This window comes from Spea bombifrons, chromosome 3, assembly GCF_027358695.1.
Source record: "Spea bombifrons isolate aSpeBom1 chromosome 3, aSpeBom1.2.pri, whole genome shotgun sequence".
NCBI classification, from domain to species: Eukaryota; Metazoa; Chordata; class Amphibia; order Anura; family Pelobatidae; genus Spea; species Spea bombifrons.
This window is the reverse complement of record NC_071089.1, coordinates 109,133,220-109,277,398: the sequence shown is the minus strand read 5'-3', so window position 1 is coordinate 109,277,398 and position 144,179 is coordinate 109,133,220. Positions and strand designations below refer to the sequence as shown.

Genomic DNA, 144,179 nt, shown 5'->3' with positions numbered 1-144,179 from the left:
TTATTTCTTGTAACAGAGTTTAACTGTGTTTTATTTCTTTAACCCTCCTCTTGTATATAAAATAATTACTTTACTGGGAGGGTGGTAGATCAGTGGCACAGCCTCCCATCAGACATGGTAGGGGCTCATACAGTGAGAGAATGTAAACATGCATGGGATGGGCATAAAGCAGTCCTGAATCCAAGACAAGACCATTAAGGTCTGAGACTCTACATCAGGAGTAATGGGCAGACTAGATGGCCGAAGGGTTATTTGCCGTCAGATTCTATGTTTCTATGTTTAAAGAGCGTATGTGGTGACATTGTTGAGTCCGTGTAGCGGAGCTGGTATCACGCGCACGTTTAAATAAGAATATTATCCAAAGGGTGTATTAATGGAGCTCATTGTCTATGTCTTTTGCGTATTTTCTTTGATCTATGCATTTGCTTGCAATAAACATATTAACGCAACACGCATCCCCGATATGACGTATTTTAAAGACAGCCGACGTATCTTGGCACCTGTAGAGACGGTGACACCTTGTATTGCTCAACCCTCACGTAACAAAGGTACTTTAATACTCATAGAGTACTACGAGTAATGATCAGGAAGTAGGAGGAGCGGCACATTGACAGCGTTACTTCCGGTGCCGTATTTACAGAGATCACCGTCTCACATGATCATTCCTCCCAACTTCCACAGAGGCGGAGTGTAGGAGATAGAGCGGCACTCGAACGGGCAGCGCTACCGCGCATGCGCACAATTCTGTATATACGCAGGATGCCTTCTCCGGTGTCCCACAAGAAAGTTAAATCAGGGCCGCAGGATTGTGAGCTGTCCTGCTAGGTAGAGCCCGGCAAAATCAGGACTGCCCTGACAGTTGGGAGGGATACATGATCTCCTATATTATTTAGCTATTATTTGAAACTTTATTAAAAAGCAGCGACGAACAATGAGCTCTATACCATCAATATGTAGGAAAACAGGGTAACCGGGGAACAAACAAAAACAGAACCCCCTTAAGTGACGATACAGATAAAGTGCGCTCAGCAGCTCTGTCCAGAGGTTAAAGGGGCATCAGAGTCTGCACATGTGCTTTCGCCTGCCCCTTCTATATTGTGGAACGCGTTGGCGCTTTATAAATAATAGTCATTCCGTCATTGTAATATGACGCACTACTTGTTACGTTCTAGCGCCAGGTAAATCAGTAAAGATTATTATTTATAACAATATCTGGGTGGAAGTATAGTTTGTGTACCCACCGAATTGCCATGTTGGCATGTTAGCGATGTGGGCAACTAGAACTAGAGGGTCAGCAGCTTAGAGAGGCTAAGAGGGTGGTAGAAAAGTGGAACAGCTACCCAGCAGAAGTGATAGCGGTTGATTTAAAAAAAAATGGGCAGACTAGATGGGCCCAATGGTTCTTATCTGACGTCAAATTCTGTGATCAGACATTTAGAATCTCTCTTCTGAAGCAGAATATAAAACAAATATCACTCAGTGACTCATTCACTAAACAATAGTGGACAATACACAGTAATAATTAATGTTATTTGCTCTGGCTCTCCAAACGAACAAGTAATCTATTGCTCTATAACCAAGGCAACCAGCTCCCATAACCAACATCCCTCATTATCCTCAGGTAATCTTAGCAATCCTGCAGCTGTGTGTCGCTCCAGAACAGCCCAGGCCCAGGCTACACACAGGAAGTAACACAACATTCCACAGGAAGCAACACAACATTCCACAGGAAGCTGTCAAACTAGTGATGCGGGGTCCAGTCTCAAGACGCATCGCATAGAAAGACGTGGGAGCTTCCCATTTTTTTTTCACAATTTTGAGCTTTTGTAATTAAAAAAAATGATGTTTTAACCATTTCCTTTTATTTTATTTATAAAGGAGGTCTCCCAGCCTCCCCATGCCCTGCTTAGTCTTCCTATAGGACGAGCTGGGGGAGACAAGTAGAGGTCCGTGAATTATTAGCCGCTGGCTTTGTAGTCCATTCCTGCTAGGCAAAATAATAATAATAATAATAATATAATAATAAGAAGAAGAATAGTAAAAAATAATAATAATTAATTATTTATTATTATTATTATATAGAGGGCCCGGCTCACATGCTTACACACTTACACTCTGCAGCGCCTTCTCATAAATGTTCATGCAAAACAAGGAAAATACATGACAGAGACCTGTGCTGGAGAAGCGGGGCATATGGGCTGGTTACACGGGAGACAACCGGCCCATTGAGCGGTGGCCCAATTGGAAGCCGAAATAAAGGCTCCAATACATATGTTTTTTTAAACATTTTTCCACTGAACTAATACAATTTCCCATTGTGTTTAACTGTTTCTGAGCAAAATGTCAACTACTTATACCATATATCCTGGAATTAAGCGGTAAGTCATGGGTCCTGGATTTATTTGGACAAGTGAAAGCGGCTGGCGGAACAGCGTTCATCGATGGGGGTCTAAATGCCATCACTCTCAGCTCTTCTATTAATACTCCTAGAGTTCATTGATATCATGTTATCAGAATCAAAATCAGGAACAAAAGATAAAAAGTCAATGTAAAGAGAAAATTAGACATTCTAATTTACACCCAAAATTCCCTGCAAATTTCTCTTTTATTTTGACCTTCATTTTTTCTCAGTACAAAAGTTTAAATATTTTAAAAAAACTGAACTATATAATCACCACAATTATATTATACTAGAAAAACTTATTTCCAGTAAAAAAAAAAACATAACATTAAAGGGACATCGTGCCGGCGTTAGTGGAAACGACAGAGGACTCATAGGAATAGAAATAAGGAATAAAATGTTACTCTGACATTTTTTTAAATATTTTTTTTTAAAAAAACAAAGAAAAATCATGTGTTTTCCCAGGAATAAAAATATTATTAATGTACTATTATTAATAGCCATGAATAAAAACACGCGGTGAATCACTGGATATCACATTTAGTTCAGAAAAGGGCAAATAGATCACTTTACATTCACTATTTTATGAGAAACCTTTTGTAAGCCCAGTAAGCTTAGAATAATTCCACTGGAAGGTACATTATAAACCACGCACCTCTCTGAATGCTTAGCTAGGGAGATGTGTAAGGGGTCCGTACCCATGTGATAGGAGACTAAAAAACATATTATATAAACTAAAAGCGTAAAAAATATTAAATATAATATAAAATATATATCTTATATAAAATACAATAGCAATGTTTCTATTCTAATGCCACCTTTGATGACCACGAAGGGCTAGAATGATGTTATATGATTTCACAGATTAATATAAAAAAAAGTTAAATCATAAGCTTATAATGAATATGCAAATAGTTTGGTGGTATGAGGTCTGGGCAGCCAGCAGTACCCAGTTACCTGTGCCCAGCGCTACAGAATCTGCAGGCGCTATATATATATATATATATATATATATATATATATATATATATATATATATATATATATATATAGGTATATATATATATATTGTCTTTCTTTTCACTAAATATTTGCCACATGCTTGAACCGGCCATAGGACACAAAAGGCTATCCAGCCATGGTTTCTAAACAGAATTTTGATATCTGCATCCTCCCTGTAACTTTAAAGTTACTTTCTTGATATGACACATGCCAACAGCCCCTGACTTCTCAGGACTGTCCAGGCAGTCCATCGCAGAAACAATTATGGGGATTATTAGCTTTAAGGTAATCCTGTGCAAACCCCCAAAGTCACTTTTGTTCCCAAATTGCACATTTGACTTATGAACAATGAACGGGTGATTTCACAATATTTCCGAGATTCTCGTGTAATTTATACAGTGAAAAAGTGATATAAAAAAAGGAAGATACGTAGGCTTAAGAAGACTAGAAACCTAGCGCCCAATGCTTAGAACATCTAGTCGTCATGTAGTGATGTGATCAGCAAATAGTCCTGGGAAATTCATTTTGGAATTTTGGAAATCAAAAAATGACATTTTCCAAACTTGTTTACTAATAACAATACACCGATTCCTCTAATGGGGACAAAAAATATACTGTTAGAACGTTTTCTGTTACAAAATATCAAATCTGTAACATTATTTGATAATTGTTAAATATTTTGCCAGTGCTCAGGACTGTCCATATTCAAAAGAGAAAAATTAGTTTAAAAAAAAAAAAAAAAAAAAGATTAACCCCTTGAAGCTTAAAAAGGGGTTTTCTTGCCTGTTTGAATAGAATGGCTTCTTCTAGCGTGTGGGAGAAAGGAGCAGCAATCAGACAGCCTTTGGGAAGCTGCTTTATGGAAGGTCATAACTCTGGGTTTAAATTCCCCTTATCTGGGTGACAATAGACAAAATACACCAGTATGTGAAAGTCTGAATAAATTACAGTTTCTAGGTTTTGGAATTTAACCCTTTGTGTGTTCGTGGCGCTCCATCTATCCTTTACAGAGCCTGAGAATTAATCTAAGCCTTGCACAGAAAAGAAAACATGTTCATTGAATTATTTTCCTGTTAATTGTTGCTATTTTTTTAAACTGAATTTTGATTTGTTTTTTTTTTGGGTCATCAAAAGTTCATTCATAAAACTGATTGAAGGGGGATGAGAGTAAGAAAATAATTGAAATACTCTAATTCTCTAATGTCAAATATGGACTGGGCAGAAGAGCTTGCAATCAACAGTACAACCCCCCCCCCCCCAAAAAAAAACTGCTGAAATCAGTGAAATGTATTAAAGTTTTTGTATAGAGAATATGAATAATGTAAGAATATGGAAATGATGAGAGTAACAGTAATTTGATAACCTGTAGGAAAGTTGTGTGTAGACACCATGTGCAGGATGTGCCTACATTGTGACACTTAACTAAACACAAGGGAAACACATGCTGCCTCCAGCACAGGGGCTGAGGCAGGCAGACCTTCACTGACCAAGTGCCTCACTGCAAATACTACTTCTCTTCTAAAGTTTATTTATCAATACTATCAATGAATGGTGGGGACACTTACCTCTGGGGGATCCTAGCTGGTCTGATCCCTTCTGGAGAACTTTAGATGTCTGGATCCCAAACTGGCATACAGATGTGATGAGAGCTGCTGCTAAACTGGATGCTGGCTGCTGCCTGCCTGCCTCCAGTGCTCCTGCTGCCTGCTTCCCCTCCCCCTGCCCCACTGCTCCTTCTCAGACACCCCTCCTGTTCAGGATCTACCCCCCTTCCCCAATTACCAGGCCTGTTTGCTTTTAGATTCAGTAGTTCTCAAGGGGAGAGGAGGGGAGGGTGGGGGCTGGTGGTGGAAAGGTGTAAAAAGGGATAAAGCAAGAGGCCAGGACAGGGCGGCCCCCAGGGGCAGGCTGGGACCTGGCAGGCAGGGGTCACAGAGGCTCTGACAGATCCCACTGTGTGACAATAGCACTCAGAGGATAATGCCAGACACCACAGCTATTCCCACCATTAGAAAGCTGGAGGGGGAAAAAGCCTCCAACAAGAGGGTGTCATTAAAAAAAGAGGATATGTATAAAGTGACCACCTGGCTTCACATGGAAAGGGGACGAGGTCAGCACTCTAGGGTCTGCGTCCTGAAGTGGCCTGAGAACAGACAGACAGCCCAATGCATGGATTCTAGACAGCTGACATCTCATTCTCAGTAAAAGAGCAGAAATCTGAATTCATTCACCGGTGATGGGTCCCATGCCCATTTCATTGGCCGCCATAGTGATAAGACCGTAATCTGGATCATGGTTGCTTTATGGACCCCCAACTGTGTGACCAGGTTCTAAAGGTGCATTAGAGATGCGGAGCGTTATCTGAGACATCTAGTCTATCGCTGGACGGGGTACACCGATGATGGTGGCCTGATGGTAAAGATAGTCCAAGTGGCCAATGTGTTCTTTCATCAGATTTCATCTGGATAACATTGCATGTGCATTACTAGTGTACCCCGGACTAGCCATCGGGTAAACCAGGCATATGCCCCGTGGGCCAGTGCCCAATGGCACCTCACACGTACCTTCATCGCCACTCATGCAGCAGATCCTATTAGTGTGCGGGTGATGGCTAATTAGTTTGTGGCAGCTTGTCTCCAATAATGACCACTGGCCTTAAAGTTACAGGGACATTTTTAATCCCTGAATAAATCCCTTCTATAAAGAAGTCTAAAAGACTTCTACAAATCTTGTTATATTTTACCCTTCTATACAATAAATAAACACATGTAATGGTGTTCACGGATTAAAAAATCAGAAACACACATTGTGTTTGTACCATGGAGGCAATCATTTTACACTGATGTCTACGTGACTTAGATGGTGATTTTATTCACTAAAGTCTGAATTTTCAGGAAAGTTGCAGCTTCAGGTTCCAAGGTTGTATTATTATGCATAGCAGCATCACTCTCATCACCCACAGACAAAACCCATATTAATTAACAAACGATAACAAAAAAATCCAGGAGTAGTGAATGCAAGAATATTATATGTCTCCTTACTGAGAGCAGCAAAATGTATTAAAGTTTTTTGTATAGAGAATATGAATAATGTAAGAATATGGAAATGATGAGAAAAACAGTAATTTGATGACCTGTAGGAAAGTTGTGTGTAGGCACCCTCGTTACCTTTTGTTTCTGTAAGCCCAAAGTATTATGTGTTATGTTGCTGTTTACCCATTGTACAGCGCTGCAGAGTATGATGGTGCTACATAAATCAATAATAATAAATTTAGCAAAAAATTTTGTATGTGAAAAATATATTATTTATATTTAAAATATTAAAGGAAAAGCATTTTCTTTCTTCTTATGGTTCTTGAAAATAAGGAACAGATAGAAGAAATAAAAACCCCACGTACTCAAAATCCTGAATGGATATGGAGAGTTGCAGCAGCGCCATCTGCTGGTAAACATGTGAAATGTCATATAACAGGTGAACACAATCCAAACCTTTCGCAGAATGTTGCATTGTTTTACCCAGGGGAGGGCTGGCACCTTTTGGCCCAGGGGCAGGTAAAGCTGAGTGCCTCCCCTGTAGAATACACTCACTCACGCTCTCATGCTACCACATTTAGGAATACATATTCACTCAGACACTCACGCTAACACACCCACAAACTTACACACTAGCACACATACACACTCACGATAACACAATCACAGACTTACACATACACACTCACACATCCTACACACCTCTCACCCCTCTCCCTCACACTTTCCACAAAACAGCCTTACCTTGCCCAGAGACCCCCTTTCTAACTTCTCGCAAACCATGTTTTGGACCAGAATTTTGGACCAGCCCGGGAGGGCAATTGCCCCCCTCCCCAGTTCTACTCATTGATATTTGCTATGCGACAGTTAGATATGTGAAAGACCCAAATCCCTCTGTGCCTCTTTCCTCCGTGATGTCCCTCTTCTCTAGGAGCTCAGAATGTTTGCTGGGTATGAGGTTATCACAGCGTTCTAAAACCTGAATATGTGTAGAAAGAGTGCTTAGAAATTAGCCTTTGAAATAAAATATGACTAAATGCATTACATCGATAAAGTCCTGTCCCCATCCGTGCCTCATTACATATAACTTTTACTTATATAGCGCCAGCAGATTCCATAGCGCTGTTACAATAGAGGACGGAGAAAATCAAGACAATTTACTGTAGACATCATTCACCAATGTTAAAACATACTGGAGACGAGGGCCCTGCTCCTATGAGCTTGCAATCTATTAGGTGGTTGAGGGGAAGTGAGATAGTAGGAGAGGACTGCTTGGATGAGTTGATTCTGCCCAAGAGAATGGGGCAGTGAAGTCATCTTCTCATCTGACCACAGTACATGCCAGAGCGGGGGGGCTTTTTTAGGATGCTGAGTATTAGGAGGGAAGGTTCTGAGCTTCTCGGAATAGGTGGGTTTTAATGAGTGTTTGAAATTAGAGTAAGTAGTGGAGGGTCTGACAGAAAGCGGTAGAAGGGGTACAGCAGGTGTAAGATCCTGAATATGCGAGTGGGAAGAGGTAATAACAGAAAAGAGAAGAATCTTGTCTGAATCTCCTTCTGGAGGGTTTAGGGAGACACTTTGCGTTCAGCAGTGCCCTTCCTACACCCCCCCCAATCTCTGCCTGGAGCCCCTTCACCATAAGCGATTATCACGGATAGGAGAGCGTCGCAGCATCCTGACCCCTGGGGTCTCTGACTATGATTGCTCCACTTGCCTCTTCGCCGTGTTATCCCTTCTCGGGATTTTGGGTAAGATCGGGTGTAATAATTATGAGAGAGGGAAACACATGATCTTCTGACCTCAAGGCTGAAAATGTAGGAAGCCCAACGTGATTCCGGGGTCCTGGGGAAGATTATATTCACATTGGTGTACCGGTGAGGCACACGGTATACACTTTTGTTTGACAACAATGGTAAGTGTCCTCAAAGCACTTGGAGCCCCCCATGCACTTTTTATTTTTCCTCCCCGGCTATATTTTTTATATTGCCAGCCTTTTTGCTGGGGCACTGGCATAACTACCCCTGGGAACCCTTGTTCCTGTCTCCTCGTACCGGTTCAAAATTGTGTAAAAAAGGGCCCTTCCGACCTGGCCCTCACTCGTGCCACCAGAGTATGTACTCATGTGAAAATGGAAGGAGAAAGATAAACAAAATCCTGCCTTGTCTGGAAGTTTTCTACACACTGTGTAAAATAATATTTAGAGCAGTGGTTCTTAACCTGGGTTCGATCGAACACCAGGGGTTCGGTGAGTCAGTCTTGTGGGTTCGGCGGAGGTCAAGACACACACCCGACTCATATGATTCGTGATGACACGCCCCACTTGTCCATCATTGGCTGCAGGTGATAACGCCACATCGCTTGGCGGCCTATCTGTGCTGCAGGGAATTTGGTGCACCCAGTAGTCGAATTGTAACTGTCGTGATGGTACGTCATGTGATTTCTTTCTTAATATTTTAATCCCTTCATACTAACTTTTCAAATTAAGAAGGGTTCAGTGAATGCGCATATGAAACTGGTGGGGGTCAGTACCTCCAACAAGGTTAAGAACCACTGATTTAGAGGAAACTGCCACATTCCATAAGGTCACATTTTAGATAGAGGGCGCTCCTGTACTGGGGAGGAATCAGGATGGAAAGTTCTCTGAAGTGGCGAGGAGAATGAATCGGAGCCGTCACACACTCTTATCACCTTTTTCACCTCTGTTGTCTCTTTCTTGCTTTGTCTACAGTATCTTTAACCCCTTACATGTACGGGCTCAAAATGCATTGTTTTCAATGGGTTTAGGGACCGCCCATTGTCCTTAAGGGGTTAAATGTAATTCATAGAGTATGGGGGCTAAGGAGAGGTACCTATAGAATCTGTGAAGTCTACGTCCTATACACTCTATGTAGAAGAATTCTAATTACTGTATGTAAGAAAGTAATCAGAACACGTTTTGTAATCATGTACATTGCTACTGGCTGAATTTGCTTAAAATACATTTTTATACTTTACAGCTGGCGTGTGCCATCATTGTCCCCAAACATCTTATCTGTGCCTTTGCCCATTCTTCCAACATACACTCTCATACACACGTATGTAAACACACAAAATTACACACTTACACAAATTAATTGCAACACACACTCCATCTCACCCACTTACACATCCATAATAACACATCCATGCTCACATACATACATACATACATACAAACACGTACACACATCCCACCTCCCGCCTGCCTCTGCGTGGCATTAGAAGTAATTTACTTATTACCTACATCTTACAGTAAAACCTGTTTAGTAAACTCTTGTGCAAAACGTACGGGTATTAAGCTGAGCAGATTTCCCAAACCGGGCACTATTTTAATGCTAAAAATCATGTAATTGGGTAAAAACCAATTGAAGCGAATCAGCGATAAAAATAATGCAATGTTAACCATTTAAGTGCCAAATGAGCAAGTACACAACCCACCTCTCAGCAATCTGATGGTTAAAATTATCGTAAATGGAAATGGACACTAAATGCCGAATACCACTTCCGCGGTTATCCAGCTATATGGTAAAGAAAAACCTGCATTCTAGAAGGAAGTGATATTTTCCCGAATAACCCCACCCCTGTCGTTTATCTTTATTATATATTTATATATGTGTATATACAGATGTGTTGTGTTAATTACATTTATTTTATATATTTTATATATATATCATATATAAGTATCCAGTGCCCTGATCTGAACTAATCGTAATGGATTCAGGAAGTAGCGAAAGCGTCCGCTGATTTCTGCAGCTCTTTGTATCACGTGACCGCGAGTCACATGACCCGCTGACGCCAGAGGCCCTGCAGCGGGACCGGAAGTGTCCGCGACCCTGTGTTTTTCCCGCTAGGCATCTTGGTGGGCCTCCAGGCCGTGCTGGAAACATGTCGTATCCGGAGTCGTATGCCCATGTTGTGTACACGCTGCGCGATGGCGATGATGGGGCGCGTTTGGTGAGCCTGGTAGGTGCGGGGCTGAAAGGAATCACGGGGCCTTGTTTGGATGCGCACGCTGGGGGAGGATCCATCGGGGCTCGGCTCTATAGGTTACGCATGGCTGCTGCGGACTAGGGCTGTATACAGCTTTCCGGGAGGGGGGCAGAATGTATTGGCTTCAGGGCAGGTTTGGCTGGCAGCGGGGGCATGTATAATGCATTATTATGTCACTCGCATTACGGAAGGCGGATTCTCCGTTATTAAGGATGTCTCGCGTTCTAACTTCAAATATTCAAATACGTAAAACCCAGATAACGGGAACGTGAATATACAAACGGAATGGGGCGGAAAGCTGGAAGCAGGCATGTTGTTAAAGGGACGCATAGCCCTGGGTGGTTGGCACGTTCCATCTGGGGAGCTTCATAGTAAATACGGGTGGCGGTAATCATCTGATTACTTGAGTGCGTGGAGCCTCTTCTATCTTATATTGGAATAACAGACCGGCAGTGTTTGCGTTTTTGGGTTACTTTCTTACTTTTAGGAATTGTGATGTAATGAAAGCCGTTTTTTTATTTCCCCCGTGATTGCGGTTGTATGAAGCGTGTGGACCGAGCAGTGACGTGTTAGTGATGATGTAGCGAGTGTGTATTCTGTTCCTAGCCCGACTATCATATAGTGAATTTCATCAAATACTTTCGGGGGTTTGCATGTTTTCTTTATTTATTACTCCTGCTCCAAAGCGTACTATGTTATCAGGGGGGTTAGCTCACGTTTCTATTTATTTAATCGCATCATGACGTTTTACGAGTCATTTTTTAACTTTATGCTGATGTCATATTCCGTTTTCAGCCAAAGAAGGCTATCCCTGATGAATTCCAGAAGACCATGAGAAGTAAGTCCTGTGTACGTGGCGGACGCGCTAGAGATGTAGATTTACTATACTGGCGTTAATTGGGGATGGGGGGGGGCTTGCAATGTCTGTATTCTATTTTGTTTAATTTTTGACATGTAGCACGTGTCCCCAGGCCAAGTTTTAATGACAGGGTACAATATGTTTCTGCACTCGGAGAGTTTAAGGGGGTTACTTGACCACCATCTCTGGCCAAGAAGGTCACAGCAGCATTTGTGTCGCGTTCCCCAATAAAGCGTAACTTGTTCGGTAAAATGTATTTGTCTCCTACAAGGGGGAAGATAAATGGACGGTAATATCTTCGCTTGTAGAAAGTGGTAACTGGGTGTATTTTATAATAACATGCCATCTGTTTGATTAAATGTATGCTATTCCACTTTGCAGAGTCGATGAGGTTACCAAAGCCTCGCTTCGACGTGTCTTTATTCTACCTGACCCGCAAGTTCATGGACGTCATCAAAGCCGCCCCAGATGGCATTGTGGATCTAAATGATGTGGCCAAACTTCTAGGGGTGAGGAAGAGACGGGTTTATGATATCACCAACGTCCTGGACGGCATCCAGCTCATCCAGAAGAGGTCCAAGAATTTAGTCCAGTGGGTGTAAGTATACTTTCCTGCATATAATGCACTCTTTCTGTGTAAAGTATTGTGCATTGCAAAACATATATATATATATATATATATATATATATATATATATATATAAAAATAAGTGTGTGCGTATATATTATAATCTATCGTGCCGCTTGTAAAGGATGTGATCGTGTTCCTGCTGTAGTGACAGTGAATAATACATCAATTGCAGTTTTTTACCTTTACAACTTTCTTACACCGAGTTTTCATTGTTTATGTTTTGAAATGTCTATTTATTCCCAGTCTGGTAGTTTGTATTGCTGCTGCTTTTAGCAGATAGATCTTTTTTGTGCCGCTGCATAGTGCAGAAGTGTAGATCGTTTCAGCAAATAAGCATATTTTGTCTCCCATGTTAAATTCACTCAAATAAGTAATACAAACCATGCACTGTGTCACACGTTCATAGTGAATGAATAGCTTTACTTTACTGCTGAAGCGATCGAGGCTAACACGGTCAGATACTTTTAACATGCACGGGATAGACGGTTATCCTGCATCGAAGACAAGACCAAAGAGGAGTAATTAAGGTCTGATTCATTACATCGGGGATAATGAGCAAACTAGATCTGGTTAATGGTTCTTGTCTAAATTCTGTGTTCCATTCAATGAAGTAATAGCAGGAATTATTAAACACTCCTCTGATCATTGTTAACCGCGTTTGCCTGTACCTACCCAGAATCCCTTGCATTGGTAGCACAGCAAGATCTCTGTGGCTTGTGTGGTGGCTGTTGACGAGTGTTTAATAATGCCCGCTATTGCCTAATTCTTAACGTTGGGGTTTTCCATCACACCCCCCACCATACCTAACTTGATTTCTGTGTTCCATTGAAGAACGCGTTCACTATGCAATTCCAAGCCGATCGCCCCATTGTTTCTGTTTGGGTTCAGCCTCATAAATAGTTCTACGACCTAGTATTTCTTCCCCGTATGTATGGAGACTGTAACATGCGCTCATTTGCAGAGGGACTGACCTGAATCACACGGGCACAGAGATCCCGCAGCAGCAGCGGCTTCGAAACGATATAAGTGATCTTACGGCTATGGAGGAAGCGCTGGACAACTTGATAAAGGACTGTGCGCACCAGCTATTTACCCTAACAGAAGACAAGTCAAACAAGAAATATCCTTTGGGATTAGGGTGTTGAGTATTGTTATCACGCCCTGTCGGGTATGTTACCAGCGCAGAGCTTACTTTATTGTTCGGACCTTTTTTAAAAACTTAGCGGATGAGTGTACATAATTTATACGTAGCTGTTACAGAATTATTGATCCAACTCAGGTTAATCACTAAATGATGAGCTTGCAGTCACGAGGAAGATAATTTTACATTATGCATTGTGAGGGGAGAAAAAAATCATCCAACCTAAACAAAACAATGCTGGCGGCACAAAAATAGTACCATACTTGTGAAGGTATTCGACACATACATTGTTTCTTTAGTGTAATTATGATATTTAACTATTTATGTGGGCGATGCTGCAATATGTTGTGTACGTTCATTTACATCTGCATGTATGCACCATATGGACAAAATATTGAATTTAGGGGTTTCAATCAGACCCATTGCCGTCTGCATGTCGTGCTGAAGAGCTCACTGTATTCACTCGAGGTACTGAGATAGGACGCCACCTTTGCAATAAGTCAGTTCGTGAAATTTCATCCTTGATAGATATTCCACGGCCGTCTGTAAAGGTTGTTATTAGAAAGTAGAGGCGTTTAGGAACAGCAGCAACTCGTTGGGCCCCTTCCAGTGAAAAGAAATCTTAAGACATTCTGGACGATGCTATGCTTCCAGCATCACTGTGTCCCAGCGCATAAAGCAAGGTCCATAAAGACATGGTTGGATGATTTTGGTATGAAAGAACTTGACCGGCCGCACAGAGCCCTGACCTCAACCCCATTGAAGAACTTTGGGATAAACTGGACCGGAGATGGACGAGACGCCCGGCTCCCAAATATCATTGCCTGACCTCCCAAATGCTTTTGTCCATATAGTGTATATTAAATAAGGGTGGGAATGCTTGTAGAAGTATTTTATTTTACTTTTTCATTTGAAGGTTTTTTAAATCATGCATTTAATCTACAATTTGCCCTTAAACTTGGATTTGTGTGTGTACATACTGTATATGCACACATGCATACATAGGTTTCATATGTATATATGAAAAAATCTGCTGGGCTCCCAATGGGATTGTGTCCGACTTCCTGGCACTCAGAGGGTTAAGGAATGCATGGGGGCTTAACTCTTCTGCAAACTCCAAGACTTTAGTAAATACCTCCAAGGGTCACCTTCTGGCCATCCGTTCACGGTTAGCAGATGGTTCAAACACACGAGAAGTTTCCAGTCCTATGTTCAGAAAGCATTCATCAGGCTTTACTAATACAGCGTTAGGGCTTATTTTTAACTCAAGGAAATACATTATTGCGCAGCTAAAGTATGTAACCAATTACATGTTCGCTAAAAGTGGGTTACTATATCATATACCTCTAAACAAACGTATACCACTGGCTTTCTTACGCTCCTTAATTAGCTAACGTTTGCTTATGTGACTTATAAAGATATTCACAGCATCGACGCATACCATGAACAGATTGTCATTGCTGTCAAAGCTCCAGAAGAAACCAAGTTGGAAGTCCCAGCTCCTAATGAAGTAGGTACTGTTCTGGGTCTGACCTCGCCGCGTAGTCACTTAGCGGGTGTGGGGCTCATTGTTTGTGGGCTAGAAGGCTACCGCTGTCGCTCCTTTTATAGCACAGCTTCCTAGCTTTTATTCAATTGCTCATCAGATTGATCCACCTCGCCTCATCCGAGAAGATCTTGCAAGCATGCTCTTGGATAACGAGACTGAAGCTAACTTCATAGCCTGACTCTGTCATTCAGTGATTGTTCCGAGGCTTCTGTCTTTTGTAATGTATTACAACCAGATAGCCAACTCCAAGTCTCGTAAAAAGTTGACCGCATAACCTACATGATGCTATTGTACCCGAGAACAGGTTCACTTTCAGACATTGCAAGGTTCGGGAGGGAAGGAGGTTGGCGGAGGTTGAAAGGTGTGCGCTGTACGAGCGCTCACTGGGGATAAATATCTGAATAAACTTTTGTTTTATAGAATTGCATACAAATTCACATAAAGAGCACAAAAGGACCCATTGACGTGTATTTGTGTGAGGTGGAACAGGAAAGCGCAGAGGAGCAATCTTTTGAACCCCTGAGCAATACTGTCACGGCATAGACAGATCAAATACCAATAAATAGTAAGTAACTTTTACTGTCTGATACCAACAATCCTTTTATTGTAAAATTCACTAAACTGCGTGCTGGCCAATGTAACCTGAATCTGGAATACGGTAGTATTTTTAAAACGTGTGAACACAAGCTGAGGGAGTATGGGGCACTTGAAGAGACCTCCTAAAAATGTCCTCTACATCTTTTCCTCTTGTTGGCCCGGTATTCAAACTGGTTCCCAAACTGTAAAACCGTTAATATATTTCAGTAACTAACACCGACTCCTTATTGTATGACCTGTGGTAAATGAAATAATAAATCAGTCTTAGTTACTCGGCCTAATAAAAGTCTATGGAGGAGCGGACTTCATTAGCATTGCCTTAAAGCATCAGCTCAGTGTGGGGTTGAGGAGGGAAAGGCACCCAAAATATCACATGACTGACAACAATGGCGGTCTGCAGATAAAATAAGTTTATTGAGACAAACTTAGATGAAACCAGGTTTTGGTCGGTGACTACCAACATTACTGTGTACTGAGTTTTATATTCAAGGAGTTTTTATTTTTGTATTTTTTTTTTAATTTTTTTATCCATGGGACTTGGCATTAAAAAAAAAAGCGAAGTCGTTAGACTATACCGAAAGGAAAATTTTCCTAAAAGAAGTCTCCATAAGCAGTTTGCATAGAATGTCTTTTCTATTACGGACTATTAATATCGTTACTGAGACGTGTGTCCTTTATTCTGCAGGGTGACGGGGGAGGAACAGAACTGCTTGTTACAGAAGACACCTTGATGGACTTTCCTGGACGCACGGTTTCATTCATTGCAGCCAAATACCTCTGAGCTTTGTGTTTGTTTTTTAAGAATGCAGAGCACCCCTTAGTGTATTGTGTCCCTAATCAAGCCAAGAAAAGAGAACTTTCCATCTATGTATAGACACAACGTTTGGCATATTGGCTACAAAGTCGGGCTGAGGCTGTGGACAACTGGGCAACGTGGCTTGGTGGCCACCGCAATTTTTTCCAATCTGTACCAAAAAAGTGGTGATTTGCTTTAGCGGCGTTACCTGTGGCACAACAATTTAAGGCCCAGTTCCGACATATTGTGTTCCCTAACAGGTTCCACGGGCTTATCACTCTCCTAACTTTGTTTCCAGTTGCAGAATACATTTTGGTTTTTATTGTTTTGTGGTTTTTTTTTTTTTGTTTTTTTTTTAACACCGGACAAATTTTTTTTTTTTAAGCTTAAAAGCACTTCAAAAATCCATTAAGTATGATCTACCTGTTTGAACTCAGTAATTCATTGGTTTTCATCTGTTGATCATGTTGAGTTTTTGGTTCTTCTATTTTTTTGATGATCAACCTATTTGCTCTCCAAGCCATTCTGTCCGGTGCCCGTTTACCCAGAAGAGACCGCACTACGGGCCCTAAATTACTGTTAATATAAGTCAGTTGCTCTGGATTTTAATATGGTATGCACATTTAGTTATGTATATATGGGCAGAAGTCTAATTTGCTGTCTGCTGGGAAGGTATGAATCCCAATTGTGAAGCTGATCATGAATAGCATTGTGTATATATGTAAAATAGTCTATAGATGTCTGCGTGCGCTGAATGACGTGCAGCTTTGAGGGAATCACGCGGCGGGCTTTCATTTGGAGTATTTTTGGACCTCATCAGCCTTCTGTGAATGCTTTCTTGGGTTCTGTTAGTTTCTCTTACTGGTTTGCTTGGCCTGTTGTGTATCATGAAAGGATAAATGACGATGGCGTGCTGAAAGGAGCCACCCGGGCAATAACCAGCCTTTTAAAGAACGTTTATAAGAACAAAGAGCGAAAAAAACAGGTTTTTGTAACTTGGGCTACTCTATACAGCACTGGATATTGATTTAATGACCAGAAGGTCACTAACACTTAGTAAATGACTTGAGCTCGATGTGTTGTAATTTGCGCATGGGTCTTATTGCTTTGGGATGTATTTACTAACCTACAACAAATTGACCCTTTGCATTATACAGGACATCGCGGCCCCTCTCGTAATATAGAGTGAGATAATGGAATTAACCCTCCCCTCTACCCCAAGTTTCTTTATCGGTGAATACATAGGCACTGGTTGGCAATCATATGGTTAATGTACATAGTGGATGTAAAACGCACCATTAACATACGTAGAGTTCTTGTTTTTGTTGTGATCGTTGGCTGAAGGAGACCACAGAGCGTGTGATTTGTTTTGTTTTACACAGCCTTTGTACAAATGTATGTTTTTGTAATCTCTATTAAAATTAATTTAAAAAAAGAACATCTGTTTCCTTTTTTTCTCACAACTGTTCCACTACGTTCTATGTAATTATTTCACACAAAGTCTCAATTACTGGTAATAAAACATTTTATCCAAATTCAGGTATAAATTGATGCCATTTTTGTTTCCTGTTTCTCGTGAAACTGAAAATCGGTTTCACCAATCAGGTCTAGAGACGTTCTGCTATATCTTTACTACGGAGTGGTTACATGCCTTAGATCTGCATAATGTGAAGCTGTACAGAAGAGTATATTGGTGCTTCGGTTGTGGACAACTCTTAGTGGATAGTTTCTCAAAATCGCCAAATTTTTAATATAAACCATCCCCTACAAATAGCTGGCTTGATGCACCGACGCACTCCCGTGAATTTGGTTTCTAAAGACCTTTCTTGTGATTTTGTGCATTATGTACTTGTATGCACACCTTTTAAATATTTATATATATTATATAATAAAATATAACACCTTCACAGGACAGCCAGATAAACGGCAGTTATGTGTTTTTTTTTCAGTGCCCTTTAGGAATCTTAGGTGAAGAGACACAAATAAAATCGCTGTTTGTAGGAGGACCTGTCTGGTCTATGCAATTCCAACCCTGACTGGTGCTCAGCGCTGTGTATAAAGGCATCTTACAGTAAAATTACAAAGAAAATAAAAAATCTCCGGGCTTCAAGATATGACCCCCCCCCAGTACTGAAAGGGTTAAAGCTTGAGGATTGGTCTGCGGAACCTTATGATCTCGAAGATGCTGTGTATATAAATGGGTCCTACTACAGGAATATATATAAAAAAAAAATGGAGCCCTCGGTTATTTTTGGATAGATGACATATTCACCCAGCACATGTGTTAACTAGTTGTCTCTGACACAGAGAAAGACCAACCGTTGCGCATGGTGAAAGTCATTCCTGGAACTGCTGACTTGTTTATTTATAACTAGTACGTTAAAAGTGCCAACAGCTGTGCAAATTTACTGGACGTCTTAAGCAAGGACCTCGAGTTTCAGCAACCTGAATAAATGACGCAGTGTCATTTACGTGTAAACTATAAGGTGCATATAAGTAAGCGTGCGAGCCGAGCCCGTAAGAAGCGGCGTGTAAATTATTGGTGCCATATAAATAAAACAAATAATAAGCACAGGAAAGCACAAGCTACCGTGTGAGTTCTGTCAGTTACCTGCGGAACTGCAAGCAAGACATACTGACCGAATTCGATGGTGGTCAAGACCCGTTTGGCCCCTCTAGTTTGTCCGCGATCACGTTCCCCGTCCCTCCTGTTAAATTTCTCCGCTGTAGCTCGGTCAGCGTCTGCCTCGCCGTTATCCAGTAATGAATATGAGATGTGTTAATAGCCCGTTCCACCTAGAAACCACACAAACACTATCACGGCTGCTAAGAACAGCACAAAGGTTCATTTATCATCTCTTCATTACGATTGACAATTTTACAGGGGAAAAAACACGTATATTTCTTTCTATGGAATTGCTGCCTGGTAGTTTGGCTGCGTGTACTCAGTGCTTGTTTGCTTGCATGCGGCGAGCGGGTTCAGGTGATCTTGGTGCTTTCCCCCTTGCAACATGGTTCAGCATTAAGGAATGTAATCATATTCTGCTGCGGCGTCGGCTGTATTTTCTCTTGTGTTCTTCCATGGACAAGTTTTTCTTATCGATAATTTTTGTAAATCTAGCAATCGGTGTGTAGATCCAGAGTTTATTTTCTTAGGTTCAGCATTAAGCCCGCCAGCACGCTGTTATACTATTGTTAGCAAGTAAGTAAAGGCCCTGGAGCAGAAAGTGCCGCTGCATGTAAGGGACTATTTTACATCATGGAAACCGCGATTGGTGGCAGACTGTGGCTAAGCCAGAAATACACCATCGCCTCCATACCCAGTTTCCAGGGTCTGCAGGCAAGTGGAGTAAGAACAGATCTAGAATATAACATCATTTTACCTAAGACTATTTTTTACAATGGTCCTCTTGGTCAGTGACTGATCAGCAGCTCCTCGTTCGACTGATTTAAGGAATACAAATCCAATTGGTGCATGGTGCGGGCAGCCTAATATGGCCACATGGTATCATGCCATCAAGAGAATAAAAAGAAAATCTGATTCCAGAATGTATTCCACTGATCTGTATACTTATTTTATGGGTGTTCTAATTAGACAACCGCTGAGGTCTGCTAGCCACATAATAGCCAACGGCATACGTATTACTGGTCTAAACCCGCTGCCACTAACCGGTAGGATCACATAATGGGTTGGCAGACATTGCTGCTGATCCTTCTTTGTATGCTACCATTAAACAAGTGCTCTATAAACACTGCAATAAAAAGATAATCGATAGGCCGAGGTCATCATTTCCGAACGTTATTGCTGCCAGCAGAAAAATCACCGAGCGTTCTGGCGCTTTCACATTATTGCATCATCATTATAAAAATATTATTGCTAAGTGGCACAACTGCTTTTGCAGAGAGCTGAATAATGCAGAATTCCTCTCTTGAAAGGGGAAAAGAATGCGGAGTGTTGGGAATCGGAGCTAAAAATAGAGCAGAACTGCATCCCTCGGCTGCGCTGGGACAGGAAAAGAGACGAGTTCAGAGAACAGAGTCACCAGAAAAAAAAAGCTGACGAGTGACGCACAGAGCGGGCCGATGACTGCGTACCGTCCGTTACTCCACCCGCATAGCAGCTCCCTTCCGTCACCTCTCTTCTCTGGTCATGGTTGCTCACGTATTGTGGATCATGACTTCCTTTACTATATGAGGGCAGGGACCGCGTGTTCACAAAACTTTGCAATGTCCACGAGAACCCAATTTGTAGAACGCCCAATTAAAAAGGCCGTCTAGTCCCCAAAATTGTATTTTTATTTTTAATGTGTGTCTGCGACTATATTTATTATGTTTATCATGTTTTTACTGCATTATTATTATTATCTTTTATTTATAAAGGACCAACAAATTACGCAGCGCTGCACAATTTAAAGGGGGCATCCTGCATGCGCATTGGTGTCTGAATTATTAGAGCTACCAAATTAGTTTTCTGTCTTAATTAACCATTCCCCTGCCTGCCGTCCGCCGGTACCAGGAAGCATTAGTTTGTTCACTTCCTGGCATTCCTATTGAGCTCCCGCAGAGATCAGTGAATAGCAGCAGCTAATCGCATGTGTGCTAACAAACCAGTGTCCAGATAGCAAACATCTAATTGGCTGCTGCTATTACCATTGATTTCTAAGAGAGTTCAGCTAGAATGAATTACAATGGGAGTTCTACTGAGCACATGTAACAATACTCACAAATACACACTTACACTAGAGGCAGATTGGGGAAGAAGTTAAAGGGTACACATAAATACATGCATGACAGAAGACTGCACCAAACTGCAAATGGACTCTAATGTGCATTTAACATAAAAACAAGGCTGGAGTGTCCCTTCAAACAGTAAATAAATAAAATAACCCTCCTACAGAGCTGACTGAGACCATATTGAGTTCATACAAAACTACACTATATCGATAAAAGTTTTGGGACATCTGAACATTACACCAACTACGGTATATACTTTATGATGTAATTCTTCAGCATACCACAATATTTTTGGACAATGCTCTGCTTCCAGCTTTGTGGGAACAGTTTGGGGAAGACATTTTTCTATTCCAGCATGACTGCGGCCCAGCGCACAAAGCAAGGCCCATAAAGACATGGTTGGATGAGTTGACCGGCCCGCACAGAGCCCTGACCTCAACCCCATCGAACACCTTTGGGATGAACTGGAACGGAGATTGCAATCCAGGCCTTCTCGTCCAACATCAGTGTCTGACCTCACAAATGCTCTACTGAATGAATGGGCAAAAATTCCCACAGAACCACTCCAAAATCTTGTGGAAAACTTTCCCAGAAGAGATGAAGCTGTTATAGCTACAAAGGGGGACCAATTACATATTAAAGTCTATGTAGAATGTGATGTAATCAAAGTCCCTGTTGATGTAATGGTCAGGTGCCCCAATACTTTTGTCCACAAAGTGTAGTTCTAAGTGCAAGTACAGCTTCTTCTGAGTTCCATTGCCTTCTGTATCGCTCGCTGGCCTTGAATCAGCTTTCACCCTAGTAGGATCTCAAGAGCTCAGAAATAACTCTTCTTTATTTTAAGAACTTAGAAGGAAATCTGGTGAAACCTGCACTCTCTTTTACCCCTGCATTTGTCTCAGTTACTAATTTAATTCCTTTCAGATTGTAAGCTCTGAAGGCCACTATTCTTGCCCTGAACTTTGTATGAATGTGCCATAAGGCTCGAAGGCAAGCTCACAACCAGTGTCCTCACCTGCTGATGTATCTGTGCGTAAGCATTTATGTTCTGCGTTGACCACCCCATATTTAAATTGTGCAATGCTGTGGAATGTTAACACTTAATAATGAATAATAACAAACGGAGTTTAGCTGTTACTAGGGTTGAACAAACGAATCATCAGAAAACCCTCCTAAAGCAATGCAAAATAACGATGCACTATTATAATAAAAGGATAAACGTGATGCCTCCAGGTACATTTTAATAAAATCTCCCCAAGGTGGTATATAAAACTCATAGGAAGGGGCTCTACCAGAGGCTGAATTTTGGGGCCAATTGTAGGTTTTCCTATAGGAGATCACTGGGATTGGCCCTTAATGCAAAGTAATTTCTCCTGCAAACTCCAGCTTTAGTAAATAAACCACTCATTCTCATCATCACAACATTAAGTCTACAGAACCTACATTCAAACAGCGCCATCTAATAATAGCAATACTGGAATGTTATGAAGATCAATGTTTTCCCAGAGAGCGGGCTTTTAATTTCATATTATTCCCAGCTGAACATTAGAAATGAATTGTGCTGTAAATGGAAGACCACAAAACCCCTAATTAGGTACGCACTCTCCTACGCATTATAAACCTAATCCCAGCACATGCATTAACTTAAAGAGTATTGATTCAGCACGGCCGGCCAATGCGGTTGCAAAAGATTGAAATAAGTCAAGTGATTGCTTTTCATCGTGTCTTCCGAACTACAGACTAAAATACATCTGTTCCCAAGCGAAATCATAAGTAGGCGTCAGAAATAAGAGCTGCTGGTTGGTGGTAGAAAAGTTTTTAGCCCACACAATAATAGTTTAGAGATTGACAACGTATTTCACGTTACAGCGGAATGACAACTTAAAAGCATTCAAAGTCATCATTTTACTAATAATTATAACGTGACAACATGCACTGCAACAATATACAACATAACAGGTTCACAAAAATGCTCGACATGCTATATGAAATAAAGGCAATAACCAATTACACCCTGACACTATCCTTTCTGTGCTCCTTTTATGGAGTACGTTTTGGCAAATTTCCATTGGATAGGATAGGTGCGTTTAATATTAAAGTCACAAAGGGTACAGAAAGGATAAAGTAAATATTCACTAAACAAGTGTTACTACTGTTTACTCAGAGTAATGTAAATTTGTCTAGCACACATCCCACACAAAGTGTATGACCTGACACTGCCCTGAGTAGGAATAAAATGAAAAATAATGTTTGACAAGGTGATGTGAAGCACGTGCTCTAAATAATACCACCTGTAATGGTGTTTATTAGACTCATGCAAACGGACCAAAAATGAACGATGATTTTTTTGTTTCCTGCCCTTTGGGTTCGGATGAACCTCGGAGGGTGTTTTACATTCAGAAATTCATGGTCACTCACTCTCATGCTTTCACGCTCACTCACGTTCTCTAGGCACTCACCCCCGTTCACTGGCAGCCCAGACAAATGAAGACAGATTCACGGAGAAAGAGAAGCATTTCCGCACCTCACTTTCTCCTTGAATCTAGCATTAATAATTAATTATGCATTATGAAGTCAGTGAATTGAAACTGAAACTCCCCCTTTAGTAAATAAACCCTATAGCTATTACGGGATCAGGATAGATCTAGTGCGAGAGATGCGCCTATTTAATGAGATTTGTAAACCAAAGGCCTGTCAATGAGCTTGAAGATGCATAAGAGTCCATCCAGGCAGCAGTGCGTTCCTAAATCCTTATCGGCTGCAAATCACACGTCCTTTCCCGGTATACAAGACATCACACAACGATCCATGATGCAGAGTATTATGATGCCTCTTTCGCAGCAGATTCAGTCACGGCGACATCACCGATAACTGGGATGTTTGCCCAGACGGTATTATTTTGTGCACGTTCTAGTTAAGAATTGAACGCATTGGTGGATAAGGGACAGGCTTACATCACAAATGGTAGGAATGAATACAGAAGTGCCATATTCCACAGCATCGAGGTAAAAATGAAATATAGTGAAATATAGCAAGTGGGTCGGCTGCGCAAAAGAGCAATCCAACACTGCAGGCGCTATTGTATACAATATTCTAAAAGTCTAAAGGAGTATGCATATACAGTATCCAGGCAGCCATATTGGAATTCCTCAGGTAAGCATGACTTTTTATTATTATCTTTTATTTATATAGCACCAACAATTTATGCAATGCTTAATATAATTCAAGGGGTATGAGAAGACGAGAATTGACAGACCAAGACAAGCCGATACATTAGGTGGAGCGAGCCCGGCTCGCAAGCTTACAATCTTGAGGGAATGGGGTGACAAACATAAGGGTGACAGGGAAGTTGTAGCAGCTAAGATGGCGCAGCTTCTCTGAAGAAGTGAGTTGAGATGTTTCCTCGATGTTGGGAGCGTGAAAGCTGAAGGTTAGTTGGGAGTAGATACCAAAGATATGGGACAGCCCGAGTGAGAGGAGGAGAGCCTTAGCCCATGAGAAGAACGTAAGGATCGGGTCGGAGAGTATTTGCTTATGAGGGCAAAAATGTATGGAGGGGCAGTGTTATGGGGGGGGGGGTGTGCAGTGTTATGGAGGGTCCTGTATGTTAGTACCAGGCTTTTAAATTTAATTCTAAAAGTAATAGGGAGCCAGCGGAGGGTTTCACAGAGTGGGGAAGCAGAAGAGGAGTGGCGCGCAAGGAACATAAGCCTAGCAGCAGCATTTAGGACAGACTGTAGAGGAGAGAGTCGAGACTGTGGAATGCAAACCAGAACCGTGTTTCTGTAGTCAAGACGGGAAATGATAAGTGAATGAACCAGAGTTTTTGTGGATTCTTGGGTTACATACACATTTCCTAGGAACTTCACCAGCATGCATGTGTACATGGATATATATATATATATATATATATATATATATCCGTTATACTTACTTAGCAGCAGTGGCCCTTATCATCCAGACTTATTTTGGGATGACTGGTCCACTTTAACGTTTATCCCCACCCCCTGACCCACATTATACAGAACCACCTTAGGTCTTCTTCAGGCCCTTCATAACACACAGTAAAGCAGATGTAGCTGCAAAACTCCCTCTTTAGTAACTACCCCCCCGCGAGGCAGGGTAAAGTAAAGAAGAGAATCTTCTTCACTCGCGCTTCCGTGGGACCCCCACTCGTGTACGCGCACGAAGGGCAGGGACCGGCCGTTTTGGCGCCAGAATCCGATTCATGTTGAACAGCCCCTCCCCGGCCTGTGGTTGGTGGGCCCCGCCTTCTGCCGGCGCGCGCTCGTTCGCGTCACGGGAACAGCCTCTTGGCGGCGCGTGCGCACTTAGCCTACAGGGGGCGCCTTCCCTCCTCGCGCATGCGCACCGGCTGCCGCCGCACGGCATCCCGAACAGGAAGGGAAGAGCCGGAGGCTTCGCTCACAGGAGCTGAGGGGTATGCAGTAAGCTCGCCGCACGAGGGGCGTTATCATGGTATACGCAACGCTGGACTAAGTTGGGAAGCGTGTGGTACTTCTGTGCATGCTCTGGCGGGGCCCTCATGGCACCTTTAGCGCATATTCCGTTCTCATACTGGGGGTAAAGTGGCTCCCGGCGACCCTGGTGGGACTTTCCAAATAAGGCTAGAGGAGTAAGGCCTTTTTAAGGACATTGACACCGAGGAGAGGACTTTTCTGACCTCCTCCCTTCTGCAAAGATGTCTGCCTCCCCTGGACTGTGCATGACCGCCCGGCAGCAGAAGCTGGAGGCTATCCTAAGGAATCCGCGCTCCCCCATCAATGTGGAGAGTCTGCTGGTGAGTGTGGGAGTTCGCTGACACCTATCATGTGTCAGGATGCATGCATCAGTGCTTGTGGCAGCGTACTGGCTTTTTAACTGCCCCAGGGGCAGGGCACAGGAGGCATCCCACAGGCTGCAGATACTCAGCAAAGTTTGCTTCACTTTAAGACAAGGGGCCCTTCTCTGAAAAGAACCAGAGCTGCAGCTTCTAAGATCATAAAGCTGGGACAGAAAGTTTAATGCGTGCGCCGCACTCTCTATATTTCTATGTGGAAGGTTAATGTATCAGTTGATTCACTGTATACCATGATAGGGGGCATTGTCCCTAAAATGCAAAATAACTGCCCCTCTCTTTGGGGGTAATTCTCAATCATAGGCTGATTTATTCATTTGGTAGAGAAATCCTGACCCGGTAACCCAACTACAGAGGGAATGTGATTTCCGACAATCCCTTTTTTTTTTGGGGGGGGGTGTTTATGACACCCGCTCAGACATCATCCTGGATTGAATTCTGGATAAGATCCCGTTTTAAAGCTGTTTACGCAGCTCTCCCGTTGTGTAATTATATTTTTTGATGACAAATGAGCCATATAAGGCCTCGTGCTGCATGGGTTGTTCCTCTTCTCTGTTCCTCCCTTATCATGCGCTTTAATACACCGATTATCTGTGTGCATCCGGATGCATTGTTCGGCGGCGCTGTCAGTCTGTGCAAATAGTTTACGTCCTTAAAAGTAGCTTACGGAGAAAGTGAGCCCATGTGCCAATCATAGTGAACGGTCTAACTGGTTTATTAAACCGGTGGCGTAACGCGCTATAATAGCCGTGACATGTCAAGGTGCTCGGGCTGCGAGATTGAGTCAATAATTCCGAAGAAAGTAATACATCTGTGGTTATTCTTTAGTTTGCGGAACTTGTTTATTATTTGATCCACCAAAGACTATTTGCCCTGATAATTAGGTGTCTGTCATAAGGTTTTTGGGGTCTCATGTTGGGTATGGCTTAGGCCGGAGGTCCCGGTTGAGAAGCTCGGTGCTGTAGGTTGTATCCTTCTAGGTGTTGGTTAGAAAGGCAGTAACTGGATTGACGTTTATGAGGATTATGTGTTTTTTTGTTTTTTTGTTTTTTTGACACCGCAGTCTGTATTTTTGCTACAAAGTTGTTTTTCTTTATTCCGAATGACCTCTGCTATCCATAAATTCTCGGATTGTTTTTAGACCACTTTCTGGATTTCTTACATGTAGGTATGAAGGGAAGTTTGGCACACAATGGAGTTTTAATGTTAAGCGTGATAATAAAATGCTAATAATCGTACGATCATCTGGCAATGGGTTTTCTGTGAACAGATTAGTTTTTTTCCCCTCGAAGTACCAACAAATTCCGCCGTGCAGCCATTTAACAAGGCAAACGTAAAAAGTTCTGATGGTGATAATTATATGATGTGTAAGAACACTAAGTGCTTGTGTCCTGTAGAACGTGTAAGGTTTCCCCAGAGCATTGGTGTAAACCGAGCGCAGCTCCTGCCGGTATAGGTGGCCGTCGTGGGGGGCCGCTTACCGCGTGCTGTTGCACTTTAGTGAGTTGGCCGGGTTCCGTGCCGCGGAGTACGTCGCCGGTCGGAGCACGTTTAGCGCTCTTTGTGAATGTCGTCGAGGTTCATGAGTAGTGACAAGTTTCTTTATACTAAGAATCTGTAAGATTTTATTTCGTGACTGTGTCCGAGGCAGGAACGTCACTTGTGTTTACAGCGTGGAACATTTGGATTGTCCCGTCGGTGACCAGCTCTGCGTATTTTCCAAAAGCCTTTTTATCGCTCGTCTGGTTGCTTCCTCAGAGCGATTCTCTCTCATGCTCCTCTCATGTGTTAGAGGAGGCGAGGAGCGGCTGCTGTGTCCCCTTTCAAAGTATTCATAGAAAGGGGCGTAAGGCTGAATCTAAATTTTACTTCTGCTGCCTTTATAATTGTTTCTCTGATATTTACATAAAGCATGTTTGTCTCTCTGTTAAAGTGTATCAGGGAAGAGGTTAAAGTGTATCACAAAAGAGGTTCTGTGTCAGTTATTTATTAAGATGTCCAATTACGTCCGTTAGATCCGATCTGAGGACACAGTCCATACGTCGGGGTATAAAACAGCGGCGAACGTGAGAGAAGTTTCCCTCCGTGACGTCGCTTCTTCCTTCCAAAGTAACGTGTTACGGCCGATCTGAAAGTCAACGAGTTAAACGTGTTTGCTGCTGCCAAGTCTCTGCGAGCCAACTTCCCTCGCCTCCAGACCGCACAGCAACGGCACAATTTCCCATGCTTGTTCTTCTACGCCGGCGATGACACTTTCCTTTAGTCGCATCGGCAGCCGTCTGCCCCGCTCTCTATGCTTCTCTCGCTGCGTTCTTATGAGTAGATCCTGGAGCCCGCTTCTCTTTGCTGCTTCCTAAATCCCGGGGAAAAGTACAGAGAGAACCTTCCAAAGCGCTCAAACCCTTCCTGGCCGGTCTGATTCATCCGTGATCCAGAACCGCAGTAAACGATCGCTTAGCCGTTTAGTGTCTTTTCTACGAGTCTCGATCGATTTCTACTTTTCTGCCTCCTGAAAAAATAAAAATCAGATTTGCTACCGAAATCTTGCGACCGTTTGTCATCTGCATATTTTACTAAAACCCCGAGTTGCAAATAATGAGAAGTTTAATCTCCTTACAGTCGTTGTCTAATTGAGTCCCTTCTTGAAGCTGCAGTTTTAGCCCTGGATAATGCATAATTAATAAGATGAGCTGATGTATTTCTCCGAGGCTCGATGTTGAGTGAATTAACCTCTTGTGTTTTCCTTAATTTTGGGGTTCGAGCGCTTTCACCTTTAACCAGCCCGGGGAAAGGGTGTTTAATAAAGTCCATTAACAGCTTGATTATTGCATGATTTCTGCCCCTGCCAAGAATGCTGCGTGGGTCGCCGGTAACTGGCAGCCTAATTGATTTTCTTTCTCCTTAAGATAGGATTTACTTTGCTTCAAGTGGATCAGCTACTAATGTTTATCTGTCTCAACGTTAATGGCTCTATAATTACTTTTGTAGACAAAAGGGGAAAGCGAAGCTAACACTTGCATCGCAGCCTCCCGTGGAAAGCCCTAAATTCTTGGCTGGTTCCTTGTGTCGTCTTTTATGCTGCTTTTAACAGCGCGATTCTGTTTTTGTTATCTAAATTGTGCTGGTTTTTGGGTCCGCGTTCACCGGCCACGAGCGTTCTTGCCGGTAGTTTTGAGCTGTTGGGGCTGTCCTGGTGACGGGGCTTTTGTCGCACTACCCGGCAGTCCTGGCCGGTATCCAAAGAGCCCGCTCTAGTGGCCACTAAACACGGGAAGAGCCGGAAGAAAGTCAGATTAAACACGACCGGAACTAGGAAAGGCTGTAATTAAGTCACAAAACAGATGTTATATAGTAAAAGGTGTTCCAATTGTTTCTGCCCCAAACGCTGTCTCTTATCTGTTATGATCGATAGAAGTCTGTATCCTGTGAGTTTTGAACCCTTTGCTTCCCGTCCGGCCGATGCTGTCGCCTTGGTCTTCAGCTGCAGGGGAGTCTTGAGAGATGTATACATTATACCGCCATGAATAGAACACAAGCGTTATGTATGTGCCACGTGAATGCCGCGGTATATCGGAAGGTCCTTTATAGAGAGTAGCTCTGTGTTCCTGACACCCCGGAGAAAAAACAGTCTATTATTTCATTAAGACGATGTGATCTCACGATAAAGGCATGTGTTAGCAGCGAGAATTGCACGGCCGGGGCGGTATATCATGCTGTATATCATGGGAAGACGGAGGTGAGGGGCTGCTGGGGCACGGGAGGGAAACCCAGACATGAATATTAGTGGGTTTGTGATTAATTTTGTCGGAATAATTACGGTGATAATACCGGCAGCTGCCTCATCATCCGGGGTCTGCGATTCGCGGAGAGAGATCCGATTGGGCCAAAGCTTGGCTCGTATTAATCGTGGCTGTCTGATGAAAATGATAAATGTTCTTTTTACGGAAGACGCTTTCTCTGTAATGCTGTTAAGTTGTAAACTCCCTTGTAACGTCCGATAAACTTAACATTTGCTTTTTATTATGTGACCCGGAGCAAGCCGGCATGCAGAACGGTGCGCAAAGTCTCCAGGAGGAAATACTTTAGCCGATGGTTTTGAATTATTGACCTGAGGCATTAATAGATCTACAGGAGGGAGAAAAAAGACTTTATATCTGTAGTGAGGAATGCTAGCATCCTCTGTGTTTTCTTCACCAGCGCTCTATTTTTTTTTTTTTTGCTTTTTTAGAGGTCCCGATTGCTAAGTGGTGCGCAAGCTACGGAATATGATGGCTCTGTGCAAATCCATAAATAATATTATGGCTCGCTCATGTTGTTCAGAATTGTTCATAATCCCCATGACCCGGCTCTTGTATTGTAGGTGACAAACGGGTGGTGATCGTCCTTTTTGGCAGCACTACTGCAAAGTGTTCTGTAACACAGATGTTTCACGTGAAGCCGCCGGCTTGGACTTCTGCGTCCTGTGCGATCTCATTTAGTGACTTTCTGAAGCTCCTGATTGAAGTGCAGGTGTTGTGTAGACGGCGCGTGTGAACAGAGGCTAATAATCCACATGCGTGTGTGGGAGAATGGGTTTAGCTGGGTGTATGTGTGTGTGGAAGAATGGGTTTAGCTGGGTGTATTTGTGTGTGTGTGTGTGTGTGTGTGTGTGTGGGAGAATGGGTTTAGCTGGGTGTATTTGTGTGTGTGTGTGTGTGTGTGTGTGTGTGTGTGGGAGAATGGGTTTAGCTAGGGTTGTGTGTGTGTGTGGGAGAATGGGTTTAGCTAGGGTTGTGTGTGTGTGGGAGAATGGGTTTAGCTAGGGTTGTGTGTGTGTGGGAGAATGGGTTTAGCTGGGTGTATTTGTGTGGGAGAATGGGTTTAGCTAGGTGTGTGTGTGTGTGTGTGTGTGTGAGAATGGGTTTAGCTGGGTGTATTTGTGTGTGTGGGAGAATGGGTTTAGCTGGGTGTATATGTGTGTGTGTGTGTGTGTGTGTGTGTGTGTGTGGGAGAATGGGTTTAGCTGGGTGTATTTGTGTGTGTGAGAGAATGGGTTTAGCTGGGTGTATATGTGTGTGTGTGTGTGTGGGAGAATGGGTTTAGCTGGGTGTATTTGTGTGTGTGAGAGAATGGGTTTAGCTGGGTGTATATGTGTGTGTGTGTGTGGGAGAATGGGTTTAGCTGGGTGTATTTGTGTGTGTGAGAGAATGGGTTTAGCTGGGTGTATATGTGTGTGTGTGTGTGGGAGAATGGGTTTAGCTAGGTGTATATATGTGTGTGTGTGTGGGGGAGAATGGGTTTAGCTGGGTGTATATGTGTGTGGGGGAGAATGGGTTTAGCTGGGTGTATTTGTGTGTGTGTGAGAGAATGGGTTTAGCTGGGTGTATTTGTGTGTGTGAGAGAATGGGTTTAGCTGGGTGTATATGTGTGTGTGTGGGGGGATGGGTTTAGCTGGGTGTATATGTGTGTGTGTGTGTGTGGGAGAATGGGTTTAGCTGGGTGAATGTGCTGCCGCCCGAATGGCAGAAAGTGGCAGCATTTGCAGAAAACGGAGAAAGTCCTTGGAGAACCGATGGCGTAATGGTGAATGGAAGACATGTCGATTGGTTCTCCCTGTTAATGGACTTTAATGACCCTAGGTAGTCTCGAAAGCTTGCGATCTATCATATGTCAGATAGCCAATAAAGGTGTCATCTTTAGCGCATTGACTTTCCTGAATGTAATTAAAGCAACTGGAAGCGGTCTAGAAGAAACGCCGATTGATTCTCCCTGTTAATGGACTTTCTATTAGCCGCTTGTGGTTTTGCTGCACGTTAAAGGGACTGTCTATCGCGGGGTGGGGACTATCGCGTGCGTCACAGAGAGATGCACATGAAGGCTGGGGGGTCCCTGTAAATGTAATTTTTCACTGAAGGATCGTCCTGCTGCGGCTCCGTGTCCAGAGAATCCGGCAGCTTCTTATGAACTTTAGGATGTTTTGTGTTACGTTTGGGTGACTTTAAAGCTCGTCGTTGGTTTCCCTTCAACTAAACCGTTTATGTTCTGTTCTCGCAAAACACATCAAGCGGTTTCTGGATAGTAAGCAAGATGTATAGATGAATCATTTATTCGTTTTTGGGGTAGAAAGCATCTATTTGTGGCGATATTTCCGTGGTTTTCCGCAGCGGCACCTGTTACAGCAGTTATATCTTACTGTTGGTTGTGTTACGTTTGGTTGTGCAGTTAAAGGTCTGAAGGTTCTGATATTTGATGTAACTAGTTCCTCACCACCGTTGCTGTCTTCTAAATGGTGCATGCGCAGTCCGGGTTGGTAAAATATTCCTTTGGCGCAAACCGCAAGTGATTTAGGCAGTGTGAATGTGTTTGAATGGCGGGAATGTGTATCGGTAATGCTGCTCGATAAGGCGTTCTCCCCGAGAGGGACGATTTCAGGGTGCGGCGCTTTGACTGAACCCATCCATTACTGTGACGAAACCAGATTATCTTTATATACCTACAGGGCATTTTATATCGCCGTTATCTGGCTTTATCTGTCTGTATTCACGTTTAAGGGCAGGTCTTCAGTCGACGTTCATACAAATGAGAAAACATGAACTTTTGAAACCTCACAGGTCTGTTGTTCAGATGAGTAAGGTATAGAGCGGTACCGTGTTAGCCATAGAAAGAGCCCACAACCCCAAAAGAGACTGGAAGAGAGAGTTTTTATTTATTTTTGTAATATTAGATCTTCGTTTAGTTACTTTGCACCTCATTATCTTACAGAATTATTATCCCGGGGAGACTTTAGTCACCAGAGACAAAGATCTCAATCTCAGCCTGGTTATGTTTTAACTGCTTTTCTTTCTTGAGTATATTTTATTTGATCAGTTAAAAGAGAGAACATCTTCATCTGTTGCAGAGCGCACACTCGCGTTCTGTATTTCTGTGACATCACAGTGAATTGCAGGAAGTCGGGGAAGGAGGAGGACGGATGAAATGCCTGGCGAGGAAAGATGTGTCTGTGTTACGGCACACAGCGCTGGCCACGCTCTCGCCGCTCTTTCTTTAGCAGTTGCTCTGATTCATGCTAAAGAAATGTCTGTGACCAAATTCTTTCTTCCCTCCCTTTACATTTTTCTCTTAAGTGATGTTTTTGGCCACCTACAGGCTCCGGGCCAACGGCTCGTTATATAAATACTGCCGTCGGTATTTTGTTACAGGGCATTTAAGGCGGTGTTTTTGATGCATTCTTTAAGAACAGGATAAACGGTGATTTTTTTCTTCCTTGCGGACGTACCTTGCTGTCACCTTGAGTCTGCTGTCCCCGTCACAAAAAAAGTCTGATGTTTTGCGCTAATAGGCAGCGCTTGTTTGAGCGCAGGGGTCTACTTGGCCCCCACCCTGGAACACCAGCGCTGGAGATGACATGGCATTAGATGCATGACGGCAAATATATTTACGGGGGGGGGGGGGTTCTTGCAGTACGTTTGCCGGGGGAGGCACATGGAAATGTAAGCTCCTGTTTGTGTTAAAGTGTGTATGGTGGCCGAGTGAAATTCGGACCGATCCGTCGCTGGTCACTTTGTGTTTCTCTTGCCTTCTGTGTGGTTGCTCGGCTCCTGACTTCCATCAGTGAGGGGAAGTTGTGTTCTGGACTCGCCGATCAGCAGCGTTTTTCCCAGAACCGCGTATAAACGTAACCGTAACTGCGAGTAACCATATAGGAGGCGATGGCAGCTGCTGTGAAAGCAAAGCCCCCACTAAAGAAGTCATGGCTCTTCTTGGCCTTTTCCGCCTCAGACTGTTTATGTCACGAGCCGTGTTTCTCCGGTAATGACGACAAGTCTTGGAACAGTCAGACTTTGCGCTGGGTGGGTCTGTCTGCCTCTGGGCTTCGCTCCCAGCCGTACACCATTTCACCGGCAGAACTTTGACCTGCGGCCAGAAAGGGAGATAAAAATAGCAGCAGACGCCCTGAAGGATCCGTAGAAGTCCCTAAAGTTTTCACAGTGTGACGCTTTGACAGCACGCTGGCGTTGGGGCGTCCCGCCGCGTGACCGCAGAGACCGCGTTGCCGGAATAGGCATTCTTTAACGCTGGCCCTCGTGGATCCTGAGCATTGTAGTCACAGAGCAGTTCCCCAACCTGTATATTACATGCAGAGGTGTTACAAAGTAACTGTGGTCTCTCAGATTCCGTTTCTTTGAAATTGAATAAAATATTGCTGAATATACACGACATTTTTAAAGGTTAAATATAAAAAGTGCTCCTAACGTCTCTTGTGTTGCGGAGAATAAAGCGGGATTGTCTTTAGCGTCGGGATCCGTGCTGCTAAACTGTTATTTTAGTTAAATATCTGAACGTGATGTGAAAGGAAAGCCCTGCTGTGTGTGCTCCTGTGGTGTAAACCAGCCCTGCTCCTTAAAGGGTTAACGTTATGCGCAGCATCGCCCCCCTATGTGATGTGATAGAACCCCCTTGTTTTTTTGGCTGGTGGCGGATCTGGGACTACTCCACCCTAGCCTATGACATCACTTCCTCTTGCCTGCTCGAGCATTTAACTCTTTCAGAGCAGGGATTTTTTTTTCCACAGGACCAAAACAATTGTTATGCATGTTGATTAACTGTTTTCCTTATTTTTTCTACTGTACTAATTCACATTATATACTTATGAATAAAAATCTGTTTTTTTATCTCTTTTTCTGCGTTTCTCCCAAATGCACTGTTGGGGCTCAGCTTTACCGCACGGGGTATGTGTGATTTTAAGAACAAACAGTACCGCGCATGTTTTTGGCAAGCCCTGGGGGCCACAAACTGGGAGTGATCATTCACTGTGTGTTTAAATAGTAAATAGCTGTCGGGGTCTATTCACTAAGGGGAGAGTTGATAGGAAAGCAGTGGTTTCGTCTCCTTGTCTTCTCGATACGCTATGAAGACCCAGGGAGCTTCTGCTCCAAGGAGAGCTCGGATGGCCCTGTATAATGTATGGTTAAATCAGTGAGGCTTCTTCAGTTTCTCCACCCTTAATTATACATTACGCGCGGCCAACTCAGCCCTACTTTGCGGGAGAATTTGGCCCTTCATAATGGATTGTGAGGTGTGTGAGTGGAAAGCACAACCTACCTGGCAGCTCTGCCCTTAGTGACCGGACTTTCCAGAACCAAGAGCGGTGGGCCGGCAGCGCCCCCGGTGTCGCCTGATGGCAGGATGAATACGTGAGATGCACTCGGGGCCTTCCGTCTGATAAAGCCCTGCCTGCTATCAGGATTATTTACATATATTATTTTTTCTACATGTTGAATTGATTTTATGGGATACCGACCATAAAAATATATATTTTATCACTATTTACAACGAAGCCTGATTTCTGAGCGCTGACAACCTCCCTCTTGTTTCCGCTGATGATGCAGAAATGATTATGAAGGCCCCCCAGCTGTAAATTGTCCTGCGCAGATAACCATCCCACCAAATAGGGAATTCTTACAATAATATCGTATTTGCTCGATTATAAGACGACCCCCCAAAATCTGAATATTAATTTAGGGAAAAAAAAGCCTGAATATAAGACGACCCTATAGGAAAAAAGTTTAACCAGTAAATGTTAATTCATGTAAACTTTTTTTTTTTTTTTAATAAAAGCTGTGATTGATTAAAATATTCTGTTTTTAATTCCTTTTATTTTCCAACCTGCCCCCCAGTTATGCACATCTGCCCCCAGGCTTGTCACTCTGCCCCATAAATGCCTTAAACCCCCTATATGCCACTGTGCCCCATGATATGCCACTGTGCCCCATGATATGCCACTGTGCCCCATGATATGCCTTTTGACCCCCTATGTGCCACTCTGCACTCTGATCTCTGACAGCCGGGCGGGGAAGGTCTGTGCGATGGACGCAGACAACCCCCGCTGCTAACCGCACCTCCTTCCGGCTGCAGCGGAAGTTGTGTACGCGAATCGCGTAGACATCTACACGCTGCCCCAGCTACACACTGGGGACTCAGAAGCACCGGTAAGTTTTGGGGGGGGGGCAGGAGGATCCAGGTCCCCTGCAGCGCTGAGGGGGATCTGGATCTTAGTGTCATAGTCAGACCTATTTGAGGTCTGATTATAAATTGACCCCGATTATAAGACGAGGGGTATTTTTCAGAGCATTTGCTCTGAAAAAAACCTAGTCTTATAATCGAGCAAATATGGTATATTTATGTGGCTTTAAAAAAAATGCAAACTATGCTTTTTATATGTGTTACGGGGTCGGTGGGCTTCACGACGCTCCTCGTCCGCGTTGTCCCCATTCCTGACAAGTTTGCGTGCGTCTGAAGATCAGACTCGCGTGGCGGAATACTTACTGATTCAACTATGCTTTGTACAGGGTCGTCCAAGCGCCTCCTGCAGCTTTTCACTGGATTGGCCCTTAATATTGTATTAAAGTTGCGTGGATTTATTCACTAAAGGGAGCGTTTGCAGGAGGGTGGTGGTTTCAACCCATCCGCTTTACTATACATCATAAAGGGCTGGCCCCAGCTTTGTAGCAGGAAGTGCTTGGCCGGCCCTGTGTCATGTATAGTTAAAGCAACAAGATTTTTTTCTCTTTGAGTCTCTTTAGCTGTTTAGTTATGCTTTATACAGGGCGTGCTCAACTCTGCATAATTTACGCCAGTTCCGTCTGTTAAAAACAACTGATCAGTCAGGAGTGTTCTTCTAGAACTCAGTGGGAGAAGCAAATGCGCACGAATGGAGAGCGGGGGTCTCGTAAGGGAAATCTGGGGGTACGGGGTTTCTGAAAAATGAATGCCAGAAAAGCAGCATTAAATATTAGGAACACCCGGCCCTCAAGTGCGATAAAGTGCAAATAGGGGCTGTAGAGAGGCATGCGTGAACAGCTCAACCCGCCCTGCTAAATATAACGAATGTGTCCGGACCCCCCGCCTGACTTATTCTGTCCCCCATTCACTAATAAGTGAGTTGCGGAGAGATTTTCCGGGGTTGGCTTCGCGGTGAAGGTTTGATGAGCTGCGTTTAATTCTGTATAATATGCGGATAACGAGTAATAAAGGTCTGTGTCGATCGCAGTGTTTTTAATCGTTGTGCTCGGTGGCCGCTTTATTCCCTGGTTAGGTGAATAAAACGTTTGCCGGGCGGCTCCTCCTTACCTGTAAATGTGTTTGGGGTTCCCTGCAGTGACAGCCGTGGTACACGTGGGGTTAATCCCGTCATAGCTGGAATTTAGAGCATTCTGCTAAATGTTGCTAATGATGTGTTTGTTTCTGTGGCTGGAGAATGAGAGCCGGGGCGGAATTACTTATTTAAATGTGCAGTTCCGCAGCAAGTTAAAGCTTTATGATTCTTTCCATTATTCATCCTGTGAATGTTTATTGCGTGCGTTGAATAAACGGACTGCGTGGCTAGTGGAGCTCCGGAAAGGCATCCCGGTTACAATTCCCTTTCTCTGTATTGTATGTTTCATGCTGATGGGTTCTTTGTATAATAATTGTCGGGTCGCTTCTTCTATGGTGTATACAGCCTATAGCGCTGCCAGGCGCCGCTAACCACAATCATCTTCAGCCAGACGTATGTTGGCCGTCCATAGCCCAGTGAGTATTATCATGGATGGCCGACACATGGGCTGTGATCCGTTGGGAAAGGATTATACTGAACCGAGTGGCACAATCTTTAACGAAGAGTAAAGCCATAAAGAAATATGGAGGATTAAAGACCTGTCGGTCGCCTGGCAACATTCCTTTTGGGTGGAAATAATTAGTCTGGGATGCCTTCGCCTTACTCTTTTCATAGTGTGAAGGTGATTTGCCCGCAGAGTCTGCCTATGGTTACGCTTGCAGTTGCTGGCTGTCACTAACCCGACCGCAAGGGAATGGCTGCTTTATTGGGGGTGTCTGATTTATCCAGACTGTGTGCTGTCCCGTGCAAGGCTTTTATCTTCTATTTTATTAATTTTGTGTGTTTCACGTGTAGTTTGTCGTCACAGCCCCTCTCGTGATGGTTACCCAGCCTTCTAGGAGTTGTAGTTCCAGAGGCGCTGTAGAGCTGCTCCAACCACAGGACCGTAATGCGTTAATGCAGTCTGTAAGCGTTCATTGATTGATTAATAGTCTACAAAGTGGCTATTAGAGACCACAAAGCCACAGTATCACCGGAAGTTGGCTTATTACCCTGCTGACCCCTGCCTACCTTTTCTATACTACACCCCTAGCACGTAAACGTTCCCGTCGGTATCGCCGTCATTTGCTGTCATTTCTGGTTTATGTTTAACAGAATGCACTTTAGAGGGAGCTCGATTTTTATTTTCAGCATCTACGTTCAGATGATTACTAGCTGTCGCCTAAATACACGGGGACTTTTATTCTAAGAATGTAGCTTGTAGAGACGCTGTAACACACGCTAACACACGCTAACACCTACATGCCACTCATAAGGTGTGAGTGCAGCTGGGTGTGTAGCTGCTAACCTGCCGCTTGTAGGTCAGTAGAAGGTCTTGGGAATGGTGGTTCGTCCGCTTCGTGGTCATACATGGCTGCTTCTCTCATGAACAATTTTATATTCCTTAAGTTTATCAATAAGACACCTAGGCTTGTGTAAATATTTGACATCTGTATGAATTACCAGTTAATGCCGCGGTTGCTGACTAAAACTCGTTTAGTGCTAAGATGTTGCCAAGTTTAGTTTTAGCTATCACTGTCCATGGCGACGCATGTCTTAAATACATGTGATAACATTAATCCCGTCTAGCTCCCTGGGGGGGGGGGATTAATCAGATAGATCACATCCTTAAGTCAGACCAGGGTTAAGGAATAGGTCCTTCTTTACGTCTCACATTCCTGACTTGGTTCCCATTGAGCAATAAATGAGGAAGGCTAGAATGTTTTAGCATTTGAGGAATTCCCTTCTATGTTGCGGATCCATCGTTCCAGCCTTCATGATTTTCCTATCGTGGCATGGGAAAGATTGCCGGCACTGCAGTCATCTCTTACAGAATGGTCATGTAAAAACTGACTCGGAAGGGTGCGTCAAGTTGACTCATGAAAGCTGTTCAGTGAACTTTTTAATCATAACCTCATTAATTAAGTCCTGGTCCTGATACTTTCTTGAATTTAGGAAGGTGGCCGAGGAGCATGATTGGTTTTTGTGGTCTTGACAATATTGGACCATAACCAAACACTTTGGGATGAAAAAAGTGTATGAAACGCCCCGCCACATATCTGTATATCGATTACCCCTTTATTATATGTCCTCCAGCAGCCCGCTTCTCATTCTCCACCAGCAGCCCGCTTCTCATTCTCCACCAGCAGCCCGCTTCTCATTCTCCACCAGCAGCCCGCTTCTCATTCTCCACCAGCAGCCCGCTTCTCATTCTCATCCAGCAGCTGACACGCGGCACTACGTGGCACCTACCCAATCTCTCCTTCCCCGACCATGATCTGTACTGGCCTGCACGACCAACATCTGTAATCGTGTTACACAAAGAAACATGCTGTACAACATTAGGGCTAACAGGACTTTTTCTCTAGGGTCCGAGAGGGCGATACATGGAACCAAGAGGTTGGGGGGGGGGGGTAAATGGAACAGCCTCCATCCGACATAGTATAGGTTAATAAACACGCATGGGATAGACGTAAAGCTATCCTGAATGTAAGACAAGACCAAGGAGTGATTAAGCTCCGAGTCTCCTCATCAGGAAAAATGGGCCGATTGGTTAGAGAGGAAAAAGTTGAGTTACTTGAAGCAGCTAAGTCTTGTGACAGTTTGTGTTCATCGTTGCAAAAGAGCCCCGAACGCTGTCTTCATCAACACCAGCGGGAACGTTTTCCAGACGCTCTCTTATTCAATGTTTTTGGTACGCTTGGCACGCTCGGTATTAAGGATAAACTGTAAGAAGTAGAAAAGGGGATTAGGAAGTCCATCTAGTAGCTAATTATCAGCTCCACAATCCCTCGTCGAAGACTTTCTAGGAACGAGCGCATGCCTCGGACTCCACGGACGATTTTTATAGTGCGGGATTACGATAAACTAAACATTATCTTTAAACGAATGGAAACGGACGCTCCAAATATACATTTTAGGCAGGTTGCTATACAGCGACATACCATTCCAGGTCAAACGGAGTAATAAGAAACTTATGTAACTTGTACACAAAGGCGACGTGTTTCCATCACAAATAATGTTATTGCTGCCCCAGGCGAGATCCTACGGCCAGATCCGCACGAAAACCCTGGGGGGCTTAGAAATGGGGGCTCAGAGCTCGTTAAAAGACCACCGGGCGGAATTTGGGTTTCTAAAATGTATCATTCCATAATTTTGATAGTAAAGAGGCTGTTGAGCGTCTGCGTGTTTCCCTGGGAAAAAGACATTTAATAAAATAATAATAATAAAAAAATGTCCTGTGATGTGCTCTGTGCTGCACTGTTTTCTAATAGTTGGAACGTTTTATCGGGCCGCCGTATAAGATCACATATGCTTTCTGCCGTTAACTTTCTTGTATAGCTGAAGGTGCCGCTCTATCGGAAGGAGAGACCCCCAAAAGCCTACATGACTTTAAATCTTTCCCCAGGGCAGCCGGTAAGACTTTTATCCCCTTGGGCGCACGATGCGGTATCCTTTTCCCTTGCTGGGTTGTGAATGTGGCGTGTGCATGCTGCTGCCGCCTCTGCCGGTCAGCCGGTTCATGGATCTGACAGCTGTGCGGCGTGTATCTCTGAAAGGGTTGGCTATTTCTGTCGAGCCGCTCAAGGGAATCCTTACGGTTCCTGGAATTACGTCGTCGTGATACCCGATTCTGACCCTTGCAGAGTTTAGGCCGTTGTCGCCCTTTACGCGTGAAATGGAGTAGGGCTGGAAACATTTCAGGGACGTCGCGGCCTTGGCTCTTTATTTTTGACGCTGCCGTATGATCTTTGAGATATTATATTCCTGGGTGAAAGATCCAAAAGGACACGACGCAAACACATGCTGGTTTAATTCTAATTCGTACTTTGGCTTTTCACCCATGTTGTAGATGCAAAAAAATAGATTTTCCTTTTTTTTACTATAATATAAATAAATATATATAAATATATATATATATATATATATATATATATATATATATATATATAATCTCTGATATTTTTTTTTCTGAACTGATGTATAGAGCCAAAGACACATTTAAACTGGTTCTATCACTTAGCGATACTCGTTTAATCCCTTTTCATTAAATGAGCAGTAATGATGTTATTTTCCCACCTGTTCATTTGAAGATGATTGGTATAATAGGGTTTTATTATTATCATAATCTAATATAATCTCACCTTGTTTAGCTGAATATTGAAAAATCTGATGATTATTTATAACGGATTGACTTTGAATAAAATAAACCTACAAGTGAGTATTTATCCAGCCCTGTTCTGATGAAATAGGACTAATACGTTCTAAATACATAAATCCAAATGTCTGCTCGGAACCCGAGGTTAGAGGAAATTCCAGTTAATGTGTTTCTTTGCTTGAGGATTCTGTGCCGTGTGTGTGTGTGTATAGGTGTATGTATATGTATATGTATATGTATATATATATATATAATATATATACGCATATACGCACGCTCCGGTTTTACCTTCTTCGTCAGTAATATTATACTCGTAGATCACTTTTAAATGCTCGATTTTTATTTTTTTTCCACAAAACTGAATTTAAAAAAATAAACAAACACATACCCCCCCCAAACAAACAAACCAGTCGCTTGTTGTAGAGAACAGAGGGGTTTATTAAGGGAGAGTTTGTAGATGAGTTGCGCTTTTTAACTCCCTCGTGTCGGCGAGCTGGCCGGTTTTGGGCCTTTTTGTAAAGCATTGTTTAGTCGTTGAGCTGAAATGTTTGAGTTTAGTAAAGAACCCTGCAGTGTTTTGTTGACTCATTTGTTATACCGGGCTCTGTTTCTTTGACTCACTGAATTCAGTCGTTCTTTAACACGTTTGAGAGCCCCCAGTAGGGTTTGAGAGATACCCCAGGAGTAGTGCGAGGGTCTCCTCCGCTGCCCGTGCCGGCCGGGTCATTCTGGGTCGGGCAGATCCTCGCTCCTCGCTGCCAAGGCAGTAACAGCAGCAGCTGCGAAAACACTCGATCACCGAGAGCGAGCAGAACGTTAAGGTCACATTTATAACGCGCCTGAGCTGCGTCGGGATAAAAAGAAGAGAGAGCTGTCAGAATTAGACAGGTGATGGATTTGGGAAAACTGAAATAACGTAACCCTGGAAGCACTTTCTGGCAGGTGCTACCATGTCACTCACACGCCTATAGATCATTTATATATATATAATGTCATAACTATTTCATGTTAAGTTATCTGTTATACTAGTCCTGCGGCAGGACCAGGATGCTCCATATGTTTGGTCTCTGCTTGGTTGTGTTGTCTGTATGATTCATTGTGTAGCAGCATGGAATCTGTTGCCGCTATATATACGGTGTGTGTGTGTATATGTATATGTATATATATATATATATATATATATATATATATAATATTATAAACATTTCTGTATGGGGAGGGGATTATATTATTATATTGTGGAATTACCATATAGAAGATTACTGATGCTTTGCGTGGCCGTAACACGGCCTGCGGGTTTCTGTTTGTCTCTCGGGCTTTGTGCTGGATGTTTTGTTTGTTTGTGGAAAGATGTCTGTGTCGCCCTTGTCTTGAGTATCTTTTCAGCATAAATCTGTCGGCGCTAAAGATGTTTTTGTTTCTCGTGATGAGCAGATGGGTTTGTTTGGGTCATAAAAATAGAAACCGCGGTGTAAATGTGTGTTACGTTTCTCAAGAATCAGTCTTGCACAACCAAGTTGGAAGCTATAAAAGCATTTTTGTTTTTGGGGCATCTTTGCACAGACGCTGACCTCCTACGACCTCAAACTTCTAATTAGAATATGGTAATATTTACGAAACCTCAGAAACCTGTAGATATTGGTGCCGTGTGGAGGAAGTCCATGTAACAGAACCCACAGGGACGTTTTATGGGTAACTTACTATTCCTTATATCATTATTATATTATCATATGAAAGCGTTGAGGTTCGGATTGACTTGCTTTAGGAGGAGCGCCTCTGGTTGGGAAAGGACTCCCAGAACTCAGATTTGGTTTCATTTACTGCCAGTTTAAGGTTTACTTTGCAAGGAATGGCCGCGTTCCTTTAAGGCCGGTTTAGTGGAAATCGAATTACTGCCTTTCTGTTCACGTTGGGGTCTTACGCGGCGATTCTGTATGAAAAGGTACCTAAGGTGTTGTATTGCTCACCTGGTTTAACAAGTTCATGGTGTTGGCGAGGGTTTCAGTGCAGGTGCTGAATTCACTTGGTAACATCTTTCACTTTTATGAGTAGCTTTTTCACGTTTGATGAAGGTTATCGGTTCTTGAGGGAGCCAGGAAAACCTCAATGTCCCGTTACATCTCTGCGAAGATATAATGTCCATTTACTGTACTAAGCACTGATACGAATGCATTTACTGTGTGCTGTCCCGATGGGCTATGCAGGATACATTACTTATCCTTTCAAGTTTCCCCAACAATTAGAATCTTCTGGATAGGAAGTGGATCTCCATTAGAAGCCGTTGAGGCGTGATGGGGCAGCACTGGAAGCAACCATGGTCCTCATGGAGAAGAGATATCGTCATAGCAACATTTTAGTGATGGCTCTTCTACGGAATCCGTTGGCATTTTTGCATGGGACGGGGAAACTAATCGTTACTTTACCTTTAGCGAAGGGAATGCAGTCAAATCTATCTGAAAACCACAAGCGGAGTGCGAGAAGAGCTGTTTGTGCGGTAGCCTCGCCAAGCGGAGAATGAATCGTACGTCTGACAAAAACTCTCCGCTCTGTGTGATGGATTCCTTTTATATAAGCGAAGTCTAGAATAGATGTTCTCCTTAACTCTTTGATTACGTGGGATGTGGCGAAACATGAGGCCGTACAATGTACCCCCTGCGGGCACTAGGGTCTTGCTGTATTGTGTATATCTTGTGTATCGCTAGTGTATAAGCTGTGAAATGAGATATTGACAAACACGTCCAAGAAACATGACTTTTTACAAAAAATGAGGTGAGGATCCCAGTGGGATTTTTGACGCGGTTTATTTTAAGGGCTACGTGCCTTGAAAGTATTCTTTTGCCTGGGCTCTTTGCCCTGACTAATTTTATCATAGGTGTGAAAGTAATTCATTGCCATCTCCCTCGTCGCATGGGGACGCCATCCAGAGGCTCTTGCTTGGTTGAGTGCAAGTTCTATGTTGGCGCAGTTTAAGATACCGGTTTGGGTAGCCCATAATCTGCCTCATGCGCCGTATGGCTAGTACATAACAGCTTCATCAAGAGTATGCCGTGTTCCGGCAGAGCACCAGGCCGCGGAGGGGGATCACCTGCCTGTATTAACAAAAAACTGCATGCAAAAGGGAGACACAAATGACCTTGGGCTCTGGGACCCTTAGGGTCGGCCAAAAGTACCTACTAAGAGAGAGATGCAATGTTAATGTAGACTACAGTTCAAAAGTTTGGGTTAACTTAGCGGGTTCCATGGAAAACAATGAATTTTCTAGCCCTGACATAATTGCAAAAGGGTTTTCTAATGATCGATTAGCCTTTTAAACTTGAATCAGCGAATAAACCGTGCCATTGGGACACAGGCGTGATGGGAGTGATAATGGGCCATTGGAACACAGGAGTGATGGGAGTGATAAAGGGCCATTGGTACACAGGAGTGATGGGAGTGATAAAGGGCCATTGGGACACAGGAGTGATGGGAGTGATAAAGGGCCATTGGGACACAGGAGTGATGGGAGCGATAAAGGGCCATTGGGACACGGGAGTGATAAAGGGCCATTGGGACACAGGAGTGATGGGAGTGATAAAGGGCCATTGGGACACAGGAGTGATGGGAGTCATAAAGGGCCATTGGGACACAGGAGTGATGGGAGTGATAAAGGGCCATTGGGACACAGGAGTGATGGGAGCGATAAAGGGCCATTGGGACACGGGAGTGATAAAGGGCCATTGGGACACAGGAGTGATGGGAGTGATAAAGGGCCATTGGGACACAGGAGTGATGGGAGTCATAAAGGGCTATTGGGACACAGGAGTGATGGGAGTGATAAAGGGCCATTGGGACACAGGAGTGATGGGAGTGATAAAGGGCTATTGGGACACAGGAGTGATGGGAGTGATAAAGGGCTATTGGGACACAGGAGTGATGGGAGTGATAAAGGGCTATTGGGACACAGGAGTGATGGGAGTGATAAAGGGCTATTGGGACACAGGAGTGATGGGAGTGATAAAGGGCCATTGGGACACAGGAGTGATGGGGGTGATAAGGGGCTTCTGTACACCTATGAAGAGATTCCATTAAAAAAAAGACAGCTGTTTCCAGCTGCAATAGTAGTTTATAACATTAACACCGTCTGTGCTGGACAATTTTTTTCTCTCTCTCCAAAACAAGGAAATGGCTAAGTGACCCCAAACTTCTGAACGATGGTGGCATCTCTTTAGACCCATGCTAGCACTGCGTACATCTTATAAAAAGAATTGTCACAACACACTCATTGCATTCATAGCCAAACAAAATTATCCGCAGTCACTCGATTTTTCCTGCCAGACAAGAAAGTGAAAAGTGAAAGAAGTCCGAAGTGCAGCTTGATGAGGAATGAGGCTGAAACATTTCTCCGCACGCTGTATTATACCCCCGAGAGTCGCTCGCATTTTTCCCATGGTTCTAAGTCGACGGGGCTTCTTACTTTCTTGCAGAGGACATGACTGGGAAATGTGGGACTTCTCTTTATGGGGTGTTAGAATCTTAAGAGAAAGTCCAGCCGCTTCTGATATACATGGAATCGCACGGCTTTAGGATTTTACTCAGAGATGTAAAGTTCGAGGTTTTATCAAGGACTAGACGGGTATTATTATTCTTTGTTTCTTCACCAACTCCCAGGAGCGAAGAAAGAAAAAGGGGTAACCGTATTACATGGATGCAGCCCCCCCCATCCTGAATTAAAATGTACCAAACTATACATAATTGCACACATTTATAAACATTTACTCCTGATAACCCATTAATGAATTGTCTGTTACTCAGCGGGGTATCAAATAATTCTCTTAGGCATTGTGTGTCCGGCACGTGGAGCGTCTTTATTCGTAACCCTCATGGTATCTTTACGTATTATCCGTATTTACGTATTATCCATCAGCGTAGGTCAGCGTAGGTCTCCTGCCGAGCTCCTCCGCTCTGGGTAATTGGCCGTGGCTTTTAGCTACATTTTAACTTTTTGAAGGTAATTGTATATTTGGGTGCCATCGCACAAGGAAACCCGTCTTCCAGTTGAGTTGAAGGTTTGACGATGGCGAAGGCTTCATGGCTCGAATGAACTGAGCTGTGGTCCTTTCGGACAGCGGTTGGGGATATTGGTGTTGATGCCACCGCTGTGGTCAGCAAGGCCAATGCGGTTTAGTCCCGTGCGTGGCTTGTGTTTTGTGTAATGCTTTTACCATAAACTTTTATCTGCGGATTAGATCTTTCCATTATGACGTAATACTTGGAGGCTCCCCCTGTTTCCAAACAATATTCACGTGCTATTCTTTGATTTTTTTATTTTTTTATTATTATTTTACCAAAGTATCCTTTAATCGAACATGATGCTGTAATGTAAAAGGCAACTTTGTTGACCATATTTTTATTCTGTAGACCCAGGAGGACAACTCTGTAAGTTAAAGGTGCGTTTGTATTATTCTAATAATAATTCTACATGGTATAAGGGGGTTAAAGAAAACTTTATTATAATTATAGGTTAATGATGGAAGGAGATATCTTACTTTATTTATTAAGCACCAACATATTACCCAGCGCTGTACAACCTAAATGGGGCAGTTAACCCATACATAACAAATACACCAGGTCGCCATGACGACTAGAATCCACTTCCCGGCGCCCAGGGTCTGCGGTGCTGCCGTCATGAGTCCGGTGTAGCGGTTAAGAGCTCTTCGTAAATATGGCTGTCGGTGCTGGGGGGTCCGGGAGGTTTGGCGTGGCGGGCTTCAGGTCAGCGGAAGACTTTGGGCGAAGTGGCTTAGTTATAAAGCACCCGAGAGCCTCGTCCCAGCTGCTCACATACAAGATATGTAAACATGAGTTGGGCTCTGAACTTTATGACGGGGTTTATAGGCTCGGTTAATGGTTTGTTTGCAGAGGCTAATACAAAGGTACACAAGAGAGAGATGGCAGCTCATTTGTTGCCAAAACATGACATTTTTACATATTTTCTGTATTCAATGGGATTTGGGTTTGTCGCCAGTGACTATTTTCTATTTGAGTAATTATTTGAATGGCATTAATGGCCCTTGTGGATTCATGGACTTTTGGGGAAAACGTGGAATCTGATGACGATGGTCAGTTGTGAAATTAAAACATTTAGATGTTTTGCGGCCTGTGGGGGTCGTTTCTCCAGTCCCTCGTGATAAAGGGACGGTATTACAGGGTTCAGTAATGCAATCAGTTTGCTTGATCCCTTTTTTTCGCTTGCCATCGTGTTAGTCCAGCGTTGGCTGCTGGCGGTCGGCAGCTTTGCTCTGGTGCTTGCGTTCCGGTGCGTTCTCCCAAGCGGCATCCCGTCCAGTATGGCGCCCCAGCATGCTCAACAGACTATCACCCTGGGGCTTATGTTGTGTCCATGGGGGGGGAGCCAGGTGCGGACAGATCCCAAGAGCGGGGGAGCCGCGCTGCCTGTACGGACGCAATAATATACTGCGTATCTACTTTCTGTACATCTGCCCTCCTCTTCTTTTTAAATGCTTAATGAAAGAAAAACCCGTAGACAATAAACAGTTTATGTATAGGATAAATACACCTTTTTATTAATGCTCTGGGCTCTATGACTCTGTCCCTGTAGCAGGGGGCTAGCTACATCACCTCGTATAATAATAATAATAATGTATTATATATAATGTTGTTATCCAGTTTAACTTCAAATCTGATCTTCAAAGTTTGTAGGCGCGCTGTGTGTCCGGACATTTCTTGCCGCTGATTGGTCGCTAGAAACTGTCCATCATTGACATTAAAGTTAACCGCGTAAACAGACCGCGAGCGGCAGGAAAGAGACTGAAATCAATGAGAAGACACGGAGGCGAGCACGTCACACGCGGGGAGATGCGTTCAGACAAATGTGTTTTCTGCAGGGGGTTCAGCTGGGGGATGGGTAAAGGGGCAATATCTGCAGAATCCCCCCATCCATTGGTGAAATGGACCACACAAAAATGTAAAGGGGCCACACACACCTATCATGTGCATTAAAGTACATGTGATGGCTGCAGGGTCCGTTTTATGGTTTAATTTGCATTTTTTGCCCATTTGTGATGAAAAAGCCACCTAAAGTATCTTTATCAAAATGATGTTGGTGCAAAGTGGTCTTATCACCTTAGCAACAAGTGGATCAGGCCTGATGAGCAGAGCCCTCTGTTGGTTGCTATAGTGATAACGCCATGTTTCAAACTTTGCACCAGGAACCTTTTACACGTGATGCCCGTGGTTTATGGCCGGCAGAGGAGATATATCGGGTTCATATATCGGGTTCATTGGGCTCTTAGTCCTTTGCATTCATTCTTACAGCTTTAGCTTTATGTATCATCTACAGAGTCCCCAGGGGAGCACCGCTCCGCGCCTGCTTTATGTTACACTCATTATTCTGCTGCCAGACAGGCGTTAGTTGTTGTCTCGGCTGTTGAGACGCAGTTTTTGTTTTTTTTCTTCTTCCGTACTTGCGGTGACCGCTCAAATAAACCGGCCTCTTATAAAAAGGTGGAACGCACCGCAAAGCCCGGCTCATCGGGTTAAACGGGCCGATAATCCGGCCACATGTTTATAATAACGCGTTCACGTATCTAGATAAACAGGACTCCGTGTCCTCTGTACACACGGCTGTGCATTCCACAAACAACGCGGCGTTTAGCAACCCCGTCCCCAGAGAGATCCGCCGTCACGATGTAACATAGAAACAGAGAATCTGCCGGCAGATGAGAACCATGCGGCCCGTCCTGTCTGCCTGTTATCCCTGATAGCTTTATACCTATCCCATGCATGTTTAAAGAATCTCACTGTATCAGCCTCTACCACCTCTGATGGTAGACAGCTCCATTTATTTACCACCTCTCAGTAAACATTACATCTAAGCCTCTGTCCCTCTATTTGTGTTGGGAATTAGTTGTGTGATATTTTCATCAGCGCTCAAAATATCAATGTTACTGTTAACGAAAATGTAACATAAGGAACCGGTTTTATATTTTTGTACCCTGGTGAAGCTCGTTACTTTCTGTGTTTTGACCAAAAGCTCCCATTCTTCACCAAACCACCTCGTTCATACGTCTTATCCCGTTAACCCTTTCTGGCCGGGCACCAGAAAGAATGCGACCAAACGGGAATAAACCGCCGTCTCCGTGCCCCGGGCGCCCACGATGCACATGAATGCTAGTTTCTCGCCGCCGGCCCTTAAAGTGCACCGAGGGTCCGCTGCAGGCAGGTATGACGCTTTCTGTACGCTGCGGTTACAAACTTGCCAGCAAACTCATACATAAAATGTTAGGGGGTTCCCGCTTCAGCTCACACGCGCACGCTAACCCCCGCTGCCTCCTGTTTCTTCCCAGAATGCCATAGGCATGACAGTACGCAATGCTTTTGGTGGCACGGTGGGGAGGAATAAGGGACACAGCCACATTCATGTCTATATGTCAGGAATTATATGGATTGAAGTAGAGCTGAAACAACGAATCGATAAAATCGATAATAATCGATAACGGAAATCATCGATAACGATTTCCGTTATCGATTAATCGAGTGATCAATTCGTTGTTGGAGCACTCGGCTCCTTTTACTTACCTCCGCGAGCGTTCCCCGCTTCTGCTACACGCTCTGCAGTCTCCGCCTTCTAGCTACGTGACGGATGTGACGCGTTCCGGAGGTAAGTATTCTTAATGTCTATGTGCACGGATCGCACAGAGCCACTCGCACAGAGCGAATCGCTCTGTGCGAATGGAGCCACTCGCACAGAGCGGTTCGCTCTGTGCGAGTGGCTCCACTCGCACAGAGCGGTTCGCTCTGTGCGAGTGGCTCCACTCGCACAGAGCGGTTCGCTCTGTGCGAGTGGCTCCACTCGCACAGAGCGGTTCGCTCTGTGCGAGTGGCTCCACTCGCACAGAGCGGTTCGCTCTGTGCGAGTGGCTCCACTCGCACAGAGCGGTTCGCTCTGTGCGAGTGGCTCCACTCGCACAGAGCGGTTCGCTCTGTGCGAGTGGCTCCACTCGCACAGAGCGGTTCGCTCTGTGCGAGTGGCTCCACTCGCACAGAGCGGTTCGCTCTGTGCGAGTGGCTCCATTCGCACAGAGCGGTTCGCTCTGTGCGAGTGGCTCCATTCGCACAGAGCGGTTCGCTCTGTGCGAGTGGCTCCATTCGCACAGAGCGGTTCGCTCTGTGCGAGTGGCTCCATTCGCACAGAGCGGTTCGCTCTGTGCGAGTGGCTCCATTCGCACAGAGCGGTTCGCTCTGTGCGAGTGGCTCCATTCGCACAGAGCGGTTCGCTCTGTGCGAGTGGCTCCATTCGCACAGAGCGGTTCGCTCTGTGCGAGTGGCTCCATTCGCACAGAGCGGTTCGCTCTGTGCGAGTGGCTCCATTCGCACAGAGCGGTTCGTGAGTGTGGGTGCAGGGCAGAGTGGGGGTGGGGGTGCAGGGCAGAGTGGGGGTGGGGGTGCAGGGCAGAGTGGGGGTGGGGGGTGCAGGGCAGGAGACTGGGTGCAGGGCAGAGTGGGGGTGGGGATGCAGGGTGTGAGTGTGGGTGCAGAGCAGAGTGGGAGACTGGGTGCAGGGCAGAGTGGGGGTGGGGATGCAGGGCAGGGTGTGAGTGTGGGTGCAGGGCAGAGTGGGTGCAGGGCAGAGTGTGAGTGTGGGGGCAGGGCAGAATGTGGGGGCAGGGCTGGGTGCAGGGCAGAGTTAGAGACTGGGTGCAGGGGCACAGTGCAAAGTGCTGGGTGCAAAGTGCCAGTGCTGGGTGCAAAGTGCCAGGGCTGGGTGCAAAGTGCTGGGTGCAAAGTGCCAGGGCTGGGTGCAAAGTGCAAAGTGCTGAATGCTGGGTGCAAAGTGCTGGATGCAAAGTGCCAGGGCTGGGGCAAAGTGCTGGGTGCAAAGTGCTGGGTGCAAAGTGCCAGGGCTGGGTGCAAAGTGCTGGGTGCAAAGTGCTGGGTGCAAAGTGCTGGGTGCAAAGTGCAAAGTGCTGGGGCAAAGTTTCTTGAACAGTAATAGTCCACCTCTTTTCAGAATGTTTGGGGTTATTTTGTTTCATAAATATTGTGTTTGGGTTCTTGTACTTTGAAAATATTGTTTTTTATTACATCATAACAAAATAAGAATGTTAATGTAAATTTTAAGTTGTTTTTTAACATCCAGTTCATTAAATTCTTTTAAATAAACGAAAAATTTGCATATTGTTTTTTTTTATCCGATTAATCGATTAATCGAAAAAATAATCGGCCGATTAATCGATTATTAAAATAATCGTTAGTTGCAGCCCTAGATTGAAGCCTTATAATGGCGTTCTACCTTTTTCTATCCCTTTGGCTGTCGCGGTGTATAGGTGACTATGTGACGCCAGTGGTCTGTCTTAATTAGCCGACGCGTGGCTGTGTCGACCTGTTCTGGCCTTAGGGGATGGTGAGCAGTCTGCGTGGTTGCTTTGGTACGCGTGGCGCGTTCTCCTATTGACTTGGTGTCCTGGATCTCCACCGCTGTGTTTTGCGATTCTGTGATTGGGGTTCACCAGGACCCGCGGTGGGGCTGCGCCTGGATCGGGAGCGCTGTTTTAATCCACTCTTTGGTTGGGTTTTTATTCTTCTCCACGTGTCTCGGCCATGGCTGTCCCTTTACTCTCCCCCCAAACTCTACATGATCCTGGTTTGGTTTCTGGTTGGTTTGTCGTAAAAGGTTCCCCTAAAGTGGCTTTGCGAGCGATTATATGTGTAATAAAATACTCTTTATCATCTGTGTCCCATTAATGCCTCCGTCAGACGGTACAGCCTGTACAGCCTTTGGGCATGTATGCGCTGTTGATGTTTTTTATTATTACTCTTGTTGAGTAATAACATTCCCGGTACCCTCCGGTTACCCCGCAGAACGGAGCCGTGCGCCCAAAGAGCAGCTTTCTGCCGAATATTTATTGAATCACGTATTTTTCATACATGTGGCTTTAGCTATTTTGTTTAGAGGAGTGAATGAAGAAGTGCCTGCGCGTTATAAGCCGAGGGATTCGGGGCGGAATTACCGGCAGTGTGAACGTGTTCTGGACAGTTTGACTCCTTTAACAACAAAGCATATGACAAGGAAATGTGGGACATGCCGGCTTCATCGGTTCTGGGAAGCTTGGAAATGGCTGTTCCCCGAGAAAATAATTGCATTGCGGCCCCGATTTACTGTAAACTTTGAGTTGGGCACAAACCGGCACGTGCCTCCCACTTCCGTGTCCAGCATGGCTATTAATAAGTCATATAATACTCATATCACCTGCAAAAGCTTCTACGATGTATACATTAGGCTTAGGTGTGGAGCCGACTCGCTTAGTAAGTCGTAAAGAATGAACGGCTCCATGTTTCCCGGGGAAACATCACATGGAGACGCAGACGTGTAACTCTATGGATGGGATTATTCCAAGTATAAATCGTAAGGGAGTTTAAATAACAATGGCTGCCGGAAGAAGCCACGGCAGTCTCGTGATCAGAACGCCGTTATAAATACGGAACGTAAGGAATGTGCTTTTAAGGACATTTGAAGCTTTAGAGATACTGGGTGTGTTGTCCAAGCTTTATAAATCCAAAATAAAGTTATGCATGCTCGCTGTAATGGAAATAAGTGTGAAGCTCGCCGTTCCTGGAAGGGTTAAGTTTTACGTATAAATACATTTTATAGCAGAGGGGCGATTGGTACGGAGCCTCCAACAGCAGGGAGAACCGATCCGTTTGGCTTCATGATCAGTTGTATCAATTCCAGACTTTTTAGTGTTTATTTTCTGGGTTATTTGGGTCATTTGCCTCGCAGTGTGATCGATAATTACACTCTGGTGAACCTCGACTGATCCGCCTCACAGGTCCTTTCATGCAAGTTCAGCGCAGAAAAAGTGGAACGATTGTCCACATACAGAACTTCTGCTAAAGAGAGAGAGATTTCCAGACGTTGTTGTGCTTATAGATTTTGTTGGGTTTTAATAAAAATGTTTGGCCGTTGGAATAATCTGTGTCGGTATTGGGTATAGGAGGTACAAGAAACGAGTAAACTGTGCTATTGGTTATTGAAGGTTACTTTAAAAATGAGTTACCCTCACCAAACTGATGGCGTGGTTGGCATCGCGGGGGCTGATGGTTCTGGTTGGCATCGTGGGGGCTGATGGTTCTGGTTGGCATCGCGGGGGCTGATGGCCTGGTTGGCATCGCGGGGGCTGGTGTGCCGGTCGCTTTAGGAATATCCCCCCGTTGGTTTCAATGTATGAAAGCTGAATAAAAAAACTGGGTCAGTAGAGGTTTTAAAAACTTTAATTTGAGGTTTGCCCCCGGGATCCTCTTTTCTATTGCGCTTGTTGTGCATCATATTATGTAAATCATAATATGAATTGCTGGTGCTATAGAAATATATGCTGATAATGAAAGCGTGTCATTTCCCCGGGGAATCCCTGACAGGGCACAAAAATAAGGAAAGTAATACATATAAAAATATAAAACCGGTTCCTATGTTACATTTTGGTAAACAGTAACATTGATTATCTTAACACACGTGAGACCTGTCGCTGGAGGAGGACTCTGGTCTCGTGGGCTTATCGTCTGTTCCTTTGACCGGAATCTTCCGTTGAGAAGATGCATGGAACGAGTTTCAATGGAGTTATGAGACTTGTTTTTTTTTTTTTGAGGGGTACAAATGCCGAGACCCTGCCTGCCTCTTACAGACGGGGAAACTCGTTTTCCTTAACTGTTTACTTTGAAGAAACTGCCCAAGTAACTCGATGGTCCAGGAGGACTTGGCCGGTAGCTTGTGTTTGGGGCGCGAGGGGCTCCCGGACCCCCTGTCCGTACCGCAAGTGTTAGCAGATGAGTATCGGAGGCTACAAAAGCAGCTCTCTGACCTGGCGCTGGAAGTCGTGGTGGTTTTGGGATGATGAAGGAAATAGTTAGCATTTCTTGGACCAAGATCAAAAAGGAACGCGCGTCTGGAAGGGAGTTTGTTGAAAGGTAATGTGTGTAGGAAGCAGCGGAGGAAAACATGGCTTCTGCTCGCAGGATTATTTGTTTTTAGGTTTTCTCAGCTCTGTCATTTAGCTCTTTTCTGTGTTAATATAAAATCTGCTGGTTTCGGTGGTCACAGCGCGGTCAGACAGATAGGAAGCCCGAGCTGATGCAGGATCACAGCTTCTCAGACCTTCCTTTCCAGCTGAGAACTGACCTCTGAGGTCTTTATCTAATGTGACGTTTTGCTCTGAGCGTTACAATAATGTAACACGCACACCTATGTACTTAGTCTTATATGGGATCGATGCGGCAAAATCCTGTTTGCCTGAGACCCATTGCTCCTGACGTTGCTTCCCTTTCCTGATCGGAGTAACGGAGTATTCCCCTGCTTGGCTTCTGGATCGCAGCTTCCTGATAGACTCGCTCCTTGTTTCTGTGATTGATCGTTGATGTGTCTGCTCCATGAACTCTGTCTGAATCAGATTACACCTGGAAAGCCCGGGATCTGATCCGCCGGATGGGATGCTGATATTTTTGTAGGTGCGCTGCCGTGAGGAACGAAGCTTTTCTGGCTTTTCTGAGGCTTAAGGGGAATTCGCTGCCAATTTTTCTTATTTTAAAGGGAACAGGTTGCTTTGCCTCTTATCATTTTTACATGAATGCTCATCCACTGCGTTAAAGAACATGCTGAAAAATCTGCAAAGCCGCAGCGGCTCTCTTCTAGTTCTGAAGACCCCAGCTCTGTGCAGTTTGCTCCTGCTAGATTTATGGAGGGCCGTGTCTGCAGCCTGAACAACAGACTAAACACTTCCATATAAATGCCATTTCTCGCTGCTTACTAAATATGGACCTAAGTGCGGCCAAGATCAGACCGGGCAAATCCCTCCGTTTCACATGGAGAACGCGTAGAGATCAGCAAATCACCTTCTGCTCGTGGTTTGAGATCCACGCAGTTCCCACCTCTCTGGTGTGGAGGATCTGGGCTTCAAAGCCAGTAACCTGGCTGATGTCGCCTTTCCCTGCCAACGTGCAGCTTTTCTGGGCAGCGTGGCTTTTAGTCGGTGTCAGCGCGGGAATCTAGGGCCCACATAGTGATTTTGGGACATCTATTACTGACGCCGCTGCAGTTCTGTCTCTATTACATTGAAATGACTTCATAAAAGCTTCTTTTAATGTTAAAACTTCTAGTTTTAGAAATGATTGCTACAATAACCCATAACACCATATGGAGTATGTGGGAAGAGAACATTTTCACAGCTAAATTCATGCGTGCGTGTTTAGTTTTAGAAACGTAACCCTCTGATGGCTTCGCAGGTAGTTAATCTGTGTACCTTGTTTTGTTAACTTTTGAGGCGATGTGACTTTGGGACTTAATGGTAGGCGTGGGTGTAACAGAATAAGAATAATGTATTTTATTCCCGTCGTTTTTAATCTGTAAACCAATTTTGTGCTGTTTATACACATTATGGTGGCTTTCAGGGTTGTAGAACCCTGTGATGCCCTCATACCCAGCAAACATTCCGAGCGCCTAGAACAGCGATGGCGAACCTAAGCCTTCAGTTCCGGCACGCGGCCAGCTTGACGACTGACACGGCTGGCCTTTGGGGTGTGTGGGAGGAGCGAGAGGGACGCCGAAGGGACGCTCATGAAAAAGTTTTCAGCAACCGCATAGCGCCCTTCTGTTTCCTCCGCTCCCTGCCGCCACCCACCTCGATGCTGCCCTGACCGGTGGGAGCACAATGCCTCTGTCTTGGTTGCGGTGCCTGCTTTTCATGCTGAGCGCCGGAATATGACAGCAGTGAAGACACGAGCGCCGAATTGTGTGTGAATGAGATAATGATTTTTGAAAATGCATTCATGAATGTGTAAATTGTGTGAATGAGTGAGATAATAATTCAGTGGAAATGCTAATATTTAAAAAAATCGACCCTCTTTTCATGTGATTTTCTGCTTGGGCAGATAGGCCAAATAGTTATCTGATGACACATTCTATTTTTCTATGCGTAAAAAACAAACATAATTTATATGGGCAAATTGATGCAACTTGGTTTCATGCAGAAAATTGGGCACTCACCCCAAAAAACGTTCGCCATCACTGACCTAGAAGAAAGGGACATCGGAGGAAAGGGGGATGCTTGGGAAGTATGGGTTTAGGTTTTCAGAAGCCTGGAGTTGTGTGATATATGGGGATTTTTCTAATCTCGCTGTCTCGTCACAGGCTAGAGGTTTGTAAAATGAGCCATTGTACGATGTAGATTGGTAAATCCTGTAATGTATTATTTTTAGGTTATGTACAGGTCAAGAGATTGAGCAGCTTGAATATCGGAAATACCGTATTTGCTCGATTATAAGACAACACCCCAACATTTGAATATTAATTTAGGAAAAAAAGAAAAAGCCTGAATATAAGATGAACCTATAAGAAACTTTTTTACTAGTAAATATTAATTCACATGTAAACTATTTTTTCATATTTAATAAAAACTATGATTGAGAAAAATGCATTTCTTGTTTTTATTTCCTTTTATTTGCCAACCTGCCCCCCCCCCCCCCCGATATGCCACCCTGCCACCTCAGCTTTATCAATGCATCTCCGCCGGAACTTCTATGACTGAGCCCCAGGAGAAGTGCTGGGCAGCATTTGCTCTGAAAAAAACCTTGTGTTATATTAAAGCGAATACAGTATTATTGATAGTAATAGCGGGAAGACTTGTTTAGTACAGAATTAACAGTAATCACTTTCAGGACCGGTTTCCGAGATGCCTCCGGGCAGCACCTTTGCAATGGCTGTTAATACAACTTCTGTATGTTTTTAAAACATTCATTGGTTTAATTTTCACAGTGAGAAAGATAAGTTGTTTGTCCTGGAAACATTTGCTAACGAAACCTTTGCACAAATAACCAAATGAAAGGTAGTGACTCCAAACATGTGAATGGCAGAGTCTTCTCCAGCTGGCGTATGCGTGATTCTGACTATATGTACATTGGCTGGCATTAGGAATATTTTCTTCGTTCTACCAGCCAAAAGTTTAGGGCAGATGAAGGCTCCAAAGTCCATTCTGTGCTCCTTCCAGCAACTTCCTAATGACGTGGTTGCTATACCTCGCCACCATAGCAGACAATGGAAGGTGGACATCCCTCGAAGCTTAAAATCATTTCATCCTTCAAGATACCTTGAGGCCAGCAGATAAAACTTTCCCCCTCTCCCAGGAACCAGCATGATCTTAGCCAAAGACAACCACAGGCATATGATTGGGTTAAGAAAGATGTTGGCAACTAAGAACCGTTTGGGCCATCTAGCCCGTCCATTGATTGGCATCTTCAGCAGGACTTAGTATGCTTCATGGTAAGACTGCTACAAAGCTAAAAAAAATAAATACCTTAGTTATGGAGAAAGCCTGGAGAGGCTGAATTTGTTTCCAAAAGGCATTTTAGAGGGGAATTATAATATTATACCTTCTGAGGGCGCAGTTTTTTTCCTTCCTTTTTTAAATCACTTTAAAGTGGGTAGTTTTGCCTTTTTCCGAATCAACACGCTTGGTTAAACTTGACGTCTTTTCTTTCCAGACTAAAATACTGTGGGGTGATGGGGTTCTATAAAAATCCGTTATGCTAGAAAGTTTTGAAAGTGGTCCCGTTGTCATGGCAACCAGTGGAACAGTCCTATCAGCAGGAACCTTGCGTTAGTTATAGCTATGGATATAAGGCCACCTTATAAGCTAAGGCCACCTGTAATCTTTGCACCAAAATGTCTCTTTATAAATAAAACAATCTTTTCTCTTGGTTCTTCTCGCAGTGTCTGTGTCTTTTAGAGCTTGCTTTGCCGGGTTACTTGGTTAGTTGGCTGGTGATAAAGTAGATGAACGGTCACGCCATAGAAAGCTCCTCCTGACATTTTGTTAGAACAGGTGCATGTCATGCTTCATGAAAAAACAAAGGTTTAGCCTGCGACCGACACGTACTTTAAGTATCTTATCTGCCTCTTTAAAGGTACAGACACCCCCTGCACGATTCTTGAGGGTAAAGCGCGTCCACATTAAGCGAGATGCGCCCTTCAATAGCCAGCCGTGCCGTTTTGGGAGATTCCCGAAGGCGCTGGCGGCGTAGCCTTCTGTAATGTTTATACGGGGGATCGTGCTGGCGTCATGCCAGTAACGGGACACATACAATGGCGTGTTGAGCGGCAGCCTTGCGTGTGAAGGGCGTTCCACCTTCGCTGGGCTGTTTCATTCGGTTTTGCCGAATGAAACAGCAAAACCGAATGAAACAAATTCACTCTTATTTATATTTAGCACGTTTGCCTTTGTAGGCAGTGAGATTGTGCCCTTTCACGCCAATATGTAATGCTTGATTTAAAGCAGGGGTCTATGAACATTTCACCATGAGGGCCAGATTGTATAGTTTACACATTTTTGTGGGGCCAAAGAAAAAAAAATATTTATATTTTTATTATATAAATTACTGAATGTGTTGTATTTGGATCTTTTTGGGCTAATCGGCATGACATGATTCAGAATGAAAGAGAAATGTAACAGTTACAGTGAAAAGATCAACTGTGTAACACATGCAAACCCTGCCCTGGGTTCTCCTATGACAGGGGTGTCCAAGTTTTTTCTGCAGTGGGCCACTTCATCAGAATTGTATACGTGCGCGGGCCGCACTCATTTTTCACTGTGAGAAAATATGGCCTTTAATAAAATACGCAGATTAAAATAAAGTAAATGACACAAAACCTTTACTTTTGATCTCACTGATTTCTGGGCCTAGAAAGTTTTGTGACTACAAATTCAGGATAATTAAAAATGAAATAGTTCTATTTATTCTAGGGATGCACCAAAATTTAACTTCTGGACCAAAACATTCACTTAGCCAAAACCGAAAATGACCCCCCCACCTTTAACCCCTTAAGGACAATGGGCGGTCCCTAAACCCATTGAAAACAATGCATTTTGAGCCCGTACATGTACGGGCTTTGTCATTAAGGGGTTAAAAATAATAATAAAAACTCACATTTTTAATAAAAGTAGGTAACACACCACAATTGGACAAAAAAAAATAGCAAATGACTTGGCATGATAGGAGTGTGATTAACAGCAATCACACTCCTATCATACCCAGGCAACGAGTAAATGCTGGTACCTAGGCATGATGGGACTGTGCTTGCTGTTAGCAATCACACTCCTATCATGCCAAGTCAGCCAGTACATGCTGGTACAGGGTGGCTGTAAGTGATGAGCAGACCCCATATTGCTGGCAGCATCAATACACAAGGGAGGCAGCTAGCTTGGTTTCAGCATGTACTGGCTGACTTGGCATGATAGGAGTGTGATTGCTAACAGCAATCAGTCCCATCATGCCTAGGTTCCAGCACTTACACATCCATGCTATCACACACACACTCATTCATTCATTCATATACTCATTCATTCACAGATTAATTCCCTCAATCACGCATACTCATTCAAACACCCTCCCCACCGCCTTACCTGCACTGCAGCTCCTCCATGCCGTTCACAGACTTCAGCAGGGGGCGCGGCCTCCCTCTGCGTTCTCTGGTAATGAACAGAGGAAGCAGGACTGGAGCAGAGTCATGTGTTGTCACGTGAATTCTGCTGGGTTCCGCTTCCTCTTTGCAGTACAAAAGACCCTCCCACTGGTAAGTAGCAGGGCTCGAGGTGCGACCCGCGTACGATCGGTTGCCCTGGCTGCCGATCTTACGCGGGCCGCACCTCGAGGTCTCGCGGGCCGCATTTGGTCCGTGGGCCGCATGTTGGACGCACCTGTCCTATAACCAAAAAAAATAAAAAATAGGTATACTAACAGAACTGTATGCATGTGTGTGTGTGTGTGGTAGGCCTGATGCGGCCCATGGGCCGTAGTTCAGAGACCCCTAATTTAAAGGAACACTCCATCCATTAATGCATGTGATAGCCAAGAGGTCCTTTTATATTTATATTGTGTTCCCCTTGCAATTGAATGTTGGGGTTCTGCCGTATCCCCCGTATGCATTCTGCCCCTTTGCTATTTTGTAATGTATGCGATATACATAGTGCCTGGTTTGGCGAATGCTGCGGGCGGGGGTCTGTTGAGACCCCCCCCCGTGTGCATACATAGAAAGCATTTCGATGGCAGGTCTGCCACTAGTTTGCGGCAAACTAATCAGAGGTGAGAACCCTCGGACCATTGATGGGGTGTGAAACTGCAGCCCTGCAGCTTCTCCGTAAGCGCTGCGGAATTTGATGGCGCTATACAAAACAATAATAATAATAGCTTCCGGGGATGCCTGGGGTGTCCCTTTAAGGCAGGTTTTTTTTTCCTTGCACTTTCAGAATTTGGAGGAATTGGTAAATATTTTACAAAATGTTTGTTTCTATGGAAGGAAAGCGTCCGGTTGCTCACGTATTTGTAGGCCTGTCACACCGCAAAGGAAGCAGGGAGTGGAATCATTTGTGGAGCAGATTTCCTGGCGGGGGCAATTTATCTGTGCGGCGGGGGCAGCTTATCTGTGCGGCGGGGGCAGGAGCTGCCGGGTGGCTGCATCTCGCTTTTATTCCACCACATCCAGCCGCTCAGAAGGCACCCTGGGATAAATGCTCGGTTGGGTGTATATGAAAAAGTATTTTTAATCCGTACTAGTAATAAAAAATAGTATGAATTCCTCTATTTGTATATTGTATATATATTTTTGTATAGCTCCGTCATGTTCCATAGCATTGTACAATGGGTAGACGGGACAAATATTATACATTAAATTCTTAATATATATTGAGGAGCGGCCTGCTGAAACGAGCTCACGATACTGTTTCAGAGAATTATATTGGAGCCCGACCTGAAGGCCGATCCCGCTAAGAAACGGGTCTTCAGTATGAAGAACAGAATGCAGACTCTTGACCCTAAACGTATGTTATGATTACTGGAGCATATGATGACAGTATTCCTTCGTTGACCTAAGGAGGACTTTTCACATTAGACCTTATACTCCGTCCTTCTCTAATGAAGCTTAAACAAAAGAGTAACACCAGTGATGTGGCTCCTGGGGCTGCTCGTAGTTCTGGTGTCATCTGAATATTTTTTGTGGCTTGTGAGGAACGTTGATTATTAATCCTGGTTTTTATCCGCACCTATTGGGTCTCTCTGTGGTGTCCGCAGGCCGCGACATTTACTTGGAGACCGGCCAGACCAAGTGCACGTTGTTGTTGCTGTTGTTGCTGCTGCTGCTGCGATCGGCCATAGCTATGTGGTGACTTCACTCAGGCCATCGCCAGCACTGTGCATTTTGGCCCTCAGTTATATCTCTTCTTTAAGTCTTGACAGAAAACGTGTCAACAACATTTTAAAATAACTTTTCTTGCATGGTGAACAGGCTGGGTAATTTAACAAACTCAGTATGGATGCTCTGCACCTTCCAGTAGATGGAGCGTTAGAACGGATGAGGTTCTGTAGGGCTCGGTTCCGGAGAGTGTGCTGATCCCGCTGTGTGTACTCTCTATGCACTCTCACGTTATCATCATCTCAGTCTTTAATTACGTGAAATGTATATTTGTGGAAGCCGACACGCAGACCCTTGTTTTTATTCAGTTCCGTTTGTGTTCCATTCCTCGGAATTCCTAAACGTGTGTTTCTTCTTTTGTAGGATGGCCTCAATTCTCTGGTCCTTGACCTGGATTTCCCTGCACTTAGAAAAAACAAGAACATAGATAATTTTCTAAATAGATGTAAGTATTCTACAGACGCTTCCCTTTTCTCGCTGTCCAGGTGCCGTGTTAATGGGTGCCATTCGTTTAAATGAACCATTCCTGTCAACACAGCTGGAATTCAGGGGGAAATACCTTGTATCTTTCGGGACGAACCTCCTAGCTGATCAGCAGCATGCGCATCCATCAAAAACTGATCAGTTTGGGGCAGAAGTACTCTGAGTGACCGTCTCTTTCCTTCTCAAACCTCTCTGGGAAATGCTTCTCAGAATTCCTCGGCTTTCATGAAAATACCTTCTTTAACGGCACTTTGCTGTAGTTGTAACAGTTTTATATGCAAATAATCGGCTTTTGAGTCTTAAGTTTAGCACATTTACAAAAATGCTTGGGGTACGTGGCTATTCCTTAGGAGGCATGTACAAGATGTGGTTCAGGGTCAAAGTGGTCTTGTCACCATGGCAACCAATAGGATGGTCCACCAATACTTTGCCCCGGAATGACATTTTATGTTCTGCTTGCTACGTGGAAGAACCGGGGTGGGCGCTTGGTGACTGCATCCCCCAATCCGTCATCAAACGCCAGCACTTTGGGCAACAATTAGGAGTAAATTGAGGCTGGAAGGGGCCAGAGCTAAACTCCCAGCCATTAGTTGTCTTATTTGGATTCCGAGGGACAAATTCAGCAAATGCCCACCAGATACCTGACGTGTATATATTAAATTACCCAGATTGGCTCTGCTTCGGCACAGCCGTAACCACTAACTGCTGCCGAGAGACTCGCTGACTGCTCCGCTGTGTCCTTAACACCGTGTGCGCTTTTATTGTGTTTATTAAATCCCAATAAACATATGCCGAGGTATAATTACCCTCTTAACAAAAGCGCTGTCATTGTACGTGTATCTGAATTCTGTTTTTAATAGTAAAATAAGACTTTATCCTTTAATCGCTGAATGGTATATTTGTTTGGCTTTATAATCATTCTGCGTGCACTCGTTTGGAGGCAAAGGTGGTATTTTCTTCCCTTTAAATAGAACGTTGGAGAAGTACGGTATATAAGCGTATAGAGGGAAGCGTGACTGAAGAAAGTTTAGTAAAACGAATAAATGCTTTGCTTTTAGATGAAAAGATTGTGAGCGAGGTCCGCAAGCTGCAAATGAAAGCGGAAGACTACGATGTTGTGAAAGTCATCGGGAGAGGAGCCTTCGGTGAAGTCCAGTTGGTAAGCACAGAGTATAGGTTTTACAGCATCCTCATTTAACTCACAAATCTAACGTGAGAAGCTTCAGATAAAAGCCTCTCCAGTCTCTCGGGCATGAAGGGAGGTGAAACGCGGTTCCATGGGGTGAACATGTGAAAATATACCAAGAGTCATTCAAACCGTATATCTACCCTACACTATACTTACCAAAAAGAGAAGTCAAAAGAGAAAAACGTATTCTTTATGCGGATAAACCCCAGCGCTGTATACAGTAATGTAGGCCAACATTGACTAATAACAGATTTTTTTCCTTTGTCTTCCAATAAAACTCCCTTTATCTGCAGACCTGGAGGCCGACATTGTTGTCAGTTGTGATATTTTGGATGGCTTTTCCATTCAAACACCACACTGAGCAGTTTCTTTATGGCAACACTATGTTCTTCCATAGACTTAGACTAATTAGAGTGTCCGGCTTGGACATTACGGCCGAGACACTGTCCTTTTTCTTATACTTCATAACCTCATTTGCTTCTTCCTCCCCAGCATATCCCCCTTTTCCTCTGCCTTAATCTCTCCCCTCCGTCCCCATGCTTTCCTATGTCTCTCTCCCACTGTATCGGTAACATGACTGTTCCTCAGAAATGTTTCCTTTATTATTTGCAGAACGGTTTTGCTATGGATGATTATCTTACATCAGGCCTCCTTGACCTTTAAGCAGTGGAAAGATTAAAAATTAGCTGCGCATGAGCTCTGCCTAGATCTTTTTCTTTTTGTTTGTGAAGATCAAAATATATATATATTTTTTTTACTTGTTATTCCTTCCTCATTTTACTATTAACCATGTGTTTCCCTGACCTTAGTCCTTTATCTGCTAGATAAAACTGTTAAGGTCTCATCAGACAGCGAGAAACATAGAATTTGTTCGGATTATAGAGCTGTTCAACCTATTCTGTTGTAACAAAATGTTGTGTTAGAAGCCCCCATTAAAGCCCCCTTCACTAGGCTGTGATCAGCAGCATGCTCTGGGCAAGGCCTAACGTGGCAGCTCCCGGGGATCAGCAGCCCATCTGCCACAAAACAAGGAGCCAGTCAGCTTTTCAGGCAGCCAGGATCTCTGTAGCGCCGCCGCTCTATTGGCCAGTTAAACGGTCGCTGATCTCCCACTGGCCTATCGACACCGGCATCATAGCTTGGTGCTCAGGAGTAACGGTGATGGGATGGAGGGGCACTTGGCGACTCTACCTTGGGTTAGGTAGCATTGAAGATAATATATAACCATAGAATCAAAACTGTAATTAAGAGGGAAGAATAAGATGAAATATCTGCTTAGCTATATTTGCTCAGCATGTTGGTGCAATTGATGCTTTATATAAGTGGAACAGCACCTTTAAATGGTTAGGATTAGTCTTTTTATATCGCAATGTAATTAATCCTCAAAGGAAAAAAACATTTCCTATTGGACTTCATTGTTGAACGCTTGCAGTTGAATGGTAGTGGTCTTTCTCTGATAATAATAAATAAAAGCTCTTTTACTAAAATACAGATTATATAAAAGTATGAAAGATACCCCAGCCTGCGCAGGCCAAACTTCTCTTCATATGAATCTAGTTTTCCCAGTTGTTTTTCTGTGTATTATATCACAGCGGTACCTTGTCTGACCCGTCGTACCGGGATAATTGCCGTCGTTTGCCGCAGGCTGCTAGGTTGGGCCCGTGTGTCATCTCGTCTAGACTCCATCCCAGTCTTTTCCATAAAACTGTTTATTCACCATAAAATCATTTTATTAAAAGAAGTATTTTCTGAGCAACCTGGTGACATCATTATTTTTTAATATTGCATATTACATTAATATAAACCTCTCTGCCACCACAGCGGCAGCAGAAGCTTGATAGTTTTCGAGGTTATACCCGCTGCTGGGAAAATGCCTCAGCTAAAATCTATTTCTTTCTCCTCTCGCCCTTTTTCCTTTCTCCTCCAGCCCTTTCTCTGCCGCTCCCTGTACAATGCTTCAACTATCATGTGGACCCTCTGCACAATAGCTTTACAGAGCATACTGCACGTTAATCTTGGGGTATTTTTTTTTTTTTATTCTCCCTAACAGGTCCGTCACAAAACCACACAAAAGGTGTATGCCATGAAATTACTTAGTAAATTTGAAATGATTAAAAGATCCGACTCTGCCTTCTTTTGGGAAGAAAGGGACATCATGGCTTTTGCGAACAGTCCATGGGTAGTTCAGGTAATGTATGCGTTTTCATTCAATTGCTTTGGCATAAATCACGTTTAGACCCACCGGCTTCCTGCTGCCCCAATCTTAGCGCACAATTTTACCGTGCGGTGTTGATTTAGTAGAGTCACCTCCGCAATCTCTGTCGCTGAGTGATATTTGCCCAACCGGGGCTGGACAAATCCCACAAGTCGGGTAGCCATGACCCCAAACATATTTATTACTAGTGCCTTATTTTTTTTCATCGATTGATCTGTATCGTTCCACGTGACTTGTCTCCTAAACCGGCCCTAGATTTGTTCAGCCTCGGGACTAGCGCTTTAGTACATTGGTTGCAAACCGACCCGTGTTACAGAACATTTACATGATGTCTTTTTCATTCTTTTACTACTTTAAGCAGAACTTTGCAAAGGATCTCATATGATTTTACATCACCCTTTACAGCTGCATTGTGCCTTTCAAGATGATAAATACCTCTACATGGTTATGGAGTACATGCCCGGGGGCGACCTCGTAAACCTTATGAGCAACTACGACATGCCCGAGAAGTGGGCAAAGTTTTATACTGCCGAAGTGGTCTTGGCCCTGGACGCGATCCATTCCATGGGGTTGATCCACAGGGACGTGAAACCCGACAATATGCTTCTGGACAAGTATGGGCATCTCAAGCTGGCAGACTTTGGCACATGTATGAAGATGGATGAAGTAAGTTTATATAAATAATGTGGGAATCGGGTTCTGTAACTGAATATTTGTCACACATTGTGCTTTTTGGTTCACATGACATGCGTTAAACCTGACGCGGCAGCAGCCTGGAACATCCCGACAACTCCTTTAGCATTAAAAGTACGCTCTGGTTCGCTATGCAGCCCCACCGATGGAGAATTTATAAGCAAAATGCCCGTAATGGGGAATCTGTGCCGTGCCTTTTCTGCTACAAGGGAGATGAGGCTGCCTGGACCCCCCCCGGCCCGAAGCAAGCCAGCATCGCTTCTTTACATGTTGGCGTCATAATAATTGTGCCACGTGTTTGTTTTTAAAAGAAAGTCTACTTGCCCTGATCCGGTTTAGTATATGCATTCGTTAAAAAAACAAAATGGGTTTTTTTGGTGTTTTTTTATTTGTTATTTTTTTAGACTTTGTCACGAAACATTATAGCTGGCGTATGCAGGTTCTGTTAAGTTGTGCAGAGCTCGTCCTGTAAGGCACGACATGTCAGGTATCCGGTAGAACTGGTTTGGTCACCGGCTGGAAAGCACATAAGACACGGCGTTACACGGATATCTTCGCAGATGAACACTGAAGAGCTGATGTTTTTAAATGTCTGACCGCGTGGTTTCTCGGACTGTCCTTGTGACATTAAAATGTAGGCTAGAAATGAACCATATTAATGGTTTTCTAACGCGGATCTAAATGCAGAGCGGATATGCAGCTTGCTGAATAAGTGTAACTCCGTAGACTTGTCTGCCTCTACTTTTTGGGATAGGCTACAGGAACTAAATGAATACTGTGAATACGGGGCGATGGTGATTGTGTGAAGTCGGGGCACCGCACTCATCATGTTACATAACGTAAGAAGCTGATCTTGTAGAACTAAAGTACGTTTGTTGATCGGTGCGTTAAGCAAATGCTTTGTACATACTGGTGTTCAGTACACAGTGAAGTATGAAATAAGGATGGGTGAAATGTTCCCCTACTCACATGATGTACCTCAAATAACCTTTTCACACGCACACGGAGCAGATATGCACACAATGTACCGGCGTGTTTACCTCCAGCGTGTTTCCACGTCTGGAAGGAGGAGGACTGATGACTTATTGTGGGATGAGAAGCTCTTCTCGTGGGTTTGTTTTGCTTGACGTGGCGCCACCTAGTGGTGCATTCACGGTCTCTACAAGCAGATTATTAATTGTGGTTCTGGAAATCCTAACTGACCTCACAGCATAACGTCTGCGCTGATTAGTTTTAGTAAATATTTCATAATGTCAATGTGGTGAATCTCTGCAGAACCCCTTTACAGCCCTTGTCGTGTACCTTGTGGGATTGTGGAACCATGTTTCTTTGTGTTAGCGGTGCTTGTGACTCCTAAAAAGTTTTGTAAGCGCTGAGGCTTTTTTAGTGGGGGGCAGACAGCATAAAACATGTTTGCAGTGCTGATTTCTGTACAAGTGTTAAAGCTGTAAGGCTGATATTTCTGTTCAGTGTTGTTGTTCCAGAAGTGAACACTTGTCATTATGCATCTCATTCCAAAATCCTGAGCGTTGGTATGGATGTGGTCTCTGCTTTCGGTGCTGGGAAGGGTTCCCGCCACATGTTGGAACATGGCTCGGAGCATTTGCTTCCATTCAGTCTCTAGAGCATGAGTGGGGTTGGAGTCGGCTCAACAAACCAGTTCTGCCCGACCGCTTCTGGTGCACGGGATGTCCCTTCAATGGACCCAAAGAGCCTAAACCCTGACCAATATTTCTCCTCCATCAAACTACAGTGCAGGCAAGCAGGTGGTATTCTCTCGCCGTACGCAGAGCCGTTTGTAAATCTGCCAGGCGGCGACGTGTGATCCATCACTTTAGGAAACTCCTTTCCACTACTCCAGAGCCTGGACCACGGGTGGCATAATCTCCTCGGTTGTAAATGGAACCAGTCACTCCATGCTTACCGGTACAAAAATAAAAAAATAAATCAAGTAAAAGGTGGCTATTTAACCAACAAATTACATTTTGTTACATATAGCGCCAGCAGATACAGTAGAGCGGTTTAGAATCAGTGGGATGATTTCAAGTCGCACAATAACAAACTTGAACAAAAGGAGAAGAGCCCTGCTCTTGCGATCTTACTATCCAGTCCTTTTTAAATGTTATTAGATTGAGCTTAGTTTTCATTGTGTAATAACTACATCATAGTTTGTGTGTTAAAGGGACAATATTCACTTCGCTTATCATACTTATTTAGTTTAATCAAATAAACTTTAAATAGAATTTACTTTAACAAATAAGTAACAAATACACAAATATTTAAAATGAAGTCTGTAACATTGAGCAGCAGTACTCCATGACATCCTTAAAAGTCAAGAATATAATGACTTTGCGGGTGTTAGGACTCTGGAGTCTGGCAGCATTATCTTATAAATCGACAAAAACCAGACAATGTGTGAACGACAAGCATTTTTCATTATTTTCTGAATGTATGTGCCGTCAGAGTACACCAGGATCCCCTCCTCTCTACTTTCTTCTGCCCGAGGGGACGTCTACGCCAGCGGTACTTTATTACAGTCTGAGCTTTAGATGGGAATCTGCGACCGTTCGTCTGTTCCTGCGTTCTCTTACTAAACGCTTCCCGTGTTTATTTCCGGTTTACTTGATGAGCTCTGGAAATGTAATCTTTTCTTCGATGTGATCCCCGCACACCCTGACGTGCCTCTGCGGTTTCACAATTCATTGGCGAGTGTCCTCGGAGCAGAAAATATTTAAAGGGATACTCCTGTGTAACAGAACCCCGCCAATGATAAATGTATATTACCCCTTCGCAAACAAAGTTGCCCAACGCAGATCAAGGGGCACTTCCATGGTTGTGATTGTGACAGACAGTGCTTGTAAGCATTGTCATTATCTCCTGTTCTCTGTCTCTCTTCTCGGTGTGATCATAATCTAGAGCAGGGGTGTCCAACCTGCGGCCCTCCAGCTGCTGCAGGACTACATCTCCCATAATGCTCTTTCAGCTAAGGGGCTGGCTGAGGAGTATGGGACTTGTAGCCCTGCAGTAGCTGGAGGGCCGCAGGTTGGGCACCCCTGATCTAGAGAGAGGCAGTAATCAGTAAGCTATTCCCAAGACCTAGCTTTTAACCCCCCCCCCCATTAGATAAGGGTTAGGGTAATTACAGTATCTCACAAAAGTGAGTACACCCCTCACATTTTTGTAAATTCCCCTCCCCGGTGTCGTGTGACTTGGTGTTACAAGGTCTCAAGTGTGAATGGGGAGCAGGTGTGTTAGATTTGGTGTTATCGCTCTCACACTCTCTCATACTGGTCACTGGAAGTTCAGCGTGGCACCTCATGGCAAAGAACTCTCTGAAGATCTGAAAAAAGAATTGTTGCTCTACATAAAGATGGCCGAAGCTATAAGAAGACTACCAAGACCCTGAGCTGCAGCACGGTGGGCAGGACCATACAGGACAGGTTCCACTCAGAACAGGCATCGCCATGGTCGACCAAAGAAGTTGAGTGCATGCGCTCACAGTCATATGCAGAGGTTGTCTTTGGGAAGTAGACGTGTGAGTGCTGCCAGCATTGCTGCAGAGGTTGAGGGGGGGGGGGTCAATTTTTTTTTTTTTTAAAAGCTCTACTTGTCATGAATAAAAAAAAAAAATAGTAATAAAACCGTGTGCTGGTATGAGAAAGGGAAATAAGAGTTAACGAGACGTAACCAAAACGTAAGGAAATTGCTCTGGTAGTTTAGCGTATAAAAGGGTTAAGGCGCTTTTTGCCCGCAATTGAAAAAAATCTTCATGCGACAACAGCAGGGTTTGCAGCCCGCGCTCTTCCCTTCGTGTTATTTTCTGTGACGTTCCATTATCCTCTCATTCCACTCAAACATACAGACTGATAAGACGGGGGTTCAGCGACGGGAAAATGGCAGAAATTAGCAGCAGAATGACAGAAACAGCCAAAAATGGAGCTGCGACACACAGGATAAAGTATGGAAATCTCTGATAAGATGAACATGAAGCAGATGAATGCAAGATCGGCTGTCACAATAATGAAATGCTGCCAATCAAGCGGCAGCGAGGGTTGGTAGATAAGGAAAGGGATTTGGCTTTTAGTGAGATTCCTTTGATAAGCAACAGCAGCTTGAGAGTTAGTGAAGTAAACGCAGAGCATAAATAACAGCCAAATGGATACGCCGCCGTGTCATTGTCATTCTATTATCGGCCTTCGTTCTGATATCCAGAAAAAATATGTAGGCATATTAAGGGGGCACTCTAGCGTCATATACACTTTATTGCATGTGATAGCTGAGTAGTCCCTTCGAAATCATTTGCCCCCTTTCCCCACCCTCAGCTAAGTGCCCTGCAGGGGATGCATTCAGCCGAATGCATATTGCATGCGATGTGCGCTGCTCTGAGAACACTGGGGGGTAGATGTTTTTGGGGCAGTTCTCACCACTGTTCGCATGTGAAAAGACTTCCTGTTGATTTCAGTGAGAGCCGCTTTCATAGCCACCCTTTGGCTGCTTAAGTTGTCAATCAGTGACTAGGTATACTCCCATTAATTTCATTTTTGCCAGGAAAGTGTTTCCCATATTAAAGTACTCAGAGGGTTAGGGTTACTCACCTGAGTACTTTAATATACATTCTTCTATATGCATAGGGTAGATCACATATCCTGGGCTATGTAACATAGATATAGATCTACTTACTGTACAAGTGCAGTCAGTCAGGAAAATAAACGCCATATGCAAGTTTTAGGCCTTAGAATTTGTATCTGAATTAATGTTCTGCTTTAGTATTATTATGAGACAGTGAAATAAATGTAGGTGCCATTGGATACATTGTTAATGTTGGCATCAGTGCAATTCCACTTAAGTTTTGTTGAAAGTGTTGATGCCAATTTGTGATGTAATTGTTAAGTGCTCATTGTGTGTATTGTAAGAGGGCATCTTCTGCATAACATACTCTGTGCCCGGCAGTGTGTTCACTCCAAACGACCGGGAATATTCTGATGCACTAATAAAGCAACAACCATTGGAAGGAGCGTCTGGCTTAATACAAGTGTATGTGTATGTATATATATATATATAATATATATATATATAATGCTATTTATTTGTCGCTTGTCTCATCACAAGCAAGTGAAAGATTCCACCTGCGTTTTTCAATTGTGTGCCATAGACAGGTTATTTGAACAATGTATGTGGGTTTCCTGAACATTAGACATGTACGTGCGCTTACACAGGAGCAAAAAAGGATATTTGTATAAAAGTCTATCAAGGACCCCCTCCCCCCCAACAAAAATTAATCCATGTGAATCTACTGTTTTAACCAATTTTTAGCCTCTCAAGTGGTTATCGTAAATACATGTCCCTTGTTAAATAATAGAACACTTTTTTCTGTAGCCGTCAATGCTTAGGTAATGAACGAGTTTCTGGAAAGTTCCTCATGTGTTCTTTCTCCTAGACAGGTATGGTGCGCTGTGACACGGCCGTTGGGACCCCCGACTACATATCCCCCGAAGTCCTGAAATCTCAAGGAGGGGACGGTTACTATGGGCGAGAGTGTGACTGGTGGTCAGTGGGGGTCTTCCTGTTCGAGATGCTGGTTGGTGAGTATTTTCTGCCCCGCGCATAGTTTAGTGATGTGGGGGGAAGCGGGTATAATTTGCTCACGCATACAGAGTGCTTCGTATATTTGAACCCTTTTTTTCTGTGGAATTCCCATTTGCTGCTTCCAACCAAAGAGTTCCAGGAAATAAAAACTTAATGACATCTGTGGCCTGACTTCCATATCAAACCGAATTCAATTAAATGAGCGGTAACATAAATTCAAATTGTGCAAAGGAATATTTCTATCCATCTGTCCTATAAAACCAGGCAACACAGATTGATTTTTAAAAAATTTTTTAACCCGTTATAAATTTTTAGTACTATATTTTGGTTTTACATTTTTTTTCTTTTCTATTTGCTGCAAGAAATTGGGGATAACATGATGTTATTGGCATATTTTGGCGCATATTGTTTTTCAGTTTGGGGGTCACTGTGTACCCATCTTGTAAAGTGACAGGGGGCACTGTTATTGGGGTTAGGCTTACTATGCGCAGCAAATCCTTTGTAGTGATCTCGGGTACTGACGAGTAATTGTCATACCGCGCCACGATGAGTTCACATAAAGCTGTAGTAACATTGGTCCTCACTTGTTAATGAAGGGCTTCCGCCATAGCTCTTGATAATTGAATTTGCTCCATTCGATCTCCTGTAATACCTGTGATAGGATCTGTTAGATCGGCAGCTGCCGTTTATTTATTAAATGCTCAGTGACCACTTCTGGTTGGGTGCAAATCTCTAAAAGCCCGTCAGAATTCAGTCTTCAGTATCAATCGTGTGATAATAAAAAGTCTAACGGTCTCAAAGCTTCTCTTATCGTGATATTTAATGTAAGGTTCAGGATCGCCCCGCTGTCTCTGCCCGCCCTGGCCAGCCATGTAATGATATTTCCCTTTTCTCAGAGACATGTTTGCTTAACGTTCTTTAGTCCCATACCTTTTTCCTTTCTTATCCTTATAATCCTTATTTGTTTGTTAAACTCTATATACCGTATTTGCTTGATTATAAGAAGACGCTGATTATAAGACAACTCCCCAAAATTTGAATATTAATTTAGGAAAAAAATTAGAAAGCCTGATTATAAGACGACCCTATAGGGGAAAAAAAAAGTTTTACCAGTAAATATGAATTCACATGTAGACTATTTTTTCATATTTAATAAAAACTGAGAAAAAAAATATTTTTTTGTTTTTATTTCCTTTTATTTGCCAACCTGCCTCCCAGTTATGCACATCTGCCCCCAGGCCTGGCACTCTACCCCCCTGAATGTAATTCTGCCCCCAGATATGCCTTATACCCCCCTATTTGCCAGTCATCCTCCCTGACATGCCTTTTTACCCCCTATTTGCCAATCTACCCCAGATATTCCTTATACACCCCTATATGCCACTCTGCCCCCCAGATATGCCTTATACACCCCCTATATGCCACTCTGATCTCTGATATGCCTTTTAACCACCCACATGCTACTCTGCCTCCAGAAAACCATTATACCCTCCCTTGCCACTCTTCCTTACCCTAACATGCCCCAACTTACCAGTGCATCCCTAGACCCCGTGCTTCAGACTCCCTGTTGTCTAGTGGGGGCAGCCGGTGGAGGTCTGTGCGATGCGCGCAGACAACCTCCGCTGCTGCCGGTAGTTCCGCCGGGGCTTCTATGAATGAGCACACCAGTGATCTTTCATAGAAGCCCCAGAGGAAGTGCCAGCTGCCGGAGAAGGGGGATCTGGATCTCAGTCTTGTAGTCAGACCTCTATTTGAGAAGACGACCCCGTATATAAGATGGAACCATTCTCTGTACTGTCTGATGGCTCCTCAGCCCGTAGAGCAGTCACAGATGTCATACGTCGCACGAAGAATAATCTCTTGATTAAAGATTTGTCCTCGTATCTAAAAACAGTCACCTTAAATGCAATATATATTGTTCATTTTAAGTATTTTCTTCTATTTTTAGGGGACACCCCGTTTTATGCCGACTCGCTTGTGGGGACATACAGTAAGATCATGGATCACAAGAACTCATTAAACTTCCCCGAAGATGTAGAAATATCAAGAGAGGCCAAGAACCTCATCTGCGCCTTCTTAACCGAAAGGTAACGTTTGGAATAAAACTCTACTGTTTGGGGGAAATCATGCAGCCCAGTGGGGGGGGGGGGGAGTTCAGAGGTGGTAGTTTAAAAACCGATGCCCTGTAAGAGTGTTGTTGGTGTATATTCTTGTAAGAGAGCCCTGAAATGTGGCTTTTATACTACGGCACTGGCCTTGACCTAACGAAGCCAAGGAGTGGAGCGGCGGATCTGTGATCCCCAATACCTGGCTCCTGGGATCATGGAGAATGTTGTTGGTTCAGTGATTCTCTGCTAGAAAGTGGCCTTTTTTCAAGGCGTCCTTTTTCTTCTGTGATAGTTTGTATGATTTTTGTACTTGTTGGTTCTTTTAGACTCTTTGGGGGTTTTCAAGCTGTACTGAGATTGCTCTGAAAAAGTCATTGTATGAATTATAAAGACGTGGAACGCTTTGACGTACTTTATGGCCAATGAAACTATACCGTGCGGTCCTCTCATAAAGGTCCTTGATTGTCCACAAATAACTAGAATATCTCAAATGTTTTAGAGAGGCATCGTTTTCCCCCAGACACGTTCCAGATGTTTCGGCATCCGCCTGTGAATACCGAGCTCTGTGTGTGTCTGGCGTAAAGCACGCCGCTGGGTGTGGGTCCTGTCTTAAGAAAGACAGGTTTGTGTCGTGTGTTGGGGTCAGCCTGCCGCGAATGAATCGCTCGCATTGACGGGAGGAACGGAGACTTCTGTATAATCACTTTCATTCAGGATCGCGGCTTTACGGGAGGATAAGGGGCTCTGTGTGTTGATGACCCGCGGCCCTCTAGGCTTCCTGTTTTTTTTTTTTGTTTTTTTTTTCTCTTTTAACTCAAAAAATTATTTTTATTTAGTATGTTTTTACGTGAGCCCTTCCCCTCTTACAGCACATACAGCCAAAAAACCCAACAAATATATGTTTAGATTAACGTGTCTGTGCTGCTCCTTGGCAAAGTGCTCATGACCTTGGAGTCGCAGCTAAAGTCACCGTTACCCACCGAATGCCCACATGTTTCATTTATAGAATAAAAGTAACTCTGTTTCCTTTAAAAGAAAGATCCCCTTTATGGCCACAGAAGGGTATCTGTCATGTAAAGAATTCAGATCTTATCTGCCTCTCTGGAGGTCAGTTGGAGCATGTATATAAAGTATTATTATTTATTATTATTATTTATTATTCTATTGCCCCATTGTGATTGTGGGGCAGCAGGAACAGCCCAGCTGTTTCTCCACATTTAACACTTTGTTTATTTGGGATGCTGTCATTATCACAACAAAAAACTCATTGAATTCCATGAAAATCTTCTTATGTTTGCGTACAGTATTGGTGATTTATTGAAGATTTACGGACGCCCAAACTTGCTTTAACTACTTAAATCCAGGAATGTCTAAGTTGTTTCAATGTACTAAAAGCACTTGAGAACAAGGAGATATTTCATGTGAGAAAGGAGATATTCAGTGTGAGTCGGAGGCTCCCCACCTCCGTGCCGCGCAGATAATCCCCCGGCCTGTTCCTCGGATCGTTCTGGGAACCCGACACGGCCAACGTAAACATTCGCGCCCCACGACACCTCCGTGCGGCAGCCGGCAGTCAGTCTATACCTGGAAATGTACAGTCCAACGTTTATTTACCTTGCGTTATTATTTAACCGCTTCCACACCGGCGTGGGGGGCTTGATTGAAGGGGTTAATTAGCAGTGCCGTTCCTGCGTGGAGCCTCCATGCGCATGCTGTGCTATACGGTTTGGCAGTCATATTCGAAAGGATCCTTTTTTTTTTTTGTTTGAAAATCTGGCCAGTGTTTGCTGAACTTCCCCCTGCGTACGGAATCGAGCTGGAAACCGGCTTCATTCCACACGTGGCATTTTAAGAGCCTCGTTTTTTTTTCCCCCTCTTTTACTCTGTGGCATGAAAGTCGTTGCAGGTAGACGTGGATTGAAGCCTGTCCATTGAGGACTGGTGTAGGGGCTTTTGCAGCGTTAGCAGGTACTTCAAGACCTGGCTTTGTTGAGAAGTTCTCTGGTCCATCTGCTGGGCTGCGCGCTGGGTCGGGGAGAGAGGGGGCTGCGCGCTGGGTCGGGGAGAGAGGGGGCTGCGCGCTGGGTCGGGGAGAGAGAGGGGGCTGCGCGCTGGGTCGGGGAGAGAGTTGGCTGCGCGCTGGGTCGGGGAGAGGGGGGGCTGCGTGTCTTCTCGGTGTAACATCTCATTGCTTTTTGCTATGTACAGGGAGGTGCGGCTGGGGAGAAATGGAATAGGAGAAATTAAGCAGCACCCATTTTTCAAGAATGATCAGTGGACGTGGGATAGCATTCGAGAAAGTAAGTGTTATACGTGTGTGTGTTATGTGCTTGTGTATATGTGTGTGTATTATAGTGTGTATATGTGTGTGTATTATAGTGTGTGTATGCATGTGTATTATAGTGTGTGTATGCGTGTGTGTATTATAGTGTCTATATGCGTGTGTGTATAATAGTGTCTATATGCGTGTGTGTATTATAGTGTCTATATGCGTGTGTGTATTATAGTGTGTGTATATGCGTGTGTGTATTATAGTGTGTATACGTGTGTGTATTATAGTGTGTGTATATTATAGTATGTGTATATGTGTGTGTATTATAGTGTGTGTATATTATAGTATGTGTATATGTGTGTGTATTATAGTGTGTGTATATTATAGTATGTGTATATGTGTGTGTATTATTGATTTGCGCAGGGATTGTTACAGCACATACATTCAAAGGGTCTGAATAAACTAGGATTGACAGACAGACCGATACTTTAGGTAAAGAGCGCCCGGGCTCACAAGCATACAATCTAGATTAAAATATCTAGTCACATATAGAAAATGTTTTCTGACACCTGTTTTTTCCCCTTGCTTATTATCTTTTTAAAATCTAATTTGTTTTAGTTCTATTATTGTGTTTATGGAAATACGTAAACGTGTTCAAAAGTTTGGGGTCACTTAGGAATGTCCTTGTTTTAGAAAGAAAGGTAAATTTTGTCCGTTAAAGTAACGTGAAATGGATCAGAGATACAGCACAGAGATACCGAGGCCCCCTTAATCACTCCCATCACTCCCGTGTTCCAATGGCCCTTTATCACTCCCATCACTCCTGTGTTCCAATGGCCCTTTATCACTCCCATCACTCCTGTGTTCCAATGGCCCTTAATCACTCCCATCACTCCCGTGTTCCAATGGCCCTTTATCACTCCAATCACTCCTGTGTCCCAGTGGCCCTTTATCACTCCCATCACTCCTGTGTTCCAATGGCACATCTAAGTTTAAGCTTAAAAGGCTAATTGATTGTTAGAAAACCCTTCTGTTACAGCTAGAGATGTCCTTGTTTTCTATTAAAACATCTAAGTGACCTCAAAATATATAAATGTGTGTATGTATAATATATATATATATATATATATATATATATATAATTTATTTCATGGTATTATGGCTTGTACTGAAAACTGGCGAAAAATGATACACAAAATCTTTAACCTTTTTGTATGTTGCAGTAATTCTGTTTTGGGCATTTGTTTGATGTCCTTGCATTTACCAACCGCAAGAAATACGTATTAATGAAGTTAAACACATGAGTTCTAGAATCATAACATTTGACAGCGGATGAGAATTATTCGGCCCGTCTAGTCTGCCCATTTTGAAACATCACGGTCTGTCTGTTACGTATAAATTATTCGTGCTGCTCGTGTCGGTGCCTCTAGAAGAAGCCGCCGGCTAGTAGCATACATTGACATATACATTTAGCCGCGACATATGTCTAACCCAGGCGCGTTTTGTGATCCAGGAACACGTTTGAATATTCATGAGAGTTTGCCTTTGAAATGCTCGCGATAAAAAGATTTTAACCCCCGCGGCACTTTGTCCGTTTAGCGGCTGCCCCCGTCGTGCCGGAGCTGAGCAGTGACATCGACAGCAGTAATTTTGATGACATCGAAGACGACAAGAGAGATGTGGAGACGTTTCCGATCCCTAAAGCGTTTTCGGGGAACCAGCTGCCTTTCATAGGTTTCACCTACTACCGCGAAAATCTGTACGTATTCCAGTAATGACCAGAGCAGATTCCGTGGCAGGGGGCTGGCGTGTAATCCTTTCACTTCCAACACGTTCATGCAACTTTTCAGTTTAGGGAAAAAGTAAGGATTTGCCAAACAATTCCGAATGGAACATTTTATTTTGCATTATTCTCCCCCATTACTCTCTGCTAACAAATGCATAATAGTGTGTATGAGGGGACGGTTTTAAAGATCGGAGGGTATAACTCCTTAATCTTATGTCTGCTTACATCGGGTTCCCCGTTTTAAGTGGTCCTGTGATGGTTTTGTGCCTCGTCTTTATCCCAAATAATGTCCAACCTTATTACATTTTATTACATTACAATTTCCAGCCCAAGCATTCAATTCCTAACACCAATAATGCGTTAAAATAAATCCTCCCGGAATGAATGGAACGAAAGCGTTGATAAATGCAGCGAGAACTGAAACCTTGTATTCAGTTTTTTTGCCGCACGCGACGATAGCACGCCGCACGCGACGATAGCACTCCGCACGCGACGATAGCACTCCGCACGTGACGATAGCACTCCGCACGTGACGATAGCACGCCGCACATACAGCATTTCTAATTGTTCTTGGGAAACTCGTTTGATGTTTTTGTGTAAAGTGGTGGCGTTAGGTGATTTCAGTGGAACATGATATACGGTTTTATGAACGCACCTTATGCTGTTAGGGCACCCCCGGCATGTTAACATGGAACGGCGGGCAGGAGAGGGCCCCAGAGATCCTACGACTGCCCCTTTAAGGGGATTTAAGACCCCATACTTTACTACGTGACTGTCACTCATGGTGTAAAATCCCACTCGCTGCCCACACCCTGGCAAATAGCACATCGCACCTCCTTAAAGCTTCCGGGACCGTATTTCTCTGAATTAAACATCACAAAGCCTGAGCTGAATTAACAGGCCCTGTTTATATACACCCTGTATTATCGCATGAGTTCATTGTTTAGAAGCTAAAACATAGTATAAATACTCCGAGTTCTGCAGAGTGTCCCGGAATCTTTTCTTTGGCCGAGTATTTTTATGAGGCTGGAGCTGTTTAATGTCTTTTTTTTTTTTTCTTACCCCCTTTCTTCTGACATTTTATCCAGATTGTTTAACGACCCTTACAAGAACGGGAATGAAAACAGCCCCGCCGTACAGCCAACGAAAGAGGTGAGCGCAGGCGTCATACAGGTGCCTCCGTGGCCTGTGATTTTTCATCGGGTCCTTTTATACCAAGTAAAATGTAGTCGTTGGCTTTGGGAGGTATGGACGTGCGGACTGCCTTTCCCCAACGTCATTCTTATCGTGCGGTCAGTATTAATACCCTCACTGCCTCTCACTACTGCCCCCCTGCAGGCTAACTGCTTTGAGGTCGCTGAGTGGGTCCGGTGACAGCTAGCCCGATCTTCTGTCACGAGGCTCAACGACGGCTGAAAAGAAAAGTGGCTAGCGTGCAAGAATAGCAATTAGATATGTTACCTACTGATACATAGTAGACCAGGTGCTGTCTATTAGTAGTGTGATGAGGACCACTAGGACGTATTTGGTCCAAGGGTTTACTCATGACACGTAGCTTCTCTTTCCTGTCACTTGCTCGTAATACTCGTGTCTCGCTGATCATTTCTCAGCATCTACAAACACTTTAATTTTTCCCTTTGCAGCAGTCGGCGGAGTTCCAGAAAGCTCTGCACCGCTTGGAGGAGCAGCTTCAAAATGAGATGCAGGCCAAGGACGAGCTGGAGCACAAATACCGGTAACGCCATCGTATTTACTCGTATAACAAATAATATACAGCAATAGGTTCTATTTAGTTGTGTAAAGTAGGAGAAACACCAATGCCCCTTTAAAAGATGACCCGTATTATAGCAGCTCATGCTCTATTTCCAGGTCCATAAACGCTCGCTTGGAGAAGACCCTGAAGGAGCTGGATGAAGAGGTGTGTGTGATTCTGGAAGGGAATTATTTACTTTCAGATTTCTTGGTTTTATACCAATGTAAAATTGGCTCAATTTCCTTTTTACTCTTTACCTTTTCTAGGCAAATTCTCGGAAGAATCTCGAATCCACATCCAGACAGATGGAGCGTGACAAGGCCTTGCTGCAGCACAAGAACGCGGAGTACCAAAGAAAAGCCGAGAATGAGGCGGAAAAGAAACGGATCCTCGAAAACGAAGGTTTGTCCGCCGCCCGTCTGCATAATGCAACGGGAGCACGCTAGTAATGGCGATGCCGGGTGTTATGCTTTGCAACAACGGTTTTGGATTGCATATATATATATATATATAATGGTAAAGTGCTTAAATCATACTGACCCATTAAACGTATGGTGTGATCCGGAAGCAAATAGCATCTGAAAAAGGCCTCCCAGTTCAGACAAATATTCCCTCGTCATCTGTAACAGCACATCCTCTTTCATACAGTAAATCTCTTTCCCTGAGCCATTGACAGGTTTATACATCAAAGAAACATGCATAACATAGCTTAAAAAGTAATCAATCTGTAGGTACGAGACATCTGTGGATTTATGTGCAAATTCTCCACACTTTTGTCGAGTTTTACCTACCCCGTTATTGGCAGAATTTCTGGCAGGGGGGAGTCAGTGGCGGGGAGAGGAGTTCTGATCGGGATAATGAATTATCATCCATTCATCATGAATTATCATGGAGAAAAGGTCATGGCAGAGGCTTCAGAATTCCTTAAAACATGTTGCAGTATTATCCATTCATTTATGCCCCCTCACAATGGGTAAACTGGACATAACAAGTAGAATTTCAGTTACATAAGCAAAAGGTAAAGAGGATTTTCTGTCCTTTTTTATCATTTTATGCTCATCATTACTTTAAAAAATAAACACTATGTCGATTTCATGTTACAAGTGCGGCATGGCTGTTTATAGAATATGCTAAGGAATATATATATATATATATATATATATATATATATATATATATATATATATATATATATATATATATATATATATATATATATATCCAGCAACGGTAGTGATCTGCAGGCAGGTATAGTGTGTTGGTAGTCATCCTGGTAAACGTAATCCGTATCGGGTTGCCGTTGGTTCTTTGTAGCAGGTGGTTTGAAAGCTTGTTGTGTTTTTTCTTGGCAGTGAACAGTTTGAAAGACCAGCTTGAGGATCTAAAGAAGAGAAATCAAAACTCGCAGATATCCAATGAGAAAATTAATCAGCTCCAAAGACAGGTAATCTAGCAAAGTTATCGGACACTTACCGAGGATATCCCCCCCCCGCAGCACCGTGGCTCATCTTCCCCTCTCTTACTTCTCTCCCGTTGTGTATAGCTTGAAGAAGCGAACGCTTTACTGCGCACAGAGTCCGACACGGCAGCCCGACTGAGGAAAACCCAGACGGAGATGTCTAAACAGATCCAGCAGTTGGAGGCAAACAACCGTGAATTACAGGACAAAACCTGCGTGCTGGAGAATGCCAAGCTGAAGCTCGAAAAGGACTTCATCAACCTGCAGTCAGCCCTGGAGTCTGAGAGAAGGGACCGCTCGCATGGCTCAGAAATCATTAGCGACCTTCAGGGTAGGGCGCCTGCCTGGTCTTGGTTTAACGTTGGGTTACCGTTAATCAGGTGAAAACAAAAATCAAACTCGCTATTTGCAGACCAGCTTTACTCTTCCACTGAGTATACACTGGCATTGGAGCGGACTGTCCTCAAAAGCTTGACTTGGAGAAATATGGATGCTTTGGGGGGGGATCCTTAGTAGGAATCAGTTTAGCCTTTGAGTTGAGGAAACTTTTGCAGATGCCCATAGCGGGAAACATTGGATGTGAAACTTACATCAGTTCACTTCTATGCCCAGGTTGGGTCTTGTTGGTCCAGCTCGTTGTGTCGTTAAGGCTGCACAGAACTCAAGCGGTCGCCTCGGTGTGAGCGATGCATTGATGAACTCTTTTTATGGAGGAGTTTTGTTTCTCCAACGCAACTTTAAAGGAGTTCACTACAAAGCGGCCAAAGCTCACTGTGCAAGCAGCGAGCCCTGATTAGATTTGAAAGCATGGAGGGTTTTTATATGTATAGAATGAGACCGCTCCGCTCAATGTGGGTGGCTTTAATGTATTATCAGATCCAAACACATTCTGGGTGAGAAAAGGATAGTGGGTATGAACTCTGGCAGGTCCGTAACGTATACTGTACGGTTCCGTAACATCCGCTGCGTAACTATGAAGAATTCTTTTTGTGGAAGATGCCGCACATGCATTGTTGTATTTATTTATTTACAGGCCGCATAACTGCCTTAGAAGACGACGTAAAGAAAGGGAAAGAATTGTTGGCGAAAGCAGAAGCCGAGAAGAGGCAGATTCAAGAGAGGCAGGCCCATTTAGAGAAGGTACCCTAGATTGCTTGCACACACACACTGTTTTTGCTTGTAAGTCCTGGAGTCTATTATAAATAACCACTGTTATGGTAGACGGAGGTGATTGTGCTATATGTCTACTGAGAAGTCATTTTTAATTCAGCTGCAAAGCATTTGTACATCAACACAAATGAATGATCTTAGAATAATTCTTCATACAGTTTGTGTATGATGTGTCACGATACACTAATACACAGCTGCAAACATACGCATTAAGTAAATGAGTCTTTAGTGCCGCAGTTGGGCCAGAATACATAAGCTCACCTGTCTCATTTTAATATATTTATCACAATAAATATGTTCTGACGTCTTTCACATTACCAACCAAAATCCCAGCTCCCTGTGTCAGAGTGCAGGCTTGTTCTTATAGAATGAGACCCTACATACCTTTTGTAAACAAAATTCAACATGTGCTCGATAAGCCTGGTAAGGGGTTAGTCGGAGACCACCTGATTTCTGCAGATGAGAGGAATATATAAAAACAAAGAGGTTTAACGAATAGTAACAAGTTTTCAGTGCTTCTTCTAAAACAAGTTCTAGACAGAACGGTGTTTAGTAAATATTACCCTGTTAACAAAGCACGGTAGTTCACACGCTCCTGTTTTTTGTAGGTTTCTGCATTCCTTAGATCCTCTTATTTCTGTTTTTTTGTAGGAAAAAAGTAACATGGAAATAGATTTCACGTACAGGCTGAAAGCCCTTCAACAAAGTGTGGAGAAAGAAGAAGCTGAGCACAAAGCTACGAAGGCCCGGCTGGCCGACAAGAATAAAATCTATCAGTCCATTGAGGAGACCAAGTCGGAAGCCATGAAAGGTAGATCTATATATATATATATATATATATATATATATATATATATATATATATATATATATATATATATATATATATATATATATATATATATATATATATATATATATATATATATATATATATATATATATATATATATATATATATAACGTGAGGGCCATGCTCCAGGCACTAAGGATTATTTGTAAATCCCGGTGTGTCTCCAGCAGTCTCCGGGAGTTTATTTTGTTCTAGATACTCAAGGAACAGGTTTGTAGGAATATCACGCAAGCCTGTCCGCAAGTGACAGAGTTAAAAATTTGTCCATTCCTTTGGAAAAGCTGCCGGTGGTTGTCGTGCCGAACCCGTGACGCACTGCATGCCATCACTAGAATCATTGAGATACTCCGCCACAGGAATCCAATTCCGCACGGGGCAGGAGGTCGCACGACATCAGGGCTTGGCTCATCCTACAAGGCAAACTTAGGATTTTATCTGGGGCTCTGGCGCAAAAAGACCCCACGTAAGACGAGTTAGAGATTTTTTAACTGTTTGTAAGCCAAGGTAAACTCACCGCGTCGTCACCGCCAGGGAGGTAACACCGGTGGAACGGAGCCGATTCCACAGGACCGATGACCCCATTCAGATCGTATTCTTCTTCTAGGCACTTTTTTGTTTTATTGCTCTTTAATAGCAGTTTGCCCATTTTAATACTTAAGTCTAAACGGCACAACTTCCCAGGTGAATGAAAGACACACATCGTGGACTTTGATAGTTTTAAAGTATGCGTTTTGCATGGTCTGTGTTTCAATCTTGCATACATGCAACCCTTCCCCTAGATTTTTATTTAACGTAACATTTGAAACCTTGAAGCCCAGAGCGGCTCTAAGACATGGGGGGAAAATAACAACGTTATGTTGGATACTGTTGCGCAATACATTGGGCAGTCAGCCAATCACATGTGTCGGCTCGTCTGCATTCTCGGTCCATACGTTATTTTGTTTCAAGATTGGCCTCCTACATTGGCCTTAAACAGAAAAACATGTCTGTGGCATGTAGGTGTAGAAATCGTACGCAGATTTCTACAACTGCTTAAACCCGAGGAATTGTGTGTTTCTGCCAGACATGGAAAGAAAGCTTCAGGAGGAACGAGTGGCCAAGCAAAGCCTGGAGAACAGTTTGCTGGAGGCCGAGAAGCAATGCTCCATGTTGGACTGTGACCTTAAACAGGCCAAACAGAAGATCAACGAGCTGGAATCGCTGAAGGACAAACTGACGGAGGATGTAAGTACTGACCTCGGCAATGAAACGTATCTCCGGAGCGTTTACCCCTCCGTGGCCCGATCTTCACAGCATATCCAACATCTGTATTTTCATTCCGTTTCCCGGCTTTCTGGCCCACATCTACTCTTTAGTCCTAAATGCATTTGGGAATATATAAAATATAATTAATAACCGAGTGGGTTCTGTGATGTCTATCTAGAGCACTGGAATTGTGCGTGGTATCAGAGCGGTTCTGTGTCTTTAGGTAAAAAACCTGACGTTGAAAACCGAACAAGAAACACAGAAGCGGAACCTAACGCAGAACGACCTGAAGATGCAGCTGCAGCAGGTGAACAGCCTGAAGATGTCCGAGAAACAGCTGAAGCAGGAGATCAACCACCTGACGGAGATCAGACTGAGTCTGGAGAAGCAGAACAACGAGCTTCGCAAGTAAGAGACAAACATCCCGAGTTAGAGCGTCTTGTTCCGATGTTTACAGATTGGGGTTTATTCCGGTGAAATGTTATGGTTTTGGGCTGTTTTAAAATCCACTACAAGTAAACGGTCGTCATACTAGATTTGTCAGAGCTTTGTACCATTAGCGTTGTGCATGTCCCCTTCTAAGTTATCAAGTGACTGAAAAAAAGAGGGGTCAAAATTCTCACCATTTCAACATTACTTTCCAGAGAACGTCAAGATGCAGATGGCCAAATGAAGGAACTCCAAGACCAGCTGGAGGCAGAGCAGTATTTCTCTGTAGGCATTTTTCAAAAATTTTAAACTAAAAATTCTTGTATTTATCCGAAAACTTTTTTTTTTTTTTTGGTAAACTACACATTTTTTTACTCCTGTCATCTTAAATGCCACAAGCTAATGCCTGGATTTCAGAATACATCTGTCCTCGCTCCCTTTAAAACTTTGAATTAAGCAATGCTTTGGCTCAGAGAGGGTTCCGCACAGAATGATAACCTTTTTGTCCAGAAATGCTTTGTCCCAGGCAAAAAATAAGGCTTCGGTGCCCCCATTCACGCTACTTGATTTTAATTTCTTTTTATTTGTGTTTAAATTATGGCTTGGAGTCAGGACTGCCTTTGCTCTGATCCTATTCTAGTTTATTTAGTCCTGTGGGGGGAGAGAGAGCAGAATTATTCTTCATTATCTGTAGGCTTTAAGTCATCTTAGATACGGTTTCAAGATGCCTCGCATGATCCATTTGCCAGACATATCCGGCTTGTTTACTAATGGCTAATGAGAATTTCTATAAAAATAAATAGAAAATGATAATTAGTGATTCTGGGCAATTCTTAGGGCAGCTGGGATCACCGAAGCAAAATAAAGAACAAAACTAGTTGCCTGTGCAAATTGATTTGTTGTATAAACCCCATTTAACCCCATTCAGACTTTGTTCTAGTGTTGAGCGTCTCTGTATGAAAAGATCCCATTAATATATTTCGCTTATGTCTCATAAATCTTAGGAAGCTCACATCCAATACCCGTTGTTTATATTGACGTTGTGTATATTGTAACACATTGCCATTTACCGTCCCCTAAACAGACATTGTACAAGACGCAGGTGCGGGAGCTAAAAGAGGAGTGTGAGGACAAGGCCAAGCTGTGCAAGGAGATGCAGCAGAAGGTGCAAGAGCTGCAAGATGAGCGGTGAGCATTCATATCATTGTTTGCGTTATATTGTTAGCCTTTGGGGTTAGTCGTGTAATAAAAGCGCTGCATACCATCCAGGACTGGTTTATCCACACTTTGTCATGCTTACAAACTGTGTGATGGAGTGAGGTACTGATACTGTAGGTAGATCGGTTGTTGGGTCACTGTGCGAGAGATGGTCAGCCCAGGGGGTGATTGAAAACATGAGCGATGGGTCCTTAGTAATAGGACGTGTGCGGCTCTGAGAGGATGAGAGCGCAAACTTAATATTATCTGACTTTACAGAGACTCTTTGGCCGCCCAGCTGGAGATCACCCTGACAAAGGCAGACTCTGAGCAGCTGGCCCGCTCCATTGCCGAGGAGCAGTACTCGGACCTGGAGAAAGAGAAGATCATGAAAGAACTGGAGATCAAGGAGATGATGGCTCGTCACAAGCAGGAGCTTGCAGAGAAATACGCCACCATATCATCTGTGAGTAGCCCCCGCCTGGTTATCTTTACACCGAGTCTCTTTCGTGATTTTACATCTGCATCTTCTACAGAACAGACACATTTGAGGGCGTTTTAATCCGTGTTTCTTGATGCATGGATTAATACTCCATTCACATCCAAGAGCACATGCTAACAATTCACATATATGGTTAATAACCCTGGATTATTTAGTCATACATAATATATAACATTCATTTCAATGCCGAAAGAATAGTAATTGACTTTGACTTTATTAAACACAGAAGATTTCCCCAACCCCTGGGTGTTCTCTAAAACAACTTGTGATCTATATTCTTGTATAATTCCTAACACATTTTTAAACCATTCCTCACAGCTTGAAGAAGCCAACAGGACCCTGACTATTGATGTGGGCAATCTGGCTAACGAGAAGGAAGAATTAAACAACAAACTGAAGGAAGCTCAGGAACGTAAGTCATTAAGTGAAAGAGAGGAAAGAAGCAAGTGTGTTTACAGCATCTGGCCCCCTATTACTAAATAGAGCAGCAGGACTGGGCCCCTATTACTACATAGAGCAGCAGGACTGGCCCCCTATTACTACATAGAGCGACAGGACTGGCCCCCTATTACTACATAGAGCAGCAGGACTGGGCCCCTATTACTACATAGAGCAGCAGGACTGGCCCCCTATTACTACATAGGGCAGCAGGACTGGCCCTCTATTACTACATAGGGCAGCAGGACTGGCCCTCTATTACTACATAGGGCAGCAGGACTGGCCCTCTATTACTTTATAGAGCAGCGGGACTGGCCCTCTATTACTACATAGGGCAGCGGGACTGGCCCTCTATTACTACATAGGGCAGCGGGACTGGCCCTCTATTACTACATAGGGCAGCAGGACTGGCCCTCTATTACTACATAGAGCAGCGGGACTGGCCCCTATTACTACATAGAGCTGCAGGACTGGCCCTCTATTACTACATAGGTCAGCAGGACTGGCCCCTATTACTACATAGAGCTGCAGGACTGGCCCCTATTACTACATAGAGCAGCAGGACTGGCCCCTATTACTACATAGAGCAGCGGGGCTGGCCCCTATTACTACATAGAGCAGCAGGACTGGCCCGCTATTGCTACATAGAGCAGCAGGACTGGGCCCCTATTACTACATAGAGCAGCAGGACTGGCCCCCTATTACTACATAGAGCAGCAGGACTGGCCCCCTATTACTACATAGAGCAGCAGGACAGGCCCCCTATTACTACATAGAGCAGCAGGACTGGCCCCTATTACTACATAGAGCAGCAGGACTGGCCCTCTATTACTACATAGGGCTGCAGGACTGGCCCCCTATTACTACATAGAGCAGCAGGACTGGCCCCTATTACTACATAGAGCAGCAGGACTGGCCCCTGTTACTACATAGAGCAGCAGGACTGGCCCCCTATTACTACATAGAGCAGTGGCATTATAAAAATGAAATTTACTTCACATAGGAATGCTGATTTTTTGCGTATGAATGCACCGATTTACCGCATGTAATTGAGGAGCATAATATTTAAATGTGTTTTTACAGAAATTCACCATCTGAAAGAGGAGGAATCTAGCGTCGGTATCCTCAAAACACAGTTCGAGAAGCAGCTGCTTAATGAGAGGACTCTGAAAACTCAGGTATCTGCAGAGGTTTCATCACATAGCAACGAATGAAACATAGAATTTGCCAAGAGATAAGACCTGTCCAGTCGGCCCGTTTTTCCTGATGTAGAGACTGTGACCTTAATCAGTACTTGGTCTCATCTTGTTAAAGATACAGGCATGTTAAATGCCCAATAAGTAGTAGTAATTAGTTTTTTTGCATTTGTGAAAAAGATACCCCATGAGCTGTTACTATCCCCATATGTTACATGGCTTTGCAGTCTCAGGATCTTTGGTGCTTATTTCTCTTTAATGTTGTGTTTTTCATTTTTTGTGTATTTAGACCTCTTTTTATGAGTAAACTGGGTGGAAACGTAATGGGATACGTTATGCGTTTTTCAGACCCACACTAACCGTCATTGTTCGCCATTCCCAGGCTGTTAACAAGCTGGCGGAGATAATGAATCGGAAGATTCCCACCAAGAGCGGTCCGGACAATGATGTGCGAAGGAAGGAGAAGGAGAACCGGAAGCTCCAACTGGAACTGAAATCCGAGCGGGAGAAGCTGACGCAGCTCGTCATCAAATACCAGAGAGAGATGAATGAAATGCAGGCGGTAAGCAAGGAATGGTTTCTACATTCATTAACGTTCGGGCAGCACCGATTACCGTGTCTGAGCGCTGCGTTATTAAAGGTCCCCGGTGTAACCTGCGTCACTTTCCCCAACAGCAAATAGCAGATGAAAGCCAGGTCCGTATCGAGCTGCAGATGGTGCTGGACAGCAAGGACAGCGACATCGAGCAACTCCGCTCCCAACTGCAGAATATCCACATAGGCCTTGACAGCACGAGCATTGGGAGCGGACATGGCGACACCGACGCAGACGATGGATTTCCAGGTAACCGGCCAAGTGTAAACATCTTCTGCCTAAAAGCCTTACAAGAACAGCACATCTTTTTTTTATTTTCTCTATAGAGTAGCAACTTCTTGCCATTTTCATGTCTTTCTATAAAGCGTAAAAAGAATCTAACACTTGTATAGAATTGGGAGCTCCATTGGAACGCCTCAGAATCTGCCACCCTGGATATACCAGAACTGTAATGTGTATGTACACAAACACATGCGCAATAGGCTTCCGATCGGAGGGGCAAATTTCATTTAGTTCCAATACAACAAATGGTGGGGATATAGAAAGCCGCGGGGTTTACTATTCTCATCCTTTCCCTGTTCTCCGCAGTCCTTTCTTTACTGAAGCCGACCTCTTCAGATGTAAATTGGCTCGCGGTGACTCTGTGCCGCGGAGGCTGCGATCACGTCTATTTGTTTCTTTTTAATCAAACTTCTGTTTTGTTCCCCGTCTCTACTTACAAAGTTTAACTTCTCTTCCGCACTTTCCCTCCTGTTCTACTGTGGGTTTTCAGTTCACATCACTCAGTCCCGTACGACGGAGTCCATGTCCTTCACCTACCAGCGTTCCTCCACTTCTGTCAGCATTGCCACTAAGCCCTCGCGTTCTCGCTTGCTTCTCGACTCTGATTCTGACTCAGAGGAGGATCCATCCCCCTGCGCACAAGCCCCTACCGAGCCCGATAGCGATGGCGGTGAAGGTGACATCGCTGTGCAACCGTGTGCCGCACCGTGTGATGTTCTCCCCTTGCCCCCTACTTGCCCCCTACTTAACACCCGTGTTTTCACTTGTTACACCTTTGGACAAGGCATCGCATGCTTACTGACTGCATGCTCTCTGTACACAATCTGGATTTTATGGCTGAAAATTTACATCTGAGCTTTCCGCTCACAATTTTATCGGTAATATCGTGTGCGGCAAAGGGGCTTCATGAGCCAGTCATTTATGTCATGGAGGTGTGCGTTTGATATGTAGATGCTCCCCCGGGTCCTTCCGTGCCGGTTGCTTGTATTAGATGTATTTGTGAATGTTAGGGTGGCCTACAAGTAGAAGAAATGTCCGTAGCAGGTGTAGAAGATCCAAACATAGAGGTTGGGTGCCGGCTGGTGAGCGTTGTGCGATGGGAAGAGTCATAAACACTTAATAATTGGTAAGGAAAATGTAGTTGAGTGCAGTTATCCCCTTTATTCAGTTTAACCCCGTATGTAAATCCTTCTGAGCGAGCTTCCATGAAGACGCACTGGACCGCGCGAACGTCTTTCCTTACAGAATAGCGGATGTGGGCTTGTCACGGACTGGAGAAAGGACACTCACAGGAGTCCACGTTCTCACTTCAATGAACTTTGTTGCTATCTCTCTTGGTATAGGTTGTATCCGGATGGGTTGGAATGACGAGCTTAAATCCGTAGCAGCTGACCATTCACACTAATACGCACAACGCCGTGTTTTCGCTGTTAGAACAAGAAGCCTCACGATATGGGATTACAGGATCTGGGGGATTTTTCTTATAAACGGTTATTTCCAATTACTAGAAAACAAGAACGCCGCCTTCAGGGTTTTTTTTGATGTATCACAGCAGTGCTTAGTTGATAAGTCCTTGTTTGCTAGTAATTGAAATTGGGCCACCAGCTCGCTTTGGGTTCGCCTGCCTGGTACGCTTATGCCTTGGAGTTTGCGTGCTGCTAGTGTGTTGATTGGTTGATATGTCCTAAGAACAGGACCATGAGCTGCAGGTTAAATGCCCCGGTAATCGCTTGGAGGGTAACTTGTTATCTGTCACTCCTGCAGAGTCCAGGCTGGAGGGGTGGCTGTCGCTCCCCGTGCGCAACACAAAGAAGTTTGGGTGGATTAAAAAGGTAAGTTCTATCTATATCATAGAGTCTTTATTTTATTTATTTTAGTGTAATTTGGTTTAGAAGTTGGCAAACAATTTTGTCCGGGAAGTCCTCCTACATCCCTTCATCCTACTAAGGTCCCTCTCCAAAAAGGAAGGGGTACTTTACAGAGTCTAGTATCTCCCTGCAAGCTCTTCCCCTTGTAAGTTAGAGAAAAATGGATCTTGATGTGTTGGCATAAAAGAAAATAAAATCGTTTGTAAAAAAAATGTAAACTGACATAAGCTTCCAGGACCTCAGATGTCTCCTGTTTGCATCTGAAGAAGAGACCTCTGGGTTCCAGAAAGTTTGTGTAACTTTACCTCTTTTTCTATACTGGCCCAATAAATGGTCTCAACTCAAACTGTTCAATAACATGCGTGTTGAAATCATTATTGTACTTTGCTTTAGGTGGGATACTTAAGGAAAGTCTGCAAGACTTTTAAAACCAAGATCTTTTTCTTTACCTCTGGGTTTACGTGGTAGAATCGGATCAGAACATTTTGTGATGGGCTTCATGCGACGGCGCCTTTTATAATCTTATTTGCCTACAGTAACTGTTTCATAGCGTGCACGGTGTTAATGGTATACGTTGTTTAGAGTCAGTTCTTCACCGTTCCTGCTTTGCTTTGTGATAGTACGTGGTGGTGAGCAGCAAGAAGATCCTATTTTACGACAGCGAGCAGGATAAAGAACAGTCCAACCCGTACATGGTGTTAGATATCGAGTAAGTACTTTCTACTCTCATGCTGGCGTAGGTAAGAGACACGCGTGATAATGCACTCGATTCTATAGACGTCTGACAACAGGTGCGTGCTCAAACCCATTCTCTTTGGAGGTTTTAATGGCGAAGAGAGGCCGAGACATGTAATTCATGTGACACGTCTAGAAGATGTCCTTTTCTATTATTGTATGCCTTCCTTGGAAGATGTCACGTTTGAAAATCATTGAGCCAAGACACGTATTTCCCCCTCTTTATATGTAAGTCTGTGTATGGACTGGATCTGAACCGGTCATGCTAGGACAGGGACGGGGTATCTGTGCAGTACTTCAATAATTAACACTGTGGATGATATAGGCTTGTATATTCGTTTAATTTAATTTTATTCGATCGGTAGGTGTTAATTATTATTGTTAAACGATAGTTTCATTATTGTTACCTAAAGTTTGAATCCTTCGTATTCACAGTAAATTATTCCACGTGCGGGCAGTTACCCAGACAGACGTGTATCGAGCTGATGTCAAAGAAATTCCTCGGATATTCCAGGTAATTAGCATTTGTTGTCCAGACCTTCCCTGTGACACGTTATGGACGTGGGACAGAACATAAAGGGAGAAGTAGTACCGTATTGGCCCAAATATAGTCGCCCCCCCCCTTTAAGTCTTTAAAGTGGGGGTTCGGCCTATAATCGCGGTTTAGCACAATTAGTATCTCCCGACGCACGAGATATGCAGTTCCGGGCGGGTGTTAAGATCCAGATCTCCCGCTGCGCTGCAGGGGACCTGGATCCTCCTCTCCGGCAGCCGGTGGAACCTCCGCTGCGGGCACTTCCGTCGGGGCTTCTATGACGGTGCGCCGGTGTGACATAACCATCCGTTGCTCCACCATAGAAGCCCCGGTGGAAGAGAGAGGTTGTCTGTGTCATCAGTGAACGTCCTTGCGTTCCACGCAGACAACCCCGGGGGTTCTATGATGGAGAAGCCCTGGCGGAGGTTGTCTGCGCGCATCATGGAGACGTCCACCGGCTGGCCCTGCTAAACACCAGGGAGTCTGGGGATGCATTGGTAAGAGTGGCATTTCTAGGGGGCAGAGTGGCATATCTAAAGGTAAGGTGCATTATGAATTAAGGGGGACCTTAAAATGGCTTTCCAAATTTCTGTATATAACCTATGCTGACTAACTGCGTAATAGATACCAAAAATGTTACATTACGTCAATACGTGTATTCCTGTTCATTGGGTAAAATACTGGTTTACCATTCCACTAAGGTGTATATTTTTCTTTAACATTTTTTTCTCCCTTTAAAATAGCACCAAACTTTTAGGGTGCGGCATATAATTGAGCCGGTATTTAGTTATCGAGGGTGAAGAAAAGTTTGATAGTTTTGTTTTCCTTTTTGAATGTTAATTTATTATTAATATATCTGGACCCTTTTACCATTAACTGTATTACAGAATAGTGTTCTCCCTTAGAAACAAAATGCTTTGCTACCGTGCAGGTTCGTTGGGAATTTGCCTGTTTGGAGGCACAAGTTAATATTTTTCCGTTCTTCTAGATTTTATACGCCAATGAAGGAGAAAGCAAAAAAGAGCAAGAATTCCCACTTGATCCGTTGGAGAAGTCGAATTACATTTGTCACAAAGGGCACGAGTTTATTCCCACTCTCTACCATTTCCCTACCAGCTGCGAGGCATGTATGAAGCCCCTGTGGCACATGTTCAAACCCCCTCCTGCGCTCGAGTGCCGGCGCTGCCATATCAAATGCCACAAAGACCACATGGATAAGAAAGAAGAGATAATAGCACCTTGCAAAGGTATGTCATTTACTCGTGTTTTATAGCCCAAGATGAACAGGCAAATGTAAGTGTAAGTGATTGCAGGTCCGATGGAAACCCGGTTATATGAACTGTTTCCGCGTGGGCTGACTGATGTATAAAACCAGTATAGACTATATATGGACTGTTACACGTTAATAATTGATGCACTTCATATATGTGCAGATTCATTCATTTTTAAATATTTTTTTCCCCCAGTAAACTATGATATTTCTACGGCAAAGAACCTTCTCTTACTAGCAAACTCAACAGAGGAGCAGCAGAAGTGGGTGAGTCGGCTGGTGAAAAAAATTCCCAAGAAGCCTCCGACCCCTGATCCTTTTGCTAAATCCTCTCCGAGAACTTCCATGAAGGTACAGCAGAACCAGTCCATGAGACGACCCAGCCGACAGCTTCCTCCAAACAAACCCAGGTATGGCTTCATCCACCGAGACGTCCCCCCCGTGTGTTATAACACGATGCTGCCCTGTCTTACTACATCACGCCGCCTGTGCTGGAATTTATTACAGATGGGCAGTGGGCGATCTCCATTAAGATATTGTTACAAGCTCTCCGAAAGTCCAGATTACATATTCTGCGTCAGGAAAACAGATTTTCTGAGATAAAAACAAAAGCATCTTAAGTAACTCCATTCCAACCAAGAGATTCTACGTTTACAATCTATGTGTTTAGTTGTTTCTATTAGTGTTTGTGTGCAAGTAGAGATAGACACGTGTACCCACTCTCGTATACACTGCTGATGATGCCCTGCAATTTTGTTCTTTTTTTTCTATTCTTATTTTAAAATCCCGATACTCACAATTAATTATTGGAAAGTGAATGATTTACTCAGATGAAATAAGTTGTCCTAGCAGAGTCAATTACCTTACCATTGGTGTCCCCAAGTGTAAATCATATTAAAATAAAGACCCTTAATAACTATACAAGTGCATATATTAGGAAATTTGTATGAAATAATATTTGAGTGTAAGTAGCTCAAGCACTGGCAAGAAAAGATAGGGAAATTTAAGAGCCGCTACGTAGAGGGCAGCAATCGCCTGGAAGGAGCTACATAGTTGGGAATCGAGCTATTGGGCATCAGCAAAGTATATAAAGAGAAAGAAGGCAGTATTTAAAACGGTATCATTTGGCAGCACCCAGGAGAATACAGAGAATCTGTGAAAGTGCCCCAGCCGAGGTGTGGAGAAAGAGCTGCGTGTGGTGCCGCTGCCCATGCCTCCAAGCACACCGTCCCGACGGTGGCAGCGTCACGCTGGGGGTACTTCTCATCAGCAAGGGCGGGCCAACTTGGTAAAACTCTAGCGAAGAATAGATGTAGCAGACTTGGAGGAAATTCACCTTTCAGCAGGACTGTGAAAATGTTAATGTCCCAAAACGACCCAGTCGAAGATTTAATGTCAATCCTGCCGGTTCATTAGTGACCCACGAAAAAGCTGATACTGCACCAAAAAGAGTTTTAATGCCTAGGGGTTCAATCAACAGTTTATTTTCCTATTTTATATAGATTATATTCCTATTAGAGATATAGATATATAACCAACGTTACACTAAATAGTTCCAATATTTTTAAATATAATACGACGCAGAACAAAATTTCAGTGTGCGTTTTGTACTTCAGTGATAGAATCACTATGATGGAAATACATTTCCAAGACACTGAAAACACATGTATGTGCGTTGGAGTGCTGGCTGGGAGCATGGTTAACCCTTAGTGTTCTCATAATGCCTAATGAAGCTCCCCGTCTGCAAAGAGAGTGCTTGCACCGTCCTCCGACGTCTCCCTGATCTTGTTCATAACACTTGGTTCTTATCGTAGATCATAAGAGGTCGAGGTAATCCGCTCCGCTCGCTGCACGGAATACATGCTTGTGCGTAATGTACAGGAATCCGTTAGTATCCCCGTACCTGTGCTGCTTTGCAACAGGTTAATAGCTTCCATTACCCCGCTGTTAGGTGAGAGGGTAATCCAACGGCTCCGTACTCATTGTGTCCTCTCTTCATACTAATTTTTGTCCTTAGCGCCAGTCCTGCTCTTCGGATCATACTCCATTGATAGTTTTCCCTAACAATTTCCGTTTGCAACAGTAAGTAAGAGTTGCTTTTTCTAGTGCCCTGTAGTCTGTTGCTTATGAGATAACCCGGCACGCTTCGCTCCGTGGATACTTACACCTCTGTAACTGGGCCGCCTGTTCTCTGTCCCAGTTCGTTCTCTTGGACCCGTAATCCATTAATGTGGATTTACCGTAAAGGTCCCCGCGGGAAATATCATTGGTGAACGCTCATCCCACCCTTCGGCCATATTTGTAGTTTTTATCCCCGTGTCCTCAGGAGGCAATATGTTGTCTCATTCATACTTTGTGCCAGGAACACTTAATTGACGAGACAAGAAAGCCACTAAAAAGTTATTGCTGTATAAACTGAAAGAACACAAAGTCAGATCTGCTGAGGATCAGTACCTTTTAGAGACCCGTCTTTGGCACGGCTATACAACATGCTAACCAAACCGCTTTTACATACACGGATGAAACACGGACTTCCTGAAACGGTACGGTATACATTGAATACTTGGCCAGGTGGTCTTAATTACCTCCGCAGCCGCCGGAATCCGCCGGGGCATTTCAGTCGTTATGGTGATTGGACGACTTGGCACACTGTGTCTCGTTAGCATTCCGTCTTCTTGTAAAACGAGTTCCTTGAGAAAATATGCTGTAATTCCTCCTCGCTCAGTCAAATTGATGCCGTGTCAATCCATCATCTGTCCAATGGTTTGTGGTTTATAGATGGCGGGGAAGTTGGTGGCCCGTTATTTTTGCTACCCGCGGCTCGTGGGCCAGACACTGGAAGTGCTACAAGAAAGAAGCGCAGCCGTCAACCTTATCTCCAGCTCCTCGTGTTTTATCGGCAAAGCTTACAGTCTCACTCCTGTTTGGCCCCGTCACCATGGTAACGAGCAGGCGGTGACATCGGCCATTGTTGGTGAAAGAGTCTTCTGTAAAATCTTACCCTATAAAAGCACCGTAGATAAGAACTGCGTGGCTGAGTGGCTGATGATCCCTCAGAGCTGGGAACATTACGTTAGGATCGCTGTGTCGGTTGTGTCGAGTAACGTCCCCCCTTTCCTCCGTGTCGCCTGTATCGATGCCCTGAGACACCGGGGCGCCTAACCCTGTCCTCTAATTCCTGAACCGCAAACTCCTTTACAGATTACTTGATCTGGCATTTAACGATTGGGATTGGTCTCTGGATGATGTAGAGGATGACGACGAGGATGTGTTTGATTTCTGAAGACGTAAGCTGGGTAACACACGCTCGGAGTGCACTCTCATTGAGTGTGGCCTGCCTGCGTTTTGTATGGTGTGTTACTAAAGTGAAGACTCTTTAGTCGGCCGTGATCCTGCGCATGACTTTGCCTGATTTCTACAATGAATACTGTAAACTCCAAACCAGCAGCTACCCGCAGCCAGCTAATAGCTTATGCAGTGATTGATGCAGTTTAGTGTCCCATATAGACGCCCCCCCGCAGCATATTAATGTAAAGATGTAGCCCCTGCCATGCTCTCGGATCTTGCACCTCCTGTGGCTGGCAGGAAAGCATTCTCATTGAAATCACCCCGAGCGCATTCTGCGTGTGCGCAGGGGTCTCATCAGGGACTCGTGCTAGCCAGTGCTGTAGCTGGCTGGTGGTGAGTATGCTGCGCATGCCCTTCGGCTATAGCAGGGAGTCAAAGGCATATTTCAATATTTTGTCACTCCAACTCAGCTTTACCTTATGAAAAGCCAGCAGGGCTCTCCTGTGAGAGAGGCCGTGGCAGCCCTGCATAATGCATAGTTCAATTGAGAGGATTTCTTAAAAGTTCCCTTTTCTCCTGCAACACGGGTCTGTAAAGATCATCATTAGCATGAGTTGTGACTTGGTGTGTGTTGTGTGTGTTGCTTTGGGTTTGTAGTGTTGTGCATTACAATGTGGGCCGCATCCAGTCCGCTCCTTGATACGTCGGCCATTATTGTTATCTGGAATGCCAGAGGGAACCTATAAACTATTGGGGGGAAAACGCTTAGAAAAATTCACGTTAAATGCTAGTTTTGTTACCCATTTTCCGAGACGGAGCATTCTGGGTATTCCTCTAAATCATTCTCCTGTGTTCTGCACGTGGTAGAAAATGTTACCAAGCGTTACCCCGCTGTTACATGCGCAGCCAACCGGGATACATCTTTCAGAGCTACAATACTATATTATTACAGAACAGGTTAAAGATTTTGACACGTTTATTTTTAAATGATTGTTTTCCGACCTAGAAGCTTTGCCAAAGCATAAAGCACATTAAATATCAATGAATAAGAAGTAAGTGTGTGCGTATCGCGCTGCGTCCCTCGTGTCCGCTTTCCTCTGGCCTGTAGACTTCTTTATTCCAGGTGTTTTCATTCTTCACAGGTAAGTTTTGTCGTTTGCCGCATGCTTGTGGTTTTTCCGTTGTGTCTAATGCAGCCGCTGAATGATAATGTGACAAAAGCACCCCAGTGTGTGTGTGAAATAGCACAATAATACACAACACCGGCAGTTTGTGTAGTATTTGTGCCATCTATTGGGTACTGGTGTAAGAAATTCTGACCCCCTCACAGGGTTATTCTTTAAAGGAACGTGATGAATAAAGCACAGATACAAGCGTACAGATTGAAATTGAATCGGGTCACTGCTACAGGTTATGAAACATAAAATATACACAAAACATGATAAAAAATACAAAACCAAAGGGATATTTAACCCCTTAAGGATAATGGGAACCCATTGAAAACAATGCAATTTGAGCCCGTCATTAAGGGATTAAGCATTATGGCCTTGCGTTGTAAAACCAGATATCTCACCTTACAGACCCCCACATTTTGTGCATTTAATGTAATATCACATTTTAAAGGCAGCATTGTTGCCTGGGGGGTAACGCTAGATATTGCTGCTGTAGGCGATTACCGAAAGCTTTGACGATGTGAAAACGGTGGATGCCCCTTTATTCTGTCTCTGACTTTTTGTCTTTGTTTTTATTTCTTTTTCAGCTAACTGCCTTCCGTGAATGCAGGCTCACTTCAAGACGGTTTTCTTCCAGTTTAAGTAAATAAGACTGAGCATCCCGAAATCAGACAAAAAAAAACAAAACTATATATATATATTTTTTCCTAAGAGACTGTGCTATATATATCAGAGGTTTACACAATTGTTGCTGCAATATATAAATATATAGAAATAATGTTATCTGACCAGTGGCTTTGGATCCTGCGGATGGTCAGCATTCACACTGGGATACTTAGAATCATAACAAGGATTTTCCCTTTTTCGGCTTCCGAGCTCTTCATTCTCCTTCCAGCACGCCGCGGAGCGTAAGCAACGTATGTACGGAAGGTGCTTCCAGCGCCGAAGGAGACCCAGCGGTTTTAGTTGGAGACGCCATCTTTTTCTTGGGTAGCGATGAGGCGTAACTCCAGCCCTACAAACGCCTCTCCTCTGGTCGAAAATTCTACACTACGTTGGAACGGATGGATTACTCGGTGCAAAGATCACAACCGACGGATCCGTAGCGTGTCGGTGCTCTGTACAGATCCGTCGCCCACCGATATTTCAACAGCGGCCAAGCAAAGAGCACCCGACGGAGCGGCCATTCTACCGTGTATATAGTTCTGTTGTACTACACCGCGAGGGGCTTGGTGAGAACGGCATACTTTATTTTTGTACTCGTTGACTGAGATACCGTTACCCGCCGCGGTTGTAACTATGCACATGTACGAAGCCATAGAGTCCGATCATTATTGGTCCTTTTGTACGGGGACACAAAAAAAATAAATTGCATGCAAGTGCTGAGCATCTTGTCTAAGATTTAATAGACCCTGAGAAACCTTTTCTTCTTATTATTGAAAACCGTTATCTTCCATGAACTCTCCGGCTGCCTTAAAGACGTCAAACTTTTAATTTTTTTGACCATTCCAACGCTTGTTTCCAGCCGGGAGGAGGCAGCGCGTTATTTGCAGACGTACCAGATCACTGTCTTCTTCTGAATGTAGTCAAGTCATCTTAGAGACGCTGAAAGTGTTTGAAAACATGTAAACAGAATGGATCGGAGCCAACGTCTCTTTCGGTTCTTACACCTTAATCCCAAAAAGACCTCCTTGCGATTCACTTTGTTCTTTAATTCTCTTCATTAAGTGCTACGACCCGTTTTGGCCTTCTTTAGCATTCTAGGTATGTTTTTATTTCTTACAACAAAGGCGCATCTGTGATTTATATATATTTTTTTAAGTGTTCCTTGCACACGCACATACAAGGGCTTTCACAAGCTTCATTCATACTGTATATCAGGAAGGAGTTAACCGAATGCGGCCCTCCGGCCACTTATGGACTACAACTCCCATGATCCCCCTCAAGGCCCCGCCGAGACGAGAGCTTGGCTAGCGGAGGACCACGGGAGTTGCAGCTCGTTTTTGTCGGCGGAGCCGCAAATTGCCAACCCCTGCTGTAGATGTATTTTAATATTTGGGAACGTTTTCTCTGGGTATTCAGAGACATTTCAAACACGGCATTTTGGAAAATGTGTAGTTGGGATGAAATGGAAAAAAAAAAGTAAGGCCCCCTGAGAGGCACTTGCTTTGAACTATTTTTACATGGTCTTATAAAAAAATATAAATATATATAATTTATGTGGGCTCCTTCATTCTGTACTCATAAATATCCCTGAAACTGCATGTTTTATACAGAAAACAGTATGATAAGATGTTAACCATATTGACAATAAACTATAACATGTAGCCTTCAGTTCCTGTGTCTTGATTTAATGAAGTCATCCGGTTATTCTCTGGTTACTTGATCTGTCGATATGTAATATTTCCAACTATCCCCGTGAGTTATTGCATGGCTAATTGACCACATTTGTCTTTTTTGTCCTGATTTCAACTTTTACTTAGCACTGGTAGAATTCCCCTCTGTCTGGGAGCTTGGATTCAGTCTCCAGACAATGCATGGAATTATTTTCACTTCACTGAAAGGGTGGTAGATAAGTGGAATGGTCAACCAGCAGGTGTTGTAGAGGTTAATAGAGTGAGGGAATTTTAGAACGCATGGGTTAGGTGTAACGGCTCCCACCTTGCTTTGGATTCCAAAACACAAGCCCCTCTTTGACTTTAGGCTGTAGTCACCGTTCCTCCCACCGGTCATTAGCGGATATAAAACCAGGATATGCCTCCATGCCAACCATAAATGAAACGCAGGGCGACCAGAGGCGTATGCAAAAAAAAGTTATTTTTCGCCACTTACAGGCCTTGTCCTGGTGGAAAGAAACGATGTCTTATATGTTTCAAGCCCTTAACTGCTTAATCTTATGCTGACGTGTAAGGCTGTGCTGAATGTATGACAAGAGCAAGGACTGAATTAGGATTAGGAGTTTTTATAGCAGGAGTAATTAGCTGAATGTTTATCTGCCATAAAATTCCATGTTTTGACATTCTGTATTAACGAGAAGTAACGTGTTGCCCTGCAGCATGTGGATGGACGTGTAAGTATTGGGACGGTGACTCCATAAATCAGGGGCGCCCAACCTGCGGCCCTCCAGCTGCTGCAGGACTACATCTCCCATCCTCCTCTGCTAGCCCTTAGCATTATGGGAGATGTAGTCCTGCAGCAGCTGGAAGGCTGCAGGTTGGACGCCCCTGGCATATATCATTCTGGACAACTGATAGTATTGACTGTAAACCCAAAGTGTATATACTGATAGATTAAACCTAGATATTCCAGTACTTGAACATAAATGAATGCATAATAGACAACAGCGGTGGTAGGAGGAATGGTAAAAGCTAGAAAATCACCAACATATTTATAAATCCTAAATAAGGGGTCGCAGTTTTTTTACTTTAAAGGAGGAATTGATGACAGTTAAAAATCTTGTGAATTCTCCATCATGTCAGAATAATGCATTCGGGTTCCGAAGAGCAGAAGGCGAGGGCTGAATCACCCGGCGCTCCCCCGGGGACCATGAAGCCCCATCCCGTAAGTAAAGCTCGTGGTGAAGTCCCAGAACGACCAGAGATGTATTCTACAGATTGAATAAACTTTATTGTTCCTAGTGACCTTCCTTCATCTAACGATGACACTCGCGCTGGGTATAAGATATCGTTCATCAGGAACACGTGGCTTTCCTTACACCTGCCAGCGACTATATGCAGTTATTTAACCCAGAGTAATATTTTACATAATAAATATAACAAGGCAATTTTCCTTCTCGATGTATAAGCTATTTACTACACGTAAAGCTAAATGCATGCAAGTAAAAGGCGTTGTAAATGGTTTATAGTATTTAGGTTGATTGGGAAGCTGCTCCTGTAATCGCTATGATCTGGATAGAGGGGGAGAAGTAACTATCCTTGGTAATTGTTACAATCTATTAACCCCTCGATGAGAATCAATATGCCAGGCACGTCGCATGAAAATCGACATGCCTGGAACATCATGACTTAAGATCGATTTCTTCTCCCAAGCGGTGCTGTTGAAATATGGGGACTTAAGTGCCATAGTGAGAGGCCTTGCCTCTAGCAAGATGGCGGCACATTAAAATTTTAAGAAGTTTCCAATGCAGGTACCACATGTACTGTCTTGAAAAGAAAAATAATATATAACTTGTGTGGGTTCAGTAAATGAGAGAAGAAAACTACAGCTAAACACAAGCAGCACAGAAATGTTAACAGCCATTGTCACGAAGAGTACAAAAAATAAAAAGAGCTCTGTCCTTAAATGGTTAAAAATGTATGGTTTATTTATGGTGTATGTTCATTAAATGCAAAACAGCCCATTACCATTCTCCACATTTCATTTTATTGGTATTAATTTTTTTACATACAATACATTCCACAGAATAAAAAAAATCTTGTTTTCTGCTGTTTTTGTGTAATAAATGGTGCGACGTGTATGGTTAAGCCTACCCATAAACCTTAATAAAAATCATTACAAAAATAAGATCCTCTCTTTAGCCTTTAGTTTAACAGGACACGCGCAAGGTAGCAAAATCCACCGCAGTCTGGGACAGGGATCGGGCTAATAAGCGTTATATAAAATATAGTAATTATATAAAAATAAAATACACCCGTAACCTCGCTCTAACCCAAACCAGAAGAGCTCCGCAAGCCGCAGTGTGCATGTAACGCTACGTACAGACAAGAAATGCAAGCGTTGCTCCATCACGCGCTGCTACACCGAAAGATGACGGGAGCGGAATGCTTCCGAGGTGCCGTACCCGCGGCGTAATAATGGGATTATTCGACTTTGGTGCTCTTCTTCTTCTTGTATTTCATTATTACCAGGGTGACCCACGCGTTCAGAAATAACACCACGACAAACCGGAGCAGAACTGCAGAGGAAAATGCATTTAATACGGAATCTCCTTCATTCCCAATACATCGGAATAAAGCAGGACAGTAATGGTCGGTTGGGACCTTAAAGATAATTGAAAAGGTTTATCGCCGCGCGTTAAGCAGGGGCAGAGCGGAATGTGTGAATATGAATCAGTTTAATGTATCACGTACCAGCCTTGTCTCCTGTGGTCATCAAAGTGGTAAATATTCTAGCTGCGAAGACAAACAGTTACGGCATTAGGGATGTACCCACTGACAGCCAAAACGATTAATAATAAATACTGTGAGAACGTAAGGTATTTAAGAAGCGGAAATAATGCGGAATGGCTACACATTGAGAAAAAGCTTTGTTAAAATGTAGCTTTAGACCACGTTTCTTACTTGCGCTGGTGTATGTGGCAAAAGCCCACGTCAGGGCACTGGCCTGGCCCGAATCCTTAGTCTTCCACAGGTACTGGAGCTGAAGGACTTTGCTTGAAGCGCTGATCACCGTACATAGATTCTGGGAAGGAACATGAATAATATATAATCCCCTAAAGAACAAGTTAAGCAGGTAGCATTCAAATAAATAGAATTTTATTAAATACACATTATTAATGCGACGGGCACCAATCCCCTAGTCTAGGGCGATGCCAGCCCCCCAGGGCGGTGGATTGCTCCAACCTTTAATAAATAGGGGTGCGCTCATTGGACCTCCCATGGAACTCTGTTTAAAGTTCATACTTGCTTTCACCTTAATGATACTGTTTGAACAAGTTTGTTACTAACGACCTCTTAAGTGCTGGAGAGGTGCGAGACAAATGTATGTATAAATGAATGAATGAATAAATGTATGTATGTATGTATGTATGAGGCCGCATTGTGCTCTATTTTATATTTAAATTATGTCATTCCATTTTTTGCTGAGATTGTAGCACCTGACACTTGCTGGATTCATAACCTTCACTAATGTGTAACAGTTGCGATGTCCACACAATTCACAATAACGCACGGCTTCCATGCACACAATCAGATGTGTTCACCGAACACCTGGTTTCGATGACTTGTGGTAAGATGAGCAGTCACCGCAACTGTTTAGTGAATTAACCCCATCATCTATAAACAATGCAGCTTTTCTTCTCCCCCGAGCTTTGTAGAGCGGTGACTTTGAAGAGGCCTGGCCGTTGCACATTCCGGCATATCTGAAGCCAGATAGTGGTTTGTGGGAATAGGGAGTTCGGGCGACGGAAAGCCTTCTTATTCTCTCCCACACCGTATTAGAACCGGTTTAGCCAGCGAAGCAGACGTGGGAACTTTGAAAGTAGATTTTGGAAACCTCTTACCCTAGAAATTCCACTTGAGGGCGGATTATTTGAGTGACGGCCGAGGCCAGAGGCAGAAATTTAAACCAAGCAGGCGCCAGTAAATGACTGCAGAGATAGCCAAGTTACAGAGATTTTTAGTGACCAAAAAAAGGGTAAAAATCCCAAATTTAAAGACATAAACCGCTTGGGTGTCGTATGAAAGCCAGAATGAGCAATGCACACCAAGTAGGGATGGGCAAAATGTTGACAAGTATCCTTCTCTTGGTGGGACAGTCCCTCCTTTGCGGGAGTTCAGGGCGGCTGCTGGGTGTTTATGTATGAACGTTTCACCATATTCTTACATTTCACAACAATGTGTATAAAAACAGCAGAAAGCACAACGTTTAACTAAAATACACTATTCTTCTGTCAACAGGTCACATAAAAAGCTTTGGAAAAAGCTTCTAGCCTTACCCCCCCAAACATAAACGTTTAAATGGTGGGGATGACGAGGTCAGAGCAATTCTTCTATCTCAAAAGACATACTCTCTCTCGATACAAACCCTGAAGCACCATCAATGGAGGTCTACGCAACAGGGTCTGCTACATAAGCAACACCATTCCTACTCCCAGACTCATCGAAGCGCTTTGTCTCATTCAAATTTTTTTGCTGGAAGAAAAGGTGTGTTTTTTTGTTTTTTTTTAAACGTAGATCTTCCAAGGATTATTGCCTTAACTGTGCGCAGTTAACGCTTGATGTCCTCGAGATGATTCCATAAAGACCACAACCTCGCTAGCCCAGAGCCGTGCAGAACCAACACGCAAGGAAAGCTCTCTGAGTTACGCCCGTGCAATAAATGCCTCCAACGGCCTGCTACAAATTTACAGCCCAAGTTGGCCAAAGGAGATTAGGAAGCAAAAATGAGATCCAGGATCAATCTCTAACCTGCCCTTCAGTTTATAAATCCCAATAATACTATTAGACTCCTAAAACCGCATGCGGGGCGCAGCGTAGATACTCAGTACAACTATATAACGGCTAAAGTCCTCATTCACACGGAGCTCACCAGCGCCACGTCAATCATCCATTTCCGCAGGACCAGCAGGTTCCATAACGCCACAAACCTTATCTGAGGTTAAGGTGATAACATCAACGGCACGCCCCTGAAAAGCATATTTAATAACGTGCGGAATTGTTAGTATGGAGCTGGTATCCTTACCGTCACACTGTATTAAATGCGGAAGGATACAAAGATAACGTCTGCGAGTTACTCTGGGTTTAATACACGGCAGTACTCTACGGAACCCCGTAACTAATCTACCGCTCAGCACCGGCAGCTTTTAGGATGTACGTTTCATGGTTACTCAGGTTGAAAAAAAAGACAAAGGGGTTTATTCACTTAAGGGAGAGTTTGCAGGAGTTGTGGGTTGGGCTCACTTCTTGACTTCAAAAGCAATAAGGTTTTTCCTGGATCAAACGTACGATACTAATTATTACTAAATAATAAGAGAGATCAGACCCGGCCAGCAATAAAACCCAACCGTAAGAGCGAACTTTCTGCCAGCACTTAGCGAGCCCTTCTTCGGTTCTCTGGCTGGGATTCAGTAACGTGGGAATACGAAGCGGCCGTTTGGCTAAAGCTGCCGTCTGCATTGCACCGGCTGAATATACTCCACCGAAGGGGCTCTTTCTCTATTATCGCTCTCACATTCAACGCAACTTCTGAAGAGGGGTCTATGGAGACCAGAAAGCGAAGTGAATCGATTCCTTGTTCCCTTGAAAGGTTTTACAAACTTCTCTAACTTCCCAGCAGTATCCATTTCCAGGAACTGAATCTCCCCCCGGCGGGAAGAGCAGCAATCTACAAAACTTACAGAGAGCAACGGCTGACGACACAGGAACCACCGATCATCGTAGGGCCAGGAGTAAAAGGAACGTAGCCAATATATACAGCATACTGTATATGGTTTGTATGTATACTATAGAAATACAATAGAAGTAGAATCCTCAGCCATCGCCAGTTCCCTAATATTTATTTTTATAACAGGTTTTTTCTAAGTTGAGCAAATAAAAAGTATCAACTTCTACTACAGTCTCTCTCTTGCCATAACAGAAAGGATACATGCCCACGTAGGTCACCGCGCTCTTCAGGCTTCCACTGAAGTGAAAAATAAACAGTAAAAGAACAGCATCTGAAACACAAAATAACGATAAAAACCCAAGAAAACCCCAAAAGAAACCGTATTCATCAGAAACCCGCCAGCAGTCCTTACACACCTTGCGCGATGAGCATAGGATACTCCAGGTAGGTTTCCATGGGGTAGTCGTAGTAAATCTGATATCGCAGAAACACGAGGAATCTAGCGGAATAAAAACGTCAGATTAAAGCCAGCGAGCCCCCTCCTTCATCTTCTAAGCAAACGTTTTAACGCGGGGACTATCTAATAATCTGTGGTGCGGACCCCATATAATGACGGGACACAATAAGCCCCGGGAAGGCACACGCCTGCGGAACAATACCGGCTTGTAGGGAGCCGTGAGTCTAACAGCCGACCCTCAACCCATTCTTATTGCCAACCACGTATTCTCCCTCCCAGAGCCCAACGCAATCTGATGCTGCTCTATAAATAGAAAGAAATTACTATTAATATGAATATAATAATAATAATAATCTATTCATAGGAATAGAATAATATAAATAACAATACTAATAATAATAATAACTAATATACTCATATGAATAAAATAATATAAATAACAATACTAATAATAATAACTAATATATTCATATGAATAAAATAATATAAATAACAATACTACTAATAATCTATTCATATCAATAAAAGATTATTTATAACAACTAAATATATTCATATGGAAAATATAAATAATACCACTACTACTAATAATAATTGATTCATATGAATAAAATATAAATAATAATAGATAATATATTTATATGAATAAGATAAACAATACTAATAATAACAATGTAAATAATATTTGCATCAATAATACAATCGGACCAAGTCTAAAAGTGGATGATCAGCTCTATATAAAATAAAATAATGCGGAAGAGCGCGCAGGTAGAAGAGAAGAGTTTGTGGCCCCAGTGATTCCGTGCTGGCTTTAATGATGATAATAATACTAATAATAATAATAATAATTAACGGTTATTTGCCCTGATATTAGGGCTCTGTTAAGTAAGTTGCAACATTTGGGCTGCAAGTTTTTGTGATGAAACACTGGATTATTCACAAAGCACAAAATGTGAACTGCAACTCCCATGACATCCAGCCACCGTAATGCCTGCCGCAGGTGCAGGGGTTCTGTAACAATACGGACGGCTTGGTAAATAGGACGCAGGCTGTTGATGAAATCAACCCCCCCCACCCCCCGGGTACAGATCATTGGGGGGGTACAGATCATGGGGGGGTACAGATCATGGGGGGGTACAGATCATGGGGGGGGTACAGATCATGGGGGGGGTACAGATCATGGGGGGGGTGCAGATCATGGGGGGGGTGCAGATCATGGGGGGGGTGCAGATCATGGGGGGGGTGCAGATCATGGGGGGGGTGCAGATCATGGGGGGGGTACAGATTCAGTGCCCTCTTTAACCCTTTCACATGCCCACTCTCACCCGCTGAGCTCCAGCAGCACACTGTTCAGGCTGAGCCCCTCCGCGGACTTGGCCGCCATGACAGACAGGATCTGCGGGAATTTCAGCACCATGCTCACCAGCAGGGTGCTCCAGTTGGCAAAGACCAGCAGCTGCATCTGGGTGTCCATCCCTGCAGCAACTACTCTGCTCCTACAGCCCTTTGCGAAGTCAGTGCACGGAGAGCGCACTCCCCCATTTCCTCTTCCTGCTGCCGGCGGGCTCCTCCCCCTTGCCGGGGGGGGGGGGCAGCAAGCACGGCTACTGCTGACTGCAACCACCATCATGCTCAGCCAGGTGACATGTCTGTGGAGCGCAGAAAAGCGCTGTTTACACCGCCGCCTGTGATTGGTTGGAGTTGCAGCTCACGGAACAAAACTTTATTTGCTCGGTACATTGTCGTGAATGTCGAGTTATTGGGTTATTATTTACATACCTTGACTGGGCATGGTGGGAGTTGTAGTCCATAGAACATTTTGTTATGTCCTGTCTACCCGTTGTACAGCGCCACGGAATATGATGGCGCTATATAAATCAATAAATAATAATATATAAATAACATACACTGAGCATGATGGGAGTTGTATTCCCTAGAGTACATGGCTATATTTCTCATATATAAGTATGTACATACACTCAGCATGCTGGGAGGTTGTTTCTATAAGTCATGTTAATTGTTAATATATTCTGTATTGGCCACAAGCGGATGTGTTTACCGACAATGTCCCTCACCCAGGTCACCACCACCCGACTCTCTGGGTTTTATCTAGAAAGTCCTGCTTTTTTACACCAGTGTCTACAGACCGGGACCAAGCAGTTAAACCGTCAATCATTGTCACCAGGGCCAGAGAGTGACATCATACCCCAGTGTAGAGCCAGAAAATGACATCATACCAGGCAGGTTTGGTACCAGGCAGGAGGGCACAAGAGATCTGTCTGCAGCGACGTCATGGAGGGTATTGGTTTAGGGCAACAAAGAGGCTTCTTGAGTGGGGGGCTCTTTGGTCTGGGACCAGCCCTGTTTAGCAGCTATGTTTGCACCCAATCCGGGGTGGGCTCACCTCACCCCCTGCCCTGTATGGTGATCTAGTCATGAGCACGGCTACCCGGAGCCTACCCTTGCGGGACGCCACCAGGACTGCCTGCTGGCGTCGGGGCGTTCCCGCTGACTCTGGGGTAAATGGGCAGGGAGTGGGGCGTGTCAGGACCCCGCGACCCGGAGGATCCGGGCCAAACCAGGAGAATTCCCAGCACTGGCCAATAGGTGGAGGGGGATTCTACATCCCACGGCAGCCACGCTAACAAGGTATCCAAAGGCTCTGGGGTACCAGCCTTTCCCAATAAGTAATAATGGTTGTAGTAGTATTATTTATTGTTTTATATAGCGCCATCAGATTCCATAGCGCGGCACAAAGGGTAGACAGGACATAACAATTAGTATATAACATAACAAGATGGCATACGGAAACAACAGGTGAGGAGGGCTCCGCTCAACCCAGCGTACAATCTACAGGTTTATTATTATAAATAACTACTTTGTGGAAAGTGCTACAACTCCCAGAATGCTCAGCCCTCAGACATGTCTGCTGCTGATGTAAGTATCCCGGAGCTTGTATTCCCAGAAACTTTACTGCTGCCATTTACAAAAAGGGCCCCCTCGTGGTTGAGTTTGCTAACTGCAATCTAACAAGTTCATCTGTGTGAGTGCTGTTTTCTCGTCTATTTAAATTTAAACAGCAAGATAGTTGTTGGGGAGACACACAGACTAGAGTATATATATATATATATACCACTCCTTGGTGCTCTTTTACTTAAAAAATAATTAGCTTTGTATTCTCAGTGTGTGGTTGTGATATTGTAGTTGCTGATATAAAGTGGGGTTTACCAGTTACTGCACCATCAGTCAGACTCTACAATTTTCAACCAAATATCTAATTATATAAAAAAATACAGCATGATCAGGGGGGTTGCTTATAAAAAAGTTTTATTTAAATGAGTGTATCTAAAAATGTAACGATGTACTGGTTGCCAAGAATGTAAATGTTTTAACATCACTCATATAATGAAACAGACCAGCAAAGGATTATTAGAATTAGATGCTCATCAACCATGAGGTTTAATGAGCTTTCAGATAATGTGGGATTGCAGTGGCTTCTAAAGGCTGACCTATGGCTTTCCAGCCAACCGATGGGTTTATGGTCCTTGTGCATGCGCAGATCAGCGTAATTAGCAATCAATTTATTTAGTGTCCCAGAGAAGCTCTAGGCAGCTGGAGTTGGGACCCAAATTGGGATAGTCCCAGGACAGTTGGCATGCATGGAATTAAGATCGTCACTTTCCTTTTCACTCCCATCTTCTATAATCTGCCCCATGTTCTGCCCCTATTCAGTTATTAATGAAAAGCCAGATATGAAATGTTTCATTCTGGCAAACGGACCACTATCTGCCACTAATCATTACATCTGTTCTGAGAATAAGCCTTGTAAGCCTCACAACTCATCTTAATCAGTTACAGGGTCCTTCTGCCTCGGACCAGCTCCATGTTTGTGTAACATTTTTTTTATTATAGTACAAAGATGACGTATTAACACGGCAGAAGTTCCTTTCCAAGTTTCCTCTTTTGATTTCCGCCCATGAGCAAATACTCCATGCAGACCAGTCTCTTCCCCAGCTCAGTGTTGATCCTGCTGCCGATATTCTGATTTGTAGTATTGGGTATTTTTTCTGAAAAAACGGGGACCTCTTCTGGGAGAATTTCCTGCTGTTTTTTATTGCCCTGCGATTTAAGAACAGACAGTCGTCAATATCATTTGCATTCTAAAGTCTAAATATGCCCCATGACCCTCGTGTGATACGCTGTCTCAGGGTGGGACAAAATAAAAAGACGGACCAATAGATGGATCATAAAAACATAATGGAGCCGATTCTTTATGGCAGTGCTGATTAGATGGGCCAATGGGTTCTCTACTGTCATCACCATGTTTATGTAGCGCCATCATATTCCGCAGCGCTGTACAATGGGTAAACAGGACATAACAAATAAGACTTACAGGGACAAAAGGTGAGAATCGCTTAAAATCTAGAAGAAGCTCACTAGCGATTATCTCTGGGAACTTTGAAAGTAGAGTCTGCTTTCTCGGAGTTCCAGGAACCCCAAAATGTCTTCTTCTGGATGAGCCGGAGTTACTTTAAATGTATCATTTCACAGGCATTTTACAGACACCTGCTCCTCATAATTTGCCCCCCACTTCTTGGATTATGTTTATAAACGTGTGTCCAAGCTCGGATGAATCGTGATATTCACGTATAATAACTTATGGTATTAAATTGTGGATTTTCTTACCAGTGGGTCATATTCTTTGAGGAAACTCCAGTTCTCCTCCCTATAAAACAATCAAACGGTTACTCACGTCTAAGCAAAAAGAGATCCATCATCTGGTTACTATAACTCACATAATGCTCATCCAGGTATTGAATAAAGAACATGTGATCAGGGGTTGTATAAACAGAAGCACCAGGGGGTTTTATTACTCAGTTTCACATCCACTTTTCGTGACGTTCTGAAGGACTCACCAGCGCTTTCCTGCTCTTTTCTCCGCTTCCACAAACTCTCTCCAGGTGTCGTCCTTCCTCACCACATCTCCCCAGGCTTGTTTCTCCTTGTTCCTGGCACCGGGTGGTGGGTTTTGTCGCACCCCCGACTTATTTAAAGACGAGGCAGAGTCCAGCTGTGCTGTACCTCTGTCTGGCAATCTGTACCCAGCGGAAGTGGTCCTCCTGATGGAGACGTGTCCGCTTTCCATGTCCAAGCTCCAACGGGGCTGTCCTCTTGTCTCCTGGTTCTGTTTAATAAATGAAGACAATTTAGGGATTTAATGAGTTACCCGGATGACATCATCTTCTCGTTCATCTCCGGTAACACACTTTCTAAAGCGATCTTGGCTTCAGAACAAAGTCCTTGCACAGGTAGCGACGTTTAGTGTTTGTTTTCACTCGTTGTTGAGGCTGAAGTAATGTGTACGATGGCCAGGAGACGCATGCATTTCTTCCGTCTGTTTACTGTCTCCATTGGAAACCAGACGATCGTCCCCTGATCTCATGAATATTCACTGAACAGAGACTGAACAAAGCGTGTCATTCCGCCAGGGGGACTGTCTCCACGGGACACAAAGAAGCAGATAATAATTCAGTGTCCAAAGCAGAAGAGTTCGTATTCATCAAATCCCAGGAAGGCTATATCTAGATATCTGATTGGTCACTTAGTTGTATTTGCTTGAATTCGAAAGGGTTTCACTAACAGGACAATAACAAAGGGAGGGTGGAAGATACGTTGAACAGCCTCCCATCAGAAGTGGTTGAGGCTAATACATTAAGGGAATTTAAACACGCATGGGATCGGCATAAAGCTGTCCTGAATCTAAGACAAGACCAAGGACTGATTAAGGTCTGAGTCTTTACATCAGGAACAAATGTGCAGACTGGACGGGCTGAATGGTTCTCATCGGCCATGAAATTCTATATGTCTATGTTTCTAGAACCACATAATTATTTGGCAGCAGAAACTAGCCGTTTGGCCCATCTAACCTGTCAGTTTCAGACCCGAAACTTTTTTTAGTCCCTAGTCTTAAATCCAGCATGGCCCTGTATCAACCACTACCACTTCTGCTGGAGGGCTATTCTGCTTATCCACCCCCCTCTCCAGGAAAAAACACTTTTAGGTTTTGTCACTAAAGTGGAAGTTGGCAGGAGAGAGTTGCAGTTCCAACTCGCTGAATTGTTATGCATAATGAGGGGCACATGCAGGGGCGGGCTGGGCCGGGGGGCAGGGGGGCAATTGCCCCCCAGGCCGCCCTAAATCCGGGCCGGTGGGCCGGACGGACGACGGCAGACGAGCATTCAATGCGGCTGCGGCCGCAAAGTTAAAAACTAAGCGGCCGCGAGCAGGATTGAATGCAGCCGTCATGCGTACCTGGCGCGGGGGAGGGGCGGTCCGCCCCGGCTGCCGCTCATCTGAGGGGTGCCACCATGCCGGCACGCCTTCAGAAACGATGCGCGCAGCAACTGTGGCTGTGCGCCGGGACTTGATGTCAAATCCCGGTGCACAACACTGAAGCCACGCCCATCGTCTTTCGCGCTCAGTGCACAGGACAGGAAGAAGAAGAAGAAGAAGAGGAGGAAAAGTGAGAGTGAAAGAAGAAAAGGTAGGAGAGAGTGGATTAGTAAGTGTGTGAGAGTGATGGGTGTTATGCTGAATATATATAATTGCAAACAGCAATCACACTCCTATCATGCTAAGTCAGCCAGCACATGCTAGAACCTGGGCATGATAGGATTGTGATTGTTGTTATATATATGTGTATATATATATATATATATATATATATATGTTAATATTGTTGTTGATTTTTTTGTCTAATTTTGGTGTTACTTTTAATAAAGTATTTTAAAGTTTTTTTTTGTTTTTTTTTTTCAGTTTTGGCCAAGTGAATGCTGAATTTTTAGTTTCAGTCCAGAATTTTCATTTCGGTGCATCCCAACTATAAACTATGCCAGTCACTAAAGTGGTAAGCCTACACCACATCAATGTTTGGCTTAGTATATAGTGATAGGGGTTGTCAGTGTCTGGCTCAATGTATAGGCACACATTGACGGTGGTACCGCGTAATCCCTAAGCATATAATGTAACAATTTTGCTGTACCCCTGTCAATGTTTGCCTAACCATAGAAACTATGCAGTTTTAAAGTGTGTGTGTGTGTGTGTGGGGGGGGTGCCACATACAGGATCTGCCACAGGTGCCAAATACTCTAGGTACGCCCCTGCATCATGCGGCTGTCAGACCCAACGGTCATGCCTCAGCTCCTCTTCCCACGTCTTAAAAGTGGTGTGATGAAGAGCTGAGGCATGCGGTGCGTGCACACCGGCCACTTTAATTTCATTAGGCGCTGGTGGAGTGACTGCCGCACGACGGCCACTTTCAATGTCGCTCGCAGCCGTTTTGATGGTGCAATGGGCCAGTTGACTAGACTCGCCCCCCAGGCCTTAGGCTGCCAGCCCTCCCCTGGGCACATGTAATGTATAGATCAATCAGTAAATCCCACAGATTTATCTATACATTATACAGGGCCATCCAAGCTCTCTTCGCAGCAGAAGCTCCCTGGGGCTGAGTTCTTCCTAATCTATAGTAAAAGCCACAAACTTTGCTGCAAACTCCCAGTTTAGTAAATAAACCCCCTCACATTGCATTTAACCTCCAGCCTGATATTGTCGGACTCGCTAATACATTCGATATTATAAGGGGGACAATTCCCAATTTTCAGAGTTTTTTGTGGATCCGTCAAAGCCCGGAACGTTTTGCACCCTTGCGGGACCCGTAATCCCAGTGGCCAAGCAAAGCCCAGCTCTCCTCCTGTTCTAAGTAGCTGAGGAATTCCACGATGTCCATCTGAACAGCTGCCGGGCCTTCATGGGAGTGTAATGTCCTGGCTGGATGAGCATCTTGGGAGTTGTAGTCAGCTGCACTGCCCTACCCCATCTTTCAGACTCAAAGCTCTGTTCATTTTCCATATGTCTTTATTTTTAAAGAACATTATTGTTTTTTTCTGACTCATTACATATGAATAGATCACGAAGAAAACAAAAACCTTCTTTGGCCGTTTGAAATATTACGAGGTATAACTTTTCTGGTATGCGAGAAGCAAGAGTTGTATGTTGACAGGCACCTACCCCCCACAGGGCAATTACTAGGGCTTTTGTTGACCTTTCATACGCAGACAAGATGTACAAACAAAGCTTCACAGGCCCCTGTTTGATTAAGTTCCACTCAACGTGTTTGTGACTTCCCTCAGTCACAACTCTGAACGGACCAGCCAAAGAGTTCTGTGCTTGGGAGACGGCAAAGGGGGAAGCTTCATCTGATGGCGTGATATAAAATAATAAATAATAATTATAATACATTATAAGTCTTTATCACCCCCAGACCAGCACACAAGGGCATCTCTTTGTATTGATTGTTGGTGAAAAAAACACCCCTACCAGGGTTAATTGGTTTGGCATACTTAAGATAAACATGTTCAGGGCCAGCTTTATCCTGGTCTCCTTAACAGCCACCACAGCCTGGAGATCTGTATAGCCGCCGGCCCAGCACTCCCTGCATCACCTGGTTTATGGGGCACCAGGGTATGACATCATATACCTGTGATATCAGCACACAACATTCAGACTGAGAAAGAATGTGTGCTGGGGCACAGACCTTCACCTTGCACTCGGGCGGTCGGGGGATGTTGCCCCTGCCTCCATTAACTATACAGTGTTGAGCATGCCCCTACTCGGCCATCAGGGCACTGGAGGGGTATTCTCTGCCCCCTCGCTGGCTTTTCCTTGTGCCTTTAGTGTAGAAGCCTATGAGGAGTCATGCTGGGGCATTAAAGGGATGGCAGACACGAAGTTCCCCAACACGTATCAGATGCAGGCGACTTACAGATACATCTTCCTCCTTTGGTCCAGCTTCCATTTTAAATGCAAGTCATCAGCACCTCTGGGGTTAATAAACATACCAGTTGCCCTTTTTTTCAACTCAACAGAACTCAACTGCCAAGTAGCCGAGCGGAGTCGAGCTGGCGGCTCAGAGGTGCAGTCAGTGAATATGCGTGGTTGACATTTTGGTCCAAGACGTACAAGTTTGACTTGAAGAATTTATAGGAACTGAAGCGTTACTATGGGGTCCAGATGCCTAGCTAGAAAAATAACGTATAAAATAATTAGCGTTTGGCTTTCTTGACACCAGGTGGCACCGTTTAGCTAAATAACATTTTCAGTAAACCCCATTTACTAAAGTGACTGATAGAGCGCACATTTATAACGAGCTTTAGAGGTTTATCATTAGTAGTATCCACTGAACAAAATAAGGAGGACAGGAGGAATCTAGGTCACTACACAATATGCTTATTTTTATTGATATTTCTGCCCGGAAAGTGTAGAATTTGGATCAAGCACACACATCTTATTCCACAAGGTACAAGGTCTTTGAACCCACTTTTTTTATGGTAAAAGAGGGTAAAAAAACCCATCTAAAAAAACCCTTATTTTGCGCTAAATCACATGGGATCTAAATTTGTATCACTTGCCAAGCAACATGGAGAAGGGTGAGCTGCCAGCGTCGGGACTGAAGACCTAATTAAAATTGAGATAATGTAATTGCTCAAGGACTTGAGGGCCCAAGTTACAGCAGACATGCAAGAAATATCCACAGGCCTTAGATGGTCCTACCAGTAATATGGAAAGTATTAGGTTCTTATAATAAGCAAGCGCATCGTTATGCTCAGCTCTCTGAGAAACGATATCAGTGAATTCAGCCTTCTCAGCTCACGAGTCACAGGCAAAATCTTCTGGCATGTTTTTAATTATTGGTGAGCTGGTGCCCCTAAACAGCTTGTCTGTGCCACCTTTGCACCCAAACAGCTTGCCTGCGCCATCTGTTTCCCCAAACATCTGTGCAATTTGTTCTCCCAAAAATGTCAGTGCCATCTTTGCCCCAATGCAGCTTGTCAGTGTCCCCTGTACTACTTCTGCCCCTAAAAAGCCTACTTGTGCCACCTCTGTCCCCTTAACAGCCTGCCTGTGCCACCTCTGCTCCTTAAACAGCTTGCCTGTGCCACCTCTCCTGGTTTAAATCTCCTGGTTTCCTAGTAGGTCAGTCCGGCCTTGGTATGCATTAGTGAATTAATTATTGTACTGAGTTAAATTCGTACCAGTTAATGTACAGTCATTATACATATCCATTTTGTATGATAAAGTAATAGCGATCAATAAATGGTGATTGGACCTAGATGGCACGTTGGAAGGATTAGGCATCTTTTAGGGCAATTACATATTGTCTTGAAATATTTTCATTTGCATTTTAGTGCTGTGGTCATCTTGGTCCCTATCAATAGTCGGAGACAATATATGAGCTGTTATTCACATTTAATGTACTGCAAAATATGTGTACATTTTCATCTGTTATACTAATATTTACCTAATTGTACTTTCTCTTGATTCAAAAGGAGAATCCGTCCTCAGCCTAATTAGTAAAACACATGTTACACAAGCTGTGCAGTCACAGAACGATTCCTTGGAACATTAAGTAGGTTTAACATGCAACTAAACTTTCATCCCTGGGAATAGAATGGTAATGGTACGTTACTTAACCGGTTCCCTGGTGGAAAGGAATAAAAAATGCATGCTCCTCGCCGGCACAACACCACTAATAGGTTTGCATGAGAAACGGACATATAATTTGACACGTATTAAATCTTACAGTTTAAAATACAATTCTGGGAGAATTCATTTGAATCTCTTAAACACTAGAAATGTGCTATGATGTGTCTCTGTACTAAGGCTAAAGCACAAAATTGCGACCATCAGTGAGGACATTACCCTGAGGAATTCATCAGATGAATATTATTATCACACATTTAATTAAAGCTGTATCTTTTCAGTTCATTTCGTACCAACCTGGGGATTTGAAAGTACTTTTCCAGATCTCTAAACGATTGGAAGGAATTATAAGGTTGGAATGGTTGTGAAGGGAACTAAGAGGAGTTGTTATGGGCTAACTGTGCTCCAAGACCTAGAGGATCGCAAAATTAGTTTAAAAGTGAAAGCATGGGTTGGGTAATAGATGGCAGCCTGACTGGAATCTCCTGGGGTGCAGCTGAAAGAATAGAAATCCATCATAAATGGGAAGGATCCTTGCAAGTTGACAGGGATGCTCTCATCCCCTCTTCACACGGCAGTCAGAGGAATGAACTAAGGTGGATTTGATGGGTGGAAGGGGAGGCTAGCGGGAATCTTCCCCGGGATCCCAATAATAAACCTCTAGTACTCCAGCTGCTATCGCACATCTCCCAACCACATATCGTACGTAAAAGTTTCAGTAGACTAGCCACTCATCATTTTATAAAAGAAATATGATCTCTGCCTCCAATCGGTCCATGGAGCAGGCAGCCTGATACGGTTGCTTGACAGCCTTGCATTCTTTTTATAAAGTGATAGCACGCTACCAGCTCATCTATTGTGATATATGCTGGATGGCATGTGGGGAAAAACTCCCGGCTAACATGCAGCCGCCAGATGCAGCCCCCACCTACTGCATGGCTTTATATTAATTGTAATTAAAAGGACAGTCTATTGTCTTATGCAACAAAAATGCTTATAAAGTACTTTGTAAGTATGTAAATATGCATTCATTAAACTAGTTAAAAAAGAGATCATTTACCTATAGGAGGAGTACAACCCCTCAATCCATGGTCCTGCTTTTCCACGGAGGCCAGAGATCTGTGAAGGCATAACATGGACATAAACCCTTCGTTATGTGATGTCATCATAAAGCTCCTTTTAATCCCAAATATTTTGTGCATTTTATCTGTTTAATACACTCACGTGTTTGTGATGAATCCCGTTTCTGTTCTAGGACTCCTAAATATCCTTGAGCAAACCCAGTAAGTATGTTCCATGTAAATACATATTCTATACATCTCATACATGACTTGCAGGTCAGAGGTTATCCAAACACGACAAAAGATTGGGTTAATCCTTATTGTCGTATGTTTTATGAAGTGCTGACTTCCCTTTGATCATAAAGATACATTGTTTAGATTTTCAACTTTCCCATTTTGAAGGCTTTTATTTGTTGCATATGGTAATGTACAAATGAACACCTAAAAGGATTTCACATAAAACAGCTTTCCTGTGGGAGAGACAGGCAATTATACGCGGCTGTCATCGCACCGTGCGTGATGTGACTATAATTTGAACTGTTTTGCCTGTGTTGGTTGCCAGAGTAACGCCACAAAGCGCATATAATGCTTTATTGTTCTCATTGATTTATCTAACAAACTGCTACAAAGTGCATTAGATGTTTTAATTATTTGTTGTTTAATAAATCCAAGTTGGGCTCAGTCATGCTGAGTTATGTCAATAATTGCTGTAACGGGGAATGGTAATTCGCTTCCTTGGAACGATACCCCTGGACTTGGTCTCATGTCGGTTTCTGTAATTCGCTGCTGATTGCATATAATGAGCAAAACGAATGTCTGTGTATACAGAGGCTTCACTAAGGTTGGTGTCACCCAGTGCGGTAACTCATGGTGTCACCATCCATGGACCTCCTCCTGGAACAGACCACATACACACACAAGGTCACACTTACACATCATACAAGCACATACACACATACACACACACAGTCACATTGTCACATTGTCACGCACGCAGTCACTCAGCTTTGGTTATTACCAGGGCCGGTATTAGGTGTTCAGGTGTCCCACCTGTCATCACCCCCAAAGTCCCCTCCTTCATTGTGCCACATGTTTCTTTTCCTCCTCCATCTAGTTCAGGTATACATCAAATAAACAACACAAGGAAACACAACATTGCATGGGTAGAATATGAAATAATCGGAAACATAGATTCTTGGGTATAGAGCAACTGAATAACTCAGGCTTGGAGGTATCGATCAGGTGAAAAATCACATGCAATAATGCATGGGGACCCTAAATTGCAGACATAGATCACAGGTCGCACACCCCAAAGACCAACCCTGGAAGCCAGATTGCACACCTAGGACTTGCCCAGCACCCACCTTGCATCCATCACACCTTTGCTTGCCTGATATGTCATCAGCATACCTGGGAACTGCTGCTGAGAAGAAGCACTGCTTCTTCGGTCAGGGAGGGGGGTCCTGACACACCTCACATATTTCCCTCTTAAATGAGACATCAGCACACCAACTTCAGTGCACAGTCCTGGCCATGTCCCGGAAGAGTAGGCTCTGGGTAGCCGGAGCCCAAAAGTTCCCAGGTATGGTCATCAGTTAAAAACACTCCAACGTCGCTGGGGTCAGCGTGCCGCTGACCAACTCCATACCCAGAGCAGTCAGTCTACAGCAGACCTCTAGCACTTCTGTGCATGTGATCGCTTCTACAGCCAATCACATGCAAGGATGCAGTCAGGTGACAGAATACTTATCTCTGTTCTCTGACTCTCTCCTTCTTACTGTGATTGTGAAAGTAATTTTTTTTTTTAAAACCTGACCCTAAGGGGTTAGTTTATATATATATTATTTTCTCTTTATATTTTATAGTTAGTTTGGTGGGAAATTAGATAAGGTAGGTTTAGGTAAGGGTAAATAAAAATTAAAACATTTTGAAAACTTATAAAAATGTAAATTATATATGCTTTCCAGGGCAAGTTAAATATATTTTGGTATTTTTTCCCCATTTATACTAGCTGTGTATAATTCATATACTGTAAAACTGTGAATAAATGTGTTATTAAAAAATATAAAGACATAGCAAAAACATGAAAGATGACTTTTCCGAGCCCTGGATCTGCCAGTTCTCAGAAACACAATAGATATCATTACCCTTCTTCTGTAGACCTTCATGATTTAATTTATTACCTTTATACACCAGCTGATCATAGCGACTCTGTGTTGGAGTCGTCTGGTTATTATTATAGCGCCATCAAATTCAGTGGCGCTGTACAATGGGTGGACAGGACATAACAGAGACAACGGGTGAGAAGGGCCCGGCTCAAACGGGCTTACAGTCTAGTGGTTGTCCTTACAGACCCCCTAACAGAGGTAGAAACATTAATGGAGAGACAGAAAGTGGAAAAATGGGTCTCACAGGATGGTTTAACTTCCAACCTTTGATGGCTGACATGGTCCAAGGATCTTGCTGCTAATGAGGATCATACACAGGCGAGGAAATCACAAGCAATCAGTTAAGCACTTAAGTTAAGTCCCAGGAGATGTTTATAAAGTGTATGATTCCACTGCAGAAATTAATTATAACGCCATCATACACACTTTCAGTTGATTGGCTGCTTATGTCTAATTATAATTATTCAAAGAAACCTGATCCTAGAGTAGACAAATACCTCTGCTAACATTTCCACATTTATTATTATTATTATTATTATTATTATTATTACTATTATTATTCTCCCGGATTAGAGAGATGGACCAAGCAGAAGACCTTTATGACGTTTTCTTAGGTTTCGTAATTGGGGATCTGTTGTACATGGTAATTCTATATGATTTTAGTAGATGTGGCTTGTCATAACTTTTCCAGGTGGGGTCCTTAGAGAGCAGTAATATGGCACCTTACAGAATAAAGGCTTGTAAAGCATTGTAAGTGCAAAAAAACTTGAAATAAATAAACGTTCTGTGTATAGGCTGCACCACCATGATGGCGATCCTCAGTAAAAACGTATGCAAAGTATGTATGTAGGCAGTCAGCTAGATCTTTATCCTTATTTATATAACCTCCTCTATTTATCTCTAATCTGAGCATTCCTTGCTTACATTTTCTCCTTTCACTTACATATCTAAAAAAGGTAAGCTGGTAATTTTCTCCTCTGTGTGCTTTAATTATGCTTTAATTATGCATTCATTATGCATTTTGCCTTCTTTAGCTTAACCTTATATTTGCTCTCATTTTGCTTATTCTGCATTTGTTTATTGTACAGAAATGCTACCCTTTTCTCCTTAAATATCTGTGCCACATCTGCAAGTAGACTTCTGCAAAAAAGGACCAAATTCTATTCGGATTCATTTTTCATTCAGCTTTTGATCCATTTGTTTTTCAAGCACAAATTCTGTCCCTTGCCCTTTTGGTTCAGATGGAGCTTTTTCCATTCAGAAACAAAACTTGTTGTCACTCACTCACTCACACACTCACTCTCTCTCACACTGTCATTCACTCTCCCTCACTCTCTTTGCTTCTGTGTCCCTGTCTCATTTTCTGCAGCTCTGTCTTCTTCTTGTCTTGCCTCTTTTTGTTGTTCTGTCTTCTTTCATCATCCACTTCTCCTTCGTATCAGCTCCGTTAACCAGGCCTCCTGGAGCGCTTCCGAGCACAACCTCTCACTCAATTGGAGGAAAGGGGGAGAGCCTGTCCTGTGCACCGCGCCATGGCTTCATGCTTTTGGGGAAGCCTTCCGGAAGGGCCAGAATAAAGCAGACAGATTTGCAGAGAAAAAGGGTTTTTGGCTACACAAAAAAAGGCATTGTACCTCCTAAGTAGGGACAGTTGACAAACGTTAAAATAAGTTTGTGGCTCTGCATCAGTTTGTTTTTAGGTAATATTTTAGATGCCGTTCTTGGGATCATCTGCACATTGCCCTTCTCATAATTAAATTCTGATGAGAGTGTATTAATTTGGTTGCATTTGCTTCTGTCACTCACATTAAGTACCCTTGTTAAAATATATATTACTCCTTAATTAATTACCCTAAATGGTAAATTGACCCGTTTAGCAGTTGAAAAAAATAAGAATTTTGTGATTACAGTGTGCCTTTCATAATGAAAGTGATTAATTAACTTCCAAAACTGATTATGCACTTTTTATACCCAATTTTAATTATGCCCTAATTGAAGTTCATACTGCTCCATTAAAGTTGTGTCAGATTAACACTTCACAGTTTGCATGCGCCATTATGCAAGCCTAATAAGGAAATTTGCTTAATTGCCAACGGGTCTATTCACTAAACAAGTTGGACAAAATGGCCCAACTCATCAAATTCATAAGCTCATTCTCTCTTGCGAACTCACATGGCGACCTCCAAGCTTTCAATAGCAGCTGAGAGCAGCAGAGTTACCTGTTCCATGGCGCCATCAGGCCTACTACTCTGTGGAGATGGCAAGTGCAAGACCAAGGACTTTGGGAATGGATTGTTGTGCATGTGCAACCAAACACATGCCAGTGGCATGTCAACACGCGGGGCAGAACCCAATGTTGACTGCCATGCACATGCATGCACAGTAGGTAAGGCACAGATAATGTGCTACTGTGGGAAGGTTTCAAGGGACCCCGGCTTCAGGAGAAGACTTTGTTCCATTTGTTGCACTACCTTCATGGCTCCTGAACCTGTCCACTGATGTATGGGGACTATGGTTGTACACTGTACCTCTCTATGGAACTCTCTAGTGCTAGAGTTGTATTAGCGCTAAAGCACATCTCATGTGAAAATACGAAATAAATAAATTGCAGATTGAGTATCACTTATTTGTATCTTAAAACATTATGTTTTCAAGCAGAAAATTGAATTTTGCTTTTAGGTGAGCATTTGTGTATGGGGTTTTAAACAATTACTTAGGAAACTAACACAAAATTAAAACCCTGGCTCAACAAAAATTACTTTTACCCATGACTGACCTGAGCTGCATTTCATTTCGCAAACCAAAGTGGAAAGTTGCAGTCTGCGCTCCAGACGGAAATAAGCTTTCTAACTAATGATGTCCTAGGTATGTTTGAATAGTTTGCCAGTAAGATCTCTGCATGTTTTTTTGAGTTTAAAGTTTTTTTGAACAACATTAATCGATATTAAGTAATTAAGTTACAGAATAAAGTTAGAAGAACGGTTCTTTCTGTAAAGGTGGACTGTGAAAAATGTAAATCAGTTTGTTTCTTTTAACTAGATTGTTGCTTTGAGAAGTTTTTACCAGTTGCCCTGGTGCCCCCCCTGCTTGCAGAACTGCTGGCTCTATCCCCTCGTGCTTGATGGCACATTAGATTAATGTTGGGGTGCAATAAGGGCTGCGGGTGCTGCTGCATGCTTTGCGGCAACTCTAGATGCCAACTATCCAGTTTTTCCTAGGATTTGGGAGCTTGTCTCGGTACTTTTAGTGTCCTGGGGCATGTCCCTGGAAATCACCAGTTTCGGTGTTGCGCCAGGGCTGGTTGGAAGTCACAGATCTCCTTCTAATACCGTGTGACGATTGATGCTGAGCTCCAGGATATGATGTCATATGCCGGCACTCAGCACTGAAGTCACACACTGTGAGGAAGCACGGAAGAAGAGGTCTTAAGAAAAACACCTAGCGCTCCCACCATGGAACTTAAAGAAGAAAAAAGGAGGCGGAGAAAGGTAAGAGATAATGAGAGATAGAGGTAGATAAAAAATAGAAGAGATCCGGAGAAAGAAGAGAGATAAAATAGGGTAGGGGTATTGAGAAAGAGGAGAGATAGTGTGTTTGCATTTTGCAAGTATGTAGCTGCAAGGGCAAGTGTGAGCCAATATGTTTGTGTGTAAGGACAAGCATGAATGTGGATGTGTGTGTGTGTATGGGCAGGGATTTGTAAGGGCAGTGTATGTCTATATGTGTGTATTTTGACAGTCTATCCATACTATTGCGCTACAATGAGAGTATGTGTGTCAGTGTTCATATCTATTGCTTGTATTCAAAAAGTTAATTTCAGTAGATGTTTAATGGCCACAAACACCTCATGTAAAGTTCCAAAGTAACATAATATTAATAACAGTTAGAGGCCTGAACAATTGCTGATTTTAAGGAAGCGATTGATAGCTGAGCTGCAGTGTCCCTGGAATGTTTTTTCCAATGTTGGCAGCTATGCAGATGGTAGAATCCAGGACGCATGTTCAAACTTCCGACTTGGATTCCAATACAATCTACAGTACACTGAAGAATCATGGGATTTCCCAAATCATGCAACATGTATGTGTGCATATTTTTACTGGACACTAAAACATTTCCCTAGCTGTTTATAATTTACATAACAAAGAGGAGGTAGAACAAGTGCCGTGAAATATTAAGTAAAGCAGTCTACTGACCATTTGATTGGGGTATAATAGGTATGAGTCGGAAAGGAGATCCTTGCCCACCGGAGCTTATCGTCTAAGTGTAAGGTTATGGCTGAGAATGTTTAGATTTGTAGTTCAGCAGCGGTGGATATACCCCAATATAATTGTTTTTGTGGCCCTCAGTAACACTACTTTTCCTGCAGATTGTTCCATGTCTGTATTTGAGAAGATATTCCTTATTTATGTTTGTGTTCATCCACAATAGTCTGTTTCCTACATGGTAACAACAATGGCCTATTATCGATTTCAGGTTTTTCCAAGTCTGTTCCCAGCACTAAAATATTTCCCGTATGTTTTTATTGCCAGCTATAGTATAATTTATTGAAGGTATAAACAACATGCAAGTGACCCATAAGCACTTTTCTTAATGAGGGAATGTATATTATGTTATCCATTCATCATTTATATCTACAACTCAATTTAAAAAAATAATGAAACGAAGTAACCCTCCAATCGCACCACAAATGTGAGGAGAAGTGAGAAGGGGGTATGAGATGGGGTCCATGCTTTTAAATATATATCCCCAAACCTGAGCAAGGGATGGTAACGAGAGGATTCTAAACCCCTCAGGTTGATTTAATTATCCCCTGTACCACCACACATGCCCCTTTGTTTACAGGGGATCTTGGGACCCCCCATCTTATATATATATATATTTGTGTATTTTAGTACTGTTTTTCTTTTTTTATATTGCAAATCACCCACTTGAGTTTTATATATTATAACAAAAGCATACTTTGTAATATAATCCGAAATGTTTCATGTTCTCGTGGTTTAGTAATTTAACAAGAGGCAATTGCTTTTCCCGATTCATTAAAAGTGACATCGCTTGTGGGATGAACAATAAGAAACAGATCGTATATAATTGTTACCCAGGGACAGAAGACAATAAAATCCCGATCGATATGAATTTTATGATCAGCCAGATGAAGAAGCTATTGATTTTACAATGAGGGAAATCCAATAACTATGTGCATTTAAATTAACACAATACGTTAACAATAGATTAACTGTTTGCAGGAATGGAAATCTCATCGATAAAATGGATTATGCTTCCAGGATTAAAATAATGAAAATTAGAAAACACAAAAAGATGCTTAATTAGGTACACAATTATTTTTTTTCTGTGTATTTATATAAAAGGTGTTAAAAGTGACTGCAGTGCATTGTAGCCTGATTAGTGAAATTGCAGATGTCAGAGCTAAGTGTCTCTATCTGGAGTATTTGTTTTGTCATATAGCAAATGTTACGAGGAATTATATAACGAGGAATCGCTCATTAGAGCTCAGCGCTTAGAGGGAGTTTGGAAAGTCAGACATTCACACTTACACCAGCCCTGTATTGTTAGAAGCCTTCCGGAGAATACCCACAACAAATCACCCGATTGCTACAAAATGCGTTAAAAAAAAAGGATCTTGGATCAAAGGTGTTCTTTTTTCACCTGTATTAGGAAAGACCATGGACAGGTATTGTATATCATGGAGCCTCAGACAGCAATAAGTTCCACCTAAGAGTACAAGATTGCCTCAGATGGTAGAGCGCAAAACTAACGGCCTCAGGTGGTAGAGCGCTAAAGAACGGCCTCAGGTGGTAGATCTCAAAAGCAATGGCTTCTGGTGGTAAAGCGCAAAACGAAAGGTGTCAGGTGGTAGAGCGCAAAACGAATGGCGTCAGGTGGTAGAGCGCGAAACTAACAGCTTCAGGTGGCAGATCGCAAAACTAACGGCTTCAGGTGGCAAAGCGCAAAACTAACGGCTTCTGGTGGTAGAGCGCAAAACTAACAGCTTCTGGTGGTAGAGCGCAATACTAACAGCTTCTGGTGGTAGAGAGCTAAATGAACTGCCTCAGGTGGTAGAGCGCAAAACTAACGGCTTCAGGTGGTAGAGCGCGAAACTAAAGGTTTCAGGTGGTAAAGCGCGAAACTAACGGCCTCAGGTGGTAGAGCGCAAAACTAATGGCTTCAGGTGGTAGAGCGCGAAACCAAAGGCTTCAGGTGGTAGAGCGCAAAACTAACGGATTCTGGTGGTAGAGCGCAAAACTAACAACTTCTGGTGGTAGAGTGCGAAATGAACTGCTTCAGGTGTTAGAGCGCGACACTAACTGCCTCAGTTGGTAGAGCGCAGAACTAGCGGCTTCAGGTGGTAGAGTGTGAAAGCAGGTAGCGCACACCCCGAAATGGCACCGAATAATACACCCGCAATGTCATCATGCGAATCAAGTACACAATCTTTAGCTACATAATATACATTTCTAAAATAAACAAATATCCTCAGATCTTATTTGTTTATTATGTTTAAAAATACAGGTTTCCAAACACAGCTTATAATTGTACTTTATAGACGGAACAATCCAGAAATGAAATAGCTGTTATAAAGCTCCCGTTCAATAAACTGCTCTGCTTCATGCGGGGAATTTAATAGCAGGTAACACGTTGAACTTTAAAACACAATGATGGGCCAAGTGAATATTGTGGAGAAAAGGCACCTGTACTCGAGAATGTATTCTTCTGCGTTATTACCAGGAAATGCCAGAGTCTGCAGGTGGTATTTCCAGGACGGCAGGGCAGATCCACAGACAATGGCGCAAAACCTTTTATTCTAGATGGAACAATACAAGTGAAAAAATATATAGCTATATTGAAACATCACTGTAAACTTTAATAAATTGCACTTCGATTTCCCAAACCCTATATTTTACGGTTCAGTACAAGACATCTATGTTATTCGCAAAATATAATGCAGTGTAAATAAAAATCAGAGCTGATTAACAGACCTCTGGGTCACCGTGTTTGGCCTACAGGCAAGGAAATGGCATTTGGCCCCATCCGTTCTCTGCTCAGGTCTTGGTCCTATAGCACCTCCTTACAGATCTTTTCAATTCTTTTGGGGGATATACCCCTACATACGGCTTAACCTGCTCCATTAACCCTTCCTGCCTCCCATAATCATAGCTGGGAATTCTCTGGTCAGTTTCTTCTTTCTCTGGGCAGGGGATCAGCGTCTAGTCATGCCCACTCCAAGCCTACTTGGCTCCGACTACCCACCTCATAAAAGCTAACCTCACCTCTACATGCCCCTTTATGAAGCCAGCAGCCCAGAAGAGGGAGTACTATGAAGGAGGGCTCCATTGGGGCAGCCCATGTATGTTTAGGTGTGTATCATGGTCATTGTTTTTTGAGACTCGTCATTTATGAAAACTTGTTCCTGATTGGGTTTTCTGACGTCATGCATGCAACCAGTTATGGTTCTTCATAATCATGGTGCAGATCCTACGTGCTGTACCTGTAAAACCATCACAGGTATTTGGCTCTCATATCTTAAATCCTGCTAATGAATCAATAAATCTTTACACTTTAATTCAATGGGCTTGATTTAATGACTTATCTAAATCTTAATGGGTCAGTGGAAAATGAAAATGAATCAAAATCTGAAATAGGGTTTGTGGATTCTTAACTGTGACAGCCCCCCCCATAAATCTACATTAAAATCGATACAAAGTAAGTGATTTAATGAGGTACACAGAATATGCGCGCATCTAAAATTGATACATTCTTACGTGTATAAACCATTCATGTAGAATCTATAGAAGCCATGTTTATGGAACTTCTACACACCAATCGAAAGCTGAAATAAACATTATGACATGCACAGAGTGCAAAAAAAATAAACATACTGTAGCATAAAAACTATGCCATTTTCTGTACACTGAATTAGGCGTTACATTTACTTTTATGGGGATGGTTGTTTATACAATCATATATTTTCCCTTTAATCCCAATGTTTGATACATACCGAAATATTTCATTTTGAATTTAAATATGTTTAAAACAGAAAACAAATATATTTAACACAGGGCTTAATAGAAATAAAAAAAAAAATATATCAGAAAACACACTACAGGTTGTAATGAGCTTCTGCTGTGGCAACAGCACATGCTAATGTTAATTCTAAGTTTTCCCTTCATCTTTTGGATGCACAGTGTTTGGGATATGAAAACAAGGAATCCCTGCTGTGATGATGAAATACAAGAGCAAGAATGTATGTGCATTTGACCAATCTTTGTTTTTGAGTTTGTGCCCTAGGAGATGAATTGCTTACTTCTGGGGGTTCCCCTTTTAAAGGGAGATTGTTCTAAAAACATATTCAATGACTTTATAATCTTTTCAGGACATCAGAGTTCTTTTTGCATCTGACGTAGAGACCACTGAGGTCCCAAAATCTTATGTGACTCTTTGTTGACCCAATAAATGGTATGACCTTGGACCAAATCTTTATAGGCTTTCCTTAGTAAGATGAGTGCCCAAGGCACATGGAGGCAAGCTCAGCAGGTAGCTCTCCAGAACCTGAGGCTGCAATATAACGAACCATTTACCGTTTAAAACAAGACTTTATTAATCCATGAAAGCCATTTTGCTGCATTATTGTATTAAATTATATACTAAAAGCCATTTTACAGAAAGATAAAGGTGTTAAATTATTATGTATTATCAAACATAACCTTAGCAATAATTTCCATCACTTTGCGAGCACCGAAATCTAACATATAAATCTGCACAATATTTCACATGCCAATATTTTCTAAGTGCTTTTGTACAACAACTAATTACGTCAGATAACTACTTAGCAGATATGGCAATCGATGACTGATGATGAAGAAATATAATTTGGCATTTGCTGGAACAATGTAAATGGTTATCTTAATGCCCTTTTTTGCTATGAACAGAATCTACTTTAGATTCTTTTTTATGTGAAAAGCACTTGTTTTTTAGTTGTTCTTTATTTAATGATATGGTCTGCAATTGCCAGCTCTTAAAGAGCAAATTTTAAAGCACTTGGGCAATTTCTTTAGCTTTTTCTATGAATCTCAAGTTATCATTTGTTTTCCCTTTTTTTTACAAAAACCCTAAACAAACACATTACATTTTTTTTAATAAAAACCGTAATGTGTTTGTTTAGGTGAACTGTGGTAAAGCAGATCTATATAAAATGTAATGCTATTTATTAATCGCTGGAAAGCTCTTCATTTGTGTCAGCCGGATGCTAAAAATAGTTGATTGGGTGTTAAGTTGGTTGGCAAGAATAGCTTACTTTACATATCCTTACATTCTACAAAAGGATTTGTTTCATTTTTTTCTAAATAAATCTTGATGCTTTTTTTAATATGTATAACCAGAAAACCAGTATTACTCATTGTACGATTGATTTATATAGTGCCATCGTATCCTGCAGCGTTGTACAATGGGGTAAGAGGGGCCCTGCTCAAACAAGCTTATATAAGTAGTATAGTAGTGCCTGAAAAAGGATCTCGAATCTGGCAATGTATAAAAGAATTTAAAATTGTAATCACCATAATAAACCAAGAAGATTATAGTCTGACTCGTAGTTTGTAGTCTTAATAGTTGCTAGTATTGTGATGAGTATCTCATACTTATGATACTTAATTAATGTTATGATGCTTGGTCAAGTACTAGGTCCTTGCTCAAAGATGACTATGGGAAGTCACATTGCACATTTCGATTAAGCCTCCATGTGCAGCATTGGCCTGAAGGGGACATACACGGAGGGCCAGCATGACCGGGCTGGCCGTAAATTGCCCAATGTATTTATTGGGTGATTAATGATTGGCCATGCTCATGTCATGTGACCGCCATGACTTAGCTGCTTCTCTGAGAAAATACTCAAGGTCTACAAAACTAGGCAAATGGTCAGGACAGATGGAGTACATGCAATGCAAGAGAACAAGATTGATAACTGAGGAGTCGGCCATCACAGAACAAGTGCACCCGGAAGATCACGTAGAAGGCTGACTACATGGGCGAGATGCGCAGTCTGTGTCTGGATTAAAAAGGCGCCAAGACTGGAACGTTGTGACATCATATAATGACGCGTATAAAAACAGCAGAGGTATTTTCCTGACCACCACCCAGAAAGTGCTGCATTTCCTTTGTAAATCTAACAATTCCACATACGATAGCAGTGGTCAGTAAAAATTAGATGTGCCACGGAAAAAAAAAGCCAATATGACTCATCCATGAACTGCAAAGCCGGAGACTGAATGCGTGTAACTACTATCACTCTTTAAACAACTACATGTATGTGATTGATATGATCCAGCTAATTGTTTGCCGCTTCATTTCATCAACTCGGCTTTTGCAATGATGTATTATTCTAGCCGCTTGACTTCTTGCTAATGACTGCCAGAAATGAAACTGTATTACTCATAATATTCAGGAACTATAGAACGCTGATTAATTATCATTAATGGTCTGAAGAAGGAAAAAATATATAATAACTATATAACTATATATATAACATAATAATAAATAATAATACATATGGGAAACTCTGCACAGCAGAAGGAGACTGGAAGAGACTTTTAGAAGTAATCTAAAGGAACAATCATAAGAAAATTGCACTCCATGCAACTGCCTTGGGTCTACTTGGGCACAGTGGCATATAGGAAGGTATAAGACATTTCTGGAGGCAGAGTGGCATATAGAGGGTTAAAAGGCACATCATGGGGCAGAGTGGCAAATAGGGGGGGTATAAGGCATTTCTGGGGGCAGAGTGGCAACCTTGGGGGCAGATGTGCATAACTGGGGGGGCAAGTTGGCAAATAAAAGGAAATAAAAAATATATTTTTCTCAATCATAGCTTTTATTAAATATGAAAATTAGTTTACATGAATTAATATTTACTAGTAAAACTTTTTTCCTATAGGGTAGTCTTATATTCAGGCTTTTTGTTTTTTTCCTAAATTAATATTTAGATTTTGGGGGGTCGTCTTATAATCGAGCAAATACGGTATATAGTTATTCATAATCAGTTTGTTAAATCAGTTTTTCTTACATTCTAAAGTGTCATTTAATGTCAAACACTACATACAAATCTCATCAGATTATTAAATGCTGTCATTTAAGTGCCCCACGTTCCATAAATTATGTACGTATATAGTAATTAATTCTAGTTAATTCTCTAAGCTCTTATGATTTAAGCACCTAATCAGTAATAGAAACAAACAATGAGACAGTGATGGGGTTCTGATGCTTAGAACTAAATGTCAAGTGGTATATTATATCTTGTCAAACAAAATGTGATGCATTGTGATTGAGTATATTAATAATTTTGTGTCTCATTACGCAGTGTGACAGAGCGAGAGTGGTATTCTATGTCAGTAGATCAGACCCCCCCAGTGTGTTGCTACTCTACAAACTGCCGTAGCAGGCGCTGTGCACCTTCAAGACACAGAAAACCGGTATATGACTTCATATCCAACTGCACTGTAGCCAAGATGGTGACGGTAGAGAGGGTACTGGGGGGGCGCTACCCTGGGTCAGGCCAAAAGTAAAGATACTGCTGTATGAGTTAACAGCTTAGATCTAGCCTTTGTAGGCCTGATACAATAACTGAGTAGACTATAATTTGATGGCAGATATGAACCATTTGGAACTTTTAGTCTGTTCAGTTCTCCTGATATAGGAGTCAGCTCACTTGGTCATGTATGGTCATCCTATACTTTCTATTAATTAGGTTTTATTTATTAAAGGATCACATTGACCCACGTCTTCTCCGTGTCCATTGACAGAAGACCTCTCTGATCTTATCCAGGCACACACGTATCCGTACATATACACACAAACTAAGTCTTCTTACTTTGAGGCAGATCATTCATTAAGGTACCAGGGGACACTAGAGTGTGGGGGATACTAGGGATGTTTGTAGTGTGCACTACTTGTGCCCAGTTTTGAAACCTACTGAAGGCACTGGCACGCTGGCTTGGGTTGCCTCTGGATTCAGACCTAAAAGCAGCCATATTCGCAAGCACATGAGAAGATACTCAGCCTTCCTGACCAACAAGGCTAAGCTAATGAACCTATTCATCAGGAATCTTCTAGAAAGCCAGTACCCAAGCACATTATACCATTTAATAGGTTATGATTTGCTTTTACATGGCTTGTGTTTTCTTGTAAAGCACTGACATGGTTTCAATCCTGACTATTTTAGCACTTTGGCCCAGCTTATATTTCTAGGTTTTCCCTGAAGTACGCTCTACGTCCAAACACAGATACATTTAAAACCAATCAGCCCATGCCACACCATCCTCCCATATCCATGTGATCTTCTGCACCCAGTGCTGGGACTGTCCTACTCTGCTAGTCTGCCCTCCGACAACACCGAGTGTAATAGACAACCACGGGGAGTGCCTCAAACACAGAAAAATATACATCAGGTAGAGAAATGCCCGGCCTGTAAGCTTACAATGTATATATATACAGATTTTGCAATATTGGACTACTATATATCTTTTGAAGCAATGTCTATTATAAACAGACATTGGTAACACACTTTCTATGTAATGTTTTTTTTTATATATAATCTCATTTGTATGGAAAGTGTATAGCAAAGTACTTTTTGAAGTTACGTTTGTTGTTGTTTTTTAATGCTAGTTATCGTGACTTGCTGATGTGAAGTTCAACTGTGTTCTTTGTGGGCTGTCAGCCGAATGATAATTGACATACTTTTCTTATTCAAGTTGAAAAAAGCCATCTGTCCCTCTGTCAGCTCAGCACCACAAAAGGGGCATCCGACAAAATGAGAAATGTTGCCATCAGCAAAACCTTTCTGACATCACAGAAAAATGTAAAACAAAAAAAAACCCCACTATCCCCTTCCCATTAACACTACCATAGTTATGAATATTACACAACTGCATATCTATGCTGCCCCATCAGAAAAAAACCTTTTAAGACAGTACTGAATAATATTGATGCCCTGATCCCAGATAACTATGCAAAGCACCAAGTATGTTAGTCAACTTGGTTGTAAAACCCATTCTAAAATAAGAAGATTTTAGAAAGGAAAGGCTTTGGCCTCTTGTTCTCCAAGTGATGTCTTCTGCTACAATATATTGTATATTGTATCTATTTAATATCTTTAGCGATGTTCTAAAATAAGTTCACCTGTACTTAATTATGTGGCCATGTTTGCCTTTAATGTTTATTTTGCCCTCTTTAACCATAAATATGTTCAGTCTTTGACATCCTAATGGCCATGGCAGTAGATACGTTGAACAGCCTCACAGCAGAAGTGGTAGAGGTTAATAAAGTGAGGGAATGTAAACATGCATATGGCTACCCTGTATCTAAGATGAGACCATTAAAAAATGGACAGACTAGATAAGCCATTGGTTCTTAGCGGTCAGCTTTCCCACGTGACGGAATAATATTAACAGAATGAATATTTGTTAAAATACTCATATTTATGTTGAGTTTATATTAGCTCCTAAATTCACGGCTATGCTGTATGTGTAACAGGAATACGAATTACCACTCCCATGACCCTCAACATTACGGATAGAATTTTAAGGTAATAGGTCATCAACATATCAGGCTGCAGACCTATAAACATTATACAGAAAAAAAAAAATTATATACAATGACAGATGATGATGTAATCCATGATGTAAAGGGCTTGATTTTAGAATGATGCCCAACAGAGACTCGTCAGGTTCTATCTGTAATTCAGTGGAATTATGTTGTTTATATTGTATTGTTGACTCATTCCATGTTTGTATGAATGGGAAAAAACTGTGAAACAAAAGTCGTTCATCCAATGGTAATTACAGAAGAGAAACAGAAAAGCAGATGGCATCGTTTCTCTTGGCAGATGTGAGGTTTTCAGCTTCACCACGGGCAACCGCAACGGGGACCTTCAAAGCAAGTGAATGGCCTGCCACCCGTGTAATGGAGGATCCTGGAGGCACCGACCGTATTTATAGAACATCGGAGCAAAGTAGAGCCTTAATCCCTACGTATATCTCATGCATTTAAATATATGTACTTACAGTACTTACAATATAACTATCAGAAATGTTATGAATACATAGAGAATGAAGTCATTACGTTATCATACTTGTCAGAGTATAATAGGTTTAGGGCTACTTATGCTATAGGTTTCAATACGAGATGTTTTGAGATACTATCAGACAGATGTGTATTGACAGGGACCTCCTAAGGTTATATTGTCAATTTCTTTGGAATTTTGGGCTCCTTTTCCTTCCCTGTGAACTATATGCCCTCGGAGGCTCCCAGTTAAGGAGCTGATATCCACGTTCACTAACGTTAGCAGCCATGCCATGCTCCATAAGGAAAGGACACCTCCTCGTAAGCTGAACTGGTTCCAAGTTTTGCCAACATTAAGGAATGGCCAACCCTGGCCAGGTTTCTTCTGAATGAAGGGTTTTGTCATCCCTACTGTGCATAATGAATTGGCATTGGTGGGATTTCCTCAATTTCATCTCGACAAGCTGCAGTTCTGCAAATAATGCCCAATCGGTTTGGATATCGGAGATCGCCAGCCCGACATGTAATGTTTTTTTACCCACTTCTTTAAGGATGCTTACCACATTGCACATTAATTTGTGTATTTTAATATGCATTCTTCAAAAATAACAAATAAAGCACTTACCCGAGGCAGAAGCTGCAGCTGCCCTGCACGGTTGGACGATTCTTGGCCACTGATTATTTTTTTTCCAATTACGTTTTTATTGAGTAATTATTATATTCTAAGGGCATCACAGTTCGGATAACATGACATCCTTAGGTCCATCTAACAATATCGAACTCTTACATAGACACTCCTTAACATGATGCCACTGATTCTTCATTAAAATCAACGGATGAACTTTCCGCTTATTCGCACCCCAAGTCACTGCGTTGGTATTATACACATGGAGATGTGTGGAAGTGACATTTATCATGTATTAAAATATTACCTTCCATAACAATACCATATATCACACATATGATGGCTAGAGTGCCCTTTTTTGATGTATCATACGTAAAACTTAATGTTAATATGAGTTCTCTTCAGGTTTGATTTTCTGTTTACCTGAATTTCTTAATTATTGCCCTGTTGGTGGAAATGGGCATTTTTAATTATTTTTTCTTATAGTCACTTCCCATTTTGTAAACCTCAACAACCTTTTACCGCAACATTACCATTATTTACATTTTTGTCGCATTTTGATTGGCTGAACCCAAAGCCTATCAGAACCCAGTATCACTAACTTTTGCATCCCACCTTTCTGTAAGTCCGAGTGGTTATTTGATGCACCACTTTTTCTCATTGTACAGTGCTGTGGTATATGATGACGCTACGTTAATGAATTATTAACAGCAGTAATTAGAACTCTTGCTTGTTTTAAGGAAGAATGCATTGTGCCTTCCATGCTGATCTCCCAGTGCTGGTTTATGGTAACATATTCTGTGGGATGCTACTAATCGCACACAAAGTTTAGTTGAGATCAAATATCTCTTAAATCATTAAAAAGTCATATACGGTGGCATATTTTCTGTTTATAGCGATAACCTTGATTCAGCAATGTGTATATATACTGTGTGTACACAGAGCCGGCCTTAGGTGTTCTGGCGCCCTGTGCGGACGACTCGTCTGGCGCCCCCCCATCCCAAAAAAAGAAAGGAATCAAAACTTGTAACAAAACCCCAATCACTATATACTACGCCAAACATTGATGTGGTGTAGGCCTACCACTTCATTGTCTGGCTTAGTAGTTGGGATGCACTGAAACGAATTCTGGACTGAAACCAAAAGTGCAGCATTTAGCTGGCCGAAACCGAATATGACCCCCCCACACACACACCATAACACATAACAAAACAATTAAATAACAATATTTATATATATATATATATATATATATAATTAACAGCAATCACATTCTTATCATGCCCGCAGATTCCAGGATGTACTCGTAGACTACTTGGCATGATAGGAGTATGATTGCCCTATGTACCCCGTCTCACTCCATTCTCCCTATCTACCCCCTCCTAACTATCTACCCTCTCCCTCTTTGAAGTTCACTTACCTTTCAGAAGTCCTGCGGTGAGGGTGCAAGGCCTCTGCCTCCCAGCTCTGCCACTGTATGGAACAGTATAGAGTGATGGGAGTTATGATGTACTTTAGAGCATAATTATATAATGAAAAATACATTGGAAATGGTACAGCATAACACCCATCACTCTCACACCCTTACCAATCCACACACATACACCAATCCACACACATACACCAATCCACACACATACACCAATCCACACATATACACCAATCCACTCCACACATATACACCAATCCACACATATATACCAATCCACACATATACACCAATCCACACATATACACCAATCCACACATATATACCAATCCACACATATATACCAATCCACACATATATACCAATCCACACATATATACCAATCCACACACATATATACCAATCCACACACATATATACTAATCCACACATATATACCAATCCACTCCACACATATACACCAATCCACACATATACACCAATCCACACATATACACCAATCCACACATATACACCAATCCACACACATACACCAAACCACACATATATACCAATCCACACACATACACCAATCCACACATATACACCAAACCACACATATATACCAATCCACACACATATACCAAACCACACATATACCAAACCACACATATACACCAATCCACTCTCACTGTCACTCTATGCTTTCCTACCTTTCCTCTTTCAGTTTCTTTGCCTCCTCTTCGCTCTTCTTCTTAGTTCTTCTGTCTTCTCTTCTTCCGGGTCAGAGGGCACGGAGACCGGTGGGCGCGGCTTCAGTGCTGTGCGCCGGGATCTGACAGCAAACCCCGGCGCACAGCAGCTGTTGCCGCGGGGATCACAAGGGAGCGGTATCGGAGGTCTGTTAAAGACCTCCGATACTGCTCCCTTGCGAGCCTGCTCCTCCAGCGGCGGACATTACTGTCCGTCTCTGGAGGGGTGCCGGGTGCCCCCATACTGGCGGCAGCGGACCCCGCGGCGGCGCCCCCTGGAGTGTGGCGCCCTGTGCGGTCGCACAGGTCGCACACCCCAAAGGCCGGCCCTGTGTGTACATATATGTATATATATGTGTATGTATATATATATATATATATACTGTATATGTATATATATGGCATGGTTGGAATAGCTGGTATGAAGCATAATAATGATGCCTTTAGGTGGCGGAGGTATTTTCCTCCTACAGATCATTATAAATAGACAGCTCCTTTTAGCACAATTTTTTTGTTCCTGATCATTTTCTGTTCTTGTTTGCTGTTAGCAACAATTTAACAAGAAAGGTTTGACAGCGTAAGATCTATCTATAGTAACACTGGTTAATAAAAATTAAGCATTCCTTTGATAAGGCCCGATGATGGACCTTTGTTTAAGTACAATTAAGTACAATTAAGTAAATTGCTGGTATATATATATATATATATATATATATATTAAAAAAAATCGCATTCCAAAAGCTCTTGGTTTTCATGAACAGCTTCACAGGAATGAGAGGTGATTAAGATGAACACCTTGACCAAAACTAGACTGAGTGTGGATGGCTCATTACTGGGTTATTAGATGGATAATTCAATAACTAATAATGATAATGACCCCCCTCTGGATGGTCCTAATTTACCAGCTTTTTTATATGCAGTTCCCGATATGGCCACACGGGGCATTTAAGACGTCATGGAAAAGGGCAAATATTTTCTGCAGAGCTCTGGACTGTAGTCGTTTAGATTCTGCAAGTATTTTTTCATTTTATATTTGAACGGTCCCTAATTGATCATTATTTATACAGGTTATTGCTTGTTCTTCAAGCACAGTCACATGTTTACAATTTTCCATTCTTGCTTCGGATGCAAAAGGTGCTAGCTACGGCTCTGTTTTAAATGATCATTGATGATTGGACTTGTATTGCAAGTAAGTAGTAGCTCAGGGGTCCCTGGCAACATGCCTATTGTGCCTACTGCAAAATGGATGATCAGCCACCGCTTGCACTCTTTAATGACATATTCATTTGCCCTAATTGTAGAGATATTATAGTCTTTTTATGTAGATTGTAATCTTCACAGGACAGGCACTTTCAATGTCTGCATAACTATTGTTCAAATATCAACTATTGAGTGCTGTATACCTGTTGGCACAAAATAGATAAAGCATATAGACTTTATAAATGTCAATTCCATTAATAATAAAACATATAATCAGGAAATAAAACGTAGCATCTCTCATATAATTGTTATTCTTTGCTATATGAAAGTATAGGGGCTCAAATATTTCATAAAAAATAGAAATACAAAAAAATAGCCATGACTGTTGACAGGGGTGCAACTAGAAGTCCTACCTCTAAGTGTACACCAAGTGCAACCTTCTGCCTCCTGCCAGTGCTCAACCATTGCTTTATCCATTTAACTACTCACAGCCAAACCCAAATACTGCAATGTATTTACTAATGAGTCTTCTATGAAGGACAATGCCAATAAAATCTAGATGTGTTTGGTAAGATGTCCCTACAGTAAACCTGAGCTGTTTCTGATCTTGCAAACCGTTTATATCCAGATATTTAACAATCTTTTCCTTTAGCTTGGTTTCCATTAATTTTCTACTTACTGGTCTGTAACTGGCCAAGTCTTTCCTGCTGCCTTTGTGGCACCACAATTGCCACCTTCCAACGTCCTGGAACTACTGTCAATAGCGACTGGTTAAATAAGTCTGCTACTAATTGCACTGGCTGATAAACAAGAAATAAATGAAATTAGTTGCAGTCATAGTTTACATTTAAACTGAAGTTGACTTGTTGGGAAATCCATAACACTAATACTACTAAATCTTCCTTTAAATTAAATGTTGTTTCTTTAATGTTTCCATCTTTCAATTTACAACAGAAATTTTACTTTTTATTAAAGTTGCATTCGTTTTAATATTGTAATTGTTCTGTACAACTTCACTCCTTTCCAGAGAAACATGAATAGCACGCTGCATGTAATGTCAAAAATTCCATTACTGGTACATTCCGGAAGGGTCAAATCGATTTCCATGTAGTCCATTTACAATACTTTTCTTCTGGAACTTGTAATTTTAGCTTTTCTTTAAACACCAGTTGCTTTTAAGGCGTAAGAAGAGTTGTAATTTTTTTTTAGCCTTTAGAATTTTACGTTTGAGGAGATTGCGCTCCTGTGGCTTTTTTTTTTTTGCGGAACACCAGTTGAGATGAATACATGTTTCAGAATACTAGGCTAATGCAGATGATTTGCCACCTTTTCACAGAACGTAACATAAAAGCTTAGATTTTCTGTAAATTACTTTGCTGGATGTGAACGTTTAAAAGCAAAAAAAGTTATCGAGGTCAATTTTGAATGTAAAGTTTCTCCTACGTTGTTCTATATTTGTTTTGGCCACTTTATTTAGTTAGTAAGGTGAGTTGTTCCTCGGGAGCAATCGATGTTGAGATTATTAAAAGAAAGGCAGAAGAAGAATCTTGAAGGTCTTTAGAATGGAGGTGTCAGAAGGGTGCGCACCACGCTCGTATTGCCTCCTGCGTCAAACTGCCATCCTTGACGTCTCGCGTACCCCCAGCTCAGTATTATGGTGCCAGTAATGTAAGATACAGTCAGGTGTTGTGTAGGCATCCTCATGTGCGTTCGTGGCATGTATGCTTCTTATAGGGGACATCGCCACATAAACATGTGATCCTCTCCATAAGTACTTTCCCTATAACAGGCAACCTGCCCCTTCCTCAGAGTTCAAATGAAGTTTATTTGAAACTTCATTATCAATAATACCGTACTTTGTCCTTGGATTTTTACATTCCAAGGGCAAAATATAGTATTATTATTATTAGAGTATTAGCATAGTCAACATTCCACATATTCCATACCACTACACAATAGAGAGGACTATAGGACCTAATCTGCCTCTTTAAAGGTTTGTGATTTTTATTTGCTATGAATGACGTATTCAACTGGTAAAAATTGGCTAATATTGATGACGGTTTCTCCTTATTCTAATACCTTATGTATTGTGTTTAATATAAATACAAACATAAACACATTTATAAGATTTCCAATAAAAGCCACATACCATCACAGAGCAGGAGAGTAAATATTCCATATGTTATATAGACTAATATAGGCATGTCAGCAGACAATATATGTGTTTTCTCGGTTTAGTGAGCAGGCTTTCCAGTTGTTCACAACGTCTTACAGATTGCAAAGCTGTGACCATCACGGGGAAGCAGCTGTGAAAGAGAAAGGATAAATCAGCAATTTAAAAAGTGATACGTGCCAGAAAATCATTGGGCCAGAGACCGTTCTCCATGGGGGATTGAAGTTAAGCTCTCCTTAGCGGCAGCTGACCACGAAGGCCCATAGCATAATGGCACGCTTAGTGATTCCGCCATTGCTAAGCAATAAGGATGGAGACCAGTGTTCCCTCTAAGCTGTGCGCTTGTGCGCGCGCACATAGCTTTTTTAGAGAGCGCACACATCCCAAAATTGTGCGCACAAAAGTTTTTCCCCAAAAAAAGAAAAAAATAATAATTTTTTTGAAACTTTATGCGGCGCGGATATTGTGCGCACAAAATTTCTGCTCTGTGAAAATTTTTGCACAAGAGAAATTTTCTGCGCACGCCAACTAAGAAAAATTAGATGGAACATTGATGGAGACCACTGGACTGCAGCTGTACTAAATAATGATCCCCCACCAAGCCGTGCTGATTGGATCACTGGCAGGGTAAAGAGGAACCATTATAATTATGTTCATGGCAATAAATTGTTTTCTTTATTCTATTGCTTTACTGACCCTAATTCTCCTGCACAAATTATGAATGCTATAGAAATGGTTTAAATTCACTGAAATGTGCTCTTCTCAAGGAAATAAATTATTTGGAAAATCAGTGTTTGCTTGTTGAGTAATAATGCAAGCGTCAATAACTTAATGATCTCTAGAAAGGGATTTCTAGTCAAAATCAGGCAAATGGCTCCTTATCAGATGGCTAAGTAGTCATTGTGGCCTTTAATTACTCTTCAGAACATTCAAAGATATCGACCAAAAAAAGATTTTGTCGTTTTTTTTGCAAAATTCTAGAAATAGCAAAAAAAAGGTGGTGGTTTTCAAAACAATGCTGGCAACCATCTCTGGGATCACAAAGCAATATTTGCCGAGTGAGACATCATCAAAAGACCGCTTAGCAGGTGCAAACCACTAGCTTCTTTGAAGTGGACCTGTAATCCACAAACATATGGATGACAAAGTCCACTGTAGGTAAGTAAAACACTTTATTGGCCAGCACAATGTATAGGTCAAATGTTATCCCCTATGAGGTGACATCTTGTCAGTTTTCAATGACAAGCACACTTGATGACTACCCCTAAAGTGTTACAATCACAAAGACAGCACGTTTCTCATTATATTGCAGATAGCTACCTGCGCTGCTGTTTTGTTGTCTGCACTCAGGGTACTTCTGCTTGCACCCGCTGAGTGCTGATCACGGCACCTGTTTCGCAGACTACTTAAACCTGCTTTCTGGATTCCTTGCTCAGTGATACTTTGCCAGCTGAGCTTGTGGCATGGCTTGTTATATAGGATCTGACTTCTTGCCTACCCCTGAATCTGGACCATCACACTATTCTTCTGCGCCGTGCCTCTGGACCTGGTTCTGTGCCTACCAACACTCCTTGTGTGATTTGTGACCGGCAAGATTGTGTTCTGCAAGTGTGTGCGTTCCCGCAACTGGAATACACTATTACTCCAAATGCGGGGGACGCACACGCTTGCAAAACACAGTCTTGCAGGTCACAAATCACGCAAGCAGTGATGGTAGGCACAACATGGGGCATGATGATATCTTGCCCTCTAAAGCTGATAAGGTTAGTTAGGACCCCAAATTTGTGCACAGACACAACAAGGTCGCATGTTCCTAAAAAAAGGTCTTGTACACAGTGGAGTCATTATGTAGAGGTAAACTTAGAAAGTTAGAGATGTTACGGCTTCATTTCCCATTTTCAATGATAAAAAAGAGCATGAGTCAGATATATCTACAAATGTGGGTGTGAAACCTCTATAGCTCCGCTTGAAACATATAATTCATATTCAGTCAAATTTAACGCATTGGGAACATCCGTGAGTCATAAGCAAGCTGGGCGTCCATGGTTTACGGAATTGATTGTAATGGGCCGTTCAAATGAGCAGAAAATATTTCAGGCTTCGTAAAAAATTTTGCTACATGGGAAAAAAAAAATAGCATTTGGTTCATGTGCAAGTTGATATTTTTTAAAATTTTATGACAAGAAACTGGAGATCTTCAAGCGTTTTGGATAAAAATGGTGATAAATAATGGTGAGAAAAAAAATTCAGATTGATTTTTCTAGTTATTGCTCTTTGAGGTCGTAGGTCGTTCTACCTATAGGAGCCTCACAAAATATCACGCGATGAGTGCCGCATCATGTAGAGAAAAGGAGAAGAAACCCCTCTGTCATTTTATTTCTTACCTCAACGCCCCCTATCATTTCCAAAGCTTTCCCCTTTAAACGAATAGACCTTCAAGCAATCGGCCACCTGTGTGGCTTCCAGAGCAGAGGGAACAACTGAAAAGGCCCAAGGTTTTGAACAAAAAAATGCCACATTTTAAATTATAACGTGCATTTAACAGTAATACATAATTCAAGGATTTAGTAAATTTGGTGGAGCAGCACCTTTACGCAGGTGTTTTTAAGGGACCTTTGCAGTTATATAAAGGAGTAATAATGTAACCGTTTAGAATTCTCCGGAAGGTTATCAGCCATAGGCATGCTTCTTCAAGCCATTGTTGCCTTACAGCTCCCAGCTTGGTTTGTCCAATTACATCTTGAGTGACGTCCATTTTGTGAGTGTGAGTGATCTTAATGAATGTATCAATTGTTTTTATATTGAAGACGGTGTCATGCTATATATTTTCCTCCTCCTGCCTCTTATGTTTGTCCATGTCTTGTAAGAGACATCCAGAAACCTTTTGGTGGGCTGTAGGAGGTGCCGAGTCTCGTATGTCTACAGCTCTGATATGGGAGTCGAGGAGTCCTTGGAGAGACTTTTCTCTTTTTCTCGTATTTTATAGATTGCCTAACTACAACAAGAAAACTGGGGAAACATTTGGGTACATGGGAAAAATCATGGGTTTTAGGCAGGGCCAGATGCAAAACGGCCAGGAGCCCATCGGGCATTTGTCCGCAGTGCGTTACGGCCAGTCTGCCTTCGTTGAAGTCTCATAAGCAAAAGTAGCGTCCATCAGTGAACGGTGTAGTCTCCTCTTTGCTGTTTCTTTAGTCTGCTTTGTGGATGAGTTGTATGTATGAGGCAGAATCACTTTAATTTAAGTAGATTTTTCTCTCTCTCAGTATTTGTCAATGTTCTTTTGACATTTTATGTCATATTTTTTCTATGCACTTAAAATGAGGCAGATGTTGAGAGACTCACAAAAGCTGGGCGTCTCTTCTCCTCGTTGTCCTCCCACTCCAGATATTTAAATACCTACAGCAGCTGACAAAAAATAGGCAGCCCTTCGAGATAACTTGGCATGCGAAAAGCACTTGAATTTTTTTTTTTATAAACAGAAAATAATTATGTACCAAGGCTGTAAGGGTTTTGTAACTGTGTTCGCTTCGGGAAAGAAATAAGCATCTGCTGGAACACTACAGAAAGTCTGAAGAAAAAAATTGAAAACCAACGCACTTTTATTGTTCAGCTGAGGGCAATTTTGTCAATTGTGTTCTAGATTGTGCATTATCATGTCTCCCAGGTGTCCACCTTCTGGTCCAAAATTCCTTATTCCTCCCCTGATGTCCCTCTTTTGTAGGAGCTCAGAATGTCCGCTGGGCCTGAGTGCATCACAGGGTTCTTCAGCCCTATAAGTTGCAACAAGATGTATAGAAACAGCAGAAAAATGGCTTATAAATGAAATTATGTAAATAAAATACATTGTGTCTCTACTAAGTGCCTTCTACACTACACAAAAGTATGTGGACAACCCTCCTAATTATTGGGTTTAGGCTTTTCAACCAGATTCGGTGATAAAAGGTTGTATAAAATGAAGCCCATAGTAGAATGGGCCGTACTGAAAAGGTCAATTACTTTAAACATGTCACTGTCATTGGATGCCACCTTGTGAAGTTTCTGCCCTAGTAGCTCTGCCTTGGTCCGCTGAAAGTGCTATTATTGTGAAGTGGAAGCGTCCAGGAGTAACAACAGCTCAGCATGAAGCGTTTGACCACACACAGTGGCACCAAGAGGCACATAAACTACAACTGGTGGTAAGGGCAGCTATTCCAACTGACGGGCAGTGTAGACTGCTGAAACGTGCTGGACGCAAGTATG

General features: G+C 43.0%; 4 protein-coding genes across 9 annotated transcripts; 2 read left to right on the top strand and 2 right to left on the bottom strand.

Annotated features, from left to right (window-relative positions):
• The first annotated feature begins 10,253 nt into the window (after window positions 1-10,253).
• Window positions 10,254-15,176, top strand: E2F6 (E2F transcription factor 6). The gene is made up of 6 exons (XM_053459793.1): window positions 10,254-10,416; window positions 11,239-11,281; window positions 11,684-11,900; window positions 12,895-13,053; window positions 14,470-14,584; window positions 15,044-15,176. Exons 1-6 carry the CDS (start codon window positions 10,339-10,341, stop codon window positions 15,164-15,166), a joined length of 735 nt encoding a protein of 244 aa, XP_053315768.1. The 5' UTR covers window positions 10,254-10,338; the 3' UTR covers window positions 15,167-15,176.
• A 9,961-nt stretch (window positions 15,177-25,137) lies between these two features.
• ROCK2 (Rho associated coiled-coil containing protein kinase 2) lies at window positions 25,138-99,760 on the top strand. 6 transcript variants are annotated; one of them, XM_053458754.1, is made up of 34 exons: window positions 25,138-25,551; window positions 61,471-61,552; window positions 62,649-62,749; window positions 64,830-64,967; window positions 65,400-65,660; window positions 71,125-71,269; window positions 73,222-73,360; window positions 75,590-75,681; window positions 77,253-77,412; window positions 78,528-78,591; window positions 79,086-79,174; window positions 79,309-79,357; window positions 79,459-79,594; window positions 80,545-80,636; window positions 80,736-80,982; window positions 81,685-81,791; window positions 82,473-82,632; window positions 83,738-83,898; window positions 84,143-84,327; window positions 84,564-84,633; window positions 85,433-85,536; window positions 85,825-86,011; window positions 86,366-86,459; window positions 87,569-87,663; window positions 88,064-88,243; window positions 88,357-88,525; window positions 89,049-89,234; window positions 90,323-90,390; window positions 91,047-91,135; window positions 91,597-91,675; window positions 92,685-92,943; window positions 93,163-93,376; window positions 96,168-96,253; window positions 98,014-99,760. In XM_053458754.1, the coding sequence occupies exons 1-33, from the start codon at window positions 25,453-25,455 to the stop codon at window positions 96,247-96,249; spliced, it is 4,383 nt and encodes a 1,460-aa protein (XP_053314729.1). In that variant the 5' UTR covers window positions 25,138-25,452; the 3' UTR covers window positions 96,250-96,253; window positions 98,014-99,760. The 6 variants fall into 6 exon arrangements, with proteins under 6 accessions (XP_053314729.1, XP_053314727.1, XP_053314728.1 ...); XM_053458752.1 differs by having other exon boundaries at window positions 79,083-79,174; XM_053458753.1 differs by having other exon boundaries at window positions 79,083-79,174; window positions 96,168-96,262.
• A 1,972-nt stretch (window positions 99,761-101,732) lies between these two features.
• Window positions 101,733-107,501, bottom strand: SLC66A3 (solute carrier family 66 member 3). Its single transcript, XM_053459130.1, has 7 exons — window positions 107,273-107,501; window positions 105,907-105,989; window positions 105,752-105,821; window positions 104,696-104,753; window positions 102,727-102,847; window positions 102,517-102,558; window positions 101,733-102,341 (listed from the first exon to the last, which is right to left on the bottom strand). Exons 1-7 carry the CDS (start codon window positions 107,419-107,421, stop codon window positions 102,247-102,249), a joined length of 618 nt encoding a protein of 205 aa, XP_053315105.1. The 5' UTR covers window positions 107,422-107,501; the 3' UTR covers window positions 101,733-102,246.
• A 2,340-nt stretch (window positions 107,502-109,841) lies between these two features.
• On the bottom strand, window positions 109,842-111,282 carry C3H2orf50 (chromosome 3 C2orf50 homolog). The gene is made up of 4 exons (XM_053459720.1): window positions 111,215-111,282; window positions 110,864-111,132; window positions 110,634-110,673; window positions 109,842-110,066 (listed from the first exon to the last, which is right to left on the bottom strand). Exons 2-4 carry the CDS (start codon window positions 111,091-111,093, stop codon window positions 109,875-109,877), a joined length of 462 nt encoding a protein of 153 aa, XP_053315695.1. The 5' UTR covers window positions 111,094-111,132; window positions 111,215-111,282; the 3' UTR covers window positions 109,842-109,874.
• Between the last annotated feature and the right edge of the window lie 32,897 nt (window positions 111,283-144,179).

Excerpts from the sequence above, each read along its gene's own strand:
- E2F6 (XM_053459793.1), top strand. The coding sequence starts at position 10,339 with ATGTCGTATCCGGAGTCGTATGCCCATGTTGTGTACACGCTGCGCGAT. Across the intron at positions 11,282-11,683 it reads ATTCCAGAAGACCATGAGAA|AGTCGATGAGGTTACCAAAG; the intron begins GTAAGTCCTGTG and ends TCCACTTTGCAG. Across the intron at positions 13,054-14,469 it reads GAAGACAAGTCAAACAAGAA|GTTTGCTTATGTGACTTATA; the intron begins ATATCCTTTGGG and ends TAATTAGCTAAC.
- ROCK2 (XM_053458752.1), top strand. The coding sequence starts at position 25,453 with ATGTCTGCCTCCCCTGGACTGTGCATGACCGCCCGGCAGCAGAAGCTG. Across the intron at positions 86,012-86,365 it reads AATACGCCACCATATCATCT|CTTGAAGAAGCCAACAGGAC; the intron begins GTGAGTAGCCCC and ends CATTCCTCACAG. Across the intron at positions 86,460-87,568 it reads ACTGAAGGAAGCTCAGGAAC|AAATTCACCATCTGAAAGAG; the intron begins GTAAGTCATTAA and ends GTGTTTTTACAG.
- C3H2orf50 (XM_053459720.1), bottom strand. The coding sequence starts at position 111,093 with ATGGAAAGCGGACACGTCTCCATCAGGAGGACCACTTCCGCTGGGTAC. Across the intron at positions 110,674-110,863 it reads AAAAGAGCAGGAAAGCGCTG|GGAGGAGAACTGGAGTTTCC; the intron begins GTGAGTCCTTCA and ends ATTGTTTTATAG. Across the intron at positions 110,067-110,633 it reads TCAAAGAATATGACCCACTG|GGCAATAAAAAACAGCAGGA; the intron begins GTAAGAAAATCC and ends CTTAAATCGCAG.
- SLC66A3 (XM_053459130.1), bottom strand. The coding sequence starts at position 107,421 with ATGGACACCCAGATGCAGCTGCTGGTCTTTGCCAACTGGAGCACCCTG. Across the intron at positions 105,822-105,906 it reads TCCTATGCTCATCGCGCAAG|ATGCTGTTCTTTTACTGTTT; the intron begins GTGTGTAAGGAC and ends TTTGTGTTTCAG. Across the intron at positions 102,848-104,695 it reads GGATGATTGACGTGGCGCTG|AATCTATGTACGGTGATCAG; the intron begins GTGAGCTCCGTG and ends GTTCCTTCCCAG.